General features: G+C 43.8%; 10 protein-coding genes and 2 long non-coding RNA genes across 27 annotated transcripts in view; 6 read left to right on the forward strand and 6 right to left on the reverse strand.

The window, feature by feature from the left end:
- Positions 1-1,872: 1,872 nt before the first annotated feature.
- ascl1b (achaete-scute family bHLH transcription factor 1b) lies at positions 1,873-3,574 on the reverse strand. Its single transcript, XM_035642007.2, has one exon. It carries the CDS (start codon positions 3,361-3,363, stop codon positions 2,752-2,754), a length of 612 nt encoding a protein of 203 aa, XP_035497900.1. The 5' UTR covers positions 3,364-3,574; the 3' UTR covers positions 1,873-2,751.
- Positions 3,575-3,689: 115 nt separating this feature from the next.
- On the reverse strand, positions 3,690-13,625 carry LOC118315062. Its single transcript, XR_004794797.1, has 4 exons — positions 13,397-13,625; positions 5,708-5,837; positions 4,802-4,933; positions 3,690-3,847 (listed from the first exon to the last, which is right to left on the reverse strand). It is a non-coding gene; the product is annotated as an uncharacterized LOC118315062 (long non-coding RNA).
- On the forward strand, positions 9,826-14,272 carry irf7 (interferon regulatory factor 7). The gene is made up of 10 exons (XM_035642006.2): positions 9,826-9,968; positions 10,581-10,734; positions 11,154-11,334; positions 11,451-11,551; positions 11,674-11,725; positions 11,852-11,968; positions 12,087-12,289; positions 12,921-13,122; positions 13,233-13,348; positions 13,468-14,272. The coding sequence occupies exons 1-10, from the start codon at positions 9,961-9,963 to the stop codon at positions 13,651-13,653; spliced, it is 1,320 nt and encodes a 439-aa protein (XP_035497899.2). The 5' UTR covers positions 9,826-9,960; the 3' UTR covers positions 13,654-14,272.
- Positions 14,273-14,836: 564 nt separating this feature from the next.
- Positions 14,837-30,757, reverse strand: phrf1 (PHD and ring finger domains 1). Of its 4 annotated transcripts, none has more exons than XM_035642002.2 (19): positions 29,127-30,757; positions 26,376-26,522; positions 26,166-26,279; positions 25,511-25,689; positions 25,289-25,372; positions 25,035-25,168; positions 24,830-24,921; positions 24,285-24,463; positions 23,831-23,963; positions 23,576-23,688; positions 23,245-23,438; positions 22,786-22,908; positions 22,140-22,294; positions 20,064-21,933; positions 18,690-19,948; positions 18,452-18,528; positions 17,264-17,413; positions 16,498-16,626; positions 14,837-16,402 (listed from the first exon to the last, which is right to left on the reverse strand). In XM_035642002.2, the coding sequence occupies exons 2-19, from the start codon at positions 26,461-26,463 to the stop codon at positions 16,262-16,264; spliced, it is 5,214 nt and encodes a 1,737-aa protein (XP_035497895.2). In that variant the 5' UTR covers positions 26,464-26,522; positions 29,127-30,757; the 3' UTR covers positions 14,837-16,261. The 4 variants fall into 4 exon arrangements, with proteins under 4 accessions (XP_035497895.2, XP_035497893.2, XP_035497897.2 ...); XM_035642000.2 differs by lacking the exon at positions 29,127-30,757 and adding an exon at positions 28,514-29,116; XM_035642004.2 differs by lacking the exon at positions 29,127-30,757 and adding an exon at positions 26,653-28,463.
- A 203-nt stretch (positions 30,758-30,960) lies between these two features.
- LOC118315919 lies at positions 30,961-32,349 on the forward strand. The gene is made up of 2 exons (XR_004794976.2): positions 30,961-31,161; positions 31,614-32,349. It is a non-coding gene; the product is annotated as an uncharacterized LOC118315919 (long non-coding RNA).
- Positions 32,350-34,037: 1,688 nt separating this feature from the next.
- On the reverse strand, positions 34,038-66,896 carry rassf7a (Ras association domain family member 7a). 3 transcript variants are annotated; one of them, XM_035642833.2, is made up of 7 exons: positions 66,778-66,890; positions 62,429-62,546; positions 40,937-41,137; positions 39,257-40,185; positions 36,513-36,687; positions 36,237-36,344; positions 34,038-34,343 (listed from the first exon to the last, which is right to left on the reverse strand). In XM_035642833.2, exons 3-7 carry the CDS (start codon positions 41,037-41,039, stop codon positions 34,312-34,314), a joined length of 1,347 nt encoding a protein of 448 aa, XP_035498726.2. In that variant the 5' UTR covers positions 41,040-41,137; positions 62,429-62,546; positions 66,778-66,890; the 3' UTR covers positions 34,038-34,311. The 3 variants fall into 3 exon arrangements, with proteins under 3 accessions (XP_035498726.2, XP_035498727.2, XP_035498725.2); XM_035642834.2 differs by lacking the exon at positions 62,429-62,546 and having other exon boundaries at positions 66,778-66,896; XM_035642832.2 differs by lacking the exons at positions 62,429-62,546; positions 66,778-66,890 and adding an exon at positions 54,422-54,848.
- A 3,418-nt stretch (positions 66,897-70,314) lies between these two features.
- lrrc56 (leucine rich repeat containing 56) lies at positions 70,315-79,246 on the reverse strand. Of its 5 annotated transcripts, XM_047333497.1 has the most exons (14): positions 78,950-79,246; positions 78,614-78,780; positions 78,351-78,438; positions 77,729-77,789; positions 76,496-76,592; positions 75,796-75,993; positions 73,623-73,800; positions 73,307-73,537; positions 72,927-72,994; positions 72,391-72,533; positions 71,993-72,243; positions 71,565-71,904; positions 71,302-71,400; positions 70,868-71,008 (listed from the first exon to the last, which is right to left on the reverse strand). In XM_047333497.1, exons 1-13 carry the CDS (start codon positions 78,999-79,001, stop codon positions 71,334-71,336), a joined length of 1,941 nt encoding a protein of 646 aa, XP_047189453.1. In that variant the 5' UTR covers positions 79,002-79,246; the 3' UTR covers positions 70,868-71,008; positions 71,302-71,333. The 5 variants fall into 5 exon arrangements, with proteins under 5 accessions (XP_047189450.1, XP_047189452.1, XP_047189451.1 ...); XM_047333494.1 differs by lacking the exon at positions 71,302-71,400 and having other exon boundaries at positions 70,315-71,008; positions 78,950-79,240; XM_047333496.1 differs by lacking the exon at positions 71,302-71,400 and having other exon boundaries at positions 70,315-71,008; positions 78,614-78,843; positions 78,950-79,237.
- A 1,188-nt stretch (positions 79,247-80,434) lies between these two features.
- hrasb (HRas proto-oncogene, GTPase b) lies at positions 80,435-95,698 on the forward strand. 2 transcript variants are annotated; one of them, XM_035643665.2, is made up of 6 exons: positions 80,435-80,825; positions 88,731-88,877; positions 89,793-89,971; positions 91,529-91,688; positions 92,377-92,501; positions 92,693-95,698. In XM_035643665.2, exons 2-5 carry the CDS (start codon positions 88,767-88,769, stop codon positions 92,494-92,496), a joined length of 570 nt encoding a protein of 189 aa, XP_035499558.1. In that variant the 5' UTR covers positions 80,435-80,825; positions 88,731-88,766; the 3' UTR covers positions 92,497-92,501; positions 92,693-95,698. The 2 variants fall into 2 exon arrangements, with proteins under 2 accessions (XP_035499558.1, XP_035499559.1); XM_035643666.2 differs by lacking the exon at positions 80,435-80,825 and adding an exon at positions 85,957-86,098.
- A 1,222-nt stretch (positions 95,699-96,920) lies between these two features.
- On the forward strand, positions 96,921-98,549 carry zgc:123278 (uncharacterized protein LOC641569 homolog). The gene is made up of 6 exons (XM_035643664.2): positions 96,921-97,061; positions 97,193-97,277; positions 97,396-97,461; positions 97,577-97,740; positions 97,901-98,003; positions 98,241-98,549. The coding sequence occupies exons 1-6, from the start codon at positions 97,020-97,022 to the stop codon at positions 98,357-98,359; spliced, it is 579 nt and encodes a 192-aa protein (XP_035499557.1). The 5' UTR covers positions 96,921-97,019; the 3' UTR covers positions 98,360-98,549.
- Positions 98,550-99,620: 1,071 nt separating this feature from the next.
- Positions 99,621-106,919, forward strand: tsg101a (tumor susceptibility 101a). The gene is made up of 10 exons (XM_035643662.2): positions 99,621-100,012; positions 100,758-100,845; positions 100,960-101,025; positions 101,599-101,762; positions 102,046-102,172; positions 102,808-102,865; positions 103,033-103,127; positions 104,677-104,879; positions 104,991-105,230; positions 105,328-106,919. Exons 1-10 carry the CDS (start codon positions 99,971-99,973, stop codon positions 105,415-105,417), a joined length of 1,173 nt encoding a protein of 390 aa, XP_035499555.1. The 5' UTR covers positions 99,621-99,970; the 3' UTR covers positions 105,418-106,919.
- A 329-nt stretch (positions 106,920-107,248) lies between these two features.
- ldha (lactate dehydrogenase A4) lies at positions 107,249-118,297 on the reverse strand. 2 transcript variants are annotated; one of them, XM_047333499.1, is made up of 9 exons: positions 118,266-118,297; positions 114,956-115,022; positions 112,758-112,883; positions 110,828-110,945; positions 110,528-110,701; positions 110,203-110,376; positions 109,917-110,034; positions 108,706-108,829; positions 107,249-108,564 (listed from the first exon to the last, which is right to left on the reverse strand). In XM_047333499.1, exons 3-9 carry the CDS (start codon positions 112,881-112,883, stop codon positions 108,400-108,402), a joined length of 999 nt encoding a protein of 332 aa, XP_047189455.1. In that variant the 5' UTR covers positions 114,956-115,022; positions 118,266-118,297; the 3' UTR covers positions 107,249-108,399. The 2 variants fall into 2 exon arrangements, with proteins under 2 accessions (XP_047189455.1, XP_035499556.1); XM_035643663.2 differs by lacking the exon at positions 118,266-118,297 and having other exon boundaries at positions 114,956-115,111.
- An 11,554-nt stretch (positions 118,298-129,851) lies between these two features.
- The window catches only part of brsk2a (BR serine/threonine kinase 2a), a 148,537-nt gene continuing 137,906 nt past the window's right edge, over positions 129,852-140,482 (forward strand). For all 5 annotated transcript variants that reach the window (XM_035642575.2, XM_047333537.1, XM_035642569.2 and 2 more), the window contains exon 1: positions 129,852-130,180. In XM_035642575.2, the coding sequence (XP_035498468.1) occupies positions 130,087-130,180 (94 nt within the window). In that variant the 5' untranslated portion in view covers positions 129,852-130,086. The remainder of the gene's footprint in view (positions 130,181-140,482) is intronic.

Here is a 140,482-nt window from a genome sequence, read left to right on the forward strand (position 1 = left end):
CACAGAGAGAGAGAGAGAGAGAGAGACTCTGTTATTATGTAAATATTCTCCTCCTCTAAAATGATTTATGTTGTGGAACATATATGCTGAAAAACGTTTTTTGCCGATGGCAAATTAAGGTTAAATACGAAAACTGGTTCAGCAATGTGCAATCTACGCACACACAGTGGAAGAATGGATTTCTCTCCAGGTCACGCAGAATGAAAGGCCCACATAAGTACAGAGTATTCTGACGGCTGCATTCAGAGCAACAGATGACCCCTCCTCACCCCTGTCTTTGGTTTATTTAGCCCTATATTACAGCCCCCCATCGTTTACATCGCCTACATCGTGGCTTTGCGCACGAATACGCACGCATAGATTGGATCTACGTGTGACTGTTCAGCATTGGATTAGGCCATAATTAACTACGCCCTTATATATTATTGTCAAAGTGAAAATGACCCACGGACAAAATGGCATGAATAAATCTCTTCTCGCCCCCTGCTCCTCCCCGTTAGAGCAGAGGAGAAAATTGCAAATCCATCTTCGGAGGACAAGAGACGAGCGCTTATTTTCACTTTGTGCCCTGGCCCCTGCCTGACACTGAAGGACATCAGAGGCGCCATTTCATCCCCATCATAATGGACCAGCGGGGTGTTTCTGCGCCCCGACATTCATGTGGTCTTTTTGAGTCCCGGTGACGCAGGAAGGTTATAAAGCAGAGTGTAATTAATGTCGTTTATCACTTGTTTGATTTCTGCCACTGCCCCTCGGGTATACGCGAGCCGTCAACCAATGGGGTGCACCGCGGGTCTTTGTCATCGAGCACAGGCACGTGGCTCGCACCTGCAGACCGCAGTGTGTGTGTGTGTGTGTGTTAGAGAGAGAGAGAGAGAGAGAGAGAGAGAGAGAGAGAGAGAGAGAGAGAGTGTTGTGGCACACTTTCATGTCCAAAAAAAGAAAACTCTACACTTTTTCCAGTCTGTTACTTCTTGGAGAGATTCCACATCTCAAGTTGTGACAGTTACTCCGTTGTTATCACTGATGTGTTTTTCTTTTCTTTTCGTGGCTTAACGTTGGCTTATATCCCATGAAATTTATATAAATATTTCTGACAGTGAGACCAGCTTCACTCTCGCCTCTCTTGGGCCAGACACCCCCCCCACACACAGAGAGCACGCAGGTGAAACTACGCCCGTTATGGCTCGCGCTGCACGCCTCGCTGAATTCGGCATCGGTGTTTATTTACAATAGATCGTCCATAATTCGCATAATGAGGCGCAAAGGCGCGCACAAAGGCGCGCACAATGGGTGGGGTGTGCTCCCCATTTCGCAGGAGATAGGCTTTTTGATTGGGCTGTGTGCGCCATGAAAAACACAGTTGGGGATACAACTACAACCCCTGGTTTTATTTAGATTGATCTCACTCGGGCAATAAGAATTTTGACCTGACTCATTGTCTTGCTGACTTTCCCCAGGCCCCTATTTCAAAGTGTCTATATCCTTTGAGTGGATTGAATTGCACCCCACTATCCCCCCCCCATCGCTCCAGGCCCCTCTGCGGGCTATTGGGTAAAAGCAGAGTAGGCAAAAGAAACAATGCAATGCATGAAACGTAATATTAATCTCCCCGTCCTGAAAGCAAACAAAGCGCCGTGGAAGGTGCACGTCTATAATGGTTATTGAGTGCGCACCCAGCTGTGCAATTCCCCCCTTGCGCACAACCAAGTCGGAAAAAAGGTCACGCAGGGGCTTTGAATAGAAGAGAAGTTATAGTTTGCTCAATTACCTCCGCCAATAACACCCCCCCTCCCCTCTCTCTCACACACACACACACACACATCTGGATATAAACATCAGCGGAAGAACCAAACCACTGCAAAAGGCATGTAATATAAATAGATTCGTCTTTATTTATAAAACTTGTTTTACACAAAATATATCTGTTAAAATCAAATATTTACAAATTTTAGGCTACGGGACATGGAGAACAAGTGCATACATTAATAATAAAGGTCTCCTCACCACCTAGCTATTAAAAAAAGACAACAACGTACAGTCTGTCACAGGTAGTAGCCATGATATTGCTGCTGCAGTCACACAACTCACACGTGCCGACTCAATGTCTGTCAGTCAGCTGGTTCGCAAAACATTGTCAGGAAAAGTGGCAGTGACTCTGTTGTTCGAGAACAATGCTTGCTTGACTCAGTGTACAAAAATATGTCTTCATGTTAAAACATTTTCGTTGTATGATACAGTTTTTGTTATGAAAGGGGGGGGGGGCGAACACCACAACAACAACAACAAATCTGTTGACGCGTCATTATTGTTGTGTCTTCCAACGGACGTGGCAGCAGAGGAAGGCAGCCCTGCTCCGATCAAACACCCAAAGTCCTCTGGAGCTCCAGCACCGTCTCCACAGAGCCCGCTGCTGCCCAGTCACCTGTTAATTGCACTTATTCAAACACAACAGCGACAGATCACTTCACTTCCAGTGAGTCCGACTCCCTCCTTGTGGGGACGCCAGGGCGATGCTCGATGCAACAAGAGGCTCCCTCTCTCTCTGACTGTCTCTCTGGCTCTCTCTCTCTCTCTCTCTACCTCACTATTGCCTTGCGTGAGGGAGGGGAGGCAACGGACCGCTTCCAAGGGACGGAGGGCGAGACCGTTCTGACGCCTTCATCAAGTCTCTGTCAGCATGTCTGAGAGAAGTCAGCTGCTTTTACGCGCAGACGCTGCTGCGCGTGTTTTGGTTTTGGAAGCGGTCTCTCAGTACCTGTCGAACCAGGTCGTGAAGTCCAACAGTTCCTGCTCCTCGGAGCTCAGCGGCTCGTAGCCGCCTTCGTCCGACGAGTAGGAGGAGTGCGGCGACTCCGGGTCCGCAGAGTAGCTGTTGGACAGCGTCGGGGACGGCAGCCCGCACTGGAAGGCGGCCGACACGGCGTCGTGTTCGTCCAGGAGTTGCTGTAAGGCCCGGATGTATTCCACCGCCGACCGCAGGGTCTCGACCTTGCTCATCTTCTTGTTCGCCGCGCCGTTGGGCACGTGCTGGCGCAGCGTCTGGAAGCCCATGTTGACCTGCTTGACCCGGTTCCTCTCTCGCTCGTTCCGCCGCGCCACGGCCACGGGCTGCTGCTGCGGGATGGAGTAGCCGAGGCCGTTGAAGCTCAGGCGCCGCTTGCAGCGCAGGAGCTCCGGGGAGTTGGAGCGCTGTCTCTTCAGCACCTTGGTCTTGCTCTGGTAGCCGGCGGCGGTGGCGTCCGGGTGCGGGGCGGGGACGGCGCAGTCCTGCGCCGGCGCGTGCAGGGTGATGCTGGCGCGTCGCTCGGTAAGTCCAAAGGTGAATGCGGTCTGCGTGGTGGTGATGGTTGTCGTTTCCATCTCGATGACAGCGCTGGTGGAGTGATGGACGCGGAGGGCGCAGGAAGAGGAGGAAGAAGAGCGGAGAGAAGGGGCTTGGCAGTGCACAGCTCTCGTGTCCTTCGCGTGGGGACCGTGTGGCTCAACTCTAGTCCAAGTCTCTCTTCACCGCTTACTCCACGAGCCGATCTGACCCAAACTTTGGCAGCACTCCTCTTTTTCAACACGCGCCCCCAACACACACACACACACACACCCCCCCCCCCCCCCCCCCCCCCCCCCCCCCCGCACCCACCCGGCCCCTTTTTTTCGGAGACGCACGCTTCTTGGCGAGGCCCCGCCCCCGCTGTGTGATTCTTCTGCACGTCGACTCCCCCCGGGCCAGGCGCGTGGCTCCGGGAGCTCAATAAACAATCCCGAGCTTTCACTGCGCCGGGAGCACGCGCTGGGCTCATTTACATTCCAATGTCTCTAACTTGAAGGCCCATTGGTCGATTCAAACGGCCTGCAACCGTGCGCAAAGAAAGAAAGGAGGAGAGAGAGAGAGAGAGAGAGAGAGAGAGAGAGAGAGAGAGAGAGAGAGAGAGCGAGAGAGAGAGAGAGAGAGAGAAAGGGGGGGGAAAAGACAGAGAAAGGAGGGGAGAGAGAGAGAGAGAGAAAAGGAGAGAATGAAAAAGTGAATGGTTTGGTTCTTTGAAATGCCTTTTGAATTTGACAATGTGCCCCTGGCAAGTCTTCAAATTATCAGCCCCCCCCCTTCGGCCATCTTTCTCCTCTGGCTCTTTACAATCGCGAATACCAAGGGCGCTCTCTCCTGTATCCAGGCTACAGCTTTACAGAACTAAATACAACTGCAAGCGTGTCTCCGAGCACAATAACCCGGCAATTATGAGGCTCGCGTATATATAACAGGGATGCGATTCATTTAAAAGTAAACATCGTGCTTTATGACGAACATGACTGCAGGGTCCCGCAGCGCGTGTTGCCAGTTAGTCAGTCTATACCTCTCACCTCAGCGCCACTTTCGTTGGCACGTTCATTTTTTTTCCACTCCTGTGAACTCTTGAACTCATATAAGTGCAAACGTTTTAGTTGCCAATTCTCTTTTATACGTTCACCACATTGTAAAAGCCAAAACCCAACCCAAAGTGCATGACGCGCGGATGCTGCGTTTCAGCACCACATCTGACCGGATAGTTAAAACGCAACATCTCCATCCTCCAGTTTTGGATCTTTGACCATATTGTTCATATGTATTTGTTTACTTTTTTTAAAAAAATTCAGATTATGTGTAGTTCAGTATTGACAAATGCCCCTCGGAAACAGCCTATGTTTTGATTGTGGAAAAGTCTGCCCATGCACCAGCATCCTCTGGCAGAGGTGGTGTGTTGAAAAAAATGGGACACTTAAAAAAAAAAAAAAGGACACTTGCGACCTCTGGTGGCGAAAAACAAATTACCTCCTGCAACTCCTTTTTGCACTTTGTCCTCCTGACCTGTCTGACACAAGGAGAGTGGCTGGGGATTCCTCCTCTGGGTTGACACGGCTCATTACTTTTTTAAAGTAACCTCCAATTCATGTAGACAGGGATCTAAAAAGTGAAGGGAAAACTTTCACGATCAGATCTTCAAAAAAGCCTGCATCATACTGTACACTGTTAAATGTTTTCCCTGTAAAAAAAACAGTAAGCTGGCAGCAGGGTTATGTTACTGTAAAATTAAGATTTATCTACCGTCACTAAAATGTACAGTTTTGTACTGTTATTCAAAAATAGAGTATGAACTTGTTTTTTATTATTATTTTCACAGTATTTTACAGTCAACTGACTGGCTGGCTGTTTTTTTTTAAATTTTACAGTAACTTACAGTTGACTGACTGACTGTTTACTTTTTTTTAATACAATTCTTTTATTTACCTCAGAAAGACACTTAAATAGACCTCACTGGTTTTAAAGTCCTCCCAAAATCTGGCTACAAGCACCGAGTACAAACCACAGCAAAATGTTCTTTGAAAGTGCAAAACTAAATCACAGATTTTTCAATCAAATAAATCACAACCTCTTTTTGCATTTTACTTTTCATTTGAATAAAATGTTGTAAACTGCACATGCAGAACAATTGCATATTAAACTAGTACTAACAAAGACCTGGGCCAAAACACGGGTCAATGTAATGCTGTATCAAAACAATTAAAATTCAAAATTCAAAATATGAACAGTACATTCAGGCTCTAACAAGTATACTTAAGTGTGAGTGCAGAAGTCCAAGAGTTGAACGATGGCAGAGGAGTGTTTCTCTAGAATTAGAGAAAAGACAATCTGGTGCTTTCACAAATGTAAGTGAGTTATGGGGCTGAATTAGCTCACCATCTTAAACGAAGTCCCAGTCGAAGTCCATGAGTCTCCTCAGCAGAGTGGACACGTGGATTGACTCTTGTTGGAGACTCTGCCTCGTCCAGCCTTGGCTCCTCTTTCAGGGTTTGTTCCAATGAAGTGCCTGAAAAACAACAGTGTTTCTTAAGACTCTGGGTAAAAGTGAAGTTGTGTGAATGATTGCTTCAACTGATGTAGTGGTTTTTCACACTGTCAAGACTAAAAATGAAGCTTATGTTGTCAGACTAAGCAGTCTATGAAACTCGAGCTAGCTGCCAAATCAGTCTATGATGACACATGCACATATTCAATGATGCAAACAACCTGGATCCATCACAGATAGACGTTTCACTGTTTTATGGATTAAGTCAAATTGATACTCACCAAATAACTAGACGGATGGGGATAGATGAAGAACACAATCGATCCCAGCTCCACATGTGCAGGTGAATTTTCTCTTCTCAGAATGCAATAAATAGTGTATGACACTGTTACTTAAGTTACTCTGCAGTAAAGTGCTGTATTTTAGCAATACAGCATTTTGCTGTTAAAAAAACACATCAATATAGTGTATTTTTACAGATTGTCATTTTTATTAACAGTAAAGTGCTGTTTTAACAAATAACTAGTTAATACTGTTGAAATCTTGCTGTAAACTTACAGAAATCATTAACAGTGTAGAAATCAGAGTAGGTGCTAATTTGATAATACATAACGCACTCTTTTCCATGCGTTTGAGACCAGGTTAGAAAACATGTACTTGATCATTTGTCTTTTCCACTTTCACACAGCTCACACTATGTCGCACTCTGGATATTTTAAATCTGCCCACCTTAGAAGAAGGAGCACATTCCTCAGCTGTACAACCAAAGAGCTTTGGCTTCTCGGTATAAGCAAGATGCAGTTTATGATTCCAAAATTTGGGTTTCATATTCTGTATCATTCCCCTACTTTTGGGCTCTGACAATCACTTTTTCAAACCATTTTTCTTCAAACTTTGAATAAAGGTTGATTTTGAAAGTGTAAATATTATCCAGCTTAATTCAGAGACATTACCTCTCCTACAAGAAATATTTTCATTCATAATCATCTTTTTTCTCTCTCCCTTTCTTTAAAGTTGAGTTGAGAATCCAGTCATTTTGAGACTGCATGGGGTAACAGAGGTGATTTCGTGTTAGGTAGTAGAGGATTGCATCTTAATAAACATTGTGTTTTAAAAATCAAAATCAAAATCAAAATCTCTCTCTCTCTCTCTCTCTCTCTCTCTCTCTCTCTCTCCCGGCCCCTCTCTGTGAACAGCAGGGGGCGCTGAGTGAAAACACTGTGCCACTGTACTGTACATATAAACAGCATCTGCCCTGATGCTCCATCAGATCCAGAGCATCTGATGCAACTTTGCTTTTGTGTAACAATCCTCGAGGACGATGTTGAACCACACCTTTCTTTGTGTTTTAAGAATTTTTTTTTCATTTGGAGCGAGTGTTTGTTGGAACCTGCAGCACCTTGGATTTACTAGATTAACTTCCTGATATCGCACTGACTCATCAGACATTGAGAAATGTATCACAGACTATAGTCATCTTGGAGCAAAGCTCATTCAAAACCACACAGAGAGAGAGAGAGAGAGAGAGAGAGAGAGAGAGAGAGATTTAACTTGTAAAGTCTGCCAAAGTCTGATTCATAGGTAAAGGGTGTGGCTGCTGGTAACACTGGTATCAGTTTCTTTGTAACAACCTGAGATTCCAGTGCCACAAGCAACTTAACTTGGCAACACACAAATTATTTACGAGTTTGTGCAACTTAAAGTTAACAAGTTGAGAGGTTAACGAGTTAAGACAGTTGATAACTTCAAGTTGAACAAACCTAACTAATGATGTGAATTTCTCTACACTGAAAAAAGAAAATGTAATTACTTCAATTGGCCACAAAAAATGAATGACGTTATCAATTGTGTTTACGCCTTTACTTTAAGTTGAGCAAACTTATTAAATTTGTGTTTTACCAATTGAAGTGTTGGTTAACAATTTCCTTTTGTTGTGTGTGCACGTGGGTGAGAACAAGACGACGATGACTAAATCCATGTTGGATGGATAAAGACAGAGAGATGTGAACGAGGAGGGAGAATGTAGTTTGAGACAAAAGGAGATTGGTTTTTTTATCCCTTGTTGAAGCTCTGCTCCTTTTTCTGCTACAAAATATCCCGTTACCATTTGACTTGGCTGACAACCTGGACACTGATATTGCCTTTGCATTGACTATAGAGTGTGAAAAAAGGGGATGTAAAGCTATCCTGTGGTGTTTCAATAACTGGTCTACATCCGTCCGTCGTCGCTCTCCACAGGGGCGATCTGCGAGGACTGAGATCTACTTCCAGTGCTCAGGAAAAGGGAAGTGCTCCACCAGCGCCTGTATCACTTCTCTATTCAGAACACACACTGAATGCCGGGGTGTTTTTTTTCAAAATTATTATTCAACAGGGGCAGACTACTGCTAATGCATCATAGCACCTCAGTCCATCACTAACGCAGTCTGTGGTCAGGATATGGTCAGGCAACATCGAGGCTGCTCTCCCCTGATGGAGAACCTGACCTTTTGTACTGTTATTGTGTTTCAAAGGTCGGGGAAAGACCCCAGAGGCGGCGGGCGGAGGAGGAGGATAAAATAATATTTCACAATTGTGCTTTCCTGCGATACTGGTGGAAGGAGGAAGTGAGGTTTTGATCGGAGCAAGCTAAGCACTGTTTTGTTTGTTTTTAATAATAGACTAAAATCGGTATTAGCGAGATGAGGGGATTCCCACCACCCACAATCACACACCTGCAGGATTCTGAACCCTGAAAGTCCCACGACACACATGAACACACTGCTCAGTTGTGACAGATGTCAGTACAGTCACCGGTGGATTCTTTTGTCTAATGCAGAAACTGGCTGGTTTCATGGGAATGCGAGTTTTAGTGGCCGATCACTCGACGAGTCAGGTCAGAGCAGATGGGACAACTTCGACCGAACCCATTGAATCTTACCATCACGTCACCTGGGGGGTATTTCAGTATGACAACATGTACAGTGGACCTGCCTTAATATTATAAACCACCTTTCTGACATCTGAATTATTGAAACAACGCAAGAAATACCTAAACTCAGTTGTTGTATAAAGCCGAATAATCTCTGCTAGTTCCAGTCGGCCACGTTTACACGTTTTGCATGTGTTTTATGGAAATATTAAATGTTTTGTGGATGCAGTGTAACATTTTAAATGCGATCATTTCAAAATGTATGTCCGTAGGCCTGCAACTAATCGATTATTTATTATTATTGATTAGTTGTTTGGTTCATAAAATGTCATAAAATGGTGAAAAATGTCGCTAGTGTTTCCCAAAAGTCCAAGATGATGTTTTGTTTTGTCCACACACCAAATATATTCAGTTCACTGTCACAGAGGAGCAAAGAAACCAGAAAATATTCACATTTGAAAAGCTGAAATCAGAGAATTTGGACTTATTTTTCATAAAAACTTGAACTTGAACCGATTAATCTATTATCACAATAGTTGGTTATTCATTTGGTAATCGATTACTAAGCGATTTACTGTTGCAGCCCTATGTGTCAGTTATATCTCATCATTCTGCATCACATTAAAATTAAACTTATACTGTAGACACATCATTCTGTGGAAAAGGCAAGATTAAGTTTAGAGAGCTCCAGAAGCAAAACATTTTGATGTAAGTAATAACACAGGAAATGTAACATAAGAATATTCCCATTATCTATCTGTCTATCTATGATGCATATTAAGTAAGAGGTTGAACTCAGTATATCTCATGACTAAACTCTAGTAACTAGGCTGCAGGACAAAAGAAAACGCCTTTGTGAATGTTGGAATTGTCGATGATGAAATTCGGAGGACGTGGTGATGCCACAGAGAAAGAGATCAGACTCAACCGGTTAAAAAAACAACTTTCACTTTCTGTCCTACATTTCTGAAATGGGAGAAATTCCCTCCACATCCGGTCTGCAGAGGGGAAGTCTTTCACTCCATCCGCCAATCAACACTCGTCTGTGGAAACGCTGTTTTCAGTGTGAGTCAGCAAAGTCTGGGCTCGTCCGCGGATCAGAATCCTCATGTCACGTGGACAGATGTGCCCCTCCCACCTCACTGTGACGTCACAGGCTCTGTGTGTGTGTGTGTGTGTGTGTATTGTATAAAAGCGGAGTCGCTGCGAGCAACCAGATCAACAGCAGGAGACATGCAGAGGTAGGGAGAGGCAATCCTTCAGAGTGTGTGTGTGTGTGTGTGTGTGTGTGTGTGTGTGTGTGTGTGTGTGTGTGTGTGTGAGAGTGTGTGTGAGAGTGCATGCGTGAGTGATTCAGATCATCATTGCGATTCTGTTTTGATGTACATAGTTCATGTGAAAGCAGCTGTGTGTGTGTGTGTGTGTGTCTGTGAGAGTGTGTGTGTGTGTGTGTTTGTGTTTGTGTGTGTGTGTGTGTGTGTGTGTGTGTGTGTGTGTGTGTGTGTGTGTGTGTGTGTCTGTGAGAGTGTGTGTGTGTGTGTGTGTGTGTCTGTGAGAGTGTGTGTGTGTGTGTGTGTGTGTGTGTGTGTGTGTGTGTGTGTGTGTGTGTGTGTGTGTGTCTGTGTGTGTATGTACTTTGATCCGGCTCTTTTTCTTTTCCACATTGATGCTGTGAAGTGAAGTTACGTGTGCAATGTTGCTGAATATTGGCCAAGAAAAAATCCCTGCACTGTGTGGGCTGACCAGCTTTGTGAGTCTGTGTGTCTGGTTGTGGTCCCCTTCCTTTCCCTATTTCCCCTCTCTCCTGTTCAGGAAACACTGATCTTTCATGTCCCCCCCCCCCCCCCCCCCAGCACTCCGAAGCCCCAGTTCGCCAGCTGGCTCATTGAGCAGGTGGAGACGGGCCAGTACACAGGTCTGTGCTACGTGGGCCAGAACAAGTTCAGGGTCCCCTGGAAGCACAACTCACGAAGGGACTGCAGGGATGAGGACAGTAAAATATTCTGGGTATGTGTAAAGGCCTTCTGTTGAGCTTGTTGTTATTGAAACACTTGTTGTTATCTGGATGAGATAAACAAAACAATAAAAAGGGAATTGCTTTGTTGACAACTGTAGTCTGTATTTGTTATTTCCTGACTTGGTAAAACTTTAAAAGTAGAATATTGTGCCACAAATACTTTTCATAATCTGTGTAAAAAAAAAACCAGCTCATAAGAGCCTCATATCATCAGTCATGGGTTGTTGGTTTTGTTGGATGGCAGCTGGTGACAAGGGCAATTACAGCATACCGATACCTGCACTTCCACTTAAGTCAAAGTATAATCACTACAATATACAATGCACAATACAAGTTGAACACCCGGTTTTTAAAACTTTAGCAGCTGTGGGGTAAACTTGTTGACGTCGTCATCATGTGTGATTCACAGGCGTGGGCCGTCGCAAGTGGTAAAATCAACGAGTTCCCCAACGACAAGGCCCGGTGGAAAACCAACTTCCGCTGCGCCCTCAACAACCTCTCCAGGCGCTTCAAGATGATGGAGGACAATTCCAAGAATCCCGTCTTCCAAGACGACCCTCATAAAGTCTACGAAATCGTCAACACCGAGCGTAAGACGACTGGCATTTCAAAAAACCCCGAAGGCTTTTGTCACTGTGGAACCTTCTTCTTTTTTTGGGGGGGGTTTTAGTTTGTGCGCAAAATGAAATGTGCGTCTGTTCTGCAGCACGACACGAGAGTCTGCCAAAACAAGACTCCCAGGAGGATTCTGTCATGACTCCAGACATCTTCAGCTCTCCCACAGTGTGCTTCCCCGCAGGAAACGAGGTGCAGTATTGCCAAGCGCACACTTTCACTTCTCTCACGTAAATTGTTTCAGTAGGAGTCATATTACTGCTGATCGTTTCGTAGATTCACTTCCTGCTCTCTTGTCTTTTTCCTCCAAACAGTACAATCTGGTTAACTATTTCACGGCCTTGGGCCTCGGCAACCATCCAATAGGTACAGAGTCTTTTGCAAAGGGAAATGATATCCTCTCAATCTGTTTTATATGGTTTTACATGGGTTATAATCAGGGTTTGAATGCAGTCAGATTAGATTTTTTTTTTTTTTTATTGTCTTTGATAGAGGAGCCAATGTTGGCAGAGAACTACTGCCAGCCCAACGCAGCCGTCCCCGGAAGTTATCCTGTGGCAGCCGAGAATCACCCGCAGGTTATTCCAGATCAGCCGTCTTACTACGAGGGTATGAAAATTGAAATTCCTCCACTGGAATTAAAGGCTGTACGGAAAAAAAATTACGTTTTCAAATGCTAATCTGGGGGAAATGTAATCTTTTATGGTTTTTTTTGGTTTTTTTACAGTAACTCCTCCACTCGTCCTCAGTTCTCCTCTGCAGCTGACTATTTACGACCTGGAGATCTCCATCTGCTACAGGAAAAGAGAAATGCTAAAGACCACGTTGAGCACAGAACGACTCCAGCTCCACTACCAGCACGAGGCCCCCGAGCTCAACGCCCATCCTCTCTGCTTCCCCTCCACCGACGGCCTGCTAGACCACAAACAGGTACGCGTTATGGAGTGGCGTTATGGAAGGAAATCGTCCGCCGATTTTTTTATCACACTTTTTCTTGACCAGTCTTTAAAAGTGTATTTCCTACAGTTAACCTGTGAAGAAACAGGCCCTGCCCCCGTCATTGTGATTTTATTTGTCCCGCACGCCTGAGATTATGCTGGCACTCTGCCTTTGGAAACATGGGGACTTTCAGTTTTTTTTGTGTGTGGCTGTGAGAAGATGTGACGTCGGATTTTAAACCTGCCAGAAGTTGAGCGTCTGCTTCAAACAGTGCTCAGTCACAAATGTTGCCCACCAAAACACAGAGTCTGTAACTGTGCTGCCTAACAAACACATTCGTTCCCAAAATGTACTAAATCATGCATCCGTTTGCGCTTGCTACTTAGAGGAACAGTGGGAAACTACAGACTCACTAGTGTGCATCCCTGGGGTAGTCTTCAAAAGTGTATGAGATACTATGCAAGTCAAATTTTGTTTTGGTTAGGATGCGCTCACATCACCATGTGACACGTTCATTTGTAAGAGGCCAGTAAAACGTCTGGAGTTTGCTCCTGATTAAAAAAACAAACTCTGTTCAGCTTGAAGAGTGGGACATTAAACCAAGGCCGTTTCTCCACGCCAGATCGACTACACCAACCGCATCCTCACCAGCATTCAGAAGGGTCTGCTGCTGGAGGTCCGTGAGACTGGCATCTATGCCTGGAGGCAGGACAGGTGCCACGTGTTTGCCAGCACCAGTGACCCCAGCGTTGCCCACCCCCACCCGACAAAGCTGCCCCAGAACACCATGGTGGAGCTGCTCAACATTGGGAAGTATGTCAATGGTAGGTGTGAATCTCTTGTTGCTCTTCCGATAGCATCAGTATCATTTCCGTTTTCCGCTTTTTGTTTGTTACCTGCGCTTGAAGTTAATTCGGCGAAATAACCGTTACAGAACTGAAAAAGTTTAGGGAGAACAACGGGGGCTCTCCTGACTACACCATCAACATGTGCTTCGGAGAGAAGTTTCCCGACGGAAAACCTATGGAGAAGAAACTCATCACAGTCAAGGTAACCCCCCCCCCCCCCCACCCTGAACTTAGCCTCAAAGACACTCACCTCATTTTGAGTTGAGCTCCCTTCACTTTATTCCGTCATGCTGTGACGTCTCTCTTCCTTCGCCCCTGCAGGTGGTCCCGCTGATCTGTCGACACTTTCACGAGATGGCCCAGATGGAGGGGGCTTCGTCTCTCCACAGCGCCAACGTCAGCCTGCAGATCTCGCACAACAGCCTCTACGATCTCATCAACTCCGTCTTCGGGCTGCCGCTGACGGACGAAGACCCCGCGCGGGCCGCTGCCGATTTCCTACATTAGATCAGAAGTTTCAGCAGCAATTGCCTCTAAATGGGACTTCTTTTCTTTTTTTTTACTTTCCTATGGGACCAGCATGATGCGACATATCCTGCTCTTATCCAAAGCTTTGCTATTTAAAAGAAATAGCCAATCCATCCTGACCGGATGATTTGTGCGACAGTAGCTGAAGCTGGAAAGAACAGAATCATTATTTGGTCATCGCTTCACTGCTTCACATTAGTCACAAACTGTTGGCAAAGCTGATATTTTTCATCACTACAAAGTAGAAATTGTCTCCTCTATTACCCGACTGATTCTCCCACAGGCCTTGCTTCCGAAGAAACTTTTATAAGATTGCTGTAAATATCAAGTTATTTAATGCCATGTTTTCTTTCAGTAGATTTTTTCATAAACAAAATGATTAATATGATGATTAATCTATTTTAACGTAGAGCTTGTAAATTTCTGATCACATTTGTGAGGTCTTACGTTTTTTTGTGTCATACAGCCACTGACTGCAATATGTACAGTGTACACGTCTGTGGTGAATTGTTATTTTGCACTTCCACGTTCAACCGTTATCCTATGCTGGTTATTTTGTACGTTTCATATTAAATAAATCCAACAGTTTAACCCTAAATTACATCTCAAATCATTCATGCTTAACTGTTTTTTTGTCCTACATGGCCAAAGGAATGTACAGAGATCTTACAATAGATGCATGTATAACAACGTAAGGGAATAAATCTACAGCTTGAATTTAATTTCAAAAATCAAATTCAATCTTTATTAGCTTCCAATGTAGAGCCTCTATGATGAAGCTTAAGGTTTGTTCAGGATCATCCAAAAGAAAAGCAGAAGAAAAAAAATCTATCTTTATTAAAACATTTTCCTGAAGAAGAAAAAAAGACTAAGAAACTTGTGTTCGAGAGTTTGAAGAAGCACCTTGACTTATGCGGCGATCGCGGGCAGGAAAAAAAAGTGAATGTGGCAACAGCCACAGCACTATGGTTCTCAGTGTACTCTATATTCAATGGTACCACTTCACGCCCAAAATCCTTCAAACAGATATATGACAGGACAGAATATGAGTAAAACTAGCAAAAAACCTATTCATAATCAGTGATTTATGATCGTGTTCCCTCTTAGAAACAGCAGGCGTGTTAGATCAAGTAAATGCAGAAACAAAACAAAACATTTTTTGTCCAGTCAGTCCCAGTCTTTAAAAAGCCAAATTGAAGTTCAACCTGAAACCTGATGAGTCTTTTCAGAGGGCAAACAAACTGACAAAGACAAAACCATGACTTCAAAGAACGCAATGACTTTACAATGGTAAGGAAAACAATGCAGAGTAGCAACAGATATCAACAAGAGGATTTAATCTAAACCCACACATCAGTCATTAATGAGGTCGCATCGAATACTGCAGACACTTATAAAGTCGACACTGAAATTATTAGTTTAATTTGCCAACTAAAGTGAATTCTATCCTGTGGTTTATGAGATGCTCCATGATCTTTTTTTATATACAGACAATAAATGGATCTCACAAAGCCACAAAATGATGGCAATAGAATTAGCTCAATATTTTTTTTAATGAATGTTTAATATGAAAAGATGCTATGAAGATCTGCTTAAAAACAGAACCCCCCCCCCCCCCCAAAAAAAGAAATCAAAAAAAGAAATTTAGCTTATCCAGAGAAATGGTGAAAATCTTTGTAATTATTTTTATGCTGGTTTAGCACAAAAACTAAATGTTACCTGATTCTCTACTTTTCAGTCAAGGGTTGAAAAGCGATACTGATGTATTTTTGAAAAGAGTGACTCTGTTCCGAACCAGAATTCACCTGCAGTGCACCGACTTAATCAAGCTCATTCAACACGGATGTTAAATGTGGAAGACAGGCGTTTAAATACGAGACAAAAAAACAAACCAATCAACTCTAGAATAGAAACATTTATGTCAAGTTATTTTCAACAGGCAACACAGACGAAAGGAACATATAAGGATATATCAAATCTATATTATTTACAACCAAATCTACAATTGTTCAATTTCTCTACTTATAAATTTTCTGAAAAAATTGCATAAGTGTCCTTTTCCTAATGTGACAAACATCCCGTAATATGCATACTCTGCATCATTTTATGTCACTTCTTAACATCCCCCAAAAAAGCCATGGATAAATAACCGTGCTGTCCCACAAAACAAAAAAGCCATAGAAAACAAAAAAGTCCACGCTGCATCGTCACAGTGATATGCCCGTGGAGAAAGCTACCTGATTTATCAGTCCATGAGGGGTCTTCTCAGATTTGCCTCTTTAAGGCAGAACCTCAAAGTCTCCCATCGAGTTTCTTGAGCTGTACTGGACAAAAAAAAATTCTTGGCAGAGACTGTCCAAGAAAAGACACCAACAGATGCTTTAGGTGATCAAAGTTTGTCCCCATCAGGATAGAAAGCTCAACGCTATAGAAAATGTTCCATCCTGAAGCTGAGAGGAAATCTGAGTGTATGTAGTGACAGAGTCTGAAGTCACACAGGATGGTAGGACACAGTAAAACGTAGTATAGCATATGAATGAGTGTGTGGTGGTGAGTGCAGCCTATATTGCCTGTGGTTCAGGGCTCATCAAGGGCTGTCAGAGACTTTTTCATTCCCTAAGTCCTCTCCTTTCCTCTGTTTCCTAGCATGTTTGTATTTGTCCACATATGCCTTGACTAGATTGCCCACCTTCACTGGGTTGATCTCACCGCTCTTGCTGTGGCACACCTGATGACCAGAGACACAATGTGATTACAGACAAAAATGTATTATTCAAAAAAGTCACAAACCTTTCAGCATCTTGATAAAATGTTTTAAGTCACCTTCTGGACGGCTTTTCGGAGAATCTCTTTGTATTCGTCCTTGTTGATGTCCCTCCTCTGGTAGAAAGGTTTGATGGCTAGCTTCACCTCCTCTATAGCTCTCTCCTGCATGTGCAACTTTTTCAAATACTGTTGGGAGTAAAAACATCAGTTATGTTTTCAAAAGTATTAATCTCAAAACAACAAAAGGCAGCAGTTTTAAATGCAGCCTTTGACACTACAGACAACAGTATTTTAACAGAAGGGCTAAGAGGTACCTCAGGGATCTATCCCAGTTCCAATTTTATTTTCCTGTACAAGCTACCCCTGAACACACAAGTCCCCTGTCACACCAATGACTCGGGCATGCAGAGTTCTCTTCAGTACTGCCTGTACGATGCCAAAAAGTGGACAGTAAATATCCTTGTCACCGGCTCCCAGTACATGATCATAAAGATTCTGTCTTCTGCGGGTTCACAAGCTTGTTGCCAAAGCTGTTTGTGTCTTATTCGATCATAATTCAAGCTCTGAGTAGCCTACCACAAAGCTGGTCCAATAATGTTTCTGTCATCTTAAGGATGTTACAATAATACAACATTTCCTCATTCTTAAAGACACATAGCGTATGCAACTGTTTTTAACTTGCCATGACCCTGTAAAGCACTTTGTGACTCATATCTGTGAAAAGTGCTCTAAATATAAACTATACTTACTAAGTTTTATTGTTTTATCTAGCATATGGTGCAGACATTCAGTTCAAAGCTTAATCATTTAAAAGCCATATCACCTGGTCTTTCCTCGAGACATCTCCTTCCTCTGCCTCTCCTTGTTCAGTCACTGATAACCCCTGTGGATGAAGACCATCAGATCTGCGGGGAGTGGTTGGTGGAGCAACTGCACCTTTCTTGGAGGACTCACCGACCGCTCCAGCGATGTCCTGTAAAAGGGAGATTATGTGACGATAAGAAAATGACAAGACTAAAAGATTATAGGAAGATAGAATAGAATATGAGCGTACGGCCACAATTAACAATTATTTTCATTATCAATGATTCTGATTATTGTTTTAGCAACAAAATGTCTATAAAAATATGAAAAAATTGTAAAATATGCTCATTTTAATTTCACACAGCCCATTGTGTTGTATCTAAATTGTTTGTTTTATTCAACCAACAGTCCAAAACCCAAAGATATTAAGTTCACACAGACGACAAACAAAAGCATTAAATCTTGTAATTCATGTAGCTGAAACCTGTTTTTTTTACTTAGAAAAATAACTACAATTATTAAAAGGTAATGAAAATAGTATTGGTCTAATTATCTCATGGCTAATTATTTGCTTCTCGGGGTCTTTCGGTAGTATAAGGCAGTGTTTCCACAGGTCACTTAGAAGTAAGTCCAAAAAGCAATAGTTCATATGAGGAAGAGCTGTGAAGACGCTGATAGGTTGAAGCTGGCCACACTCGCCAAACAACAGTTGCCATAGCTACCAAGGTCATAAAGATATGATGAACTGAGCCTGTGGTCAAGGGAGTGAACAGTCATAACACAGGAGTTCCTGAGATTATACTATAATGAAGCTAAATTAAAAGCCTGCAACTATATACATGACAAAAAAATGCCTGATATAAATATACTCAAACAATGTCAAATAAGTTGTTGTCACAGATTTTATTAAGAATTCTATAATATATGACTGTAGCTGATATAGTGATTAAAAACTTTGGAATAGTTTGGAAAAAATGATTTCATTGTATTTCTACAGTGTGGATTTCACTTTCGTTTAGTCAGAAAATACTTAAGTATCAGTTTCAGTTTCTACAACGTCACTGTGGCCAGACAAATACAATTGCTGCTTCTAGATAACTACTGCCACCCTGTGGTCAATAAGCACATTACCAGCTTGTTGTATTTCTAAAGACGACTCTAAAAGGAAAACAATAAAAGATTAACACTGCAGCAGGCTCACTCCTACCTGACTGGATGTCTGGACTGTGGAGGACGGCCTGCGAGCTCCTTCCTGCTTCAGCTTCAGTTTATACAGAGCCAGCTCTGTGTAAGAAAGAATGAGGAAAAAAAACCATTTATCTGACAGTCAAGATGCAAAACACATTCTTATCTCTTCCTGGCAAATGATAACAACTTCAACGAAATGCACGCGAGAGCAGGATCTATATGTGAACATCAAATCAAAAGTGATGTGGTTATCTTACTGCTTGGTGATTTCTGTGGTTGAGGCCCCTCGGGCTCCTGTATATTCCAGGTGACCCTCTTCACTTGAGTCTTGGCTTTGGCTCCAACAACAGGCAATACCTGCTCTTCTCCTTTTTTCCCCTCCTCTACTTCCTTCTCTTGTTTGACTTCAGCACCGCTCCCCTCTGTGCGCTCCTCAGACTTCACGTAGTCCAGGCTGTCGAGCATCACGTCGACATTGAAGTCGTCGTCGTCATCATCGGAGTCCGAGGGTTGCAGAACTTCCTGCTTCACGCGGACAGTCTGAGAGGCTGCATCCAGGTGACCGACCGCGGCAACAGATGATGTGAATGTAGAAGTTGAGGTGAAACAGGGCGAGTGGCACGATATTGGCGAACTTGGCTCTGATTTAATTGTGATTTCACAAGGCTCAGTCTTGATTTCACAAGGCTCAGTCTTGATTTCACAAGGCTCAGTCTTGATTTCACACGTCTGAGTCGTCTTTGTGAGGTCTTCTTCAATTACCGCCTTATCCACACCGGTGCTTACTGGCAAAGAGCAGGCGTCAATTTCTTCTTTCTTAATTGATTTAGTAATAGGATAATCTTCAAATATATCAAGTGATGGTGGTTTTTCTTTCTTAATTACTTTTACAACCCTCACCTCCTCTTTTGTCATTTCTGCTGTTGTGGCGATGTGGTCTGCTCCGAGGTCTTTGTCTTCCTTTTTAACATTAGTGTTGGAAGTACAGGAGGGGAACTCCTGTTTAATCCTTTTAGCAATTTTCTCCTCTTTAAGGGAGTTATGAATGATACTCTTCTCTTTTTTATTTTCCTGTAACTGCCTTTTGTCTTGAGAGGACAAAGTGCAGGGCCCTGAAGTTTTCTGTGAACTCTTGGATGAGGATCCATCTTCTTTGCTCCTCTCTCTTGAGCTCGATCTAGACCCGTGTCTCCTCTTGTCTTTTGATCGTGACCCCACTTTATCTCTGGAGCAGACGGAGGCTTGTTGCAGTCGCGTGTGATCTTTCCTCCTTTCCCTGGATCTGGATCGTGATTCTGACCGTGATTTTGAACGAGACCGACCACGTTTGTTGTGCTTCGATCTGGACGAGGACCTAGACCTGGAACGTGACTCTGACCGAGACTGACCTCGTCTCTTGTCCTGTGGCATGCGTCCTCTTTTGCGGTCTCTCTCGCTGCCATCGTTTCTCTCCGTGCTCCATTGTTTATGGTTCTTCCTCCTTGAACGCTCTCTACTACTAGAGCCCGAAACGGATCTAAAAATCAGCAATTACAGACAAAACCATAAGGTGACAAAAATGAATTGAAAAGTCAAAAGACAGGGTCATTACATAGGTGAGCAAACTGTTGGACAAACAGTTACATATTTACCTGGATCGCCTCCGGTCTTTGGATCGGGAACTGGATCGCCGTCTCTTACTGCTAGTCCCGTCAGGGGAAGTGGACTGGGAGCTCTGTGAGGTGGAGCGTGCCCTCCTCCTCTCTCTAGACCTTGACCGCCTGGAACTCCTTCCTCCGTCCTTCTCCTTTTCTTTCTGCCTGCCTCCCTGACCAGAGGCATGATGGTCTCCTCTCCTGCCTCTGTCCGTCTCTGAGCTGCTACAGCTTCGCTCCTTTGGAGCTTTGGCGCTTTTCTTTGTACGGCCCAAGTCTCTTGATGGGGATTCCGATTGAGAGTCTCCTGTTTTTTTCCTCTTGTTGAGCCCAGAGCTGGATGCTGATGAATCCTTCCGACAGTCAGGGGGAGCACTGTTGCGAGTTCTCTCACTCTCCTCCTCTAGAGTCTCTTCCTCTGTCTTGACAAGATCCAGGCTGTGATGAGCCCGTGTTGTGGTGTCTGCTTTGTCAGAATTCAAATCCATTTTTATGCCGTGACACCTCTCTTCTTCCTCTGTATCATCTAGATCTGGCTCTTTCTTTACCATAGTCTCAACCTTAATGTCTACTAATCTTGATTCCTTTTCAACTTTGACATATTCCTGTGAGCATCTGACCCTCTGTGATACAGGCTCCAGAGCATTAGCTCTCCTTGGTTGTTCCTGCGAGACTTCAGTCTCCTGTGGTTCAGTTTTCACATGAACCAGGACCTGCTTGCTTTGCACCAAATCGTCATTTCCTGAACTAGGAGTGTTGCCCTCATGTGAGGCATGTCGGGAGCTTTTATCAAGGCTCGAGCTCTCTGCTTCACTGTCTGAGCTGCTCGAGTCTGACAGAGTGGGATTAAAGGGATCATAGACATTATTACGGTCTTCTTCCTTATTAACCAGCGCTCGTGATGCCAGCAAGATCTGCTTATCCCGATGCAACTGTCTCTTTTTGGCCTCATCTTCCTTCTCTCTCCAGTGTTTGCGAACGCTGCCTCCACTGGCGGAGGACGACGCAACGCTTGGCCGCCTCGCCTGCCAGGAGTTCCCACTGGCGTTAATGCGGAAGCTCACGGCTGATGAAGACGAGGAAGATGAAGAATGCCGTAGTTGGCTTGAAGGCGAACCAGTGGAGGAGGAAGAGGAGGAAAATGAGTTGGAGAAAGCTGATGATGAGGCTGCACCGTCAGGCCGGTGCCTCTGGGCTTGACCGTCAGCCCTGCCTTTTTGCTGATCGACACTTTGCTGCCTGTTCTTGTCCCCAGCGAGGCTGTTCATGCCCGTTTCAGGCATACCATAACCATTACTACTAGCTGTAGAATTACTACCACTTCCTTTACTACTACCAATTCTGTTACTGCCACCTTGACTAGTGCCATCATTTGTGACACCGCCACTCTCCCGTTTTATTTTTGGTATCCGAGGAAGCACCGATACATCCACCCACATAGGCTTTGCATGAGTTTTTTTAAATTGGGACTGTGAAGGAGCTACTCCGTTGCTCTTGGAGTTTGAGCTTGGTGCAGTGTGAGTGGAAGAGGAGGAGTTTTCCCGAGAGGCTCGAACTTCATTGGTTTCCCGCTGACCGAGAGAGGGGGTGGGTCTGTTTGGACGAGGTGGCTGCAAACGTGGATGACCTCTGGTTGGTAAATCTGGTTGGGTGTCGATAGCTGAAGAGGGGGTAAATGGGGGTAAACGAGAAGAGCCCTGAGATAAAGGTCTGTTTAGGGAGCTATGGGAGGATCCTGGTAGGTGTCCGTTGTAGTGGAGAGGCGGAGAACTGTCTCCAAGGAGCGGAGACATCCCTGGCGTGATCTCGATGCTTGCATCTTCTGAGCCACTATTTCTGCTGCCACCTGGCGTTGATGATGGCATCACTGTAAACGCAAAAATGTACATTTAATGAGAAAATTTGAATATTTTACACAATGTTCACGACTCACAATAATATTTCATTGCAAAAACTAGACAATTGGAATTTGTGACAATAAACAAAGTCAGACTGATAAACAAAAAGCTACAAAACAATATCTCCCCAGTTTGACCATTTGTAAAATCGTAGAAATGTGCCATGCAGACTTACTTGACTTAGTAGCTTTAAGGGAACCATCACGATTAATGACAACATCAGAGCTGTCCATCAAGAGCATGCTCTGTCCTGATAGGATACTGCTTAGCAGGTCAGGTACAGGAGCCGCATCCACAACACCCACTGATTGGGGGACATCCATACCCCTCCTAGGAAAGCATAGCAAAACTTTTAATGAGATTTTCAAGGTATTTATCAAGCTTGATACAACTTTGACCAAAGAGACTGAGCTCCTGGTATTAAATTTGCAGATTTGTTTCAATTCTTAACAGCAGATTTCTATATTTTATTTGACTAAGGAAAGAAAAAGTAAGGGTTAGGCGAAAAAAATATACTTTAGTAAATTTAGGCTACCAGACATTTGTCTTTTGACAAAAAGAGCATGCCACTTTCTTTATTCAAATTCAATATTTATGATGAATTTGACAACGTAACAGGCCTTTTCACTGTAGATGTACAAGAGCACAGGTGTAAATAATAAAATTAAAGATGGCATTCCATCAAGACGTTTCAGTTTCAGGCTTCTGGCTTACTGTCAAACTGTTTTGTCTCACTGGTCGCAGACATTTTAGACTATGAAATGTAAAAATTTCTGCTGTGAAAAACGCTCATACTCATCATGGCAAAGAGGTGATGTTACCTGGACAGACTTGCAGTGACTGGTCGAGCTACAGGCTGGTGAGAGCGAAGAGCAGAGCGTGAGATCCCTCGCCTCTTCGCCTCCAACAGTGATGTCACGCGGGCCTGCTGCTCCACCTCCTCACTGGTCAAATGAAGAGCATAAGTCACAATTTTCTTAATACTTAATACTGTATGTGGCTAGTTAGACACAAACACACATATACAGAAATAGATCATCATCATAACCAATGAATACATTGAGGTCGACTTAATCTATCCAAATATTTGTTAACAGGATTTGTAAGTGCAAGTCAGAAGTCGATTTAATGTTTGTTTGATAACAGTTCAGGAAACAAGAAGAGCATTTCACATCATCACATGATGTGGAAAATGCTTGGTACAAACGATGTGATATTTCCTACATGTAATACAACATCAGAAACAAAAGTCTATAAAATAGTATTGGCAGTCCTCTTACCGTTCCACGAATGGATCCAGGTCAAACGGGTCTCCATAGATGGAGAGGGATGCAGCACCTATGTCAGAACGCATGCTGCTGAGTGTGTTCTCTGAGGGCCGGTATACTGTGGGGAGCGAAGAGCTCTTCTTGTCCTTTACAATTCCGAGATTATTAGCGATTCGGCCTCGGGAAGTGGCTGTTTTTTTCACCACCTATAGGAAAAACATGGGCATAGAATGTAATACTACAAGGGAAATTATTCCTTGTTCACAATCAAGAGTGAAACATCTCGTGAAACATTTGTAAAAAAAAATATTTAAATCTAAAGACTGATTTTGTTGACACTTACCAGCTTCCTTCTGGATCTAGTCCTCCTCACTCTCCGTTTCCTCCTCCTGACCCCTGTGCTTGCAGTATTACCCTTAGCAGAAGTCGTCTTTCTTCTGACCTTTCTGCGCTTTCCTGTTAAGCCAATCAGAAAAGTCATTCCTCAACACAAACACACTCATGAGCCTTCCCCTATATCTGTTCATATGTGCGATTGTGTTTATGCTAACCCCGTCTTGGAACTTGTTTTGCTTTTTTTTTATGCGTACATACTTACCAGTCCTGCGCCTGCGGCCTGATGGCATCCGAGGTGTTAAGTCCCGAATATACACAGACGTGTTGAGCCCAGCCACCACAGCATTAATAGTCTCATCCAGCCACGTGGACTGCATCAGATATGTGGGAGCAAACTAGCAAGAGAACTTTGCATTACTCCACACTTCATTTCACAAACCAATGTTCACTGAACTCCCAAACACATGCACATGCTCCTTAAAACAAGACTGTTAATCACCTGTAACAAAACTGTCAAAAGCACATGACATTACAGCTGTAATCAATAACACTAGAGTACATTACGTTACAATGAGTCATATCGGTTATTAGTAAATCTAATCTTCACAACAAACTAAAATCAAAACATCATTCAACAAGATTCAACTTTGAGCATTAGCTGTGTTAGTGGGTTACAAAATAAGCCAAGACTAGAAGCGTAACGCCTCATGCCAAACCTGCGATGTGCGTGCCTGTGTGATGCGATGTCGGTTGACGTTGGCTCGAACCCTCTCGCTCTGCTGAGTTCGGGCAATGGCTCTGATGGGACCCCCGGTACGGGTCTGGGTCCGGCTTGTGGCAGGACGGGCAGTGGATGGCCGAATCTCTGCATCACTGACTCCCTCGGCTGAATCCCCTGAGTCAGAAGATTTACATTCATTATTTTGAAAACATAATGAGTTGGCCACTATTTAATGTAATGAAAAGATCAATTACCGGTAAATATTTAGCTTTTATACGAATTCATGTTTTTTTTTCATGTGGAAATATATTTATAGACAGTTGAATGCATAAAAAGGGAATTCCACAAATTCATTTGAATAAATAATATGAAAACAGACTCTTGCAACACTTTGAACTGTATATAACAAGACTGTATATTTATTTTAAGTACAATGTAAGGTTTAGTTTTTTCCCCATCTGTAAAGAACTACTTGTTTCCCAAGTCAAATATTGCTTGACCAAGTATGAATTTAGGGAGGTAAATAATTTGGAGGTTTACTTGAGTGACGGTTGTTGGCTACACATTCAGGGCAGAACCATTCTTCTACAGGAACAGAGTCCAGAGGTGGCGTGAGACACTCCATGTGAAACCTACGGAACAAAGAGGCTCAATAAATGTCTTGACGATAAGAAATCTGACAGCAGGCACAAACTGTCTTGAAACACAAAGTAGTAGTTATTTTCTACAGTATCATTTATCTCACCCAGAATCACAGCCGTCGCAGAGCAAGAGGCGGTCCTCACGGTCGCTGCCCCCACACACCTCACAATTGGTCTGCTCCAGGTCCAAATCTACCACTTCTTCTTGACCTTCCTTCACAGGCTTTTGTACTGTGATCTAAAGGAAACAGTTACCATGAAAATTACATGCAAGTCCACACAATGTAAATGTATATAGAGTTAACGGGTGTCATAAAATTCCAAAAATAATGCTAATGAATAGATGGAACAAACTCACCATTTTCTTCACTTTGCCGCCATAACATTTTCTTAAGTATATGCTATTGAAGGCAATACGGTCAACAGGACACGAGTTTGCATTCTAAACAGTGGAGAAAAAAAACAACTAGTTGGACACCATGGATGCTTTTTACGGTGCATATACTGATAATCAAAATATATGAAGCACTCTGTAAGCGAACGCTTTCTCCTTAGGCTAGCAACAATAAGGTAGACTCACCTTGGTCCATTCAAGGATGCAGTCAAGACAGAAATAGTGTTCACAGCTCTCGGGTGTTGCAACAGGCTGGCTCCTGAATGAGTTTAGGCAGATGGGACACTTCTCTGCATCCTCATCCGAGCTCATTCCTGCGAGGTCGGCAGAGGTTCCGTCCTCGGGCTTAGCGTCTTCTTCCTCATCTGAAAAAAGTGGGTAAGAATCTCTTAAAAAATCTACAGTTTGGGCCATATTTACAGACAATATTGCAGCACGATACAAAATGGTGGACAAGTAGTCATGTACCTTTTTTCCACACCACAAGTGTGTAGCGTATCGCAGAAGAGAGTTTTTCCTCATTCAAATCTACAGGTAAACTAGGTCTCGTTATAGCAAAAAAAGCCGTTAACGCTTCCATTAGGCTAATGTGCCGCAGCCACGTGGGTCTCTATTAGCAGGCAGTGAGACCGTCTGCAAGGTGCATCTCCGAAAAGACAAAAAATTCAATAGGTTCACTACTATGCACTGTAGTGTTCACTTCACTGGTGAGTGGCCTTCTCTTGGTCAGACTACAACTCTTATTTTGGAAAACATGCATTCACATATATGTACTGTACAGCCCGGAGCTGTGCTTGGAGTGGAAATTTCAAAAAAGCATAGAAGTCCCATTTGATCTTACCATCCTCCTCTTCATCATCATCATCCTCTCCATCTAGGTGATCCTCCTCTTCGTCCTCCTCACCACTGTCAGATTCTCCCTCCTCAGACTCCTCTTCAACATCATCTGAGTCATCTTGGTAGGAACATAATATGTAAATACATATGTATGCAAAACATTCAACATCTTCGTTCATCGGTCAATTTCAGTTTTAAACATATTACACGCTACCTGAGATGGCCCACAACGCAGCCCTTTTTCCTTTGCTCTGGGTCGCACTGCGATTGATAAACTCATCTTGGTTTTCGTCCTCATCCATGGCTGATCATCGGAAGGACAGAAGACCAATTTCTCTGACGGCTTTGCTCTGGAATAGTCCTGAGAAAATAGGGCAGATTTGCAGATTGTGTTTAACAGGAGGACATTGACTAAATTTTTCTAGTGAACAATCTTGAGTTATGTGATATGGTAATTTGGAAACCAAACTACTCACTGCTTAAAAGACTACCTCATAGACTGTATTTGAAACTAGGGCTGCAACAACACGTCGACGTAATTGATTATCGAACTATTTACGTTCATCCCCAGTGATGGTAACTCCTGTTCTCAGTTATGCACGTTACGGTGTGAGATCGATCCAGCCATCAAAGGAATAGATCTGTTGTGATAAAAGGAGGCTTTGCCTCCCTTGGTGGAAAAAATAACCAATCAGAATTAAGTTCATTGCTGTTGTCAGGTAGAATTCTGTATCTCTAACATACTGTATGTCACAGAGACGTGGATAGCTGCGCTCTGTTGTGTAGCCTGCTTAAGATAGTTAAGAGAAATGCCAACAATGGAGGGCCAGGAGGATATACTCCAATATCTTCTTGTCAATACATTTTTGAGATAAACATTCCAACACCAGCTCAAAAAAAAAATTTGATTGAAGACCAACTCCAACAGAAACTAAATATAATTCACAAGACGGCAGGTCGATCCTGCTGCTTCAGGTGGAATGGTTAGCAGGCTCAGCAGCTCGATTGTAGTGGGATGCACTTGTACCAGCGCTTTGGGTGCATGAAAAGCACTTTATAAATCAAATATATTATTATTACTTGTGTGTACACTTCGGCCCTGGAGAAAGTGAAAAGCACATCTCCCCTGCTTCCCGATTCTGGAGGCCAAGTGTGGGAAATGATTTGAATAGAGATCTAATGCCAACGACACAAGCGACTTATAATAACATTCCAGCGGTGCGTTTCTTATCACTGTACAACCAACTCTCACCTTTCCAGCAGCCAAAGAAGTTTTTAAAAAAACAATCAAACAAATCAAACAGGGACAAACATAAACTACCATCTTCATTTACTCTGACTCGCATATCTGATTCATATAGACCGTGTAGTTGCAGAGTTATAGTCTTCTCATTTTGGGCACGACATTTTCAAGCAGAGACATGCGAAAAGGGCCTTGAAATGGTTCATTCATTGATAGAATTCATTTTAAACTAGGTCACTGATTTTATTTTGTGTATATTTTTTCACATTTTAATTATCATATACATGCCCTAAAATCTTTTATTCATTATTTATGTTGAGACGAATTTATGCTGGACTTTATAGTGAATGATGCCCTAAAACCTTTTTTTGCATTCTTGGCACTTTATTTATTTAAAAGTTGGGATTTGAAATTTCTGTTCTAGTAAGTATTCTTATGAGAAACTGCTCGAGTAAATGGTTGAAAGATTAATGGAAGTTGCGGTTATAAATCATTGATAAGTCAAACAAAAGGATTAATCGACTAGACAGAAAATAATCTTCAGATTTATGGAAAAATAATCGATAGACTAATCGATACAAAAATAATTGTTAGCTGCAGCCTTATTTTAAACCAATATCAGAGTCTTTGAGCTGGGGTAAATGCTTATCAAGCAAATGCTCTTGGTTTAAGAGAAGTTGTTTGCAAACAGTAAAATGTGACCTAAGCTAGATAGCTAACATGCAGAATGTGCTACGGCTACATTTGTAAACAAAGAGGAGGACCCGGCACCAAACAGAGTGCTTCCTCTACGTGTCGTGTGAAACCCAAGCGGAGCGTGAATGTGCATGTGCACATCATCTTACATGCAAACTGACAAGAACATGCCAATCACCGGTAACGTCGATCTGCCTGAACAATCGACGCTAGCTAGGAGCATCGATGTAGCATGCTAGCTAGCCTCAGCTTCGGAGAAGGCTAAATTTAGCGAACGTCAATTACATGCTCGTTCGGGCTCTGCACTAGCAACACCCTCAGTGTGGCGACACGCAAAGTTTTTAAAACGCGAACACACAGAAGTACAGTATCATGTTCGACAATTTCATAGTGAACACAAAATTCACACCTACCCGATGCAGCGGTGTTAATAAATGTGTAGAGTGTGTCTCGGGAGACTCCACGGCTGTTGAGTGACACCACCGGCTGGTCAGAGACGGAAATGGCCGAGTGCACGCCGAAGAATGTGACTCTTAAAGAGACAGTGTCCCTTTTGTTCGATATCAGTCAGGGACGGTATCAGGTGAATAAAGCTGCTCCTCTGTCTATTAGTGTGTATTTAGGGCCTTTAAAGTGTAACACTGTAATCCAAATGTAAACCACAGGGTATCCACTAAATTAAAACACAAGAGAAAAACTTGCTATTACTTCCATTACAGTGTGAGGTCATTTAACATAGCACAGACTAACATTTGACAAGTACAACTAGACAGTTTAATTCAAATATAAAACACACAGCGACTCCCTCTGAACTCAACACAGCCTCAGTTCTTCATGGTATTTTTATATGTCCTCGTTGACATGATTGCATCACACAATCTCCTCAGTCATCTCACAGCAGCAGCTTGAGGTGACGTTTGCTTTGTGCCAGTGGATGCACATGTTTAGCGACAATACAGATGATTCCGCAACAATTGAATTGATGATTGATTGGATTAAATTGAGCAAAGAAAACATTCCCCTCACAATTACATCACCACCGGACCAAACTGTTGACACAAGGCAGGTCGGGTCCATGAATGCATGTTGTTGACACCAAATTCTGACCTTGCCGTCTGCGTGGATCAGCAGAGCCAACTCTGATTTTCCGGTTTTCAGCTCACCACAGTTGTTATCTGAGAGAGGTTATCTGAGTTACCGTAGCCGCTCCAACCACGTTTTGCACAATTTTGAGTTTTAAAAAAGACGACTGTGTGTGACAATCCCGGGAGATTACCAGTTTCAGATGTACTCAAACCAGCTTGTCTGGCAACAATGATCATGCGACTGTCAAACTCACCAAGATCCCTTTTTTTTTCACTTCCTGGTGTTCGATGTGAAACTTTCACAGAGGCTCTTGGCCTGTATCTGCACGGTTTATATGCATTGAACTGCTGCAAAATGACTTCCGACTGGCATCAAACATATACATATTTCATATAGTAGTAGTTCAAAGTGCACTCAATGCTTATTAGTAGCAAATCTACTGGTGTGCAGGAAAGGAGGCACATGATACTAAAAAATGATTTATGTTGATAAATAAGGACTTGTTGCCAAGGTTATATTTGTACATAATCCTTACTTCATGCCAATCAAATGTTTCAAAATTTCCAATGAATCTATCATAGAAATATTATCTCATTGTATCACCATTAAGTTATTCTCTGGGGTCAGGAAGGTCACAAAACCACAAGCAGGCAATACAGAAACCAAGCACCACTGTCGCCCCCCAGTGGCAACTTTAACACATCCAAATCAGCTGTTACATAATACAATGTACTGCTGATTTGTTACTTTTAGTTATTGCTTTATGTGTATCCTGGCTGTCAATAAGCTGAAAGGGCTTTGACAGTAAAACAAAAGGGATAGGAGGAATATTGGCTCAGCTGGACCCAAATAGTAGTTTGACAATATCCAAGAAACAAAGAGGGGACATTATGTTCCAGCTGACAAGTAAAGAAAAACTGGGTCAAGTCGTGATTTTTCTATTTTTGTTTTTGTTTTTAAAGGTTGTATTTTCTTATTATTAACATAGAAGAAAATATATTACATGTATGTTGATGACAAAATTGTAATATCCCATGTATCCACTTTCTATTCCTCAATTGAATAATGGAGATTGGAGATTCTAAATCACCTAACTTTGTCCCATGTGATGTTGAAATTCGAAATTTTGAGAGTAGCTTCAAACTGATGTAATAGAATTTATTTGTTAATAATTGCCTAATACGTCCTCAACTCCCAGGAATAGGTGAGTGTTCATCCTCCTCCTCCTCCTCCTCCTCCCGGTCGTCATCATCAGATCAGGCTGTCATGCTGCATCCTTGGTACGTGCACAGCCACACTCTGCTCATGGCAACACTGTACACAAGTGAGCCGAGTTCAACCACTTTCCCACCGCAGGGGTGCGGACGTCCCTTGGTCGAAACGGCTCCACGTGCACTCTCCAGCCCTCTGATGGCGGCTGTCGCATCGAACAGCCTAATTGACGGGTAAAGAAACCCGCGTCGCGCTGACGCTCGTGGTGTAAAGTCTGCGGCGACAGGAAACCGTCGACGGGAGAATGGTTCAGTCCTGATGTACGACGTGCAAAACCGAACGCGCCGCACCCCAACTATAACTCTAGGAACCACCCAATCATGCTGACGCGGTCGACCCCGCCCACCCGGGGGTGATGATTTGTCAATCACCCCCGACGGGCGGCGCCTTCGCATCCAACTCGGCAGCCCATTGGCTACGAGCGGTGCCACTTCCTTTTTTTAATCATTTGCATAACCAGGTCGGGTTGCAGATGCAGGGGAGTGGGCAGGGAAGGGGCAGAGCAAGTGATACTGAACTTCAGCGTCCGTGCAGGCTACACTGTATTCTTATGATGCACCTAACTTTAAATCGTGCAGCGTAGTTTCTTCTGTAGAAAAAAAAACAATTTAGGATGTTCGGACAGATATTAGACACTGTTCAGTGAGCGCAGATGAGATGTTCTTTCTTTTGAAAATTATTCCAAAAGCGAAACTTGGCTCTGGTAAGTAGCTCCCTTCATCTGCCACTGTTCTTTATTCTGTCTATACCATAGGCCACTTGAAGATGTGATCTTTCTATTTGTTTATTATTATCATTATTTACAAGTGTCAGATGACTTGTTACTTTGGAACTTTTTCTTGTCAATTGAGATTAAAAGCAGTTTATATATATATATATATATATATGTATATATTTCGACAGCCAAATTACATACACTGTGCAAGGCAGCTGTGATTAATAATTCTGTTGTACAGTTTGTTACAGTGGTGTCACAATAGAGGATTTAATCTATATTATTATCAGATTACCTCAATTATTGAGTATTTTACGCGGTGTAGATCATTTCCAAATACATCTAAAGGATTGTATTCGAATCTAAAATCAGCGCACCTCCACTCTCTTCGCTGATTGGCCACTGTTCCATCATTACACAGCCTTTTGTCCCCTCCGCAGATTGTGCGCCTTTTAACACGGTGCGTCGGTGCAACAGCGTCCGAGGTCTAAAAGCAGGTGAGCCACTGACTAACGCACATTGTGCCATTTGCCAGTTCCACTGTGCGTGTGACAGCGGCTAACCTGTTTTTGGGAGCACTACCTGAAAAGAAAACGAAAGGAGAAAAAGAGAGCCCTCGTCTGGTCCGAGACGCGACCAGCCACGCCGGACAGTGACCATGTCCCATCATGCACATCGCTGGGACAGGGCCTGCTCAACACGACTTCCTCCCCAGTGGTCGTCGTGTGTACTGTAGCCTACTTCCTCCTATAACACACTCTACCTTATTTTAGGGCCAGCAGCTTTTCTTTTTTTTTTTACATTGTCCTCCCATGCTGATGCAACTTGCTGCCAAGATCATTGGTGACGTTCATTTTCAGTTTCATGTAGCCTATATGTGCTTTTGACAAGATTGACCATTCGCATAATAACGGTTTCCAATATGAGGTCAGGGGCCCCTCCAGGGGTTCTTCAAAAGGTTCTAGGTCCAGCGAAAAACTGAGCTTTACTACAAAGACCCTGAATTTACAGAAAATGGAAATAGATAATAATAATAATAATAATAATAATATTACCATAATGTTTCCACCCCTTTACATTAGAGCTATTTATGAAGATGTTTCCAAGAAAGGAAATCAGCTATAATAATAATAATGTGTATGTATGTGAAAAATATCCATAAAGTTTTTGAAATAAGTTATGGCATCATGTTTTCTTTCTTTGTTTTTACCATGTGATGCAATTCTTGGTATCGGCGGGGAGGTTTTTATTCCCAATCGGCTCAGTGAGTCATTGTGACACAGAGAATATACAAGTGCAGTATGTCAGACTCATTAAATTGTGGCCCCATTAATCATCACACAGTAACTGTCATCCAAAATAAAGGGGGGGTTTCTTTACTAGACACACACACATGGCCTGTTATAATTACGTATTGATCAGTTTCCATCAGAAATGCCCTTCATCCAAAATCTTCAGGCGTCATTTTGAATGGGTGTTTTTTTTGTGGATTGCCACTGTACGAGCATGAACAATTCCTTCAGTGTTGTGTACTGGATCGTCATCATACTGTAATCTGTTAATGTCCCGCTAAAGAGATTGGAGTCATCAGAGTGTAGATATGAAGTGGGCGAGGCTGGACACGTTGCACTCTAGAACTACAGATTGCATGGAAATGGAAATGACATGTACAACATCGGTGTGAGGTCTTCCACAACATACAACTTTTAATGTGAAGATATTGATATGTACTGTAGATATTTTTATTTTAAGTGTGTGTGTGTGTGTGTAGTATCCCTCTTGTACAGCACCAGGGCCCGGACTCATCCAGACAAGGATTTGAAGATTATCTAACTCAACTGCCAAGCGAGACAGCTCTAAATCTTATCAGCATAATCCAATTCCACACAATTAATCATAACATCTCTCTGTGTAATACTTGATCAGAAGTTAACACCATCAGCAGAAAGTGGCAGTGATAAATAAATATGATGGATAATGAATTCTTCGGAAAAGTTTTCCATATCCACGTATACCTAGGTATTGAACAGAGAGAAAATATGTGCTTCGATTGGGATTCTACCTGGCGAGCCACAGCGGATGAGAGTATTTATAGAGATCCACAGGGTTTCAGCCTGGGGTTAGCCAGAGCACTAGGAAAACTTCACATCACTCCTGTGTGACAGCCGGTGCGTTTACTCTCCAGGGTAAACAAACAGGAAAGGGGTGGGGGACAGAAGTGTTGTGCAGAAGCATAGTTGTGTAAGTGATTATCCTATGCCAGGGGACGTTTTTATTTAAAATCAAAAATTATAGAATATAATGAAACAGTAATTTTAAAGAGAGATAGAACAGGAGGGGGGACTCCACAGTGTTCAGAAAACAGATGTCTTCTAGTGGCAAGAAAGAGACTTGCACTGATAGCACGAACATGCGAGGAACTATACAGTTACATAACAGTTATCCAGGCATCTGAAATGCTCACCAGTCTGTCGTCCCTCTCGTGTCTTTATACTTACATTACCCATGACAGCAGAAGCTGCGGTGCCAGGACGTTTGCCACATTCGCCTCTGCACCCGAGGATGCACTCGGTGAACTTTCAATTAGCCACGTGAATTTTCAGATTTAAAATGCCCAGAAACGGCCGCACTGCATCGCAGCGAGGAGGAGAGCATGCATATTGCATCACCAATAATATATTCATGATGCATTTCACATAGGAGCTTCATGGCACTGTCATTTTTTGAGAAAGTGCACACTGGTGTTAATTATTTACTGCAGGGATCCACTGGGAGCTCATTTGTCATTTTAAAAAAGAATTATAATTAAATATGAATCCATAAACAAGGTATTTTTAAAAAAAACCACTCCACGCAAGATTATCTAAAACACAATACACATTTTTTATTATATTTAAATACATAGTAATGGTAATAATTTCTCTAGATAAAAGGTTTTCTAAATTATTTTACATTTCATACAGATACATTGCAGTGTTTAGAGTAGAAAAAAAAACTCTGTAAATATATTTGTCTTATGTATAAACAGTATGTATACCATGGTAGATCGAAGAAAGAGTTACAAAGAAATGGTCAGATACGAGGTGACGGTGACAGAACAGTGAACAAGTTTTCCCCCTGGCCCTGGGGTCCAAGGATTTATCTCCATGACGACTCTCGGGATGTCAGGACTGCAAGACACAAAAATAAGTGGGGGTGATGATCCCTTTGTTTGGAAAAACACTTTTTCTGCTAAGACACAGCAGGAGAGAGACCTGGCTCTACGGAGATATTATGCACACAAGCCTATGGAGAAACACAAGCTGACACAAGAACAGTTATCTGTCTTGTAGTCAGGAAAATCATTCTGACAATTCTGTCAATCCAAAAGCAACACTCACAAAAATATTTAGGGCCTAATTTAAAAAATGTATGTATTTTATTGCATTTTATATTAAATTTCCATTAATTTGGACTAGACAGGTTTAACATAAACAAACTAATAAACCTAATGTGATTCCAAACAAACCAGCTTTATTAATATTGAACACATGAACCGGGTTCTAGCGAATTTTGAAACAAATTGGATCATTGATTTTAAATATATAAATCTGGTTATTGTGTATTTAAAACACATTGTGATTATTAGAATTACTACATACATTTCAGTCTTCCAGTGTGCAATCCAAATGTATGGACATTTTTACATGCAATTCAAATACATAATTATCAAATATTAGGCCTGAATATTTTTGTGAGTGAAGAGGTCGCTGTACAGTCCCCACGTAGAAAACACCACACTGCAGACGGTAAGAAGAAAGTACAAATGCCAAGCACGTCACCTTGACCTGTCAACATAAAACATATATATAAGTGCTCAAGATACAGTAAATATTGGTTGAGGTGGTTTTGGATTGGTCGATTGTGAATAACTAGAGAAGACGAAGCGCTGAGGACAGCGTCTCTTTTGTTTGTTATTTGGACTCAGGTTAAGTAAGATCTTCCTCAGTCAACGGAACACTGAGGCCTGATGCAGGTCGTGACAGGTCAAAACGTTAAGTGTGATGACAGCAAAAGACACCAGACGCATCCAAACCCAGTGGAGGAAAAGAAAAAAATACTGCAGCAAAACCACGGCCCTGTGGCACTACCTTCAAAATGTATCCATTCTTGTAACACAACGCTTGGCAAAAGCAGACGCTCCGAAAATAAGTTGTTCTTTAAGCGGGAGCAGAAAGAAAACAGAAGGATACATTTCTCTGTCCGCAGACAAGGGCCAAGGCTTCACACAGGAAAAGAATGGGACAGTGCAATACTTTCCCATTCTTTTTTTTTTTGCAGAGTCCTCTAAAAGAAAGGGTCTTGCTATTTGGAAGTCAAGCGTCACCAAAGTACAAGGCATTGTATAGATACAACCCCCCTCCCATTTTAAACCGTATCCATACATAAAAAGGCAAACTGAAACGACATTGGTCTCGTATCTTTCCATGTCACGGTATAAAAACAAAATGCAGGGGTACAATCACAATGTCTGCCACAGTCATTCCCAGGGCGATCAATGTGTTACACGGAGATATGGGGAAAAGCAGCTGTCGGCAGACGACTGTTGACTTTAGGGTGGGAAGGCAACTCTGTACTACAGAGGGGGAGGGGGGATAAGGAGCAAGTTCCCAGATGCAGAAGCAGCTACTGTTAGTCCAGAAGCAAACGCTGAGAGGAGGAGGAGGAGCAGGGAGTAGAGGACAGATAGACCCAGAGCATTAAAGAAAGAAGGAGCATGTGATAAGATGGAGAGAGAGGAGTATGGAAGATTATATTCAGATTAAATCAACCGTTAAAGAAATCAGGGGATGCAAATTAGCAGGAGACAGGGAGTTATATGCAGAAGAGAAGTCTGTTCAGCAGAAAATAGCGAGGACCTCCACCATACAGATGCTTCCACTTCCCAACACCAAAAACAAAAATCAAGATGGGGTAGAGAGTATTGGGGGGAGGGTTCTGGGACCCGGGGATGGGCAGGGCAGGAGAGGAGCAGAGCAGAGCGGGATGGACTTGGGAAGCAGCAGGGTCTCACACATACACACCCTCAGGGTTGAGACTGGACACTAGAGGGTTTTGCAGGTTGCGTGGATGTCCCAGGAACTGCTTGGCAGTGGGGCGAGGTGGCGACTCCACTGGAGTTGCACTGCGGCCTGAGAGAGAGAGAGAGAGAGAGAGAGAGAGAGAGAGAGAGAGAGAGAGAGAGAGAGAGAGAGAGAGAGAGAGAGAGAGACCAAATATGATTAGAAAGCAAGCAATCAGTCTCTAAACGTCTAGTATTCAATACAACGCTTTATTTTTTGCTTTGTTCGTTTGCGTACTTCCGTTCCTGTATCCATCTTGCAGCAGATGTGCTAGTTCTAGCTGCTCTAGTTGCTCCTGGAGCTCTGTGCGTGAGTGCGTGTGCCCGGGCAGGACACCTGTCTGCTGAATGAACTGCTGCAGGTTACACTGCCGCAGCTCCTTGTTCAGCTCCTCCAGCTCCTCCTGTTTGGCCTGAGACAGAAAAAAGAACACGAATAGGTGAGGAAAAGCGACGGCGAGGACAACTGAGAAAATTCACTGCTGAATTGCTGAACACTGGAGCCTGTGAAACAGAAGTGCGGACGAAATATGAAAATGGTACGGAAGAGTATTAGTGCCAGGGATGAGGGGAAAAAATGAGAGGAGGAAGGTTTTTTTTGTCCATTGTGCATTTCGAGGATAAAGTCGAAATGTTGAGGATAAACTTCAAAGTTCAAGAATAAAGATTATAAAGATTATATCAGACAAATAAAGTTAGTGCACGCCTACCTCCACAAAATGCATTGTGTAGATGAACTGGAGATATTATTCTTCAGAGTTAGTATTAGTGACAAGGACATTCTCTTTGTAAACAGTGTTAGGTCTTTGAAGAGATTGTGCCGAAAACTGCATCTGTTCAGAGGGAGAAACCCCACAAGCCTGGAAAGACGGAACACTGAGAGCTAACACAGCCGTCAGTTGTTGGATCTGGATTTGATATTTCATCTTTATTCTCAACATTTCAACTTCATTCTTGGAATGCAAAAAATAATCTTCTTGTGATTTAGTTTTGACTTTATTCTCGAAATGCAAAAGAAAATAAATAATCTCCTCTGTAGTTCTGCTGTGCAAAATTTGAATGCAATTTTATCAATACATCTATAAAGAACTACTTTATCCTCCCTGTAGCTGACATTACTATCACAAGTGGACCATTCACCACAAGGGGGCAGGAGAGGCTACAAGTCTATCCTCAAAGTACTTGACACCATCACACCATCAGGCCACAATTGAAGTTGCACAACTGCCATCAGCAGTTTTCTGGTTCCGTCAGATTTCAGCCGCCCGTGGCATTCTTAAGAGAGATGGATGCTGATTTGCCCGCAGCCCTTTCAAAGATGTCTTTACCGACCACAAGTCAAGGGGGGGAGAGATATCCATCAGCTCTAATTATTGGAAAGATGGGACTTGAGATCCTCCACCGAGACAGTGGCGAATCTCCCCCTTTTGCGCCCACAGATTAAACTCGGATGTTCACAAACAGGACACTCAATCTGTCTTAAATCGACAATCCATTTGTGCTTAAATCAATGTGTCTGCACACAGCTCAGGAAGCTGAAGCGGCCCCCAGCCCATGTACCCGTGTGTGTGTGTGTGTGTGTGTGTGTGTGTGTGTGTGTGTGTGTGTGTGTGTGTTTGTGTATACGTGTAATTGATGTTGGACTGAGGTTGTCTGCTGAGGCAGTTAACACCTGCAGCTCTGCCTCCATTAGCCTAATGACAGGAATGTTCGTCGCCACCTACACCTCAAAACACTCGTCTGGCAGCTTCGAACAGTTCAGCTCGCTAATGACTGACGCCGCAAGACATCAAAGCCCCTCTCTAGTACTATGGACTATGGAGTTTACTATACTGCATCGTGTTACCGGCAAAACATGTTATTTACTGGAAATAAAAGCATCGCATTTCCTCCGGAACAATAACTGCTTGGCGGCAATCTGCCTCTGTGCTTACTTTCATATCGTAAACACTTAAAAGACTGTCGGTTACATGTTATGATGTGGTTTTTTGTTACATTGGTGCGGACGTAAAAAAACGAAATCTAACAACCTCTGTTCTGTAGCGGATTGATTTCTATATGATTGGAAAATTGATCATGACAAACTGTCCCTGTTTTCTCTGTCCCATCAACCAAGCACTTAATCTCTTTGGGTTCACCGTCAAAGTCAGACACGTTCCCCAAAAGCAACTTAACTTATCGTTGTGATAAAACGTATTTTGCGGCCATTTTGATATCATTTGGAACCTAGTAGATTGAGAATTGGATTCGATGGATCTTTCAGTCCATAAAGTCTACGTTCACGACGCCTGCGACTACACTACAATGACTTTTCTTCAGTCCCCTGGCTGAAACCAGACTGCATCAGTTCCATGAGGTGGATACCAGCGTCTCGGGTTTCTTCTGGAATATGAGGAAACTCATAGAAGTTTCAATTCAAACTGGATTTAAGCTTTTATTGATACAACTGCATCCATGACACCCACCAAACGTGAACAAACAATGATAACACAACATAAACTATGATAAGTTGAAGCTGAGTAGATACAATAAATTGGGGTTTGTGTACTACCAGTCAATCCTCCTTTAATCTGATTCTTTTTTCCACAGTGTACAAAGAACAAGATACATGTCAATGTAATATAAACACCATACGTAACAATGTGTTCAGAACATGCACACAGGACGATATCTGCCAAACCAGCTCTGTATATAATTTGTCAGACGATAAAACATATTCATACAGGGTAGGATATGAGTGTACAGAATTCATGTCATCCTAATTCCTTTTAATAATTATTTCTATATGAAAAAATGACAATAAATCATGTTTCCTTTTCGTGAGTGTCTCTGTGCTGTGTCTGCTGCAGTGTGTCGGTAGGAGAGGGATACAGGTTTTACAGTATATGGCTACAAGAGGGTCTGCTCTACACCCTTCAAATGGCAAACACGTGGGCTGATGCTTTACAGCCCTCTCTCCAGAACCGTGACCTCTCTCCTTACCTGCAGCAGAGACTCTGCCTTCCCCATAGCCTTGTCAGTCTCAGAAAGCTTCTGCTCCAGCTCCGAGCCTTGCCTCTCCCGGCTCTGGAGCTCTGTCGCCACGGCGTCGAGGGACTCCTCGGGCACGTTGGCTGCCCCCTCTGCCTGGCTTTCCCGCTGGATCTCTTGCTCGAGCTGAGCGGAGCGGACCGAGAATTCGTGGAGCCGTCGTCCGCAGTCGTCCAACTTGGCATGGAGCTCCCCCAGCTTCCTCCTCATCCCTCGCTCTTTTTCCCCCTCTGCCTGAAGCTCCTCCTCCCAGTACTGCTCGTGAGCGAGCTCGGCCTGGTTCCTCCGCATCACTTGCTCAAGAGTGTCCACCTCCTCTTGTAGACGAGTGTCAGAGACTGGAGAGGGACAAGGGGATGGGTAGGGACGATCCCAGGTATGCGAGTCCTTCTCTAGTGCTTCTAGTTGGGTTTCCATGGCCCTAAGTCTCTCCTGTTGCTGGAGAACTTTCCTAAAGACTTCCTCTTTGGATGGACCTATGGGTGGTGACGGGGAGGGAGATGGCACATGAGGGGACACGGGGCTGGGAGAAGGGGATGGAGAGGCTCTCTGTTCCGGAGAGTCCCGTGGAGACCTCTTAAACTGTTTGGCTTTGGTTCTAGGAGACGTGGATGGCCCCAGGTTAAAGGTGAGTGCTTTCTTAGGCTGGCTACGTTTCGAAGGCTCTGGCTCAGGGTGCTTGGTCAACGGAAGCGGACTCGGTCTGTCTTGTTTCGAGCCAGGTCCGTCAGTGCTGCTCGGGCCAGTGCGCCGGAGAAAGAACTGGACTTCGCTGCCATGCTGGCCTAACTTGGCCAGAGACTCCAGAGGCTTCTCTGTGGCCAGCAGCTGCCTCTCTGTATCCCTGAGACGCTGGATCAGAACGTACCGGCCTGTCTGACCTTGGGACAGAGACAGAGAGAGACAGAGTGAGTGCAAGTGAACATCACAAAACAACAAAAGCTGCACGATAATCCTTTTTCAGGAAATGTATTATATATATATATATATATATATATATATATATATATAGTCAGGTTTGTTGATGAGTTACTTGTGAAAGACCTTTTCCTTCTTCAGTATAATTTAAACAGTGGGTCTGACTCCTCCCACTGGTTCTACGCAAGTGATGACATGCGAACAGATGACATCAGACACATTATAATGATGCTGATGCTTCTATATCTCTGCCTCTGAGGGCTGGAATTAAAGGCTGCTGCGTAAGACTCACACAACATGTGAAAAATTTTCAAATAACTTCCAAGTTTCCACAAGGACCTTGAAATTAGGACAAACCCTCCCCGATGACTTGGCAGGCAGCTCACTCATAGACGGAGCGGAGTGCTAAATCTGCATGTTGTTCAATGCTGCTGCATCATACAGCACGAGCAGAGCCGCAGGATACCAGGACAGAGTCTAAACGGACCCAGCAGTGTACCACATTTGGGTCAATGGAGAATAAAAAGCTGAGTGCAGAACAGGATTGCTACAACCTTGGCATGTGCAAGAACTCTGGTTTTTGTCCGCATCAAAATTTCATCGTAGGGCTGTTATCTATTCACTTAAGGTCTTAGAGATAAACCGTCCAACAACAGCTTGGATGCTGGTATGACCAAAGGATGACACAATGATTTCAGAGTTTGAGATACTCACCAATGGCCTGTGCCAGAGCAATGACCACATCCTGGCAGGACGTCTCCTCAGACAGACCGCATACCACCCGCACCACTCCGTCCACCCACACTTTTAGCTCCATCTGGGACCAGGCGGGGCAGGTGAGATGGTGAGACGGTCCTCAAAAAACAGATCACTTCAGCTCGGCTTGATTCAGGTCAACACTGCATGGCACTAGCTCTGCAAGAGATGAACAGTGGAGACAAGAGGAATTCAGAGGTCAGATTTCACTTCGTAGTTGGACTTTTGTGGACGAAGAAAAAAAAAAAAAGGCTTTGAAAAAAATCAGCCTACGAAAACTGAAAGTACAAAACAAAAGTTGTGATCTCTCGGAGTTTAAGATCGTAATTAAATTTCGCCCAAACGTAGGACAACCTGTTGTGAACCTAAACAAAAGGCACTGGAAGCAGTGGTGGCCACATACAGGTACATGGCAACCTTGTGCGTAGGAGCCTTGACTCGAACGTCATTTTGCTGAAATGCCAGTTTCCACACCAAAACAGAACTGACGTCAAACGTGTTGAATCGTAAATTTTAACTCTAGCAGCTGACGGGTAGAGCGGCGTAGCATTTTGTCATGTTCCTAGTGGTTAGTTAAGAACGGCGGCAGTATCTGGTGGACCAGGGAGCATAAATGCCAATCTGTAACCCAATTAAACGCTCGGCTGCCCTCCTTCAAAGCCGTTATGATAGCTTACTGCCGAGGGGAACGGACAGGGAAAGTGGAGCAGCTCAAGTGTGTCTATGTTTGGGGAGAGTGTGTTTGTGCGGGAAGGAATTCATAGAAACGTAGCGGGAGAGACAGAACAAGTGTGTGTACGTGTGTGTTTGTGTGTGTGTGTGTGTGTGTGTGTGTCTGTGTATGTTTGTGTCACTTAGTTTGATCCGCCTCAGCAGGACCAGGGAATTGGGTCTCATCAAATTTCAGAGAGCAGACCAGCAGGTAGCCTAACACACGTCCGGGCAGCAGCTTTAACCTAAAATAATATCATTATGTTCAGTGCTCACTCTGCCTTGTCTGTACTTTCAACAGCTAAGCTTCAAAACAAGGTAATAAAATACCGCAGTGCTCATAAAAAGTGAAACGCCTCGGGCAGTGGTGGGATTATCTGTGGAACTTGGCACAGCGAACGAAAGTTTGTAGCCTAAGTGAGCAAAAAGACAACTCTTCACCCACAGTCAGACAGATGGTGCTCTCTTTCCGGCCGTCTCTCTCCGGTTCTCAATGGGAGGTGTTTCAATGCTGAGCCCCACTATTATCTTGCCCCTCATTCAGTGCCTGGCTCTGCTCCACTGGCTGCCTATAGGGAGCTGCTTTGGAGGAATGCACTGACTTCATCTGCCAGCCGGAAGAATTCCTGCTTTTCTTAACAAAGCCCTCGCCCTGCCCCTCCTCTGCTGCTGACCTGGCCGCCCCGCACCACCACCACCACCACCACCACTGCATTGCTGTTTGGACGCCAAACACAAACTCTGCTGGGGAGCAACAGCCACGTCTGATGTGGCAACAGCGACACAAAGCAATGGCGACGTGACCCCAGAGGGAATGACGGCACGACAGCTCAAGAGATTGAACCTGCAGAACGAGATAGATCACAGGAAACAAGGGGGGGGGGGGGGGGGGTAGTCACATGTGGTAAAAATTCTTTTGAGTTGATTTCATTTGGAGAGAAACTCGATATGACAAAGGGAGTGCGTCTCAAAAGCCAACAGCGGAGACTTCCAACACAGCAGAGACGTCAACATTTTTCTCTTCCAGAGGACACAAAGTGCTCTGTGATGTAATACATAATTAAAGTCAACTGAGTCACAGAGTAAGCAAAGTATTGCTTCATTCCAAAAAGTAAATAATTTAATGAAATAAGGAGCATTTGTTTTAACTAATTCAATTCAGTAAATTCAACTTTTGACAGCCCAAAATTGGCACACACACACTATACTGTAAATGGTGTTGTTTTGTCATCTGTAAACGGTTATTGTGAACTTCAAAGCTTTGCAAACATTGTTTTTGCAGCTTTCGTGCCAATAAGGCTCATTTAAATTGAATTGAAAGTCAAGTACTTTATGTTATGGTGTTATATTAATATTAATATTGTATGGATATTTATATAGTTTAACAGGTTTAAGTCTGCACTGGAATGCTACCTCGCAGACGTGCACCAAACTTGACTTAAGCAAAAGCAACTTCTTACCTTGGTGAGAAAAATGTTTAGAGTTACAGGAGCTCAAACGGAAGGTTGAACTCTTGACATTTTGGTCAAATACATGCCTGCATAGCATTAGGTCCAACTTAAATTGAGTTAATGCTATTTGTACTTTATATACAAGCAAACTTAGGCAGACAGCTCCTAACCTGAAGGTTTAGTACGTACCGCAGCAATCACATTAAACGAGAAACACAAACATTGCAAACATCTCCCAGCTAAGAATGTCACCCTCCCATGATGCCAGTTCCTCTGTCCCTCCTGGCTGTTGAAATGTGATAATCTGCACTAACAGGAAACAAACAGGCCATGTGAGTCTCAGGTTGCTGTCTATTCTCTCCGTTGCAGACATCCGCCTGCCTGACCCAGCTCATTTTCTCTCAGTGCAGCTCAGGGAGACCTGTGCGACTTCTCACTGAAATACAGACACGGGAGAAGGACCTTTAAACTGCTTGTGAAATGTTTAGCCAGGCGAGAGAATGAAATAGATAATGTTCGTAAAATTGCGGAAGCTGATCAACACATCCGCTATCAAGAAATTAGCTTGATCCCGAGCCAAAAATGTTTGCATGTTAGAGTCAAACATGCAAATGTTGTGGAAAGGCGAAGGCTGCAGACTGCTTTGAGAATATTCACTGAGTCACTGCAGGCACACGCCCATCCTAATCCAAAACCACTAAGATTATCCAAAAAACTCATAATTTCATCCACATGTTAGCACTCCACAGCGTCACACCACCACCACACCCCGTTTACCTCAGGTCACACCCCTTAACCCCCATCTTTACTTTCACCCGTGCCCCGCCCGCCCTAAGCAACAGTTTCAGATGAAACTCTGAAACATGTCTGTTGCGTGTTTCCTCAAAAGAAGAAATCAAGAAAATGCACAATCAAATCCCACTCCAAACGACAACACAAGCACATCCATATCCACGTCTGCTGAGCTGATTAAATAAAACAGACTAGTCCCACTGTACAGGATAAAAGGAGGAGACAGAAAGACAGTAAAGTGAGACAGCAAATGAGAAAGGGAGAGAAAAAAATGCTGGCTGATAAAGTAAGAGAAAGAGCAGTGATTCCCTCTCTTTCTCCTCTTATCATCGCTCACCCATCCGGCTAACCCGCTTTGCGTCTTTCATCACCCTGTCTGTCCCCCTGTCTGTCTGTCTCTCGTCAACAGCCCCGAGCTCCTCCGTGCATTCGACTCGAGGCAGAAGCAGTTAGCATCGCAGGCCTGCAGATGAGCAGGGCATGATTCAGCTTGTTCCGTGTGCCACTCTGTCTGAGCAACCTGCGCCGGGGCTGTGAACCCATGAACCAGCTGGGCACAGAGAAGCTTCCGTTCTGCCAAATATTACCACATATCTTGCACACAAAAAAAGTCAGCGCACAGGGCTTGAGAAGAAACATCTGTGGATATTTTTTCCCGTATCAATGGATAAGACTTAATTTCTTAATTTAGAAAACAAACGCATGACATTTGGCTCCGACAAGAATTGTTGGGAGACATGTGGAACAACCTAACTCTCCACTTTTGTTTTTTTCCAACACCAGAATTCACACCCACACTTTGTACGCACAAGCACGAACGCACAAGTATTCGCGCAGCTGGACAGACACGCCCTTATCCCAGATCTTCCTGTATGATTCATTTCACAAGGAGCTTGGGGGGGGGGGACATGCAGTGAAAAGAGTCAGAGATCAGAAAAAATTCCAAGTGTATTAATGGACTGTAGTTTCACAACACCTGAGGCTACGTAAAGAGCACCGGGTGTGTATTGTGTGAGTATGTGTGTATGCGCTGACGTGGAAGGGCACAATACCATGACATACTAGTGTAATGGTCAAGGGTTGGGTGCATGTGTTGTACAAAGCTTGTGTTTTCACGTGCGTTTGCAAGCAGACAGACCATTTAGGCCTATCTTTACGAGAGGTTGTTGCAGCTCGCGCAATTAACGTGCTATCTCTGCAGCGACAGAAGTATGAGGAACAATGGCAGGAGTAAAGGGCAAAGAGTGTACACGTCACACACTGATCACCCCAGATCTGAACCCCCCCAAGTTTAGACAAACAGCAATCCCTAACAGTATCAGCAGAGGAAAAGGAGACCCTGGCCCAGGCTGGTTAAAGTGTACATAATAGCTTAGACATTGCTGTTAGAGGACAATGAACAGTGCCGGGAGAAGCTGTGCCCTCAGTGCCACTCTGCTCCAGGTTGGCAGGGACACACAGACACTCGGAGAGCCAGTGAACACGCTGGCACCGAGCAGCCCTGGTCTCATCTGCACTGCAGAGACACCACCATTGTGCTGGTTCCACACTCGGCAGACAGCGTTGTCTCTTTTGTGGCCCTCTGGCATCGCTGGGTCGTCTGCCACACTTGCGCCGTGCCAGCTTTTACCACCATTCCGCTGTGTCCGCACATTTACCACGGATAAAACTAATAAAAGGCAAAACAGATACCTTCTTTTGTTCCTCCCCTCGCCTCCTGCTTTGCATTCTTTAATCCTCCTCCTCCTTCATCATCATACAGCGTTTCACTTAACCAAGCCAGCACAGTTTAAAGACCAATTAGACCAAATACACACACACAAAAAAGTCCCCAATGTGCCTGTAATTGAGACCAGCAGTGAGCACAATAATTATTAATAATGGTAGAAAATGATCCTTTTGCTTCAGTAATCCTAACTGGCGCTCTGTGGAAATCTTGTGTTGAATCACATGGGTATTCTCAGTATATAACACAGCAGGGAAACATTTCTAATGTCCTGTTTCTCACACACACACACACACACACACACACACACACACACACACACACACACACACACACACACACACACACACACACACACACACACACACACACACACACACACACACACACACACACACACACACACACACACACACACACACACACACACACACACTTATTAAAAATGAGCAAGCAGTTACAGACCAAGGGCTTTGAAAAAATTCCCAATAAAGTCTTTTTTTAATTGCTTTTTTTTGTTTTTGTTTTAACATATTCACCATTATTTTTGTATGTCTCATTTCAAAATGTTAGGAATGTTTATAAAAGTATAAGTTGCCCTGAAGGACTGAACTGATCTAATCCCTCTACCAAACATCTGCACAGGAGCCAGGAGCGACGTAGACCTCGGGCACATTCAGAAGGAATTCAGGAGACGCTTTATGTGATACAATAACACGGACGGGCCTAGCCCAGGCTTGTGTTTTTATCTGTTCATGAGTTTATCTCGGACAGACGGATTCTTCCAGGCCTGTGATAAAGAAAGCAGTGCTTCCTACATTCTCCAGGATTCACTGGCAGCTCCCAAAACACCGTGACCCCCATGCAGAAGTCATTATCAGCATGGTGCCAGTGTTTTGCGGTCAGACAGCAGGGAGTGGTCCCGCTGACCACATGAGGAAACTAGATCCAAGATCTGAGGGGTAGTATTAAAAACTTGTCAAATGTTGACACAACTCTCGCACACAATTTAATTTGCGTTTATAGCATCTGACAAGGCCGTAAAACGTAGGAAAATTGTCACAGCTGGATGATCTATTTTGTCTGTTCACTTTTGTGGTGTGCGCACAACTTTTGTAGCTCTGATTTTAAAAAGAAATCTGTGTTACTAGTGTTTTTATTTGTGCTTGTAAAACCATTTGAATTGTGTGGCGTCTCAGGCATTAGTGTTTTCTTATTCATCTGATGAATAATGCATTTTTTTTTCCTTCACAGTGCATTAATTTGGCAAATATTTCTCGGAACAAAGTCCAAATGCTCGTGACCGACGAGCTCTTTGAAAATGTGCCCCCTCCGAATGTGCCCCTACTCTATTGACATGCAAATGACTCAGAGCAAAGGAATCAGAAACAGCACTAATAAGCTTTGGTCGTCATACTTGCATGCAGGGATGTGTCGCTGCAACCTTCAGCCTTTCTCCGTTGTAATGATTGGCTCGTCCAAGTGTGAAATCTCAATGAGGGTGGATCAGTGGCTCATTAATACAGGGGACATCTTTGCCTCCAAATCAAGGGCAAATATGGGCAGCGTCACCAAGTATTTGCAATAAGATCAAACTTTTCACAACAAGGTCGCAAGCTCAAACCTCCGATCAGCTGGACAAACGTGGTTGTTCTACCATTTACCGATAGATCGCTAAACATACAAGCGGTGGAATCCCTATGTAGATAATTGATGATTGATGAGGGATTAAAGGTTAAGGTCCTTCACTCCGGTAGATCTGAATCAGGCCTCGACGGGGTCGTTCAGAGTCTGGCCATCACCTGTGGCTGTCACTAACGCTAAAGTCACACTGTGTTAAACAGCCCTCGTGTGAAATCCCAGTCACCATAAATCCCCAGCAGAGCTCACTCACAAACAGATGGTAACCTGGCCGGAGCCAAAAGACAGAATGGAAGAGAGAGAGGAAGAGCCTTTTTCATTTAATCTCAATCCTTAGAAAGTAGGTTTTTGTTTTCATTATTCTGTGCCATCAACCCTGACACACAAGGCACACTCGCATGAGCTTGTGGCCACAATAGTTTACACACAACATCATTCACTTCCTCGTACCTGGTTTGGCGCTCGTCCTGCACTTGCTCGTTTCAATCCCGGAAAACCCGAGCGGAGGCGAGCACATTAGAGATGAGGAATTTGCTTGCGCTGACTCATGGATCCGCCCACAGGGCCTCGCAGCTAATGGTGAGAACGATAATGCAGGATTTGCACATAGCCCGCGGAAGGCCAGGGCAAAGCTGGCCTCCGCTGAGGGCTCGGCTCAGGATGAGCGGTTTTGGGTGCCTGCAGGCTGAGCCCTGCGAGCACAGGAGTGTGTATTGTTGGGCGAGCCAGGTGAAGAAGGCGCTCAAGACTGCTGATGGGCACCCATGTGTAATAATACACTCGCGAACTGACTCAGCAAGGTTTGCCAGGGAAGGAGGAGATCGCTCTGTTCCCAGTCAAAATCATGCACAGCACAAATGTTAGTACACACCATATATGAAACGTGATATACGTATAGCCAAAATAATATGTTGTATGGCAGACAGCCGACTGGCTGATGAAGATCCTTAATTTCAGACTGAAGCGGCGTGTAACTGTAGTGAACCCAGTAATTTTACACGGTCAATGAGAGAAAATTTGTAACCTTAAAGTTACCAACACACACTATTTATAGTTTGAGATTTTCGCAGGTGCACGCGTGGTTGCTCCGTTCTCATTTCCCCGCATGCGAGTGTGCAATGTGTCGACGAGGAGTCGGGAATGCTGTGGCCTCCAGCTTCACAAGTTTGAAGCGAAACTCATTAGTAATTTAAAAGTCGCTTCCATGTCTGTTGATATCAATTATTGACTTGCATTTTTGTTCTTCTTCTTTTTTTGTCATCTTACATTCATGAAGCACAATCCAAAATAAAAAAGGGACTATAGGACTAAAAACCATGTAATTATAATAAATCAAACCCTACAAAGAAGGGAAGAAACATTAAAAACACTACTCAATAATTAAATCCAAATTAATTGCAATGTAATTCAAATATAGCTGCGACTCCTTCGACTGTAGAGGTATTGGTGGGGAGGGGGCTGTTTTGCCAGTGACTGAGACTGGTGTTAGTCTTACATCATATTTTAATTTCATGCAATCCATGATGCAACATATACTTGCTAGTCCTCATCTGAGTTGAAGGGAATAATGCCATTAGCGTGCCTAAGGGAAAAAAAAATCCATGTGTTGCTGCAAAGAAAAATGACATAAATGAGCTCAAAGCCTCAGACTTACATCATCCACACAGCTCAGTCTGCCACGTCGTGAGCTGCAGTGATATACAAGACGAGACTTAAGTTCAGTTCTCAGTGAGGCAGTAATCAATCCAGTGGCAGCACAGGTGCACATACTTCTGCAGGGCTGTGGTGGTAATATTATATTACAACAAAAATACAAGAATCCAACCTAAAAAGAAACACAGATCCATCCTGCTGAATGAATGTTTACACAGATGAAAGTCAAGAACTCCACCCGGTTTTCCTCCCAAAGACATCAATCCAATGCCAGAACACTAGGTGGGCAGTTAAACAAACTACTGCGACGGCCAACGCAATCCGTTCACCGCTGGATTTGATTTGATTCGACTTTGAAACTGAAACCCATGAGTTCCTGGGCGCGTCACTCTTTGAACGACGGCCAGGACGTTAAAGAGAAAGCCCCGGGCTGTACAGATTAACACACTCCATTGCTGAGGTCAGTCAGCTACGCAAAACATCTCACAGCTCACATCCTCCCAATATTTACCTAGGGAGTGCCAGCATACCTGGGCCTCGGAGACAGAGAGAGAGAGGAGGATACAGGTAAACACAGCCCACGGAGAAGAGGGATCAAGAATCTCTTGTGGGCTCGTCAACCTTCGAGTAACCTATTGCAGCATGACCGTGTAAAATCCTGCCACAGGCAGATAAGATGTTATCTTTTCTTTAGCAAAGACGAGATTCATTCCGCAAAAATCCCATTGTGTATGCTGAGATTTGGTTTGTATGGGGGGGGGATTCCACCCTTTTTAATTACAAAAAGTAAAAAGGGTGGAATCTGTTTCTCTTGCATGTGTATCACAAGGCCTGGGGTGGGCCTCTCGATAAGCCTGATTTATAGTGTGATGGGTGGGTGGGTGTCACACACAACTCTCTCTCCCCTGTCATTATCCTGAGGAGGAGTAACCATCAGGTCTATGTGGGGGGGGGGGGACGGACGGACGACAGTCAGGATGAGTAAGGAACAGGTAGGAGGGCGAGGTGCAGATTTATAGCCAATTCCCAGTATCCTGGGAGCACCTAAGACAGTATATCTGTCTGAGGCTCCGCTTTACCAGAAATGCTGCCATCTCACTCCAGATCACCGTGGTGATCTTTGGCATGGATACACATGCATAAACACACAGCTTAATACTGACAGAGGCTGGCTGCTGTTGTTTACATACGAGAGAGTCGGTTACCCCCCTCGGAACTGCAAAAACGGGACGAGGGAGTTATGAGGGGGAGGCTGGACAAAGACAAGTGTTTGTTAATTGGGGTTTGGGGGGGGGGGGGGGGGGGGTCAAAATGAAGTGAAGACTAGAGAAGACGACTGAACTGTTGCATGAAGTAGATTTACCATATTACCAATTTTTGCGATACGCAAAACCTAGAAAGGGGGCATTTGACGGGGTTCCTGGTTTTTCCCCGAGGCAATCCAGTGAATCTGGGTTTTGTAGAAGGGCCCAGGTCTGAGTCAAACTGCATCTTGAAACCACAGAAAAGCGGGCAACCTGACACTGAGAATATGCCTTATCTGTTAATCTCTACGGCTGATGAAATGTGTTTGCTTTGCTCTATTTGTTTACTGGAGTTTTGGGAAGCATGGAGGCTGCGACTACTCACTCAAGTTCACATTAAGTGGCACAGATTCACCTGTGAAGATTGTACTCTGAATAAATTCCGTGTACATGCTACAGAATAGGTGAGAGCTTTACCTGTTTGCTTTTGGAACCAGCCACCTTACAAAAGAAAACTACAACACCCAACTTTCATGCTGTCATGGATCAGGCTTCCTCCTTATACGTATTTGGTCGATATCATCAATCATAACAAAGGATCCATTTAACACTGTAATCACTAAAGCTCAGAACTCATCCTTCAAATGTCATGAGTTTTGCCCAGCTCCACTGCAAATGTGCACTGCTGCTCATCAATGTGCACTTGTGCACCAGTAGCCGCCATATCCGTGTGCTTGTTTTGCTCCTTATGTGCTTGATCAAACACATCTACATTCAGTGACAGGTCTGACATCAAGCCTCTCAGCTTGAGGGATGAGTCTGTCAAATCCACCTGCCTCTTCTCCCTCCTCCCCTGTCTGTTGTGTTGAATTAGTAGTTCTGAGCAGGGAGGCAGACATTTTCTTACTGGCGTCTTGACCCCCCTCCTGGATCCGACCGGGACCCTTGGCAGAGGCACCGAGTTATTTACTGCCCTGTGTGCTGGGTGAGCTGAGAGTCGACGCAGTATGGCTGACTGAACAAGGGAGCAACCTGCTGCTCACTCGTGCACAGTCATGGTTAAGCGCACAAACACTCACACACACAAGCGTGTGTTTGTGTGTGTGTGAGTGTTTTTGCACGCACACAGTCACATGACAATCCCAGGGGGCTGGCAGAGATGTTTACCGTTCTACAGTCACCACACAAGGTAGAGCTGAGAGCCAAGGATGTACAGACGAATCCATAACCCCCGCAACTAACCTGCGAGTAGCTTTCAAACATTTACAATGGAACAGGAAATGTGAAGCTACAGGTTTGACGGAGCATACACGCACGACGGCCACAGGAAGTTCACCCCTGACAGGACGTGACAGCATTCGATCAGGTGAACTTTCCGTCCAGCTGGACTCAATTGGGAACATCACCTTAGGTAGACGGAGCTCTGTGAGGACACTGTGTGAGTACATCTGACCCGCACATGCTGGACGAATAAAGACAGAGATTTTTTAAGAGAGAAGCCTAACAGTTGGCAACAAGACATTTCCTGAAGGGTAATCAAACCACCAGCTGGGATCAAAACACATAAACTTGTTTTCTGATCAGTGCAGAAATGTTCGGCACAGTTTTACAACACAAAAAAAAGTGCTTTTAGGTGCTTTTCAATGTCACCTGTCTTTGGATCTAAAAGCAGAGGGACAATGAAATTCCTTTTCCAAATTCCCTTCCTCCTCTCAGCAATTACAGCCTTCCAGCTGTCAAACTACAGGTCTGATGTGTTTGACTTTGACTCCTTGGATACAACAGGTAGAGTGAGGCTTGCGTATATGCTGGGCCGGATGCCAGTCTCTCACTGGTTCTGCTAGCCAAGTACATATTACCCTTCCTTGTACAACAAAAACAACATGGAGCGAGAGCCCTATTTAGAAAAAAAAAATCCTGGCTGAAAAATTCATAGGAAGGAGGATATTTTCTTTGCATCAATGAGTATTTGACTACAGCATCCTACACAAGAAAAACTAAATGTTTTCCTTTAAAAAAAAAAAATCCTGTGAGGAAAAAGTTTGCCACGGTGAACTTAGTGAAGATGATTTACTTAGGGGAGTACAGATGATTTTGATGAATTGAAAACTGGGTTGACTTTGGTTTGGATATAGTGGTGTGAGGGATGTGAATGTGATGCAAGGAGGACTAGATCAATCTTTTATCACCGCGGTGTGCTTTCATCCCAAATGGATCCGACATGAGCGGAGCCCGGCGCTGCCTTCCGTCACATTGCACAGGCGGGGGAAGGACGCACGGCAAAGAACAAGAGCGAGCAAGGGAGGTAGACGGAGCAACGCACGAGGAGGGGAGACAGCTTACAGAGCGGGGAGAAAGTGGTGCCAACCTCTTCCCCAGAAATAATGACAAACCCAAACATGCAAACATATTATTTCACCGACATGCTGTTATGGCGTTTCCAATTACCCCCTGGCCCGGGGTGCGTCTGCAGGAGTTGAGAAACACTCCCGATAAGGACTGCGAGAAATTAAGTCATCACAGCATGAAGAATGACTTTGAAAATTCCATCAAGAATCTCAAGAGAGATCTCGCTGTGCATGGTTTGACTTGTTTCCCCTGCGATGCGAGCTGAGTGACAGACAGACAGACAGACAGACAGACAGACAGACAGACAGACCGACGAGCTGACAGGGACACGGACAGATAGACAGGCAGATGATTCTAGAAAAGGAGGGGAGTTCATCTTTGTATTTGAGCGGTGAGAATAACATTCCACAGAACAAGGCACGACGACTCTCAGAGGACACTCAGCTCGCTCCATGCCAAACAGGCTCATTCATGTGATAGAAAATAAGGAATATCTAGGCTGGCAGGTCGACACAAAGGGAAGGAGAGAGACAAGAAGCGGGGACTTAACAGGGCTGTGAAGAAAGTTGATAGTTTTGCAATGCGTTCCGACTGCTGGCGACCCCATTGTCATCCTGCTGTCACTTCAGACAGTAAAATAATCATCACTTCTCTGCTCTGTCCATCACAGAACTGAAGCAAAGGTAAAAGTTCCTTAATTTTGCTGGTTGAATTTAATAAATATGCCTAGGATGATTGCTCAAGGAACTTGAGTTATGCAGAGTCAGTATCAGCGCCTGATGACGTTAGACAAGCAAAAGTCAACAAGGGCTAACACATTTCAAGCAGGGTAAAGAGTGCAAAAAAGAGGTAAGAATTAAAGTAAATAAAGTTGAAGCTATGACATATGCTTGAGTCAAAGTTGTCCTTTAGGATCCTTCTCTTACGACCATCCAATATGCTGTCGTTATCGCTCTGAAACCAAGTTCACTGTGTGCAACACACAAACAGAGATAACGCACGAGGTATAACTGTTTCACTCCCACAGCCAGTCAAGAGAAAAAAAAGAGAAATAATCACCTCCCACGGGAGCGTTGTTTCGATCGATGGCCCCCGATTGGATAACAAATACAGCCTCGCTAATGAGCTCAAGAGTTCCACTATCAGACACATACCATGCAGGGAAAAATGTTAAATAAGATGCACGCCTTGGATAATGATGAGTCAGTGTTTAAATAGACTTTAAGAGTGGTTGGCTGCATTTGGGATGTGTGGCACGTTAACAAGTGAAATGCAGGAGGAACATGCAGCAGCGAGTGATCTGAACTCTGCCTGGCTGAGACCTCCACCGATGAATCTTTAATCCCACAGTGGTAAAAGGAGCAGCCGGTGTGACAGGAGACCTGTGTAAAGAGATAGCCTGCACTTATCGCATAGCTAGAATACACTGTAAATGTTTTCACACCAAAAAATGCACATGCCCCGGGGTCTGAGTCACACAGGGATCACTTAAAACTCACACACACACACAAAAAAGGAAATGTAAAAAAAAATTTAAAAAATGAATGAGTGAAGTTTCTCCCAAACAGGTTTAAGTCCTTTTGTCTCATACAGGAATCCTTGGGTGGCGGGTCTGGTGTCAACAGGTACACGCAAAGCCACAGCTCACCTCCCCGAAGACATAACACATGAATCCCCTTTTTCTGACACAAAAAACCTACGAACAAAGGCCTCCCCGAAGACATAATAATAATAATAACTCTCTTTACATGCTCGCTGGAACACACAGCAAATCAACAGACCAGATCCTCTGACTTCAGAGAAACTTCACTGACACCGATACCGAACCTCGCAAGGACACACTCAAACAATCTCTGAAAGAAGCTCTTGCACTCACCGGGGTGAGAGGATCGTATCCTTCTCTTTAGAGACTTTAATTTCCTCTGTCTGTTTTTTTTTTGTTGTTTTTATTCTCTCCCTTCTCTTGTCCTCACTCGGTGAAATCCTTTCCTTCCGACGGAGCAGCGGAGCAGGTTGTGCGGCTGGTGAGAGGCAGCGAGGGAATTATGTGTGTGAGGAGTGTGCGAGTCCAGCGGAGGTCACGGGCAGTCAGATGTGGTCGCGGGAGGAGATTTAAAGAGTGTCGTGACGTCTTCTCTGCTCCTTCCCGCTGCCTTCTCCTCGTCTGGCTGCCTTGTGAATCCACCTCTCCTGGGTGTCCTCACCACAGCCAAGATCTGAGACTGCTAGAGTTTCTCTCTCCGTCTCCCTGTCTCTGTCTACACCCCTCCTCCTTCTCTCTCGGTCTCTCTCGGTCTCTCTCACCCACACAATAACACACCCTCCCAGTCACTCCTCTCTCTCTCTCTCTCTCTCTTTCGCCCCACCCTTTCTCACTGTGCTGACAGATCCGGTGCCTCCCCCTTTTCAGGTAGTGTTTTCAGCTACGTCGTCGTTCTCCCTCCATATCAATTTTCCCACATTATTCTCTTTGTGTTGTACATTCTCCGATGACACCAAGGACCGCTAGAATGAAAACTCAGATAAATTTACTTGAATACTCTTTATACACTTGTGTATTTACATACGAGTCTGTACTGTTTGTACAATCTATGACCTCAGGCATTAGACACACACCCTCTGGCCTACAGTCACATGAACAGCTGATTACACAAATGAGGACGTCAGGTGATTTTCTCTTCCTTTTCCTGGAATGAGGTCATAGTCCAGCAGACCAGGTGCAATTACAGTGTGTTTGAGTATAGACCTTACAGACTTTGACCGGCCCTCCCTTTTTCAAAGGGCTGTTTGCGGGTGAAAGACTTTAGGGTTAGGGTTAGAATTGTGCTTAGGTTAGAGCTGGGGTTAGGCGCTTTTAGTTGTGATTAGTTTAGGTTAGAGTAAGGGGCTATGGAATGCCAATGACTGTCGTCACTTAGGTAGAATGTGTGTGAGTTGGACAATGCCCTGTGGGAGAATGCGAGTACAGAGCCTAACCTACATGTGACCTCTGGACTATAGAGCAACACGTGGACAAATAAAACGTCTAATCATTTAGAGAAACTCTACACAAAAATGTGATTTCAGCTTCTTAAATTTGAATAGTTACTTGTTTCTTTGCTCATCCATGACAATAAATATAATGACAGAATATCTTAAGTTTGTGGATGAAACAAAACATCATCTTGGGGTTTGGGAAACATGATCTACATTTTTCACCAATTTAGGGACCAAACAACTGAACGATTATTCGAGAAAAAAAGATGATGATCATGAAAATAATTGTTAGTTGCAGGCCTACACATAACATGCATTAATGAAACCTCCAAAGCCACCTCCCACTCACAAACACAGAGCTAAGACATGCGTGACCAATGGGTCAGGCAGGATATGTGGGAACCCCTCAGCATGAGCCAGACCCCACTCCATCTTTCTTCACATCTCCCTCAAACTTAACATTAGTAGACCCTTTTTTTCCAACTTCTCCTTTAACCCCTCCAAACCTGAAACTGAAGACCGGACATGATACCAAGCAGATGCCCTAAATGTAAATGTAAATGTAAAGCGGAGGCAGACTGTATTGTCCCTCGTGACATCCTAAGAATCATTTAGATCTAGATAAATTAAAGATTGCAAATCTTCTGATGTATCAGTGGACATTCATTATTTACATGAGCACATTAGATAAACAATTTTTTTTAATTTTTTTTTTACAAAGATGCCCTAAATTTTAAAGCTAGAAAATTACTTTCCAGTGCCGTTTCTGGTGGATAAACTGTTTTGAAACTCAAATGCTGTGAATTAGCATCAGCGAGTCATTGACAACACCACCTTCAAATGGTTACTTTGCCTTCATCTGACATCATATTGTATTCTAACAAACTAATGAGGACAACCCATTCCTTTTCATGGAGGAAAGTGCCCAACTCTCATGCCAAAGTAAATACCAAGCTAATTATTGTCCCGAAAATCCACATCAAATTAAGAAAACAACAACATTTCTTTACTTAATGGGTTTGGTCCCAGAGCCTAATAACCAGTGACCACACTGTATGAAGCAGATCTTCCCAAAAATTGGATGGAAAGATGGAATTGGAACAATTGCATTGATTTGTTGGATTTAATCATGCAAACAAAAGACTACGGTGAAGAAAGCTGAAGCCTTTAGCCAACTGAGTCACAGAGGCCCATATAGAAGGACAGCAAAGCTTTTGCCACATCTAAAAGCCGCGTTGTCTTGACAAATCACTTGGGGTGAGAGTTTCCTGAGGCATTGCTTATAGGTACGAGAGACCACAGTGAGAAAAGGCAGAGGCACCGAGGACAAGTGTCATTTTGAAAGCGGCAGAGAAGTAAGTACATTTTATTGATTCTGACAGTAATTACCCTTCGATGGGAGTTAATTTAATTTTTTTTAAAGACATGCCTAGGTAAGTGTTGTTGCAAGGTACAAAACAACCAATGACCCGGGGACTGTAAAAGTTTATGCAGGCTCAGCTATAAGGGAATGATTTTAATTTCTTTTTACATTACGTCTGGGCCCCTAGGATTTTTAAAGGAGACATATTATGCTCATAATTAGGTTTATCATTTTATTTTGGGTTATTACCTGAAAAGTTTTACATGCTCTAATTTTCAGAAAACACATCAGTTTCCTCAGACTGTCCATTCCTGCAGCTCCTCTCTTCAGCTTCTGTTTGAATGCCCAGTCTGCTCTGATTGGCCAGCTGGCCGACTTTGTTATGGGCATGCCAGACTAGCCACTAGACATGCCTTGTTCGCTTCCGTAAAACGGTGATGTCACCATTTTACGGAAGTATCAGCCGGACAACTGAGGAGCCGTTTCAGGAGCTTCAGAAGCGGTGTTTTCTGTCGGGTCGGGGAGAGGAGATCCCTGTACCGCGGACTCTCAACAGCTATTTAACTTTGCAGACCTTCACACACACAAAACAATTCATGTAACAGACTAGACGAAAAATTGAAGAAAAAAAAATCACAGTAAGACTCCTTTAAATTATGTAGAAAAAAAAACTGTTATTTAAATTTTCATCTGCCAGTGCAGTGAACCTCTGATCTATTGGGCCCGTGAGGAAAAATACATCAGTTGTTGACAGAAAGACAACAGGGCTGAGGGTATTATAATGTGATGTGGAGGATTATCAGTCCAAAGCCTCCCAGACCTTCCTGACACCTTCCAGGCATTCCTCAGGGCACCTCCCACGGCTGTGCCTCCTTCATCCCATCATCCCCTGTCAGACCCCCACATATCATCCCTCTTTTTTCCTGCGTGACTCAAACATTCTTGTAACCCCCTACTCCTCCTCTTGCAACCCTCCCTCTGCATTCAGCAAAGACTCAAAGAAAATAAAGACAAGGCCTAAAATATTTAAAGACCTTCACTTTCGAGAAAGAAAATCCTTCCCTTTTTTGTACTTATTTACCAATTGGGCTCATTGTACAAAAACTAATAGAAAATGCACTCAGCTCTGTGGTCTGTACACAGCAATTTGACTGCTTACAATCACCGCCCTTACAGCTAAGCTAATACTCAACAAGGAAGAGTAGGTATGAATATGTCCAAAGAGCAGTTACCTAGCCACAACGCAGCCCAGGGCAGACGAGAAGATGGCCCTCGGGGCTGAGAAATCGACTGGTTGAGTCTGGCAGCAGTTCAAAAGGGTCTGTGGAGGGGATCAGAGAGAGGGGAATACATGCTGATAGTGTCTTTGTTGGCAATTATTCACCAACAATGAATAGCACACTGTTGCTACTACAGCTCGACCCCCTCACACCCCCCCACCCCCCCCATTGAAACCCCTACCCCTTCGGCTTTCCCTGTTTATTCAGCTTTCCGCCAAAAAATGGAGGACAGGTGGACAACAGGTTGGTCAAGACTAAAGCCTGGGCAGTGAGCGGAATGAGAGCTCAATTTTCAGAAGCTAAAAAACAAGTTACAAAGCCATGAACTTTTGTTGACATCGGTTTTCATGCGCATGAGAAGGGAGCGTAAGGTAGTAATGCTCTGTTTGTGCCAAACACGCCTAAGTATAGCATTGCTATCTCATTATGGTCAGGCAGTTGCTGTTGCTCCAGTAGTGTAGCTATGCCTTGTGTATCATTATGACAGTCGGGATGGTTTTCACCAGCGAAGGTAATTGCACTGCTGAGACGCAAATATAGAACATCCCACACCGAGAACAAAGGACTTTTGTTTTCTTCCCAGAAACGTGGCTCAGGAGATGATTCATGTTTTGGAAGCAAAATGCATGTCACTATATCATTCTCCTTAAAAATAACAACAGCTGAATTGAAAACACATTGCTAAGGGTGAAGGTGAGAACAAAGAGATGACGGGGGACTACAAAGTGAAAATGACAGGAAAGGAGATTCAACTGGATCAACATATACACTGCTGGTAAGCAAAGTTTGTATTCCTCCAAACAGGGGATAGAAAAGAAGCCAGAAAACAACAACGCACAGGCTAATTTTGTCTCTGGCTCTCAACAATTCTTTCGGGTCGGACTAACAAAGCATAATCTCATTTGGCTTTTAACAGCTTCCATGTTGTCAGGACTTTGGCCCGATCCGGCACCATCGTCTCCTTTTCTCTTATTAAGAGAGAAATGTAAAAGTTACCACCATTAAAAAAAAACAGGAAAAAAAACACTGCCAACTCTCACATGGCTATTTGAAAAGCTACGGCACATGAACAGCTATTTTCAGAGATGAAACACAATTTGAACCCCGATCATAGGCAGCGAAACTGTCTGTCATTGCTTTCAAGTGGTCCTGCCGAAAGTATCCAACCTGACTCCTTCATCCCCTGTACCTAAGCTGGTTTGTTTCCATCCTGCCTCTAGATATATAGTCGCTCTCTGTCTCTGGAGATAAAGCTGTGCCATTAGTGTCACACTCTGCTGCTTGGCGCTGTTCCTATCAGTAAATGGAAATAGGCTACAGCCAGCCTGATTAGTACAGGGGGGGGAAGAGTTGTGACTGTCGTAAAGCCCTAAACTTTTCCTCAGTGGTACGGGATGTTGACGGCGAGGCTGGCCACCACTTTCGCCTTATCACTTTGCTCCGTTTCTCTCAGATGCAAGGAGTGCAAGCGAGTCTCGGGATTTCTCAGGACAGAGGCTACAACCCTGGTCACACAATGTGCACTGAGAGAGCAAGGAAACAAAGAGAGAGAGGCCAGATGAAATATTGCCATGCATGGGGGGTGGGGAGTGAAACTGCTGATTTAATGATGATCTTGCCAATTGGGGTGGGTGGGTGGAGGGGTGCACTCGACGGACAGGAAATGCGGAGTTAGTGACAGGAGAGCTATCAGGTGGCTGCAGGTCAGGGGTCAGAGGTGAACAAAAGCTCCGTAAGACCCACACAGAGCAAGGGAGAGGCCCCCCGGACCCTCTCACTGCTCAGTCTGTCCGTCTGTCTACACCTCTCTCGTCACGCAACGCCCCAGGCTTCAATTTGTTGGTCTAACAATGTTTTCTTACATCTGTTTGTCAAGTCTAAATGCTTTTCTGTTGATACTCCATATAGACCGAGATGTCATCCTCACTTTTCTGTCCAGTTATCTCAGAACATTGTTTACAGGGCTGGTCTGGTGTCTGGGGGGGGGGGACTACTATCCAAACACCTGCGGGAACAACAGCATTTAAAAGCTTTCACTGCACCAGAACTGTCATCTATTTCCTTCTGTGGCTTTACTGGATCAAAGGAAAGCTGTAGCTGTGTTACAGGAAGAAAATCTTTTGTTACATTGAATCATGCTCTAAAAGTACGCACGCGCACGCACACACACGCACACACACACACACACAAAGAGACGATGACACCGGTGCAAAATGGAGCTCTAATCACACAGTTTTCAACAAGAGATATTTTAGTTTGAAGCCGACGATGTGCAAAAACTGATTCCACAGAACTTCAAGTACAGACACTTAAAGACCTGTTGAATTTTAACGAGGCCGGTGAGACCGACATCGCCATCTTTATCAGGATGGTAGAGGGTTTGAGTGTGTGCCCTGGAGTGGGCACGTACGTGACACTGAATTAATGACATTATGTGTGTGGGTGTGGGTGGATATGCCAGATTACTAATCAGCGCTTAGACAAAGGCCATATGTGTGCAAGTCTGAGCATCTCACCCATACATCTCCCACATATTCTCCTCCACGTCTGCATAAAGCCCTATCAGCAGGAATGTTAGGATTGTTGGGTCAGCAGTGGTGACATCATGGCAGCCCGTCGGAAGCAACAACACGGCCTCAGCACCAGTTTCCTCCCGGTTGCATCAGCTGGACGATACCAGGCTGTGGATCAATGACACCCACTCCCCGCCCTGCATCCAGCTCACTTTTATTATTCTTCAAACACTCAATACAGACAAGCAATGGATATATTTAAATCATCATCTTCATTAAAAGTAATTTGCACACCACCTGACCATGCAGCCTTAAGTCAAATTTGCTTGTCTGCGATTAACAGTAGACATGAAATGGAGAATGGTCCAATTTGTGAGATCAAATCTTTCAAGTCAAACTTTCTGTTAAAACCATTGACATTTGAAGTGAACTACATTAATGATCTCGGTACAATGGCACTTCTCAAGGGGTCAGTAAGGATCTAAGCTATACTTTGGCGTGGGTGTGCTGGAAAACAAGGACATAAAGGATCTGATGCTTAAGTCTTGGGGCCTGTGAACTCCATGCCTCAAAAGATGAGAGCTGTTTTTCTGGTGGTATGACGGTGAAGTACACAAAATGATGCAGGTGGTTTTAATGTTGTAGCTGATCGGTATATCAATGATGAATGATCTAACACACCACCCAGGCTTTTTTACCTGCTTGAGGTGGTCTAAGGTCAACAGCCAGACTTGAGTGATTGTTTACAAAGAGACAAAAAGTGTAGCCTGAGGGGAAGCGAGCCCAGAGAAGAAAAATATATCAATGGACTTAGGCTTCAAGTCCATGTTTTTCTCAATATTTACATTCTCTTACACAAACAACAAATAACAGTGAACTTAACCAGCTCAACCTGCGGAGAATTATTCTCACAAAAATCTATTCATTTCTGCCTATGGCAAAACTCGCCTTTCATCCGTCCCTCGTCTACGTGAGGGGTCAAGTGTCAGCAAACAGATGCTAGTGTGTGTGTTTGTGTACGGCGGTGTGAGTGTGTGTGTGAGTGTGTATGTATGTGCAAGTGATCCTCCTCTAAGGTCATCAGATAAAAGTGCATCCCAGGGAGGGGCAGGGAGCCAATTTTCAGCGTTGTCGCGGTAACCAAACACAGAAGCGACCACCTGGTTGGTGGAGCCAAGGAAGGGGAGCTCTGAGGGCGCCACTTCAGGACGGTAACACGGCCAGAAAAAACCCTCGCAAAGTGGCCGCGTTTCCCAAACACAACCCGTGTTGTGTCTGAGTCACGACGGGCCCGGCGGAGTGGAGGGCGCACACAGCTGTTGAATCTTTCATTGGGACATAAAAAGAACTAAGCCTGGTGTACAGCTCTCATTACAGCGGAGTAATAAATTTGGCCCATCTTCTCTGTTTTAACGCCACATGATTATAAGTCACTGATCATTTAAAAGCCAGAAGAAGCCAACCATGCTTGGATACCATAAAGCATTTCTCTTAACATGTCAAATGATGCTACCATGGTGACTAATACAACTGATAAGAGCATCTGTCAGTGACTAATTTACATCTAGCTTTTCAACAACTTGTCATTTTTCAATGACTAATCTGTCGTGGCTCTTGCAGGATTTAAGAACAAGTTTAGCCAATCAACAATAAAAGAAACTTTCAACAACAACAAAAAAAGAAAGAAGTAAAATCAGTGAAAAAAAAAACCCAGACAAACTCAACAAAGAAAGCTAAATTGTTTCACTAACCTTTTGCAGTCTTAATGGTCTCGGTGATAAAAAGAGGAGAAGAAGGAAAAGGAGGAAGAGCAGGACAACGCTGTCACTGTGTTTCGTGCCCACCGGCGGCTACCTGATCCACCACAGCCTGTGGAAGAGACAGAGCGAATGAGAGAAACTGGCTCAGAGCAATGCTAAAGGGGGGGGGGGGGGGGGCAGCTGAAGAGACAAGTGAAGTGGTGCCGCCGTTCCCCATCACCCGGGAAACCAACGCTCTTTCAAAGAAAATCGGCCAATGGCAAACACCGGCAATTGTGTTCAGACAAAAAGTCACATGACTGCCAAAACACCACTCCCTATGCATAGGGTGAGAAGGGAAGGGGCGGGGGAGTTGGGGGGTGGAGGGAGAACACTGAGACAAGGAAAAACAAGGAGAAAGAATATAAGTTAAGGAGATAGAGGTTGAGTTACAGAGGCGGGAAACAGATCAGATAGTTTTCACAAACTATTTTTTCCTCACAGTCCCATCTCAACACCAGCTACTCCCCCAAACGGATGGATGGAGCCCATTTTCTGATTGCTGAGAGTGTCTACTCAGTGTGACTAATGATACAGCTCTATCTCCAGCTGGCACACTAAAAACAGCACATATCTTCTTCCAGATCAGACTATTTATATGTGTGTGTGTGTGTGTGTGTGTGTGTGTGTGTGTGTGTGCGCCCCGGTGTGTGTGTGTGTGTGTGTGTGTGTGTGTGTGTGTGTGTGTGTGTGTGTGTGTGCGCGCCCCGGTGTGTGTGTGTGTGTGTGTGTGTGTGTGTGTGTGTGTGTGTGTGTGTGTGTGTGTGTGTGTGTGTGTACAAAACATTAAGAGATACGTGCACAGCATTGACCGTCAACATGTTAATTGTGGTGGAAATCTTGATTAACAAATGCACTTTTAAAAAGATGCCCCCCGACCTTGTTGAAGTGGATCGATGAGGTGAATTTGATAATGCTATCAGCCTATAATACTGTTACAAGCCAGGGTTTTATACTATTTCAAAATGATGTACTGTCATATTGAGTCATATCAAAGCGTATTAACCGCGTGGGGCTACATTACAGTCAAACGACCAAATGGATTGGTGGACGATGAATGAGATGTCATCTCTGGTTCGATGTATAAATAGAAGATGTATAATCATTGGAACCTTCATGCTCCTATGTAATCATTCAGAGACTTGGTAGACCAATCAAGAATGTTTAAATTGCGAGGTGTAAACGATAAAAATAAGACTTAGTGATCAATCAAATTTACCTGCAAAATGACTAACCCGGCTTTTATCCAACCCAGCCAATTTGCTCCTATGGTTTTTCTATTCCTTATTTTGGATATGGTTTATATTATCATCAGAATCCTGCTGCCATATTCGTGCAAATGGAAAGACCAGAGTTAGAAAGTAGGTCACGTGTGGTCAAAGTACACTTTCTATATTTATTCATGCTTCCATAGCAAATCACAGTGAAACAAGAATCAGAATGGAGAGAAAATCTTTCAATGAACTAATGTAAAGGGATGGGAAGTTCATTGCAATATATGCAAAATAGTATCTTTGTCCAGGACGGAGTGATAACGACTGGAGATGGTGATATGTCTCCATCATAACGTGTCTCTTGACAGGACAGATTCCTAAAATCCTTCATTTAGGGAATAAATTGCTACCCACTGTCTCCCAAAAGGCTACAGCAGCTTTGGAGTCGCAGATGCTGATCCTCTTTTAAAACACTTTATATTCACCTACAAAGAACCCGGCACACAGTGGCAGTGAAGCCAGCGATGCAGAAATTCCCTTTCCAGGTTGATTCATTTGATTCAATACTACATGAGCACGGACAAGAAAGATGCATTTGCATACACAAAATTTTCACCACCTATACCATATTAATCATGCTCCACTAAAAATTATCGTACGAGCTTCGGGCTGTGGAGCTTCTCTGCTGTACTGTGCTTATCTATCTGTACAAGGTTTTTTGCTGCCGTCTACTGTAGTAAACATCAACTCATAAACATGAACATTAACATATCAAAATCCCCCCCAGAGTGTGAAGTGTGTCATGTTTTTATTTGCACGCTGGCATCTGCCAAGGGTAGTAAACTAAATTATGGCGAGGCTCACTGGCGTAAATCCCCGACAGAACAGAGAGACAACACGGTCTACGAATGTTCGGCACCAGGTTTATTACTCAGACTGAAGTCTCAATTCCATCCCTTCCCCGGAAAAGTACTGTACACTTGGAACACAATCATCCGCCTTGTAATACATCGCCTCAGAGCCAGAAAATTACCCTACTTCAGCGGTGGCAGACAGGTCTTGTTCTCGGGGAAAAGCGGTTACCGAGTAAAATGGGGCCCAATTACCTCTCGACAGTGCAAATGTGACAGGACAGCTGAAGACCCACGGCAACAGAAGGTGAGCCGATAGCATCCGCAGCACAGCAATGACATGTCTGAGACTCTGCCATTTATTTATTTATCTCTAACCTGAAGATGAACTATCATTTATCAGCTTGTCAATAGCAAACAGGCACATTCTGAGCAGATAATGGCAAAATATTTTTGCAGACTGAACATGCAGCCTTGAGATTAGACCACATAATAATATCAAAACAGAGCATGTGGTGCTATATTTATACTTATTTGATGTGAAAACAAACACACAATTCAGTACTTGGCAACATATTAGAAGACGAGGAAACCCTGAGATCCTGCGGGTGATATATTAGTGGAAAGGATGAGAAAGGGGTTGGTGTTGCAATGATTTAGCATCTGCAAAGAGGAAGAATGAATGACTGATTATCAGCAGGTAGACGAGCCTTTATGCTCTCTGGCGGTGAGCAGTGTGACAGATGAGTCACTGTGTGTAGTTTTTCATAGTGTGGAGGGGGGGTAGAGAGGTCAAACAACTAAATATTTTACTATCGAAACTTTCCTCCCACTGACTTTTTATTTTTATGCCAGTATTACGGACAGACAAATGCATGATGGGAAAACACACGGGCGGAAAATACTGGATCAACTGCCTGCATCACGGAGCACATATCCATTCACAGAATCTGATATACTTGGCTGTTATAAAATTAAACTCCGTGCACATAAATCATCTTCTACAAGTTCTGCACAAGAATCTCAGCCTCATTCTCAAAGAGTTTCTCCTGCGAACATTATCTGATAAATCCATCAAAGACTAATCAGACAGGGGAGACCACACACACTAATGCAAAAAACCAAGCAACATTACTTGGCTTCCATTTTTCAAAACAAACATGAAATATGCATGAAATTGTTATAGCGAAGGCTTGAAGAGAGAATTTGCAAAGTTGAGCTATTCAACGATGAGGTCAAACCGTGAAGTGGAAAATGTAAAGAAAAATGGGAAGAAAACATTACTGTAATAAATAATAAGGAACTAAGAGAGAAAATGTACAAACGGAAGATGAGAGGAGGAAGTACAAGCTGAACAGGTAAGTAAATAAGGATGGGGGGGAAATTGATAGATATGAGCAGCGCTCACATAGAATGTCAATTTCTCTATTGACAGTAATTTCAAAAATAACTTTTCAACCAAAAATGCCACTCCGTCTACTCAAGCTTCTCCCAGTTGTGAGCATCAAATAATCGACTAATTCAAAAAACAACAACTGACAGATTAATCTTGCCCTGAATATGAGAATGATATGAAGAAGGGATGCATTTAAAGATCGTAATGTATTTCAGTGAGTTTCTGAACATATTATCGATGGAACTCATCAAGCACAACAAATGTTTTCTCTGTGTTTGAAAACGCCTCTGAGCTAATTTCCCGGGGGGAAAGAATGATGACAAAAACAGATGCTGATGATGAAAATATATCGATGTGAACGAAAATGAATGACTACTTGTGATGTTGAGGTGGAGCATTATTGTTTAATTCAGCTAACCATCAATTTGATATTAGCATCTGACGATAATAACATTTACAGTTTAAAGTTGTAATTTAGCACAGCTGACTTTATGCTAGCACAACGTTGACTGAAGTTTGCGAACCAACTTTGTTGTTAAAGCTAAACGACTCAACAACCACAACAACAACTATAAATCATATCGACAGTAAAACTACGACCACACCACGTTGACTCGCAGCAGGTTCGCCCATAACTTTATGAGTTACTTATGTTGAGTTTACACAACGAGGCCAGAGAGAAAAGTTTAGTGTCCAGAGTTCATCGTGTTAGCATGACGTCAGGCCGCAGGTGCAGCGCTCTCCGCTCACTTTACACCACTGGTGGCTCTTCCTTTGTCAAAGTCCTACACCGTCGCCGTTGCACATTGTTATGGCAGAAAATGTATTAAAATAACTTACAGGTGGCGAGGAGGTCGGTGTTGGTCCCGGACAGACGACCGAGGAGTGCTGCTTCATTCTCTCAGTCAAGTTGTCCCCCTCGTCAGAAGTCCGCTTGTGTCAAGCCGTGCAGGAAGTAGAGACAATACTATATCCGGTCAGCGTTTTCAAAATAAAGGGTGTTAATCGAGACTATTATTGTCCAAATAACTTAACGGGTAACTAAAATGACAACAGTTAGATTATACTGGAGTATATCGATGGATTTTCTAATGGATATGTAACTGATTACAGTTTGACATGAGTTGACTTCCAAAAACAATACACTTCCTTGTAGTTTCCATGAACTAAATCTGATTTCATCTGAGGTTATCTGATTATCTGATTTGACACAATTTGTGGAGAATGTTATTTCAGACAAAATGTTCCACCGATGAAGGGGATGCTGTTTAAAAATATATATATATATGTATATATCACATATTAAAGCATGTGTTTGAGCTGAGGAGGAAGTGTGAGAAGCGGAAGGTTATGTTTGCTTCTGTAATAAACTTTTCATCACCTGGAACATAGTCTTTCATAAAAGCAAAGGTTGTTTCCAAAACAAAAGGAAGGGAAGTCATCCACATGACAACCATCACTCATCTCAACAAGTTGTGGGCTTAATAAAAACCTCCAATGCATATTTTTCTTCATGTTGAATCAAGAATGTGTTATTGTTTTTAAGATCATGAGTAATCACAATCCCCATCAGATCAAAGAATAGATCACTCAAGTGCAAATGTTTCACCTTCACCTTTTCATCTTTCTGGACCAAACATTCATTAAACTACTAAATCCCATTCCTGGCATGACATGTGGCTTTGCTAACATGAATATAACTAAACTAAATTTCGATCACCGGCCTGAATGAATCTTGTCTGAAGAGGAAACGACTGAAAAGGAACGACAAAGCAGAAACTACAACAGCTGTTTGAGGCTGTCTTCTGTCGGAATAGGTAAGTAAACCGTCATTGTTAAGCCCGGAACATTTTCTCAAAGCATGCCAAGGTACTGTGATTAAAAATTGGTATATGCAATATTAGTAGTCCAGAAAACAGGTTCCTGTATTAGTCCTGTTGCTTTCTTCTCTGCCTCTTGAACTACAGGTAATCCCCAGTGCATCTTGCCGCTTGTTGCTCCTGAACATATGACCTTGACACTGAGCATTAGCTCTGTTATATTAATTCAGCATTGCAAAACAATGAGTGAGAGGATTGCCTTGGTAATTAATGCTGATATAACCTTTTCCCGACAGCGTGAAGTGGATTTAAAAAAAAAATATTAATCATCTTTGATTGCTTTTGTCATTCACAAAAAAATGGATTAATGACAAAACTTAAAAATTACCCTCTGATGGACCATGTGGTAGGAAACCAACCTTGATAGCTCAACTACGGCACATCAAGAAAAACATATTAACACAAAGATAATCCCTGCTACATTCTGTGTTGACATGAAGATTAAACTTAGTGCAGAAAGTCGTTAATGTGAGGGAGTAAACGTGAATACGTTCATGTATACCATTAAAGACTGCGTGTCTAACTTTGGTTTTTCAGGTGTCAACAGAAGATGAGTTATTCAACCTAAATATCCTACAGTGAAAGGAATTTTCCCTCCGGCAGTAACTTGTGATCTCACGAGTACTGTACAAACTGCTTCTGACGGGCCTGTCTGAACTCATACTGTAGGTGTTTTCAGGAAAAATGCCTGATAAAAAAAAAAGTAACCTGCCTCAATTCAAAGAAAATTTGTATCTGTTCTATATATATATATATATTCCTTTCCTTTCCATGATAGAGTTATATGTTGGTGTTGGTCTTTATATAATTTAAAGGTTGATTTGTAACTGTTTCCCTGTTTCTCACACCCATCTTGAAGTTGCAGTTACAGACTCGGGATGCTTTGATGGAGGCTTTAGAGGAATGAAACTACAACCCACCTGATACAATCATGAATTGAATCGAGTCACATCAACCACTTCTGGTATTTGTTCTAGTTGTTCTCACAGCATGTGCTGACACAATTTCCTCTACTTCAGCGTGTTGGAAATGTCAGTTTGTTTGTTTATTTATCCCCCCCCCCCCCCATGTGTGTGTGTGTGTGACTTATTTTGTTGTTATGTAATTTACTATCTGTTATATTTTAAGTACGAGACAGTTTTATAGTTAAAAAAGCCATCTCCATGGACCTTGACTTTTTTCAACCACAATCGTATTTTCTTCAATAAAAGAATGGATGCATACATTTTTTATTTTGGGAAGAAAGCATTTCTTCTCCTGACAATAGAGATAACTTAAAACTGGCATAAAGAAAATGAATTATTCTAGAAAATGCATTAATGTATTGACATTTTTTTTCACTACATATCATATAACTAGCGGAGGTGAAAAGTGGGGCGTGGAAGTACGTTTTTTTTACAAGCCGGATTAGGTTCCCCGTCCTGACCACGTGTGGAATGATCCCTTTCAAAGAAATCACAGATCTATTCAGAGGAGAGTAGATGGACACCATCCCACCTCGACACCATATAAGGCCTCACCTTTCATTACATTCCTGGGGAGCAAGGCCGATATTTGGAGGTTTTACAAAAGTGTGTGATGGAAAGAGTTACTAGGAGATAAGAAGAACTAACGTGTTACATAAGAGCTGTCCCATGGTCGAGTGGGTGTCTATGCTTGCATGTGTACACACATCATACATTCCTGTGTCTGACAGGCGTACACCTCTTAATCCAACACTGTTGCCAGGGGTATTTGCAGTGCTCTCAAGGTTTAATGACTGCGCACATTGTCTTTGTCCCATTGACTCTTTTGTTTCTGTGGACAGATCTGAAGCATGGATGACAGAAATGTGGGAAGTGTCTTGTATTGCATGTATCTTGGTGTGTGTGTGTGTGTGTGTGCGGGTGTGTGTGTGCATGTGTGTGTATGTGTGCTCACATCAGGTATTCATACAAAATACCAGGCAAGTTTGGAAACGTCCGGGTTCTGGTCTTAGCGGGTCTCCTGAAATGGAATTCCATGTAAAAAATTTATGTGACACCTTCAAAACAAATGACTACTCTCAACATTAATCGCCCTGTGGGACTACAAAGGTGTCGTAAAGTGACTGACTCTCTGCGGCTCATCTCGGGACAAAATCAGTCCGTGATTGTCCTTCACCGTACAACGGACAAGTAATTTCCGATAACTCTTGGGGAAAACAAGAGGATGTGTCACAGTTAGAACATAAAAACTCTAAGTGGGGGGGTTGTTCCAGTCAATAACTCCTTTTATGTATCGGTCTATACATCATAAGACATTTTGTCCTGTATCAGCAACGTGCAGAGCCAAAGCTTCAATATTTTTTATGCTCTTATATGTAGATTGTAAATCACACTCTTTGACACCTTTGATGTGGCCATACAGGTCAGGGGGGGAAATGAATCTTGTGGTGAGGATTTAAAGGATTGTTTGCTCAAGGAGGTGGAAGTGATTGATAGTTTTTCAATTAATGTTTAGTGATAGTGCCCCCAAGTGGAAAAAATATTTTATTACACCATGAATATCAGGACAATGGTAAACAGTGCAGGATATGTTGTCTGACTCAGAGCCACAGTACTCTCAAGTTGATCAAGATATTTATTTAACAAGGTAGCACTTGAGTTTTCATAATGAAACATTTCAACCTGAGAAATACACCTTTGAGGTATTAATTACATTCAAAACACAACTCGGTAGCATTAGAGGGATCATCTCATTATAGCAACTACATCCTGCAACTTCACTAATGTTGTTTACACAGTAACACAGGAAACTGCTACGTTGGTCCCAACAGTAGTGTGACTGCTTTCAGTATCTGTTTGATCTTCTGTAAAAGAAAAAGAGAGAAAAATGCTGGAAATCCCAACACACCTCAAAGCATGGTGCTGGTGAGCTTCAGAACAGAGTCCTCTTGAATGGTCGTCGTGCTACCACTCTGTTTTAAAGGGTATGGGACAGTAACACACTATCACTGGCAGGGCAGCCAAACATCAGCCCCTTCTGGTGTCAGTCAGTCAGGGTGTGGGCTCCCTCTGCAGGGCCGAAGTATGTGTTGCTGGTGATGCGTCTGCAGAGCTGCTCTGGCTGTGTGAGGACGAGTAATCGCTGGCCTGTCCAGGAGTTTGGACATCTGAGGAGTGTGGCGGGGCTTGTTGCCAGACTGTGCACTGGACAAGTCCTTCTCCACACTGAAAGAAAGGGACATGCCATCCGATTTAAACGATTACGATTAATTTAAAACTGTTGCAGTGCTATATACCATCTTTTCAAATCCCAGTAAAGTGATATGTTTGATTCAAAAGTTACAATTCCTCTATTTTGGAGAAAAAAGTTTAAACACTGATTTGAAACTGTGTTCATTCCCCCAGTTCAATTCAAAGTTCAGATCAAAGAATTTGATTCAATAATTCAATTCAGAAATTTAAGGACGACACAGTAGCCAGCGGTTAGCACTGGCACCGAACAGCAAAAGGGTTCAAACCTTGGTTTTTCTTTCCCTATGGAGTTTTCCTCTCATCTGCATTCCGAGCTCATAGCTGCGATGGGCTCCAACCCCCTCCTCAGAGGATAAGTGGTACAGCTAACGTATGGATGGAATTCAGTAATTTACTGAAATGTTTTGGATTAAGAGCCATAACTCAAACAACATATGCTATAAAGGAGTTATAACAGCCAAAACAGAAAATTAATCTGATGAATGATGAACTGATATACATTTAAACACAAGCTTTGATGGTGGTATACCTTGAATCCATGAGTCCTTCATGCAGGGCACTTGAAGGTGGCGGGCAGGGTGTGTGTGCAGTCAGAGCTAATAGGGCCACATTTGTCCTGGTCAACTGCTGGACCCTATGGAGTGTCTGCTCTGTGTCCCCTGTCCCGTGGGAGCAACTTACTCTGCCAGAATCAGGTAAATGTTCTGAATTGGCCTGGCCGAGTCGAAGACGACGTGCACGAAAACCTTTGGGTATACGATTACCAGGAGCTGCTGTGGCACAGACAGGGGGAGAGGGGGACAGCGTGGTGTCTGAGGACAGAGACAGTTGCGCCACGTCGGGGGATAATGCCTCTCTGTGATACGGGTCTGAAAACAAAATCATTACAAAAGTTTCAGGAGCTGCCACGAATGCCTGACAATTATCAGATATTTATATTCTCTCACGTTCCCAGACCTTTTATAGGCAAACAGCCAGCACATTCAATCAGTGAGCGTTCACCTGGGGAAAGAGACTGAAACGAGGAATCTGTCAAGGCAGTTTCTAGGCTGTCGCCATGCTTCTCCTCTCGATGTTCCTCTTCACTGCTGTCATTCCTCACATTAACAAAACCGTCTCCTTCATAGTCATTTTCCTCCATTTCCTCATCCCTGTGCTGAATAGCCAGGACCTGTGGTAATCGTTCCGTCTCTATGGCCTGCAGACGCCTGAAAAATGTAGCAGGTGGAATATTTGAAGTATAAATGATCTGTCATGGCAAGACAGAGGTTAATTTAACGTTTATATAATTCAATGTATAATTTAGTGTTAAAGAGAGTGAGGGAATTAGAGAGAGCTGCGTGAGTAGTTAGTACCTGCTGTGCTGCGCCCTCCATGCTCTAAGCTCAGCAAATACATCACATCGTTTTCCAACATCAGGCTCCTCAAGGTCGTACGTGTGCTCTGGTATGTGGATGGGCAGGTCACGGGGGATGAGAGTAGACCCGGTGGGTGCCGTCTACGAGGCAGAAGAGAGGGAGGCGGAACGAGCATGAGAGTGGCAGAGGAAGCTCGGAAAAAATAACAGAAAAATAAAGACCTAAGAGTTGAGTACATCTATTACGAATATACACTTGGGTAAAGCAAAGAAGCAGACAGAGTGACAGCAGCGGTGTGTCTTTATGCCAGTGTGACAGATCACATGCTGTTGGCAGTGAGGGCTCCATCTGTCAAGTCCCTCTGACTCTGCTGTACACATCTCCATCCCCCCGTGTCCTCCCACCACTGTGCCGGTCCTCTCAGGTCTCTGTCCTCATAATTGATTAACAGACATCTGCTTTTTTTTTTAGGAACAAATAGTTTTTTCTCACTGAGTTGAAGGAATTCTGTTGTTCCAACACACGCCACCTACCTTCAACTTCTCACGCCTTGCTCGAATAGCCTGGACTGGGTTTCCACAGAACAGAATCTTACCAGCTCCTTCAAGAGTCAACAGATGTGAGGCACATTCAGTAAATCAAAGTCTTTTATGACAAATAGTTCCTCTTGGCAGCGCTGCGGAGTAAAGACTGATGCTGTTAGTGCAGGGTGATGCTAATTTAGAAGAAAAAGAAACTGGCACTAAACTAAAACTAAGTAAAATGTAAAGATGAAAATGGCTCTCATGGGTCAGTACTTCTGTCACAACATTTATCCTTACTCAAGTCCATAATGCTGATGAAGTAAAAGATACTGTGGCTGGATCACACAGAAGTAGCATCACTGTGAATAATAGTCAATGGTGTGCCTAACCGTGTGTCAGGAAGCTGGTTTCAGCGTCCACTGCTGCTAGATCCGAGTCTGCAGAGCCAGGTCTGGATCCAGGAGGGGAGAGTACTCCAGACCTGGTTGCCGACATGGGTCTGGAGCCAGTCTGGGGTCTTGAGCCCACTGAAGAGAGCGGCCGGACACAGGAGCGGCTGGTATCGGGGCGCCGGGCTGAGCTGGGTCTGCTGTAAGGACACGCACTGTCTGCCGTCTCCTCTACAAAGACAAATGGGAGTGGCCTATTTAAAAACATCGCTGTAATTAACCTGTCTGCCTCAAAACAACATATATATACACACACCGTCCTCAGCAGCACTCTGTGAGGGGTTGCCGTTCTTGATGGCGTATCGGAGAATGGCCCAGTCTTCTCCCATGGCGCTGCTGCGGCTCAGCTCGTCCTCCTCCACCCGTGTATCGTCTAGGTAATGCAGCTGAGGGACCAACTCCCTCACTGCTGCCCGATATCTATAGTCTCCAGTCTGGGTTGAAGAGAGGAAGGAAAGAGAGGTTGAAATGTTGGACAGATAGGGACAAAAGGGGAGAAGAGGCAGTTTTATGCGGGCCTTAATCATTTCAGCTTAATGGTGTGTAGTTTTTGTCCACTAAAAGCCATGAGTGCATTATGTGAAAGTGGTTTTTAGGATACTGTATGAAAAACATCACTAATGCACATATCTCCCTTGTGGCCAAGCAGTGGGTTCACTTTATGTGCTATTGAACACGATATTAAAGACTAACGTACCCAACAGACTACTCTGTCCTTGACATCGACTGATCCACTTAATGATGCGCTTCGTACTCCATTTGCACGTCTGATCTAAATTATATTAAATTTAGTACTGTGTGATTTAAAGGAGATCTTGGTTTATTCAGTCAAACAAACCTGTGGTTGGCTATGAGTCCAAACACAGAACATGGTGACAATAACAACATAACAAGCATCACAAGATAAAAATGCATGAGATAATATTTACGTATTACAGTAGCTGGCCTTCATGATCTTTTCGGACTTGTTTTTGACCATTGTGACGCTTTAAGTCACCCGTGAAACCTAACTTATTAACAAAGAGGGAAGCTACATGAAGCTATGTGTGTTAACATGTGTGTTGTATCAGAAAAAAAGACAGAGAGAGAGAGTCCAGTGAATCACTGAGCTACTGAGCAATCAAATTAGAGTCAAATTGGCACTCCTGCCCTTCACCAAACCTCACAAATGTGGTGTGAATGAAAAAGAGAGAGAGAGTGAGAGAGGCTGGCAAGGAGGAATCGAAAGAGAAAAGAGGAGGAGAATGACGGCTGAGTAAGAGGAAGTGAGCGGATATGTGTGTGTCTTGTGTGAGCGATGGATGGAGAGAGAGCAAGAGGAGTGGCAAGAGAGCAAACCCAAGTCCCCCTCAGTCACTACAAAGCAGAGGCCTAATGCATATTCAGCTCAGCATCCCTCCTCATTGCCCTAGTTTCCTAATTAATGCTCCGGTGGTGGGTGTAAATAAACACATTCACAGTGGCCCAAAAAAAAAAGCACACTGTGTCTCAAATCCATGGAAAGTGGAAATGCAGCTTCTACCCTGAATGTCCCAGAATTGGTCCACGGTGAGCTGCTTCACGTACTGGACATTTCACGTTTTCAAAGAGATCCAATATGTACTATAGCTGAAAATGTGTCTGTGTAATGATGTACTCACAGCAGACGTGTGTCAGATATCTCCCAGCGTCCCGTCTGGTGTGTTAAGGACTCAGGTACAGAGTGGTGAGATCACTCAGATACTCTCATGTCTCAGCACACGCTGATTACATTTTGGCAATTATCTGACATAGCCATGGAGGCTAACGACGTGCTAGCACAGGACACACATCTGACTGAAGGATACCTACATCAGAACCACGGATTTGTATTTCCAAGTTGGCTTTTACAACATCAACTGAATATAACACTTCCTTTTCAGGAACGCTGCCCAGCTCGTTTTTTTTTTTTTTGTTTTTTTTAACTCCTGACCATTCTCTGTTTTGTTCTTCTTGTCTTTTGCCAGATTGCTGTGACTCTGAATCTTGCACAACTTAATTCTTTAAAGTGGCGTGAAACTGGGATTTTAAGTGTAATCTCTTCCTACCGTAACTGTTAACTGGATAAAGTAAGCATGCATAAAATACATAAAACCCACACACGACATGTATATCATCATCAGTTTTTCTTGCATTACTATCCTTTCATTATCACCCTTGCACAATTGCTGGTCATGAACTGTTAGTCCTAGGAACAGTACATACAGATTCATGATTTTTGTAGCAAACACAGCTTGTTGGTAAAATATCTGTGTTTGCTGAATCATATAACACAAACAAAAAGCCTGACAGGGGGAGACTGATGGGACTTAAACCATATCTGTCTTACCTTAGTCTAAATCTCTCTTCGTGGGTGATAATGAATGTATATTTTTTGGTTTTATTGTACAAACAATATTAGCAGATCCTACCTGAGTGGCAGTGGGTGTTGGGCGCACGCACACAGGATTTCCCTCCAGGGTTAGTGTCTGGAGTTGGCCACATAACGCCAGATACTGGACCTGGACCAGGTTATCCACGTCATTCCCTTCAAGATCTAACAGCTGCAGGTTCTCCAGCATGCCAACCTGACTCAAGTCTGACACACTGTTATAGGCCACATACAGCTCCTGAAATAACAGGGGAGTGAGGAACAGACAGTGTTGATTGGCAGAGACCAAGAGATGGAGGGGGAAGAAAATATGTGATCAGACAAACGGACAGAAAATGTATTATACACAGACAAAGACCTGTGTCGTTAAGAAATGAACATGTTGGACACAGGCAGCTTTTTGTCAGAGAACCAAACAGATATGGTGTCTTCCCATTTCACAGATGCAATGCCTCTGATGATTACATTGGAATTTGTATAGATATGTGGTAATGTTACTGTAATTTGATACCAGTGCAACACGCCAAATGGAAAACATGTTCGGGTTAAAAAATAGATTTAAAAACCAATATAAAAACTTTGCCTAATAATGCCTTGGTTTTGTTTTTATTTTAATCGATACAAATGTTTTAAACCTTTTAAAATTAGCCAAATCACAGTTTCTCTTCCTTCTAACAGTTTGCCGAGTTGTTGAATTGTCTCTCCACACACACTCACACACTGTGCCCTCTAAAGTCTACCTTGAGAGAAGAGTAGTTAGAAATGCCATCGAGGTCTTGAAGGCAGCAGCGAGACATCCACAGCACCTGCAGTTGGGAGAGGGAGGTTCCCAGGTCTCTAAGGACATACAACAGAGCAATGTTGATTCAGAGGAAAGGAAGGGAGTTACACAACACTGTGAATCATTAAAAAGGGCTGTCCAGCCTCTTGGCAACTAAAGCCAGAAGCTCCTCTCTCTCAACCAATATGCAACCCTCTCTTCTGCCTCTCACTTGTCCCCGCAGCACACCACTGCTCTGACCCTTCCACCAGAGTCTCATTCAGAATATCTACAACCCTGTTACACCCTCTCCACTACAGCTTTCACAGCCCAGAGCAGGAAATGCTATCAGAGGCAGGCTCTTCTCTGCTATAAACTGAGGGTGGAGCGGCCAGCACCCTATCTCTCTGTTGTACTCTCTTACCCCTCTTTTGGGTAACAATTCTCCACCTGTCCTGTTGCAAGGATAATACGTGTCTTTGTGTGTCCCATCCTGGAAGTATATTGCTTTAGATGACACTGCCTGCAATCAAGCTGGCGAGACAATCCAGAAGAAAATGCATATTTCTTCTCTCCAGGATAACGCTGAAAGCTGATATGCCTAAAAACCCCTCTGTGTCCTATTGTGAGACGGATTGGTTGAACCTGTTCTCCATGTGGATCTATCTCTTAGATTGTACTAAACACAACATCTGTTGCCGTTTGGTTTACAAGCTTCAACATGCATCTGGAAAACCTTGGCTGAAGCGATGCAGTGCGCTACACCTGCACTGCAATCACACTGTACCTTTTCTGACCCGACTTTCTGCTTCAAAGCTCCGTCTCATTATGGCATCCGAGGCCTTGTAGTGTCTTGTAGCACACATGTGACCGGTGTAAAGCATGACAGTAATCCCTTGGGTCGATCCCTGCTCGTGGTCAAATTACACTTCTGTTTGAGGAAAGACTTGGACATGCTGGCTTTGTTGCTGGCTTTGTTTCTAAATATAAGCTAGATATATGAAGTTGGTCATACTGTGACAACAAACATAGATTAGTACTACAAATCCAGCTTTGTTAAACACCACATTTCACTTTTGGTTTCAGGATTCGCGACTCCTTGAGAGTCTGTAAAATTCCATCAGGTTATATTGAAATAGTATGAGTCTGTTTTTGTGCCCTTAGGAACAGGTTGCCTTTCAAGACTTGATACTTGAAAGAACTTTACACGTACCTTACTGACATGATCACGCTGTTATTCATTTTCAGCTGCAGCAGCCTGGGCAAGAGGGCACCTGGAAGATTGTCAGAAGAACAAAACATCTCTTTCTGTTTAGTTCACAGCGGGGCGTTATTTAATTTTAGTTTCGAACCAGCTCAGTGGTTCATTTACGAAATGCACTTCATCATGTGCTCAACCGAATTAGCTTAAAGAATTAGCATCTAAAATGGCAGGCTAAGCATGACTTACACGTGTATGGCCAATATTGTGTCATGCCTGCGCTCCTTGTGTAATCTAGAATTTTCTGAGGACAAAGACGAGCAAAATGAAGATGTTCTTCCGTCATGATTAATTCATTCTTGCACACCTGACAGGAAATCTAGCATGGACACATGGTGTACATTATAGCAATGTCTATATTTGTCTCTTATCTAGTTGAATCATTTAAACATTTTTGTACACTGAACTTTTAAATATTGGTTATCTATAGAGTTAGGGTCAGGTTTGCATAAGTGACAGATATAAACAATGAAACCAATGAGAAACAATGGGCCGTAATAAGTATGCGAACTTTGTACTTGTGCAATAATGTTTGAATTAGTTGCCTTTATAAATGCCTTCATGTACACCTTACCAAAGTTGCCCAGCGTATTTTCTTGTGTGTCCACGCAGATCTCCAGCGAGGTCACGTGAGAGAGTTCCCAAGTTCCACATAGCGATTTCTGTGGGAAATGTAAATGATCGGCACAACAGCTGACCTCTGACTGACATATTGAACTGGATGTTATCCTTACTTGACTTGGATTCATTAGTCAGTATGAAGTCACACCCACACACACACACACACACACTAACACAATAACACAGGAATGGTGCATGCATTTAGTGCAAGCTAACCAGCTTCTCTGGAGAGAGGTAGCGCTCCACTGCTGTCTCAAAGTCCTCACAGGGTTTTGTGGCAGGAGTTGGGTTGATATGTCCTGATCCACTCAGCTCAGTCACCAGGACCCGGGCTGTACCGGGCCGGACCTTCTGGGCCACGGGCCCACGACAACAACTCATCTCTCACGGCGACCGGAAGTTAACAATATGATCACATCTGTCCCATTTAACTAGCTTGAAATTAGCTAACAAAATAGCACCAAAGCGTGAGTTAATCACCCTGAACAAATAATAACGAAATGTGCTTCTAATTGAATATTATAAAGTCGTTTTTACTCCGAATACATGTACCTGTAGCAGGAAGCCACGGTCCAGAGAGACAGTCTACGCATTTTAAGACCATGGAATCACTTTGCCTACGAGCAAAAGTTTGCTTGACAACCGCAGACGACTTCCTGGATACGGCACTGGGAGAGACCCGTGGCTCCCTGGGAAATGTAGTGCACGTCAAACAGGTAACATTGACTGAAAAAACGCTCTCAGTACCAAAAGCTACAGCTAATGGTTCTCACATATCGCCAGTGTTATTAAAGATGAATTCGTAAACGACCATCCTTATCCCGCCTACAGTGGTCAGTGGTGCTGCCTTCAAGTGCCCGTTTTAAACTCTACAGTTTTGTAGTTTTTTTTAAATTCATGTGGTCACCATGATGATCAACTCAGCAAATGAAAAAAAAAGTGTGTCACAATATCTATTTTCCCAGCGACTGTTTTATCTACATTACACATTCAGAGCCCCTTTATGCAGTGTCCAGGTGGAAAGGAGAAAGACGAGCAATAAAGGCATAACTATGTGTTATTTTAATGAAACCTGACGAAGAACAGATTATAGAAGGGGGATAATTATCTATAATACATCACTAAGGAATGACTATTTAACTGCTTGCAAAGAGCTTGCTATCGTGGTGGCTATCATGACCGTGGTAATACATACTGTACAAAAGAATTTAATGAGGAGATTCTGCTATTTCATACTGCATATTGTGTGCTATTTGTGGGAATTATGATTTTTATTCATCTCAAAAACAAAAAACAAAAATAGGATAAAAATACAAAGACAAACCACATTTAGGTTTCTTCCTTTCTGTATTGGTCAAATATTATTTTCTTGTATCTATTTTTGAACTGTATAATATTATGGCTAAGACTACTATGTCTTGAAAATGCGACTTTTTTGGATAATACAGATACATGAATTACGACGCATTTGATAGTATCTAACCTGTTAAATATTCCCTAATTGTACTTAAATAACCCCAATCAACACTAGGGTAATAGTGACATCACAATTGTCGAAGGACTACGTACAAAGCTCATGCTTGTTGGTTTTTTATGCTCAGCAAATATGACTAATAATTTTGCTAATGGTTATTTTTTAAATGTGACTGTTTTGGACAACATGAATACATGAATTACGATGCATTTGATAGTATCTAACATATGTAATATTCCCTACCAGAAGCACTTAAATAACCACAATCAACGCTAGGGTAATAGTGAGATCACAATTTTTCGATGGACTACGTACGCAGCTAATGCTTGTCCTTTTTTTATGCTCAGCAAAATATAACTTCAGGTAGGTTGTCCTTATGGTATCGGTTATTCTACAGGCTAATAAAGCAAGGGCTTCCACCACTACGCTTAAATATTTGCAGGGATGTCCCGTCTGTTCAAACTTTCGCAAATCCTTGGGAGAGGTCAGCTGGCCTTCAGCAGCGGGAGTCGCCTCATTTCCCACAGCGTGTGAACGCAGCAGCAACATGCATGGTAACCGGGGCGGGTCTATGTGTGATAGAGCTGCTGGGCGTGGGCTCCGCACTCCGCTCTCCTCATCCCCTCTCTCCCTCCTCTGTCTGTGGGAAGCACATTGTTCAACGCGGGCTCCCCGTCCACCCACAGCCAATGAACGCTTTGGTGCATTTCACCCACTGAAAATTAAAACAACACAGAGAAGAAGAAGGTGCAGCAGATCACCGGGAGGACGGCGGGAAGCAGCAGCAGCAGCAGCAGCAGCAACAACAACAACAATAACAACAAAAACCAAGGACATCTTGTTTGCTTCCGATTGCAGCTGAGAGGCGACAGAGTTGGACGATTTTCTTCTTCTTCTCCTTCTTCCCCGGTTGACCGAACGTCGCTGTCGTCGCTAATTAGCCGCCCGCTCGTTGTAAGTATGCAGTGCACATTCCTGTGTCGGCGGCACCGACTTCACATGCTTGTCCTCTTTCCTTTCCTTTTTTTTTTTTTTTTTTGAAACGCTCTCATTGTTTGTTTCTTCTTCTTCTTCTCCTTGTCGGACACCGCTGCTGGAGATCGCGGTCTACCGTTGAAACACGGTAGCTAGCTGTCGTACCGTTTGAATTCACGCCCGGCGCGAGCTTTAACGTTAGCCCCACCACTCATACTGCCCTCCTTTTTTTTAGATATAAATTTAAAAAAACAAACAAAAAAACCTGTCTACATGTATGAAATACAACATGGGTTATTAATATTAATATTTTAAAAACATGTATCTATTTTGATTGCCAGCCCCCTTTGAGTTGGGGTGTTGGAACTTGGCTACGGAGGACCGCCACTCATTTCTCCTTTTTTTGAAAAGGAAAGCGAAGGCACCGTAACGAACACTGCCACAGTTTCTGTCGCCTGTATCCTTATTATCATTATCATTATTATTATTATTATGAATTTGTGTCCAATGGAAAGACAGTGTTGAGGTTGCTGCTGCTGCTGCCTGCTGCTGCCGACAGTGGCCACTCAGACGGGCAGGGTGACGCCCCGTCATACTGAGTAAAAAAAAAAAAAGAAAAAAACGAGAAAAAAAGCCCCGAATGTATCACTGCGGAAGTTAGATTCCATTGCAAGGCATTTATAAAGCTGACATGGGAACAGATTCTACCGTGGGACATGTTTAAAAAACAAACTGTCAAGTGAGTTGGATGGTGAAGGCGAAAATGCAGCACCGGTGTCTTAATTGGCCACCGGTCAAATTATGGCCACTGCAAAAAGAAACAGTGAAGTCATCTCAACCTGACACCAGTCTTTGTCAGAATCCATTGTCTTCATCATAAATCAAAAACATAAAACAAACAAGGGTGTTTTTGTTTCTTGTTGGGTGTTTTGGGTGATTTAAATGCAAATGACTGCTGTTTATGTCTTGTTTTATCCATCGCAACATCACTGTGGTGGATCATAATGGCCATATGTATGTATTTAAAAAAAAAATATGATCATAAAGTGGTTGGAGTACATTAGAGGAGGACCGGTGTTGACCCGTTTTAATCTGACGTCAGCCGCGTCGGTGTAGTTCAGAGTCAATGCGCGTATTCGGGCAGCTGGAAAAACAGCTGGAGAAAGTCCATCTAGTGATGGAGGTGTGATGTTAATCTGTTGTTGTCCCTTTCTCCGAACAGCTGTAGCCAGGTTGCTGCCCAGCTGCAAGCCAAAATATAAGAGTGACTCTTTCAGATACCAATAACTTAATACTGTTTTCATTTTTAGATTTAAATTGGGGCTTGGGAAGGACTCAATGGTAGCCTAGTGTACAGTACATGTGAGGAGTTATTATATTGGTTTTTGTGAGGTTTTCTATGGAAAGCTGATCCTGCTCTCCTATGGGCTAACTGACATTTTTTGTTTACATGACATGCGATATGGCTTTCGGTTTCCTTCTGCGCGTTCACGTGCGCCCAGACACAAACTAAGAACAACTGAACGAGATCAACTCACTCCCCCGACTACCACTGATGAGTTTCGGGGTGTTTGGTGTCTGATGATAAGCCTCGTGGCTCCTCTAACTGGCAGGCCTTTGTGTAGAGGTCAGCTGGCCTTTTCATCTCTCCCCCGGCCGCGACGGGCTAAAAGGATGACCCAGTGTGGTAAAGGTCGCTTGGACCCCAGTGCCTTCAGGAGCAGCTTGTTTACTACACGTTGCACACACATACTCTCCTGCATGTTTTCAGAAACTAAGGGTCTCCTTAAACAAATTCACAGGGGGGGGGGGGGGGCTGTCTTGGATAAATACTAAATGGATAGTCCTGTTAGAAATGTCTCATAGTGTAACAATAAGACTTTATAATTAATAATTACCCCAATTGCTTGTGTTCCATTGGCCTCCAAGAGCAGAATAGTCATTCCTCAGCTGCTTGTCAGCACTAATGCCTGGATGCTGTTTAGGAGGATGATGTCATTGTAGAGCAGTGGGAGGGTGCGGTGGGCTATCGGGGCTCTAGGATGGGTCTTGGAGTCTCAGTATTCGACAGTGATATTCCCTAGAGAGGGTCTCCTTACCATCATCGCTCCATCAAAAATCTATTATCTCTGCAGTGGGCCTGTGGCTCTGCCAGTATGGATCCTTTAACCAATTAAGCACGTTAATGGCAGAGCAGGACGCATGTCGAGGAAGACGGCCGCTTGCGTGCCCTCCTCCTCGCATCACGAGTGAAGTGATGGGGCCGTTTTCCAGGTTACGTGAAATCACAGAAAAAGTCATTAGATGTTTATTGACATTTTCATTATTGATTTCTTTCTTTATTTTTCAGTTTTTCCAGGTCGACCCCTCCCCGCCTGTGGTTTGCTATGCCCTTGGCATATAGTAAGGGTAGCCCTCTCGCTCCTTCTTCCCCCCGCCCCCCCTCCCAGCCACTCTCCTCCCATCACTTCTCTCGCTCCTCTGCGCTCGCACCCTCCGTAAGATGTCATGTAAGATTATCCTCTTGGTCCAGGCAGGGCTCTAGGGTTTCAAAACGAACTGTTAATTTCCCAGGCTGGAGGTGGCGAGCTATAAATAACCCTAAACACAGACATACTGTGTGGTGCTCTGTGATCAAGAAGGGAGCAACCGTGCAAAGATTTTGGGGACTCTGGAAGGGGATAGTCCACCAACTCGTAGACAAGTCTGCAGCTATAGCCTGTCCCTGAATCTAAACCCTTTACCCATAAACAGATGTAGAAGGAGGCTTTCTACACTTAACCTCTAGAACTTTGTTATGGGATTAATACTTTTGGCAGATATGTACACTTTAAAAAGGAAAAAATAGGACATTATGAGACATAGTTATGGCTTTGTGCATGTATTTACAGGTGTTATTGTTATTATAACCCGTGCATGTGCACACGTGCCGATGTGGGCAACTGTTGCACCTCTGGTTCAATTGGGGACAGCACAGGTTAACCAGGCACTGACATTAATTACAGTACAATATGAACGAGGAGTATATGGGGTTGTGGCAGGATAACATCTGAGTGAAAACCTATACAAAAAGTTCTCATGCTTAGTACCTGTATGTGGACGAATAATCAAAAAAATTCATGTGCCCTGACGAATGTGATTTCGAGTGCGTTGCTGTATCCTCATCCCACTTCCCTGTCTGTACAAAAAAAAACCAGCTCAGTATATGCCACCATTGACAACAAGTGGGTCTGAGAAAGCGAAAGCATGTCTTTTAAATAATCATTTTTCACATTCATCTCCATATGTGTGTGTGTATTATTAATCAGCCGCAGACGTGGCCTAGTTTGACAGGCGATGGCGCGGCTGCCTGTCTGTTATCCCTCCTCCAGTCTAATGGCAGTGGGCATGGGTGTGTTGAATTTGCATTTTTGGGCTGTTGATTCCAATCGCTTGGCAGGTGTACACTTGAGATCTGCATATGGAGATGAAACGCCATGACCAACCGTGTCAGAGTGGTGGTTGTTTGGGATAGGGTACTGTAGGGGTCAATCTCATTTTTGTTCGTACCCATACAAAAAAATCTTCAGTTTAGGGAGGAGGTGAATATCATTAATATAACTTATATGGACTTGTTGCTGTCAGACAAAAGGTGTGTGGGGAGTTCAAGTTCAGCTGACTAAGGTGTAAATTTGAAAATGTGTTGGTGTGGTAGCGTGAATCTTTCTATAAGGTGAAAGGTGAGGAACATGGAAGAGGTGATACAATTTTTTGTGATCAGTTATAGTGGAAAAACTCCAAGAGACTTCGTGTTTCTAGTTCAGATATAAAGATTTGTTGTATTAATCTGTAAGTAGTGACCAATAGAAATTGGATTTGGGGTTTTGGATTTTTTTGTTATTTATTGGCAGACATTTGCGGCAACACTGTGGTAAGCTAATGCTGGCCAGGAAAATGTGATGGACAATTTCCTAGCAATGAACAGACCAAACTATTGATGAATGTAATAATGAGAAAGTTGAAAAGAGAATCATAATCTACAATAATTTTGTGTTTCATTTTGTGCCCGTGTTGTTTCTGATAGCCGTTTGAACACGCTGAGCTGAACGAGTCTTGACGTGAATTCCCGCCCCGCGTTGAGCTTGTAGCCTTTAGTGGCCAAGGTGCTCCGACACCAGCCTGCACGGCACCAGTCTCCCCGTCTTCGCACACAGCTGCTGTTTATTTGTGTGGAGCAGGTTCTGAGCAGGGGCGCTGGCCCTGCGGCTCCGTCACGGTCTCTGTACTCCAGCCAGCGAACGCCGCACCGTGTGTACCAGGTCGATTTATTTACAGCGAGGGAAAAAGGAAGCTAAATGTTGGAAGGGGTCAGGATATTTCCCCTCCCCGTTTTTTCTTGAGAATGATGCTTGTGAGTGTTTTTGCATGGGAGACCGTTGTTGATATTGGTGAAGGGGTCTTCAGAGCTACCTGTTCCATTAAGGGGTCGAGCAGTGCAGTGGCTCATGGGATCGAGGGTGTGTTGGCTGGAACATGCGTGTGTCCGTGTGATTGAATGAGTGCAGCCGAACGGCTGTCTTCACTTAGCGAGTCTGCTTTTCTGTCAATCATTAACACCAGTGTGCCACAGTCTTATTGTTGGCTAATCTTAGTCTGCCCCAGCACAGTTACACACTCTTCAGACACAAATAACACAAATAGAGGCTCTTACAAAGGAACATGCAAATCACTGCCGGAGACTCACTTAGCCGCATGTCTGTTGCTTTTCTCCCAGGACTGAATTAGCTTTTATAAGTTTACTTTGCATGTTGTACTTAAATGAAACTTCCCAGAAGTGTTTTCAAGACACCTGTTCCTGTTTTTCTACCAGTCAAGTTTAATGTTCACTCGAGCTGTGTGTGTGTGTGTGTGTGTGTGTGTGTGTGTGTGTGTGTGTGTGTGTGTGTGTGTGTGTGTGTGTGTGTGTGTGTGTGTGTGTGTGTGTGTGTGTGTGTGTGTGTGTGTGTGTGTGTGTGTGTGTGTGTGTGTGTGTGTGTGTGTGTGTGTGTGTGTGTGTGTGTGTGTGTGTGTGTGTGTGTGCTCCTTGGGGAAATTAAGCACAAGAGAGAGGGTTGTGCTAAAACTCTTGACGTTCACCGCCTTTGAATGAGCGAGCGGTTTGTGCAACAAAGTGCATTTTTTGTGCATTATATTTGGTGCCCTGAAGAACAGTGATGCGGTGCTCGTGAAATCCTGACAGGTTGATTACATTCCGTAAGCAGGTGGTGCAGCAGGTTAGTGATTTTTTTCTTCTTCGGCTCACTTAAGGAACATTCAGCCGTGGGACACTGAGCAGGCTGAGATGTTCAACCCCACATGACCTTTTCTCTACTACCCCGTACCATCAGACATTGCTTTTGAGGAATTTAGGCCAAGGTGTCAAGGCGTGCCTGATATAGAGCTGCAACCGATTAATCCATTAGTAATCGACTACAAAATGAATCGCCAACTATTTTAATAATTGATGAATCGGTTCAACTCTGAGAGTTTTCTAAGAGCTCTACATGTTTGTCTGTCAGCGTGAATGTTTCTCTATATTCCTATATTTGGTTCAAGTAGTTGAACCGATCCAACAAAACTTCATCTTGCGGGTTTGGGAACCATTTTCTGACATTTTATGGACCATACAACTAATTGATTAACCGAGAATATAATCGACAGATGAATCGATAATGGAAATAATCGTTAGTTGCAGCCTTAGACTGATATAAATGAAAGTGTCCAACAGGGCATCATTTGTGTGAATCAAACTTCTTCTTGAACTTCTTTTCATATGAATTCAAAAATTTGCAAAAACATGCATTCTCTGAGGCATAGCAATAGAGCTATTCAGATATTAAGGCTGACCAATTAATCCAAAATATTATTGCAATATAGCAATATCCAAATGCAATATCCAATTCACAGGGGCTGGAATTTTTTGGATTGCTGCGATGATACCTCAGTCTTCACACCATGTTCTTCAGGCAGACTTTCATACAGACCCCAGGAATCTTTTTTAAATTATTTTTTACAGCGAGAATTAAATGCTAAAGTTAACATTCCTGGTAAATTCATCAATCACACCACAATTGCAATATCTGTCAAAGTAATCATAATATGATTTTTTCTTTCTTTTTGCATATTGTTCAGCCCTAGAACAGCGAATAGTTTTGCCTGTATGATGTCAAACTGGAGCCGTAACCACGGCAGGTTCTTGCGGTTGCTATGGGCCTCCAGCTGACTTAACCTGTGGTTTGCTATAAGTTGGTCACACCAGCTCCGGCTTGTTTGTAATTCAGTCTTGCAAAATCCTCCACGTCTTTCCAGCACTGACTCATCATGTCTTCTACAGTGCTGGTGTCAAGTCACTTTTAGGTCATTTAGGGTTTTGTTTTTTGCTAGTTTTCTGTTGGTTTTTTTTGAGTTGTTTTTATTTTTTGTTTTTTTGCAATAAGTTGAGTCCTATGGTTGAGTCACATTATGCCACTGTATGTTGTGGAAACACCCATATGACTACTCTCTCGACCAGTTGACGCAACATGCCTGGAATTTCACTGGCCATCAGTGTTGTAAGGGTGGGGGGGTCAGGGTGGTGTGTGTGTGTGTGTGTGCGTGCGCGCCTATGCATGTATATACATGTGTGATTCCAGCTGACTCACTATTTGAAACTCTGATGAGATAATTAACAAGCTTATCTGTTAAATTCCCACATTTACTAGGCACGCCTTGTGTTACTGTCTGTAGCTGCCTGACTGTAGGTTTTTGACTAGCAGACCTAACCTAGTCTTCTCATGTGTTTTCACCATTTCTAAATACCTTCATCTCTTTCTGCATTGTGTTCTGTTAAAAACAAATATTAATAATGATACATCTGTGATAGACCTATATATCAGTTGGACTCTATTCTAAACTTCCTTTTCAGAAATGTTCATTCCCTTACTGGTCAAAATTCTACGGTTAATTTTATCTCAGGTGTAGGAACAGCTTCACTTTATCATTTTTGTTTTTCTAAAAAGGTCCATTCATTCTTGTGAAGGTAGCATTTACCTGTGAAAGTTTAATTGTCAGAAACTGGACATCACTTGTGTTTTCTCAAGAGGCGACGTGTTTCTTTAATAACGTGCCCTGATTTACTGTCAGGGTTTTGACTACTAGACCTATTAGGTGAGTTCAGTGGGTCCATAGATGGCAACTGAAGGCACACCTGGAGTCATAAAATCCTCTTTTAGGCCCCTTGTTCTGTTGCTATGGATTGATCCCTTTGGAATAAACAGGGGAAACCAACAGAAAGAAGAGCACAACATCGTATTGTTGAAAATAAGGAACTGCAGGTACTCAAAGACATTTTTTTAGTTTTGTTTGTTTGTTTTTTATCTGATAGTCCTGGCTCTGTCGTCTATCACCTTGGGTTCAAAAGAGACATGAGTAATGTGAAGCCTGAGTGATGAGGATCAGCCTGCCAGTGTCACGCCCCTCCTCTCTCTCCTCTCATATACACTCTGTCTGCTGCTGCTGCTGCTGCTAACACTGAGCGGGAGAGGGTTGGAACATTGAGTACCTTCAGCACATTTTTCACATTCCCCTCTGAGGGTCTCAACCTCTGCCCCTACCTCACACGCGCGCAGACACACACAAACCAACACACACACACACACACACACACACACACACGCACGCAGACAAACCACTAATGTTTCTCCCCATTAGACAGTAATGATAATATGAATGTTTTGTCCGTGCCACACTGGCTATGACCCGCGTCATGGCAGTCCAGTGGCAGAGAATATCTTGGCACAACTGTGTTTGTCAGTGGTTGTGGCAATGTTTGTTTTTTTGTCAGCGTGCTGACCTGCACCTTTCTCTTCCCCCTTTGTTCCCCTGCAGCAGTGGCGTGTGTGGTGAGCAGCAGCGGCTGTGAAGATGACGGAGTATAAGCTGGTGGTGGTGGGAGCTGGAGGCGTGGGCAAGAGTGCACTCACCATCCAGCTCATCCAGAACCACTTTGTGGATGAATATGACCCCACCATCGAGGTGCGGCCCTCCTCTGCATGTTCGACACATTATTATTACTGTGGCAATCTACTGAAGGGTTAAATGTATAGTTAAAAGATAATAAGTTCTGGTTGTTCACCACTTTTGCACTTACGTGGTAGAAGTTCCTGCATTAATCTCCCTGTTTTTTTTTGTGGTATTTTGGGGGGGGGGGGGGGGGGGGGGGGGGGGGGGGCGCGTTTGTTAAATTCCCAAACCCCTGTCACTGCAGGACTATATTGTCTAAACCCTGAGACGACAGCTCAGTCTAAACCGAGTTAATATAATTTAATTACTTTAATGCTGTGGCAGTTCTCCAAATAGTCAGGCTTGGAAGACATTTCTAATTTTGTATAAAGAAGTTATATATTTACACTGCCCTTCTTAGTCATTTTTAAAAATATTTTTATGAAATTACAAAGTTGTAAAGAGGAAATCCAGTGCGACTGCTTTCTCCTCTTTTCTCCCTCTGTCTCCACTCTCTCTCTCCCTCTCTTTCTCACCACGCCTGCCTCTGGCCAGACAATGTCCTTTTTGTGTATTTGCATTCCTGGCCCCTATGCTCTAACAAACAAAGGGACAGCACTCCATGTTTTTGTGGCCGTGTGTTGGAAGGCTAAACATTGGCTCGGATGCCCTGCTCCTCTGATCTCTTGATGGTCATTTGACCTGGAAGTGGACATGAAATTAATAACATATATCACTTATTACGTGGCCAATTTGACATCATGACTCCACATCTTTGTATTATGTATATACATGGTACTTAGCAGTGATGGACCCACAAGTTCCCTCAAATCTTAACCTTTTCTGTTTGTCTGATTTTTCTCTATAGTTTGCTCATTCACACATGTCACTGATTCCTTTACCGCCTCTCTAAATGTTGGAGTTGTTCCTTTCCCTTACCCCCTGCAGGACTCCTACAGGAAGCAAGTCGTGATCGACGGGGAGACCTGCCTGCTGGACATCCTGGACACTGCAGGTCAGGAGGAGTACAGCGCCATGAGGGACCAGTACATGAGGACAGGGGAGGGCTTCCTATGCGTCTTTGCCATCAACAACACCAAGTCGTTTGAGGACATTCACCAGTACAGGTGTGTGTGTGTGTGTGTGTGTGTGTGTGTGTGTGTGTGTGTGTGTGTGTGTGTGTGTGTGTGTGTGTGTGTGTGTGTGTGTGTGTGTGTGTGTGTGTGTGTGTGTGTGTGTGTGTGTGTGTGTGTGTGTGTGTGTGTGTGTGTGTGTGTGTGTGTGTAGAAAGACAGAGAATAGGAGGCCTCACAAAGCCCTGACGTTGTTATTGAGCATGATGTGATCTATTGTTGTCGATGTGAACATGTGTATTTTCTTGCCGGGTCACAGGCCAGCCATGATGGTGTTCAGACACAAAATCCTTTCTCCTCCGTTTGTTCTCATCTGAGGTTCAGTGCAGTGAGTGTGTGTGTGTCTCTGGGTATCCTGTGTGTTCTGGAGGGAGAGGGGTGTGTATACGTGTGTGTGCCAGCTCTCTGCAGTAGTGGGTTGATGTCATGCTGTAGCGTTTAACACAGCTTAGCCCCCAACTGGAGGATTACAGCACGATGCCAATGAAATCGATCCTGACTCAATTAGAGGAGCGGGGAGAGGTAGCACTCCCAAGGACAGGGAAGGAGAAGGGGGGGGGGGGGGTTCAGCTGGAGATGACAGTGTTTTCTTTCTTTGCCATATTCTATCTCTCTCATCATACAGACCGCCTCTTGCCAGTCTTGCACAAGGCAAGTAAGAGGCTGCATATTTACTTAGCCATCTCCTTGACAGTTATGCAGGTTTCATTACACACACACTTTTGTCTGTCTTACCACCACTGCAGCATGGCCCTTTTTTTTGGCCCCAGCTTTAACACAACTCATGATATCACTGTGCAGTGTGTGAAAGCATGCATGGATCTTTGGCTGCACGCTAGAATAGGTGGTGTCCCTGGTCGGAGCTGTAGAGTTATTTAAAGATCTGTCATCAATTTTCCCAAACAAACTTAGTCAGGCAATTTTCCAAACACTTCTCTCCCCAGTGTTCGCATGTATAGACACTATATGGCACCTGCTTAACACTGGGAAGAGCATTTTGATATTCATTTTTGTCTTTAATTCGAAGGAGCAAACGATAATATACCATTCTGTCTGCTGTGACATCGAGACTCAGAGGAAGTGTGCTTGTAAACACCATTAGCAGTGTTGACTGCAGATGGGCTGGGCTGACTGTAGTGGATGTATCCTGCTGTAATGTGGCAGAGGGAGAAGGGCTGAGCTGATTGATCTGACCCTCTCCTCTCGCTCACTTCCCCCTGGCTGCCTGGCATTTGGCGCTGGTTGCTGTAATGATGAGGTAATGCTGTATGCAGCCTGCCCGTTGTCCATCCCTCCCCCTCCCTACCTCCCTCCTTCAGCAGTGCAGCACAGCCAAGCACCAGTGGGCCCCGGCTCTTCCTCAGGGTCCTAGAGCTCCCTGGGTGGTTGGCTCTCCGTTGGCAGAGCTGCAGTTGTTTATGAAACTGGGAGCCTTCCAAACAAGAGAGACGTCACTGTGATTAAATGCAGCGGACAGACAAGTTGGGGGAAACCGAAATATACGTTTTGCATATTGAAATGTCAGTTATTTCCTTGTTTTGCTATTCGCAGAGAACAGATCAAACGCGTTAAGGACTCGGACGACGTTCCCATGGTGCTTGTCGGAAACAAATGTGACCTCCCAGCACGCACGGTGGACACGAGGCAAGCGCAGGAACTTGCGCGCTCCTACGGCATCCCTTACATTGAGACCTCTGCCAAGACACGACAGGTGGGTAGTGAATAAGCGTCACATAATGTACACGCACTGTCATGGAAGCACCCTACTCTTTCTCTGTCACACATTATTTTTTTATTTCCTGGTATTTTAATTTTTCCCACCAATCCTCACAAATCCTAAAACTCAGATTACCTGTATATGGATATTTTAACCCCCTTTATTCTAAGGGGTTACAAGTTATGACAGCGTTCAATTATAGACTGTGTAATAGAGCAGTGAAAGGCCAACGGTATGAAGGGATTGGTGTTGCTGGGAACATTTTATTATGCAGCAGGCTGTGACTCATAGCCAGGTTACCTTGGTTTGAGAACAGAGCTACAGTAGGTAGACACATACAGACTCTCACTTTCATCACTGCACAATCATTCAAACGGGAGACTGTGCAAAGAATGAAGTGATAACTTCATCATCAAGATTTCTTGATTTAATGGTTTCTGAACTGATCAGGGTTGCGGATTGACCGCTAGCAAGTGTCCACATCTCGCTGCACCTTTTCATTGTGTGTGTGTGTGTGTGTGTGTGTGTGTGTGTGTGTGTGTGTGTGTGTGTGTGTGTGTGTGTGTGTGTGTGTGTGTGTGTGTGTGTGTGTGTGTGTGTGTGTGTGTGTGTGTGTGTGTGTGTGTGTGTGTGTGTGTGTGTGTGTGTGTGTGTGTGTGTGTGTGTGTGTGTTTGTTTACAGGGAGTAGAGGACGCCTTCTACACACTGGTCCGGGAGATCAGACAGCACAAACTTAGGAAGCTGAACCCACCTGATGAGAGCGGTCAGGATTGTATGAGTTGTCGCTGTGTGGTATCGTGATGCAGGTGAGACATTACTCCAAAAATTGTATTTTTCTTCTTTGACAGCTACAGGGTAATATGCAAAGAAATGTGACAGTTTTGCTGGAACTCAGACAGTTATGTCTTTTTATATCCAGGTTATGGCTACAAAATCTCTCTCAGTTATTCTTTGTATGCCTCTGTAACAACAAACTGCCCACCTCTTGTGTCCCCAGCTGACTATTGCACGTTGAGGATAAATGCTACGGCGCGTAGTGGCAGCATGGACTAAAAGACAGGAAGATAAAAACAACTCAATGATGATGACACACAAACTTTTTCAAAAAGAGGAACGATTGATGCAAACGCTCTCAAGGAAAACCACTAGAGCTGACTGAACCATAGACCTTTTATGGAAAGGAGGATTTCGGATTGTTGCCCAATGAGTGGCCAGCTGAACTAGCCTTGTCTGGTCCCTTTTTTTTTTTCTTCTTTTTTGGTCCACACGCCGACCTGCGAGCAACACCACTAAACGACTCTTTGTCAACTCCAGTGTGGTCTCGCTGGGTGGCTCCACAAGTTTTCTGCTAACTTATTGTTTTCAGTCTCGACACTGGTCTTAAAGGGGGCGTCACCAACCGCCCTCCCACATTGAAAGCCTAATTCCACTACCCTCGCCTGACCACTGGAAGGACTGACTGACTTAAATGGAAAGGACTGGAATGGGACAACTAGTTACCCCAACACCTCTTACATGAATAAACATCTCCATCCGACTCCGCCTGCCTTTGGTTTCCTTTGATTTGCTTCGTTATACTGAATACAGGCGGTGGAGGCTGACGTGAAGGCTGAATGGCTATTGTTTGTTGTTGTCGTTGTTTAACAGTTAGCCTAGCTGTAAAAGTCTTTTGATTTTGTTTATGATATGGAACTTTTTTTTCTTTTTGTGATTGGAGCATGTTGAAAGTCACTGAGCACTATGTGGGCAAAGACGTTTGTTTCCAAAGGCTTCTGGTTTGACATTTTTTTCATGACCTGCCGGATGTAGTTAGTACTTTTCAGGTCAGATATCTTGAAGATGGAGAATATAAAGATGGATGCATTTTTTAATAATCCAGCTGCCTTCTTTCCTCACAGATGTTTCTTTGCCAAGAGTTGTCTTTGTGGATTAATAATAATAGTGACGGCTAGTGTACGTAGGTTCTGGTGCAATAGGATTCTTAACTGTCCACTTGACAACTGGCAACTACTTATTTACTGACTCCTTTTTTTTTTACCTTGGTTGAGGGAGGAGAGGTACAGCGCATGAAAATGTAGTTGTTGTCATCTTTGGGGTTGCTAAGGCAGGAGAGGTAATCTGTGGAATAGGAGGAAATATCTTCTCTTGTACAGTGATACATTGGCAGATTAAGGTTTTAGGCAAAAAAAAATGACAACCAGTTGATTTTTCCTGCTTTTATTTCTCTAGTTGCAGAGTGCGTGTAACTCTTATTTACTACATGCTGATAACGGCTGTTTTTTGATTTTATAAGGGTCGCTCCTTGTGGTTAGTAAGGCTCAGGAATCGGGGGCCCGGGAAGGTCTCCACAGTCCTGGAAACCCCGGGTTAAGGATGTCACCAGATAGCTTTGCAGAGTGTAACGCACAAAAAGTCCTGCCTCACTTCAGTTTCTCCCACACGCCACGCTATCCTCAAACTACTCTTCTTTCTCCGCAACCTGAGCTCTTCAAAAGGAACAATAACAGGTCAGGTGCTAATCATGTCAGAAACATATATACACCATATGTGGGACTGTTGTGTGTGAATTAAGTGATGGATATTGGGATATCAAAGCGCATTTGCTTTGTTTTGTTTTTTTAACACTGACTATCTTGTGCTCTCCACAACTGCATTAACTTTGCTGCCTAAATGGAAAAGACTGCTCTGTGTTTACTTGGCCTTATGTTATCTAGTTTGTACCTCATGTATGCAGCGAGCTCTACCTGAGACACGTGTGTGTGTTCCCTTTGCTGCATTGTTTTGTTCACGTTTGATTGTGTGCAACTAAAAAAAAAAAAAGAGAAGTGTGTTGAGTTTAGACATGCGCTGTACAGAATTTGAAAGACAGGACAAGCCCCTAAAAACACTACACTGACTTTTTTTCCTGCTTTTTTTAAAAAAAGGGGGGGGAGGTTCTCTGTAAAAGCATGTGAATGTGATTTTGTTTAACATGACTGAAAAACAAAACAAATTAAAGCGAATTCCTTTAGACAATGTCAGTAGAAGCCATGTTGTCTTGCTCTCGTGTTTATACAAAGTTTTATTTCCATCACATTGGAACATATGATGATAATTATAAGAAATGTTTACTTAAAAACCAGATTATACTTTAACAGTTTTGAGAATCGGTCATGCATGATAATGTATGGAGATCCACACACTAGAGGCAGGCGTTGGCCAACCGGCCGCCGCCATGAAAGACGACAAATGCTATTTTGCCACTGCCTCTTTTCAACAGAAACAAAGTTTTTATTTTTACTGATTTTGTACAGTTAAAGTGATTATTTTTCAATTATAACATGGCTTAAAAATATGTTCATGTCCAGTTTCTGTGTCGATGATAGTGGTCAAGTTGTTTTATTTTATCAGCTGACCGTTCATTTCTCTGCTTAGAGGACAGATATGAACTGTGAATGTGTTCGAGTCTTTTAGATATCGTTTGCGAGAAGCCTTGTGTAAAATTTACGATACTGAAATAATACAGGAGTTGGTCCCGTTTTGGGCTGTGTTGTTCCTCACTTTTATGTTTCACCCATTGTACTCAAATCTTTTAATGAAAAAAAAAAAGAGTTTGTAACATGTAATTACAGTCGTCCTAATAGTGTGCTTGTCCTCTCCCATGTCGATCCTTACACAGTACATTCATAATAATACCATAGAATTCCAAAAGAAACTATGCATTCAAATTCCCATTGCATTAGAATATCAGCGTCATGTTTCCACAGGGAAACTCCAGCCAGCGAACCACAAGTATACGTGTCAGAAAACCTGGCGAGCATTACAAAGACTGTACGGACTATTTGGGAGTTTTGCACAAGGATGCAGTGTGCTCAAGGGCTTGTTTATCCCCCTTGCAAACTGTGGAATGGAGGTGTGGAAGGAACTGGTGAAAATGTCAACTGTTTAGCTATTTAAGACGTATTTACTCTTTGAAAATGTGGCAAATGTATTGCAGGACAGGAATAAAGATGTTAAGATGAAACCGTGTGTGCATCCGTCAACTAACAAGACTTTACTTTGCTGTATGTTCCTCTTGAATTTGAGATTTGCTGCCACCTACAGGCTGCTTTATGTATCGTGTTTGAGAGTATGACAGTGTACACAAGTACTCTATTTTATTTTTTTTATTTATTGCCAAAAAGTTTTCGCTGTATTTCCACTTGTATTACCAGGTGGATTAAAAAAAGGTAAATGTTCTTGACAAACATTTCCCCTGCTTGCCTGGCAGGATCGTAATGTTCAGGTAAACTGTCGTCGTCCACATTTACACCCCGTGATGAAGGTTCAGAGGACAGTCATAAAGCTTGTGTTTACACTTGAGTTTTACCATCAAAAGCGCCTTTTATTGGAAGTTGTAGGTCGTACAGGTGAACGAAGCAAACCTGTTTTACTCTGATTAACTTGCGCATTTCGGTGTGCAAAGAGAAAAAGAAGATTCTCTTCGAGCATAAACGTTTTGTCCCAGTTAATATTAGATATTTGTCTCCATATAAAACTCTGACAAATGACTGCATGATTATTCAAAGAAATTATATTGCACAGAAAGGAAAAATTTGAAGTGTGTGGGTGTGTGCGTGCGTGTGTGCATGTTTTTATCAATTCCAGCAAATGAAAAGGAAGGAGGAAGTAATCAGGAAATACTATTATATTGGAGTAAGATAAGCAGCACAAAGAGGTATAGCACAAGATTATTATTAATATTTTATTTTACATATAGTCTAGTTATATATGAATTATATTAAATATAAAATCAAACCATCTAGACTTGATTAGAGCTAATACAAAGACATTGGAGAACAGACTGTCTACTGACCCACATGACTCCACTGGACTGCAATAGTTCGATAGAAGTCACAGGTCAAAATCATTATTGATTTTCACTTAACAAAGATGATTCTGAGTGCAGCTTAAGTATAAAACAGAGTAAGGAAAATAAAGATTTAGATGCCAACACATTAGCAGAAAGATCTATAGAGATTAGACAGCTGCACCATCAAAAAAAATGTATAGAATCTACTGATCATATTTTATTAATATAAATAAAAACATGTTGGTTTATTGGGCCAACATTATGTTGCGTTCCTGTCTTGTTTTTTCAAGCCATGTAGCCTAGTTAATACTTCTCAGGGCAGATGACGTGCATAACTGGGAAGCTGTTCTGTGACTGGCTTTCAAGGGTCATAAAAGATGAGCGGTCTATAAATCCCAGACAGAGAGACAGACAGGCAGAGAGGCGAGGGTTGGTGAGTGTTGGTGTTCGAAAAGTTAACAAGCAATATTTTCCTTTCGGACGAACCGCGATCATGTCATACTGCGAGAACACAATTAAGAAAATGCTGCCTAAGGTAAGAATGAGCATCAGCAGTTGAATGTAGAATGAATCATCTCAAAATCAAACATAAACAAGGAAGTTTCACTTTCAGGAAGTGAAATTAATAATAATTCAATCTTTGTCTTTTCATCATTTGTTTTAAAGACTTACCTTCGCAAACATGTGGCTCATGAAATATATGTTGCAAAGACCTGCTTCAAAAATATTGAGCCCATGATGGATAAATACGGTAAGAAGACGCAAAATAACAGCTCACGTGCTTTTGCTCCTCTTTTTATACATGTGGATATTTTCACCATAATTCATCTAAACAATACTGTTGTTGTCGTGTGTTTTTTTTAATTCAGTTTACAATGACGGAACCAAAAAGGACTTGATGAGTCTGACCGGAACTCTTCCTGTCATGTTTGATGGTAATTTGCATTTTGTAATTCTGTTTAACTCTGAAGTTCATTCTAGTCAATTTAAAGTAGGTAATCACTCAGAATATGCCCGATGAAATAACCCTCTGGCTTGTCTTTACACAAGACGAGACCTACAACATTCCCATATGCCTGTGGCTTGAGGAAAACTACCCGCAGTCTGCTCCTATCTGTTACGTAAGACCCACACGTGAGATGGTGATCCTCAGAGGAGATTACACCTCCAGCAATGGGCAAGTCCAGCTGCCTTACCTGGAGGAGTGGAAGAGTGTGAGAACTGAAACATTATCTTATATTCTTCGACAGGGCTGCATTTGAATAAAAGACAGACAATGGCATCATGACTAAGTAAATCCTACACAGTGTGATGTTGTTTAGAGCTTTAAAGCGCGTATGCTACACTGGTGTGACTGTCCCTTTACCTTATCAGGGCGAGTGTGACCTCGTGACCCTGCTGCAGGTGATGCAGTTCATGTTCGGGGACTTTCCTCCCGTTTGGATGCAGCCTCGTTCAGAGCCGGAACGGGCCTCATGTAAGTAACACGCTCAGTGGAAAACAAGACAGCCTGTTGATTCAACACAACAAAAACATCTTTGCCCTAGAAACACGCTGATGTTGATAAGACAGAGGCGAGATTCATATCTAGGCCACACCTGATTAGGTGTGAATCTAGGTTCACCGCTCATAAATCTATGGTGGAGAACCCATTCAGCTGTCAACATGTTTTTGAATTTGTTGTGACTGATAAGAACCATTCTTTTTTTTTTAGGTCAGCAACAGTTCCACAGGCAACCAGAGGTGCTTGCAAAGAGAGATGGAAGTTCATATCTGTCTGTACCCAGAGATGATGGCCAGCCTTTCCTGCAAGAACATGAAACCAACTGTTAGTGTTTTGTGACAATCGCTTGAGTAAAAACTGGTTTGGTGTTGGCTGTGAAATGTTTTAGCCTATGTACAGTGTCCAATGGTATCCATTGATTGTTTTTTAAAGTTCAGGAATTTCAGAGAAATGCTGTAAGTCTATTTTTCAATCTGTAAATGTAAAAAAAAAACACCCTATTAAAATATATCTACTGTGTTGGGGGGACTTTGTGCCAAAATGATTTGATAGCTGTGTTCAAAGACTTGAATGACTTTACAAGCTGCTCATAAAGCTGTATTTTCATTACATTTGTTGTGACCTTGGCCACAGAAGACTGTCATTTGAAGAAAACATGCACAGTCAGGTGCAGCCTGATACAATGCAAAAGGCATATTATAGAAGAGTGTGGTTTAGTTTATTGTAACAGAAAACAGAATAAAGCAGAATTTTTAACATCTCTTTAGTTTAGCTGGCCAAATTCCACATTTGTGTAAGCCATGCTGCTGTGTTTAAAAAAAACATCAAAACCTAGACCCACCACAACTTTTCACACAGAAAATAAATTCCAAAGTTTATAGACTATGTACAAAGAAAGGACTGTGAACACAAATAATAATAATACACGTTCAACGGATCTGCAAAAGAAACAGTGTTGACGGCACTTTTCATTTCACCCTAGTATGTGATATTTGAAATAAACCCATTTAATTTGGGGAAGACTTTGAACATCGTTTTCAGCAAAATGTCATGTGTCATTTGTCCCTCAACTCTAATTGGTTCCATTTTGTATCTGTCTCTCTTTGACTGCTAAATGAATTCTAAAATGTGGAATTAGGGATTCTTTTTTGGGGGGTATTTTTTTTGTACCTTGCACTGTCCCCCCATCAAATACTTGCCGTTTTAAACTCATTGGCCTATTGTTCTATTATTTTAGTTGTATTTTAAGTGAATACAGTGATAGGCAGTGATTAGAACTGGACTGCACTTCGAAAAAAAAAGATATTGAAGTTTGATTTTTAGCAAAAATCTGGATATACTTCCATGGAAAGCTGGTCCACATGGTGAATTATTATATTAAAAAGCAATCATTTTTCTTTTGAGTCATTAAAATTTGATAAAGCAGAGAGAGATCGTGATAATATGTTTAAAAATAAATATAAAAACTGCAGGTGACACAAGGAGAATTCACGGCTACAGTGTGATCCTTTGTCTTCATTGTCATAAAAACTATTTTCGCACTGAGCAAAAAAATGACGAGTATTGCGACGTGTACTTTGCTCACGCAGACCGGAAGCAGTCAGGTGTACTGCCGGAAGTTCCTTTTGTTGACGATCGGATGTTTGTGTTTCGGCCTCTCTCTTGACTGTTTTTGTCTTTTTCTCTCTCATTTGATTCACTGAATCGTACAACACACAGACGTTGTTCGTGTCGGACTGGAGGGTGTCGTATAAAAACCGAGTCATTGTCTCAACTCGCGGTCAGGCCCGTCCCTGGGCTAACGTTAGCCTAGCGTTCAGTGAAGTCCTGCTAAGCTAGCGTTAGCTTGTGTTAGCCGTCAGCCCAGCTGGCTTAAAGAGACAACCGTCCACTCGATTAACTCATCGATAGGCAACGGTCGAAACAGACATTAAGAAACCATGGCAGTTGTCAACGAAGGTGCCCTGAAGAAAATGCTGAAGGTACACAGTAGCATGTTAGCTAAAGTTACCGACAGCTAACACGGCGCTATTAGCTAGTTAGCTTGTTAAGACTTCCTGGAATGGCCCATGATTATTTATCGTCCTGTATCTCCGAGTAGTTTGGTACATTATATAATTGTTTTCAGGGCTCACTAATGTGACTCATTTAGCTGAGATTGTTTTATATAAAATAAACGGCGTGTTACATTTTCTGGCTATCTAGCTTTTCCACCTAGCTACCATGAGCTATCTATACACATATTACATTATCACTATTATATTATATTTCTATAGACCTGCTTTTATGCGATGTCGACTTTTTCTATTGTCTTTTTCTATCTTTTTTTATCCAGATGTGTGACCTGAAAACCGTATTGTTGTTGGAATGCTGATTTTAATTGTCTGCGATTTGTATTTTTTTGTGAAGGCAATTTGTGAAGCTAATTGTGAAAGGTGCTATATAAATACAATTATTATTATATTTAAAACTACGATTTCAAGTTGTGTAAATGGTTGTTTGTTTTATTTTTTCCAACAATTACCCCACACGTCAATTTGGCTGTTGAAGACCCTTTAAAACTATTTTCAAAAGATCGCTGGCTGAATGAAGAAAATTCCAATTTGTTGGAAAAGTAGCACCCCTCATAGAAAAGTGTCAAGTCTTTCTAATGATGAGTGTCAGCAATTGTTTTCCGACTATACTAACATACATGCCCTTTCCTCTTCCTCTGTTGTCATTGCCCAGCAATACAAGTACAGAGATCTGACTGTTCGAGAGATAACCAATGTCATCTCCCAGTACAAGGACTTGAAGCCAGTCATGGATGCCTATGGTAAAAAAAATTTAAAAAATTATACTGATCAGTTATATCTGTTATGTTCACATGATGGTGTATATATATCATGCATGATTTTGCTTGTTGACGTGGCATCTTCTTGTGTTTCAGTGTTTAATGACGGTTCCACAAGAGACCTGATGAGCCTGACAGGGACAGTCCCAGTGAGCTATAGAGGTAAAGAATGTTTTTCGGTGCTTTCTTCAAACAAAGAATTAGAAAATATTCTTGCCCAGTCACAAAGTCTTTCCCTTTTTGTGCTTGCTCTACCTCACCCTTATTAACCTGCACTTTTAAAAACAAATTTCTCATCTGTACGCCCAAATACTGTAGGAAATGGGCAAAAAACACTTTGCTCAATGAGATGGAGAGTGAAGTTGACTGAACCAAAACACAGAGAAATTTAGTAGCATTGCAAGTGTCCTTGTAAACAAACTGTAATTTTGTACATGTCTTGGACTAGTGAGCTTCAATCCTAGCCCAGTGATTCTCAACATCTGGGTTGGGATTACATAAATGCATTGCTATCTTGCTTGATATCCAGACGAAGTTGCAAGAGATTTAGTAGACTGAAATGTATTTGTTTTACAGTATATCATTATTGCCCTTCAATTTCGTGGAGACTTCCCATGTGCTATTGTATACAGACCACAAGAGGGTACTTTATAGTTTAGTAGTAAACAACTAAGGGTGGAAAAATTAGAGAGTTGCAACTTTAAAAATTGTGTATTTTTTTTTGCTTATCTTCAGGCAATGTCTACAACATCCCAGTGTGTCTGTGGTTGCTCGACACATACCCCTACAACCCTCCCATATGTTTTGTCAAACCTACCAGTGCCATGATGATCAAAACTGGCAAGCACATCGATGCCAATGGAAAGATCTACCTGCCGTATCTACATGAGTGGAAGCATGTAAGAGCGAGATCTTGAATTGTATATTGTTTATTCAGGCAATGACAATGTGTGTAATGTGTCAAAAACATATGTTTTATGTGTTGGCTCTAACATAGACTATTATACAAAATAAAAGTCATGTATACCTTTTAATATATTTTGAAATGGCGCTGTCACAAAGGCCATACATGCACTACTGGCCTAATATTTGAACTGTGACTTGCCTGTTGATTATTTGACATGCTGCTCTGCGTTTGTTGTATTGTTAAACAAAACGTAACCATCACTGTGTCTCTTACAGCCTCAGTCAGACCTGTACGGTCTCATCCAGGTGATGATCGTTGTTTTTGGAGAGGAGCCTCCTGTGTTTTCTCGTCCCACTACTCAAGCCCCCTACCAGTCCTTCCAAGCAGCAGGGCCTCCAAACCGTGAGTGACATGATTCTTTTGCTGTAAACAGGGTAACAAAGTAAATGGTAAATGGACTGTATTTATATAGCGCTTTTCTAGTCATATAGACTAGAAGCGCTCAAAGCGCTTTACAGGAAAGTCACATTCACCCATTCACACACATTCATACAGCGCTGCTATTTACCACGCATTTTTCTGTCACATTCATACTCAGTCATGCACTGTCGGAAGAGCCGTCAGAGGCAAGTTAGGGTTATGTGTCTTGCCCAAGGACACAACGGCATGTGTACTGGCGAGAGGTGGGATCGAACCGCCAACCTTCGGGTTGGTGGACAGCAACCTTCGGGTTGGTGGACAAACGGCTCTACGTCCTGAGCCACAGCTGCCTCACAAGTGGCCCCGGGTATTGTCTGGAAGTGTCACAACAGAACAGAATGATCCATGGACCCTTTTCATATGAAGTGCTAAAAGTAGATTTTACATATGGAACACCGCAGCAAAAGAGAAAACAAAACATGTTTAAAGCATTTTTTTTCTTCGGCACCAGATGGAGCTCACAGTACACCCTTGAAACTGTCAGTGAATGTGTCTGTTAGAGTGAATGTCCAGTATGTCCTCAGCCCTGATTGTTTCACTATCACTCTCTATCTCAGCTTCCTACATGCCTGGCATGCCGGCAGTGTCACCATACGGTCCAAGCGCTAACCCAGGGTAAGATGTTTGCAAAGCATTTCTCTCACCTGCCTTAACTTATCCTCGTAGTCTCTTCACTGGACAACCATGTCAATTACATATTGAAGTTATAAAGGTATTTTAAATTTTTTGAAAGTGGAAAATGTAAATCTTAAGCTATTTGTTGATTATATTTGTATTTGCAGAGGCTATCCAGGATACCAGTACCCAGGGGGTAACTCTTATCCAGCCACCGCAGGCCCTGCACACTACCCCACCCAGTCTCCAGTCTCGACAGTCGGTATGTGTTACATTTGGTATCTGGGGTGTTTTATTTCTGCTTTTTATCAAGGGGGAAATTTAAAGGTTGGAATTTGCAATGGATTCAAACGATTTTACAATAGCAGCAAGATACAGATGAATCTGTTCACCCAGAAAATATTAAACACAACATTGAATTGTACAACTGTATCTGGGGTTTTATTATATTGCAGTACAGTGATTCAATATCAAGCCAAAGGTCAATTCACAACAGACAAACCAAATTTTTACCCCTTCCCGTGGTCTTTAGGTAACTCTGAATTAAGACACTTGACCTTCTGACTCAAATCTCTCACCCTCTGACTTTGGTGGCTTGCTGAGCTGCCACTGAAAGGTCATTGCTGTAACTAGAGTGGGGAGCATTAAAGGCCAAAGGATAGGATGGACCTGAGAGCAAAGGAACAGCCCTCTTTCCCCTCCTGCCCCCACACCCTAAACCTCAGAATCACACAGCACTATTTTTAGACTTGGAACGGTAAGTGCACACAATGACAGACCTATGATCAGGAGACCCATCTGCCGTCCCAGCACCAGTTTGCACCAATGAAAAGCTGGTTGGGGACCAATGTGCAAAAGAAGTTGAAGCAGTCTCCTAAATTTATTGGAGAAGAAAAATGGGTTTGCCTGAATACTACTCTGATCCCGAGGCCGATCAACTCGGACATTTGTAGAGCTGACTCCAGACTGCACCCCGAGTGGTCTTGACTCAGAAGATATCCATCAGTGCGCTCACACTTACATAACCTGGTATTTGGCAGCTTTTGAAGCTTTAGTTTGTGATGGACCTTAGTGTGACTGATATGAACACCACCTTGTACATGTGTGGGTTACATAATATTGTACCTTCTCTATCGAACATCACTAAAATACAGATGGACAGTTTATGTATGAAACCTGTATAACGCAATTCAGTAAAACAAAGAACAAAGTTCAAAAAAGTACAGTTGACTGCTGAAATGTTCTGTTGGATTACATCACTTTACAGGGGTTTCCTTTTTTTAAAAGTCACTGTAGCAAAATTATTCGAACGTGTCACAAGCATCTGTACTTCTGTTTATACACACTGTTTACACAACACTTACTTTGTGCTGAAATTCGGACCCGTGTAACCTTTGATACCACTCAAGCTATAACCTCAATGAATGCGAAAGCGAAATGTCAGCTAATGTACAGATGGGTGATGAACTAAAGGTAAAAACCTAAATAAATGACTGAAGAAACATAATAGAGGCATGTGGCACACAGACAACAAGGGATCAGTGAGGATTTAAAAATCAATGTTTCACATGCCGCTGCATTCACTATTATGAAAGTGTTTGAGAGATTTTGGACATCTATAGGGATTATAATTTGGAGGAATGATGATCATCCCTTCGTACTTCTTCTTTACCTAAACACACACATGCTGTTTTTTGCGTAGAGCTTTTACGTGTAAAAGTATTTCGGTAATTTGGCTCCATGACCAACATGTTTGACCTTGAAGAACTGTTCACTGTTTAACATTGCTTCCCTACCCTCTTCGTCTCAAGGTCCAAACCGAGATGGCACGATTGGCGAGGACACCATCCGCGCATCACTGATCTCAGCAGTAAGTGACAAGCTTCGCTGGCGGATGAAGGAAGAGATGGACAGAGCTCAGGCTGAGCTAGACGCCCTGAAGCGGACAGAGGAAGACCTGAAGAAAGGACATCAGAAACTGGAGGAGATGGTCTCAAGACTGGACCAGGAAGTGGTGAGAGATCCCCCTCTTTTAAAAAAACTTAAAAGGAGAAAATTTATCTTTTCAATCATTATCTTTTCCATAATAACAAAATTTAAAAATGTTTTCGTGGTTGTTTTGCAGACCGAGGTTGACAGGAACATCGAGCTGCTGAAGAGGAAGGACGAGGAGCTGAGCGAGGCCCTGGAGAAGATGGAGAACCAGTCCGAGAACAATGACATCGACGACGTCATTGTGCCGACCGCGCCGCTTTACAAACAGATCCTGAATCTGTATGCTGAGGAGAACGCAATTGAGGACACTATCTTCTACCTGGGAGAGGCCCTCCGCAGGGGCGTCATAGACCTGGAGGTTTTCCTTAAGGTGACCACTTCAGGACAAGCAAATGCGCAAGAGAAACGAGTGTTAAACACACTTTATCCCTGAGGTTTTTATTCACTCTTACTCTCTTGTGTTACAGCATGTACGCCTTCTGTCCAGGAAGCAGTTCCAGCTCCGTGCCCTCATGCAGAAAGCCCGGAAGACGGCCGGCCTTAGCGACCTCTACTGACCCCCCCCCCCCACACACACACACACACACACACACACACACACACACACACACACACACACACACACTCACTGACTACCTGACTACCTTTTGTATCTTCACACTCTCCTTCTCCCCCCCTTCTTCCTCCCTTTTGTTTGATCCCTATTTAACATCTTCTTGCATTTCAAACTGCCGCTCCTTTGAAAAAATTCACAATGAAAAAACCTGTGACAGAAATTGGAGCGGCAACACTTTACGGACAACTGGACTGTTCTTGTTTAGCGCGGTGAAGTTTCAAACTGGCCACAGTTGTAGTGTGACACTAATAATTTGTATTTAGATCTAACCAAATACTTTTTTTGAGATCATTATACATCAACAGTCATGACCCAGAGACACGACATTGTTACTTTTGTGGCCCAATATAAAATAAAACAAAAACACTGTCACCGTGCTGTGAAACAGGTACTGTGCTCGACGTGAAAACCTTCCACAGTCACATGCTATACTTGTAAAATTGAGGTGCCAGCACCTTCGGTGTGTAATGTGTGTGACAATGAGTGCGTTTGTGGACTAACTGGGTTGTGAGTGAGTGTATATGCTGCATTGCAGGGTGCCCCCACAGGTTCTGTTAGTGACCCATTTGCCAGACAAAGTAATTTGACTAGTAAGCACAAATTGTTCGGGGGCTAGTAGAGAGGGGCTTTGTAGAGAGCCCCTGTATGTCCACAGCCCCACACCCCTCATAATGAAAAGGTTAGGCCACGATATTAATACCCAGGGCAACCTTTCGGGAAGGACATGGGCTCGGTGTCGGGATTTGATTCTGCATGGGGTCTGGGTCTTGTTCAGTTATCCACAGAGTCAAATGAAAATCCTTTCATGCAATAGAAGTGATGATCAACGTGGAGCTGAGCGGTGTTTCTGTTTTGTTTCGGCCTGTCAATGAGTTGGAATTCTGAGTTCCCATCCACTGGCCCACACTTTTCTGTATAACCTTGATCTGTGTTTGTCTTAACGACGGTGTGGTTGAGGTTCTTTCATCACGTGTCAGCTGCTCAGGTCGACTCTCTGACTTCATTAACTAGTAAATCATGTACAGTGGTTGTTTTACTCTGTGCAGTGTCTTTAATTAATGCAGGTGGCAGTCTTGACATCCATAAATCTAAAAGCTATTGAAAAGTTTTTTGTTTCTTTACTTTTTCTATTTCCCCTCGTGCTGTCCAGTAACTCCTACTGAGAAGTTTAGGTTTTCAGTAAAAGGTTGTGAATTAAGCCAGAGCTTTGGAGGGTACAAAAAAAAGTGAATAAAGGACTATTGTACTGATCAAAAAGTTCACTTATGTAAAGTTTGCAAAACAGGTCTCATTTAAATAAGCCTTTTACTAAATGCACTTTGAATTGTATGATAGTTTATCTGCTGTTATTTTTTTTTCTTGTTTCCAAATCAACCACCTGTTCTTTTATATCTGTAGATTTATGTAAATCAGTACAAATCAAATAAATCAGATTTAAAGGTTCATCTCTCCGAGATCATTTTGTTCCAGTTATTGAGCAACGTCGTTGTATCTAATAGTTTTATTTCTGTCGCACACACTTGTTGGACAAACCACACGAAGTAGCACTAATGGACAGTATTGTAGAAAGCAGTGGTTTGTTCTCGCTGATGAAATGTAGTCATGCTGGTATTTTTCAGTTGGTTTTGGTCTCTCGTATACAAACCTCTAATCCGCCACCGTGTGTTGACCCACAGATGTGCGCCGAGAACAGCTGATACAGCTGCTCTGTGGACTGGCAGACTGCCTGCTGCTCGGCCGGACCACAAACACAGCAAAGAACAAAGGACACGTTTGTTTTTATCATCTGGGCAGATTTATTCAATATTAACGCCAAATCAAAATCAATATCCAGCTGCCATGACAGGTAAGAGTTTCTCAGTGAGTCTGTGAGTGATTTGATCAACCATATCTAATGTTTGTAACATTATTCCATAAATAGATTTTTATTAGTATTTTACGTTCATGAATAAAATAATCCTCTGTTAATGTTCTTTATATCCTAATAGAGTCAGGAGTTAAATAAATACAAAACTCTTTAAGGGTATTAAGGGTGCGTGAACAAACAACACCTTCAGGATTGTTACCTTCTGTCATGATTCATAACCTGACCGTGGTCATAATCCATGATGACTCTTTCCCATTGGCTCTCTGTTAATCTCTTTGCTGAGTTAAATTGTGGTAAGCACCCACTTAAAGTTTCGCATGTGTGACCTTTCTTGTTAGCAGCTTGCCTTTAAAATATAGTTTTTCTGTCAGTGCACTTGTGGTTACATTTATTTTTTTTTTTTAAACAGGCTACGATGACAACCGGTCGATTGTTCTTCTCAAGTGATAAGGTACTTTGGAATCACAGGAGTTTAGCCCAGTGATGTACAGTATACACAACTACGCAGTTATGACTCTAGGTGGATAGAAGTCCTTCCTCATAGAGAATGGAATGTCTCTATTGTACTCCAAATAATAAAAATAAAAAAATGAACAGAGATTACCAAGTGGAAAAAAACCCAACTGGTAACAATCACAGAATACCCAGAATACATACCAACTAGGAACAAGGAGTGCACAGAAGTAACAGCACAAACATACAGTACGTAGAATACATAGTATCATACACTCAATATGCAAAGGCCTTGCAATTGATGTGTAGACAGGACAACACTGAATGAGATCGAAGGCTACGAGATGTGTTTCTGAATATTCAGTAACAGAGGGAGAGAAGGCGGGTGGGAGGCAGCAAAGGAAAATGATACCCATGCATCACTGTATGAAACTAGAATCTAGCTCTCCAGTGGTTTAGCTACAAACACTTGGCCTTTTTTGTTTCGATACTAAAAGGTCTCATTCGATCGTTGCCGTGAAGGGACACAGGAGGTACAGTAGGTGAGGGTTTAACTACGCGGTGCTCGGTGTGGTGTGTAGAATTCAGGGGGGGGAGCGCTCTTCACATGGTGAGCTCCTTCTGTACGCCCCACAGGGTCTCGGCACTCTGCACCAGCTGCTTCTCCTCCTCGGCCTTCAGCGCCACGTGGATGACGTCGGTCAGGCCGCTGCTGCCCAGGACACAGGGGATACTCAGGAAGACCTCGTCCTTCACGCCATGCATGCCCTAACAGACGGAAGGGGAGGAAGAGGAAGAGCAGCTCGTAACGACATCTGCAGAATGTGACGCAAGTTTTGTAAAAAACTATTTCAAAAAAACGATTTGCCCGACAGTGAAATGTATGGCTTGCTACACAGGGGAGCTCACCTGGACCAGTGTGGACACAGGGTGCACTCTGTGCAGGTTCTTGGTGATGCTTTCCACCAGATTGGCCACAGACATGCCAATGGCCCAGGAAGTGTAGCCCTTCAGCTTGATAATCTCATAGGCTCTGCAGTGCACAGAAAGGAGAAGAGAAAAAAAATTAAAAGCGAGAATTGCATCGTCTCATGGATGAAAGAGAAAATCAAGCTTTTTAGTGTGATTTGGTATTTGGGACTGTGTTTCCTGCTACTTTGTTATTGTCCTATAATAATAATAATAAAAAAGTTCCATTTGTCAGGATTTAATATTGTAGTTTATTTCATTGAGCCAGACCGGGACGTTTTAAGTGAGGTAACGGGTAATAACACTGTACAGTATTATGTAAAAGAGAGTAGCACATGTATTGTGTGTGTACTGGCTGCCGGGCTTTGACAAAGCAGAACACTGTGTACCTGTCTCTGCTTGCCTCTGGGCTCATTTCCCTGGTAAAATTCCTCTCCGGGGCAAGTCAGCTCCATTGGATTCAATTGGGCCTGCTTTTATGTCAAAGTGGTAGTAGACAACTGTTTTGGCTCAAACTTGCACAGTGTAATGGCTGATAGAAAAACGACACCCTCCACGCTTGTATTGGTCCCCTATAAGCCTCGCCGTGTTATTCTCTTGGCCAACTGGGACGCCTCGATTTTTTTACGCCACAAAGGAACTGTGTCACCCGTTGCATGACCAAAATCTATCCCCAGGGTTGGACATTGCAGACAGTGGAACAGCATGGAGAGAGAAAAAGAATTCCGTTGACGAAGGAACAAAAGCAGGCGAGGAAGGAGAGTGATTGAAAAGGATATAAAACAAGAGTGAACCTCGGACGAGCTTTCACATCGTGGAGAGCGCGCCAGGACTTGAGAGGCTTCAGAAACAACATGCAGTTCCTTTCTTTCTGCCAGATCGGTAAGTAACGCAACCAGCCTACTTACTAATACTACAGGACGTTAGGGGCACGGAAGTTGTCTGTTGCCTCTTTGATTAAAAGTCGCGATCGTTGGCCATTGAACCCTGCAGATCTGTTTCGATAAGACATCATGTTTATGGCTCCAACCTCACACAACCTCGTTGCATCCATAAACACTTTTATCTGCAAGAGAGTGTGCCAGGGTGTTCAGGGAGCTCTTTCAGATCATTGGTGGTTTACTTCAAAAAAAAAAAAAAATTGTACTCACCCATCAACCACCATCTTGTGAACGGCCTTCCAGTTCTCACTGTCATCCTCAGTCCCCATTTTGGGGTTTAGTTGCTGCAGAGAAACTCCGGCAACGTTCACGCCGCTCCACACAGGCACTATGGGAAACAGTGATCAATTAGTCCATCTCTGTTAGAAAAAATTGTGACGCGATCAGTGAACGGGCAAATGATGTACCTATATCAAAAGATTTGCTGTACATCCACTAACAGGAACAGTGGCAAGACTGTCAGAGATTTTTTATTTTTGCTTGAAAAACTGCGTACCACTGGAGTCCCCGTGCTCTCCGATGATCCAGCCGTGGCAGCTTGACGGGTGGATGTTGAGCTTCTCTCCCATGAGGTGGCGGAAACGGGCGGAGTCCAGGTTGGTGCCAGAGCCGATGACGCGGTGACGAGGGAAGCCACTCAGCTTCCAGGCCACATAGGTCAGGATGTCCACTGGAGAGAAATGATCAGCCATTAGTCCCCACTGATGTTAACACAATATAAAGTAGATAGATTCCTCGAATACGCCCCGACAGCACTTCAAGCTCCACCGCACATTCTCTCCTCACATTCCCATCCTCCCTCGTTCACACCCCTCTCTTACCTGGGTTGGAGACCACCATCAGGATGCAGTTGGGGCTGTACTTGACGATGTTCGGGATGATGAACTTGAAAATGTTGACGTTGCGCTGCACCAGGTTGAGGCGGCTCTCGCCCTCCTGCTGGCGGGCACCGGCAGTAACCACCACCACCTTGGAGTTGGCTGTCACGCTGTAGTCTGTGACGAAAGTGACAAGACAAAAAAAGATCAGCGTTCTGATGCAGCTACAGGATTATACACTTCCAGTGTTGGTCATTCAGTGATCTGTAGCAAAGGTTTGTGTTATTTTTGTGCATTTTTCACCTTTGTCGGCCATGATCTTGTGCGTCTTGAGGAACAGGGATCCGTGCTGCAGGTCCATGACCTCGCCCTTCAGCTTGTCCTCCATCACATCAACCATGGCCAGCTCATCACACAAATCCTGATCACATACAGTACATACAGTAAGTCCTTTCGGACGAGTCACCACGCACTTTATACAGTCTATGCTGCAGCCAATCTGTCATGCGGATGAAGCCACAGGGAGACCAACTCAAAGTGGACGTGCTCTGTGCTATCCTTCACTTTAACATCCTGGAAAGGGATTTCAAAGTGAAGAATAACACAATTCATCATATCTGCCTTGGCTTGAAAGAACATTATATTTAAGACCTAATTTCTCTGTTGTCTCTGTTGTTCCTCAATTGGTGAAGATCCAGCTACAGTGACGTGATATATAAGAGCGATTCCGGTATGTAAATATATATATATGAATATTAGGCTGTAAAAGTCATTGAAAAGTCCACATTTCCGATATGACAAATCGTTAAACTTATTTGAGGAGAGCTATACACACATTACGTTGATGCGAGGCTATCAAAAAGCAGTGTCAACAAAAGAAAAGCTTACAGCTGCACACATACTCTAAGCCGGATAAGTTTAAAACATGTTGCTTGGAGTATGTGTGCAGGCGTAACCTTTTCCATCGTTAATATCAAATATGGACCTTTTTACTTTATACTTGCACTTACCTGTTGGCAAAATATAGATAAGCCTAACTCACTCTAATAACCATATTCCTACATAAAATCTACTTCTGTATGGGACAACATACCTACCTGTTTACTTAACTGCAATGCTTAAATAAGAAAAAGTTAATTTATTTAATTTGGTAATCTAATATCTTGATGTCTTAAAAGGATTACATTTAATTAAAACAGTTTGGAATATTATATTCCATTTCTAACAATAGATCTATCCTACACATTAGTCCTTATAAAAAAGGAATGATTTGCATTAATATCGTTGCCAAGAAAAATGACAAAAGCAGAAAGAGACAATGCTGTGTCAGCATTCACACTAATAAAACATTACATGTACAAAACTAATATATAAGTTAAGTACTTTAATGAGCATTTCTATGCATGTGTTGTGCAAAAGACTAAAGATTTTAAAATGATCAATTTAGATGATGTTGCAGATGTTAGACCTCTTGGCATAATGTCAAATTTCAGCAGTGACGAACTCTATCTCAATCCGAAGTATAAGATTTTGTAGGTGCGCTTCTGTCGATGGTTATTGATGTCAGGTTTAGAATTCAATAACATTCATTTTTGTACTTGTGTTATATATATTGTATTACAAATGAATTTATTATTTATTTATTTATTTAGAAAAAATGTGCTTTTTAAAAGGCTTTAATATGAATGTATTCTTGCTTTTCATTATTTTTAAATTAAAGAAAAAATTACAATTAATTTACACCCAATTAACACTTTTAAGTGTTTATCTGGTTAACACATGTTTTACACATAATGTGTAAAACTTACACAATTATGTGTTACGCTGGGTAACACAGCTGTTTGCTGTGTTGACTTTAACACAACATGTGTTGTCCCTGAGCACACTCAGTAGATGTGTTGAAATTCATCACGTCATTTGTAACACATCACTTCTTAGTGTGTAGCAGGTTGCATACAGACTTTCTTTTCTACCTGACTCAGATCAGGGACTATTTTACACTCATTCCATTCACAATGCTAGTGGTGATGCTGTGGATTTGCTTACTCATTCGTGTTTATCTAAATCTCTTCTTCTCAGGGGTTTATGTGTAGCCCCTTCCACCCACCCACGACTTCACTTTTGTTTCTTGTACTTAGTAATACCTCTGTAATTTGCCAACTTACTTAACTTTCTCTTTACTCATTCAACACCATTTAGTGACTTACAAAACCTATCTTTCTCTCCGGCTCACCTTTAGCAGGATGCTGATGGCGGAGGCCATGCCCACCATGCCGACGCCCACCACCGTCACCTTGTTCCTGCTGCCAACAGGCTCCTCCTTCATCACGTGGCTAATCAGCTTGTCATAGGTGGACATCTGAGGACAGTGAAAAAAAACAGCAGGGGAAGTTGGTGAGGGATGGAGATATACTGTAACAGTGAGCAACAACAAGAGAAATGAACATGGGGAGAAGAGATGGTGAAAGAAAAAAAAGAATAGAGAAGCAGGGACACTAGAGTGTAAAAGGGGAAGTGGAAGAGTGGAAAGAGAGAGGCACTAGAGCAGAGCTGCATAATGTTTGTGGCAGTGAGGCCCTCACAAGGGTGTACGTGTGCCTAAGCCCTTTCTCATTCAACAATGACTCAGTCATACAGAAAAAAAAAATTGGTTTCTGTAAAGGATCATGTAAGTTGACCTTTTTCATGACCCCAAAACAAAAATTCCATCAACCACAAGTTCCCTGTTTTACTCAGCTATGTCTGCCACTCTTTACTATGTTTGCTTCCATAAATGGGTGACAGATAGCACTTGCTTCACAGCGCCTCTCTCTTTCTCTCTCTCTCTAGGGTCTCCATGGCAACCACGGCCAGGGGAAAGTACTGCAGACGGTGTCCGTGCAGCAGAGACCATCGACCGGCTGACGTCACACCCGCCACTATTTATGTTTCCTGCCGGGGATGACATGGCAGCGGGGGTTGCTCACACTCACAGGAAGTTACATCACCTGCGTGATTACCAGCCGTGCCTCTGTGAAGTGGAGACGCCGACCACATGACCAGACAGCGCACATGTTGCTGTGTATACCTGACAAGGACTGATGGATAGTGATACCTTTTTCCCAGAGAGGATATTTAAAACCTCTCCAGGGTGAGTTGACACACAATAGTGAGATATTGTAAGTGGGACGGTCACACCTTATTTATCCCTTTATCCAATTATCTCTCACTGAGAGGTGGACTGGAGTTTACTACATAGCAGTGCGTGACCCTGAGGTTAGCTGCGTTTGCCCTTGACAAAAGAACCCTTTTGTTAATTTACAGTACAGGATTGCTGTACATTTTCAATACTTATACAAAATATGCCCAGCCATATTACTCCTTAGTAGCTCAACTGAATGAGGATTACAAGACGGATTATGAGGAGCTGAGGGAACTTAATGCGATATGGTTGGGATGAGAGAGCGTGATGGATATATGTCGTTGTCAAGCTTCGGATTATAGGAATATTCTCCGACCTGTTCCATACAACTGCACGTCCGCAGCAGCTCTGGCCCCGACTGTACTATCATATTTCCCCCGTGCACATGGAGACCATTACAGGTATCACCGCTGAGGTTTTGAAATTTTCCATAAGCCCTCCAGGCGATTTGTGATCAGCCAAAAAGATCACTTCAACGTCTGAACTTTTTTTTTTATCTGCTGTCAGAGTTCCACATGCAGGTGGACTGTTACCAGCGACCATGCCCACGAAGGCACCAGTTTGATGAATCAGGAATCAAAAATGATTTGGGGAACATAATGAAAATGATATTGTCACGCAAATCTGGCTAGGCACTCAAACACCGGGAGATGGCAGCAACGGCTCCACCCTCACCAGGACGATGGACACGTCCAGCGCCAGCTCGTCCGCCGGCACCGGAGGGCACTTGTGTAACACGCCGCGTCATCACACTGCGATGAGATAATCGAACGCCGGAGGGTTGTCATAGCAACCTGATCGCATCGGCACGTTCTCCTTTTACACTGGGTGTAATGGGTTTGAGGGCTACAGACTGTGGCACATAATCACTCACATGCATGTGCATACTTTATATTTAGATTTCCAATCCAGTGGTGCCCGCGGGGACCACACAGGCCCGCATCCTGTCGTAGAAATGGTTAAACTTCCCATCACTCGAGCAATGCGGAAAGAGAAAGGACAAAAAAAACACGAAATAACTTCGCAGCCTGCCTCATTACCGACCAATCGACGCCCCTGATATAGACTGAAGACACACACACACACACACACACATCCGCTGGATCGTCTTTAAACATGCGCATCAGGTTGACAAAGTCCCCTCCTCTTCATCGATGAACAGGGAAGTGACTCCAAATAAAATAATTCCCGGCGAAGCCCGATGCGTAAACCGAGCGAGCCCCTCCGTCGAGTGTCGTGTGTCGACTTACCTTTGGATTTGTTTCTGTTGGAACCAAAAAAAACGGGGGCGAGAAGAAGACGAGGTGGAGTGGATCTGTGTGTGAGTGTGTGTGAGGACAGCCTTCTCCGCAGAAGTGGTGCTGCTGCTGCTGCTGCGGGAGGGGCGGCGAGTCCCGGTATTTAAAGCGCCGCCCCCTCCGCGGACATGCTAATGAGGCTGGGCGGGGACACGCGGCCGCGGCGCATGTTGCCGGTCACGTCCCCGGCAGGATGCGCATCGTCATCGCGTGGCAACTCTTCGTCATCGTCTCCACAGGTTTGGTAACTGTCAAAAAAAAACAAAAAAGGAAAGAAAGAAAGAAAGAAAAAGATCGCAGCCTGCGATGTGATGGATTCAATAAAAACACAAATTGAATATTGTCACCGACAGACTTATACAGGAGAAGGCGCTTTTATCGGCGTCTTGCTTTTTCTCTTCCGCCAATTCCACCACCCGCAGTGTACAGTCAGCGCCCCAAAATGTCTGCACTAATTCTTTCATGATTTAAAAAAAAAATATGATTCATTCATTCCTCAACACTGTGTGTGAGGACTCGGTTACAGTTACAGCCACCATTATGGCAGCCGGACACTGAAACATACATGTTTCAATTCCTGAAACATGACCCTCATATGATGCGACCTGGAATACATCTTACATATCTGCTGTACTCTAACAATGAGATATATACATATGTATTTTTTTCGACTTGTGTCTTCTGGCTCTTGATGTAACAGTAACACACCGGGGGGGGGGGGGGGGGGGGGGGGGGGGGGGGGGGGGGTGTTCGAATGTGGCAGACAAGAAAAGGAAATCCGACCCGAGAGGAGTTGGCGTTCGGGTGGGTATTTGCGCCACCTGCTGTTTGATTCAAGTTACTACAGCAGAGTCAAGTTATGGTTATGACGCAACCTGCCCCTTGTGCACCGTCCTATCAGGTTTATTGTCTCAGTCCGACGGAGCTGATTCGTCTGACAAAAGACACAGACTTTGCGTAATCGTTGCAACACAGCATTTCCACTTTATTATCATTGTTCTGGATCAACCCTTTTTTATTGTCTCTCACCGGGACCGACGCTGTGTGCTCTCAGCCTATCCCAGTTCCAGATAAACTACATGCCACTATTTACTCTTAGATAGGGTTAGAGTCCTGTTCTCTCCTCAAAGATATGGGAAGTTACGTGACCGGTAACACTTTTCCAATGTGTTAATCAACAATTGGGAGGGAGGCGGGGGGGATGTTCACGGACTGGATTCTTTGGAATTTTTCTTTATATTTGTGTGTTTAAACTTTTTTTTTTTTATTGAGAGTGGAGTCAATATGCGCATAACAAGAATGAGAATTTATACAGGGTATACAAATGCAACATATAGATAGTTGGTAGATATACTGTATATGAAACTAATACAGAAACCACTCTCATTTGGAAATGAAAAAAACAACAACAACAAACAAACAAAACCCACAATAAAATAAAATAAGAAAATACCGTAACATAAGATATATATATATATACGTACATACACGTACATAAAAACAACAACAACAACAACAACAACCCTCCCTCAGTTAAACACAGTGCCCAAAAGCAAAACAGAGGATCCTAAATTATGCTTGTGGCAGGTATCAATCTATAGCATTATATTCTATTTCTCCAAATGTTTCATAAATATTTAATAGAAGGTTGCCAGATAGCTTCAAATAAGTTCACCTGGTCAATTCTAATATATGTAATTGTCTTTGTACATGAGCAACATCGCTGAATGAAGGTTATAGGTCATGATTCACAACCTTCTATATCCAAATCCATTTTGACATTTTCAAACAGTGAACCTTCATCAGCTCGTCCTCCATGTGTGATGAGTACAGAGCAACGCCTCGGGTGTGGAGTACAATACATCCTTCAGTTTTTAAAGGTTTAAATTACAACATAAATGTTTTACACAGCAATGTAGGTTGAAGTCCCACTCACATCTCAGTTCCTGCTTCGGTTTTTAAAACCATTGGTGTTCACACACTGCAGATATATGCTTTTTATTAAGTACGACAGAAATCTATTACTTGTGTTGTCGTGTTTGCTCAAGCACACTTCAGCAGGCCAGACTTTAAGTGACACGGAGGTTTGAATCCAGATCGTCTCCAGATGAGCTCCATTATTAGTATCAATTTGTATCTGGAGTCCTGAGATGTATTTATTTCTCCCTTCAAAAGATGCAAGAGCTCTCCTGCTTAAGCATTTTGTTTGTTTTGTTTGTATGTAGGGCTGCAACTAATGATTATTTTCAATACAGATTAATCTGTTGACTATGTTCTCGATTAATCGTTTGGTTTATTGACCGATAGAATGTCAGGAAATGGTGAAAAATGTTGATCGTGTTTCCCAAAACTCAAAGATGATGTTTTATTTTGTCCTCAAACTAAAGATATTCACTTTACTGTCCAAAGAAACCAGAAAAGATTTACATCTAAGAGGAAGAAACAGAGAATTTTTACTTTTTGTCTATTAAAAACTACTTAAACCAATTGATAGATTATAAAAAAAAATAACTTGTCCAGTTATTATCCACTGGTGTATTACATGCAGCTCACCAGCAGGAGGTGCTGTCATAAAGCCAGTAGAACAACCACCTCTTCTCTTTTTCCCTGACAACGTTGCCACATGGAGGTGAACACTAGTTCCTGGTTGACTCACCTTACACATGACTGGGTAGTGAAAGTTGCCAGTATTTCATGGAGTCGGTCACACATCCATTAGTTCATATTAAAAGCACAAAGAATATGAATCTGCCTCACATAATCGTTTCTATTTAGCTAACAAAAAAAATAGATTCAGCCATTGATTTGTAATTATGTGATCGAATCAAACGGAAGGTTTTGTTAAGTCACGTTTCGAATCTAATACTGAATTAATCATCAAGATGTTCAGTGTATATACCGAGTAAAAATCAGGCCTTCACCTACCTGACCCACCGTGGTTTCGCAGTGGTTCCCCGGGAATACTTCAGGTTATCTTATCAGAGCTGAAGGATTTTCATTTGCGAAAACATATTTCAAAGTTTGCTGCTAAAATCTATCCTTTTTCTTAACAATAATAAATACTTTGTTGAATCAGGCGGCAAAATGATCTCCTCAGAAGCCCCGGCCAGTTCTCCTCAAACGGCAGTCCCGAGCTCTCCGGTTTAAACAGCCTGTATCACACACAAGTAAATGAAAACATCAGTGAAATGTGTTGAGGTGCCTCCGCGTGTGACTGCCACAGTGTAAAACACTGCTGGAGACAGATGAAGCCGCATCAGATGTGTGTGTGTGTGTGTGTGTGTGTGTGTGTGAAATCAAAACTTCATCTCCTCTTGTGAAACATCCTCGGTTCGCCTTCCTCGCTTCACTCCAAACTTTACCACACTCGAACTAACTCCTTCCCGTCCTTGCTACTGAATTACACCTCGTCGTCTTTCCAATGGTCTCTGGAGTGTGTGCCAATTCAATCAGTGTAAAGCGCCCCCCCCCAGCGGAATAAAGAAACACAAGTTTGCCATGATAGCTTCCCCTCTCACACCGCAGGGTCAGTTTGCCAACATGCCGTTATTGCACGGGGCATTGGGACCCAGGTGTGTCTGCTGAGGCTGATATCCTACCTGTCTCAGCGTGGCGCGTAATGGAGAGGAATCTAATCACCTCGCTGCAGCCTCCTCCTCCTCCTCCTCCTCCTCCCGCTCCAGCCTCTGTTTAGAAACAGAACTGAGGCCGAGGAACAAGGAACATCAATCATAAAAGGATTCTCTGGGGGGGGGGGGGGGGGTTGTCACTCTTACAACTCTGTCAGAACAGCATCCAGCTCACTGGAGTTACCTCACTTTAACTTGGACCCCCCCTGAACCAACGAACATTTAAACATCAGGATCTTACCTCCTATTTGATGTGTCCGTCTTATTCCTCTTCTCCGTTCATCCCAAACTCACTTCCCCTCTCTCTCTCACCTTCCTTCCTTCACATCTTTCCCGCTGCGAGGCCCTCCTCCTTCCCTCTCCTCCTTCCTCCAGTTTCACTCCATGCACACTTCTCCGCCTACAATTGATAACATCCCTGATGGAGCTCCTTTATTAGCCACCCACAGGCAGATTAACCAGTGCAATAATACACCAATCAGCGGCAATTATGCACTGATAAGCCCAGGGAGGGCTCTGCCTGCTGGATGCAGGGAAGGATGTGGCAGTTGCGGAGAGATTGGGTGTGTTTAAGTGCATGATTAAAGATTGTGTGTCTGTGCATAAATTCACGTGCGTTATACGAGTAAATTTGATTGAGTATTCATAGTTTGTTTTTTTTGCCCGCAGTTTCAATCCCTTCAGAGGTCATATTATCATAAGCAGATGTGAAATCAGTCCTTATCTCCCGGTTCACGTCGGCTGCTAATTGAAGCGACAGGCCGTGTCCTCGTCTCTGTTGTGTTGCGTTATTGTTGAACACATAAGAATGAGTGCAGGTGGGGGGGGGGGGGGACTGCTGAATACACAGAGGTTTTAAATCCATATGGTGCACCATTACTCTCCCAGTGTCATATTATGATAGAAGATTATTATCTCGTCACTGCAGTACATCAAAACGCTTGGGTTGTTTCAACTTCGCTGCCCAAGCAGCAGCCTGGCACATTGTTGTGGGCGCAGCTAAATGATGATGAGTAAAAATGAGTTAAAGGGTTAGAGTTTCCTGCCTGCAGGCCCTTCACGAACAGGCCAAGTCTGATTTTAAGAGCAGCTGCGTCCCCCCCCCCCGTCAGCACACACACACACACACACACACACACACACACACGCACAGAACATACAGTAGGAACACACAAGCAGGAGCTTCTTTTAAATTGCAGATCAAAGACCCTGGAAGCTGTTTACTGCTGTGCAACCTGGAAACCCACCAAACTTCCCAGATCTGCTTCACACCAGCAAACTCGCCAAACTGTGTGTGTGTGTGTGTGTGTGTGTGTGTGTGTGTGTGTGTGTCTTGATCAGATTAGTCGTTCCACCCCCCCAGCTGGCTTTAGAAACAGTGATCCCGTCCTATCAAATCAAAGTGGACCGATATACTTTGGGTTTTTCATTTGGCTCTCTCAAGTTTTTCGAGCGCGGCGCAGCAGCAGAATGTGATTAGTTCTTGCAGTTTCAGCATCAAAAGGCTGTGGTGTAATTTTGGAAGCTGGCTCGGAGAAAATGTGAGTGTGTGTGTGTGTGTGTGTGTGTGTGTGTGTGTGTGTCTCTGCCTCTTTTCACCTTAGTTTCACTGAACGCACATAGTTAGTCTCTTCCAACCTTGAGGTATCCCAGGCAATGACGCCCAGAACTCAATCCTGGAGCAGAAATGAAACAGTCATTTGCCATTTCTTGGTGCATGAAATTAAATACATTTCCTTTGGCTGTCTCGGCTCTAATTATTTCCCACAGGATTTATGATGGCGTCACTGTAATTTGCTTAAGGACAGTGTATACACATGCACTGTGGACTGCGGCAGGTGGCGTCACATTCTTTCACATGTCACCAGAGAAGCTCTGCGACGCTCCTGTCTCTCAGTCCAGTGACCTTAACACCCGTGACCGACATGGGAGGGGGAGACGTGCGTGTGCGTGTGTGTGCATGGCAGCGTGTGCTTGTGTGAACGAAGGGGTAAGGTTAATTGAAGTTGTTAGAGTGAAAATGGTTCCCTCGGGGGGACGGAGCAGGTGGAGGCGGCGGGTGGGTTCAGCAGTGGGTGACAGAGAGGGACTAGCAGAGGGAGAAGGGTTGGGGTCAAAGGGATTGCTCCTCACCCCGATCCTCGGAGGCAGTGATACATGAGGACAGAGAAATGAAATGATTCATCTAAAAGGTCAGGCGTGTCTGTCCCCCTCGCCATCCGACCCCTCACCCAAGCTTTGCTTTTGTCTCTGATCCCTTTTGTCTTTCTCTGCATTTTTTTTCCCCTTCCTGCTAAATGAGGACAAATTGACTCATTTTTCAAAGTACGTCTTATTAATTTACACAATAACCTTTACTGAACCAATCTGTGCGCATCCCTCTTCGCCCGTTCTCACACATTCCTGGCTGTCTCTCTCTCTCTGCCTGCCTGTCTGTCCCCTCCCGTGGGCCCTCTCCCCCCTTACTGTAGTCTTCATTTCACAGATGACAGGTTGGCTGACTGTGATCCAACAGATGCTGGGGCGGGAAGACCTCACCGACTGTTTTAACTCCAATCAGATTTCATTGCTCTCCGGAGGAGCCCCTTCGCCAGGCTGACATTTCGGAAAAAGCAGGAGAGAGGAGGTAAAAGTAGGAGAGAGAAAGAGAGAGAGCGGGAGAAGAGGAGGTATATGTATTTGTGTGTACATGTGCTGGTTAAGGCAGGGGGCTGATGGGAAAAAAGGGTGACAGTCATTTCCCCCTGTGCCTGGTGTGGGGCCGAACTGCTGGCTTCAATCAAATCGGACACGTGTGTGTGTGTGTGTGTGTGTGTGTGTGTGTGTGTGTGTGTGTGTGTGTGTCAGTGTCAGAGACGGAGAGAGAGAGAGGGTCCGGCATCAGCAGGGATGGCGACGTCGCTGGTAATGCATCTGCCACTGTCGCTTGCTCCTGCCACCCCTGCATCGCCCACGTCTGTCGCCTCCTTCCTGTTCTCCATCCATCTCTCTGTCTCTCTCTCTCTCTCTCTCTGCACCCCACCTCCATTCTCCATCGTAAGTCTCCCTCCCTCCCTCTGAGACAAAGACAAAAGCCACCGCGAGTTACTACAGTATGACTTTGAAGCTGTTGTTGGAGGAACAACATAATACTACATGCGATAATACTGTTTTGTGTCTGCCGAGGATCCTCATCCAGACGGCTGTACATAGTAGAATATCCCTAAAGGTCACTGTAGTTCTTTCGAAAGAGAGTAGCCTTGTTTCCTTGACACTGTGCAGGCAATTTGGATGCTATTATCATACCACTCCTGTGACAGCTACAATGCAGTTACTGTGATCGATTGGCAATGGCAAAGAAGGCAAAGGGAGAGGTGATTTGAGCCTGGTAATTTAGTCACGATTGGATTCGATTTAACCTCCTCCTCTGTGGCCTGTAAAGAGACCGCCTCAGAGTTTGTGTAAAATTAAATGGTGGCCGGTTTTACGCTGTATTTTCTGACACACAAACATATTTTTAGTCGGTGTTCGGTTCAACGGGCAGAAAAAGCGGACAACCAGAAGCCGTCACCGGTCGCTTCTTACACACTGCGGCCACACAGAGGTGATGTGACATGGGCACACTTCAGACCCAACAGACATGAATACTGTACACATTTTCAGATTCGTCCATGCTCACAATACACCCACACAACTACATGTCTGATTAAGTACACCTCTACTCTTCTAAGAATATTTCAGTTAATATGTGGCGATGGTTATTCTCAGTATATTTTTACATGACTCTTGGCCTTGTATACTACACAATAAACTGTCATCAGTATTAATTGCTCTTACAGTGTCTCTGAAGCTTGCACTGATCGCAAAATCAAGAATCAAAACATTATAGTTCGTTTGTTAGCCACCAGCTGCACACTCACAAACTGAACAAAGATTTGAATATAATAAATAAGGTCAAAATGTTAGCAGTGTGTTAGGGGGTGGATCTTGCACCACTATGTCCATGATACATGATGTACCATGTGTTTTTTCTATCCACTTAATCCGTTAGATCATGTACCTATAGCACACACAGTGATTTTCTAAAGGCGAGAGCGGATGACATTGCCAGAAGCAAATTGGCTAGAGAGGAAAGCGTGCTTTACGTGTGTGTGTGTGTGTGTGTGTGTGTGTGTCTTTTTCAAGGGTACCCAGCCAGTGCACGACAGGGAAAGGTCACCTGTGTAGTCAGGCCCACAAGCGACTGCTCTTAATAGTGAGTAAATGGGTATTGGCAAAAAGTCAGTGCTTTTTAAATGACTGTTTTCTTGTCTGGTCGGGAATCTACAGAATATATATGGGGTCTTAAAATAGGAACAGGGCTGGAGGTTAAATGATATGTGTTTAAAAATTATTACTTTTAGTAATATTTACTAGTACGGTTTAATCAAAGGTGCATGCAGTTCATATGGGTGTGGTAACGATGTCAGCAAATGTGCAGAATACAAAGCCTGAGGGGAAAAAAAACAATAACTAATGTTTGTCTTGTGTTTAAAATACCTAGATCTAATATACAGCAAAAGATGCAGGCGGCATATTTTGATGAAGCTTAAACCATAGAGGAGGATCATATTATATTTTCTATATGAAATCACTCAATTCTGAACTCTAATTAGATTTAATTGGTAGTAGTAATAGTTTCATAATTTGTGTGTTTCTCTACTTTTTAAAATGTATTTAATGTTTTGCCCTTTTCTGATGTTTTCTTCTGGCTGCTTATCTGTACTTTCCGTGAAGCACAAGGAATGACCTCTGTGCGTGATGATGCGCCGTGCAAACGAATGTGCCCTGTCGTGCCTGGTTGTGCTTCTCTAATCTCAAACCGATGATGAACGGCAGAGGCAATATGGGGACCGTGCCCGCTGAATGAATGATCAGTGAATTTAGCTCGGCTAAATGTAGTTGTTTTAGTCCTGCGCCCCACGCTGCCATTAAGTGTCCCTGTGATTAGTGAGGCGAACACAGCCAATCTAATTATCCGACTCCGCTGCCGACCCTCTACATGATTACTAACAGTTTGCTTCTTATGCTGCAATTATGCTCTTTGCAATGGCAAAGAGCTATGATTAAAGAGGAAATGTTTACTCACTACTTAGATCATTACATTAGTTGCAGCTCTGCTGTCCACGTCATTCTCCGTTATACGTGGTTAATTGTTAGAATTTAGGCCTTTTTTTCTGGCCTTTCAAGGCCTTTTGAAACGGTTGAAGGGCTCGTCTGCTGTGCAGCGCAGGGATTCAATTTCCCCAACTGAACACTCAACAGCAGGGACTGAGACGCCCGCTTTTATCCTGGAGCACGTTTCGTGCGCTAACGGAGCCGTTCAGGGCCTCAGAAGGCTGCAGCACCACAGAGAAGACATAGCAGCAAACTGGGTCAGATGCTTTGTGATTTCATGATATGAGAGCGAGAGAGAGAGAGAGAGAGAGAGAGGGAGAGGGGTGAAATGTGGGAAGATTAAGAACAAGTATCTCTGTTGCTCTGCTGGGATCTTATCTAATGACATTTGGATAACAGTTTGTATTATAGTAATTGCAGTGTTTCCATGCCCTATTGTTGGAGCAGCATGAGGGTCCCCTGTGAGGGAGTGGGGGGGGGTGGGGTTCCAACCACTAGGGGGCAGTGGAGCTGCAGCTGTGTTTCTGTGTGTGTGTGTGTGTGTGTGTGTGTGTGTGTGACAGAGAGAGCATCTCATTCCCTCTGCTGAGAATTCCCTCCACAGCCTCACTCATGGGCATGTTAGTGTACCACGAACATACTGTAGTGACATTTCTGAAATGAACACCAGCTGACCGCTGATCACGGTGCATGAACACGCTGGATGGTGGAACATATGTGCGTGTGTGTGTGTGTGTGTGTGTGTGTGTGTGTGTGTATGTGTGTTTTTTAGTGTGTTTGAGTGTGTGTTCCCACTAATTTGCATACAGAAGTGGCAAGGGACTCGAGTGTTCCACACTCCACGCTGACTCGGGAAGACGTGCACAAGTGTCCTCCAGTGTCTGGATAAATATGAAACTTTATCTCCGTGTACATGCGACTGTAAGTCACACTCCCGCTCTGTGCATTTAAGAAACCTCCTCGTGTTGCACTCAAAGCCACACATCTCTGTTGAGAACATGGATTCAATTACCTTTTACGAAGCACCCTTCTACTCGGGAGACCAACACCTGCCTTCGCTCACCCTTGCCCATGCACACAAACCTGCGTGTGAAGGATTGGAAATGAGAGCCCAGCAGCGTCTGCTATGCGTTGACAGTAACCTGTCACGTGGATGCTATTGTCTCGCTTGGGTGCGCCTTTCTCGGCGACACACCCCCCCCCCCACCACCAAGTCTTTTGTGTGCACAATGGGAGTGTAAGCTATCCGTATCGTGAGAAACAGCATCACCTGCACAAAATATGCACAGATTCTTTCACTTTTTCTCTTTTTTGTCACAGTCGCCGCAGCATCGTGGCCATCTCAAGCAGCCTGGCTGCTGTCCGAGGCAAATAACAACTGCAAAAATCCCAGTTTGAACAAATAACCTCAAGTTCAATGTCCTGCAGTATCAATAAGTAGGCTGGTTGGGTTACTTACTGATCTAGTCGAAAGACGGAAAAAACTGCGTGTCGTTCTCTGAAGCGCGCCTCATGTCCTGGACCGTCCGAGGTTCGCTCCTGTTTTACTCTCTCTTTATTTCTATCATTTACCTTCCTCGCCGGCTTTGCTCCTCCGTCAACAGGATCCTTTTTTGTCTCTCGCAGTGTTGACTTGTTTCTTTTTCGGGGTCAATTAAGCCGTGCCACCATCTGACACACAGGGAGACGCCATATCTCTTGTGTTTTGGGGACCCACTGGGTGACGCAGCTCCTCTGTGCCGTAAATCGAGTCGTCATCTTTTCCACGAGGACCGCGTCGCGGTGGACAAGAGAACAGCGCGGCGAAAGCGAGGCTCGTCGGGGACCAGTGCAATCGCGGACGGCGTCGTTTTTTCTATCGCTATTACACTGTGCAACCAGTTTTGAAGTTTAAGCCAAAAAGTTTTTCTTTAATTTCTCACAGTCCACTTTCTTTTGATCAGTTTGCACGCTGCACACATTTGTCGGGCAGAGGTCCGGTCGTTGGCGAAATCAACCTTCCCTGCCCTTGCATTCAGGCCCCTCCTCCCCGGTTTTTCTAAATGTTTGCAGATGAACACTAATAGTCTCCTCTGTATGTGGATGACACACCAATTAATCAAGCGCGCCGCGCCGGCCAAAGCAGTAGCGGGCCAACAGCTTTCAGTACGCAGCTCGCTGGCAGTAATCAGTTTGTACAACCCTGAAGGGCTGTGAGTTCACGTGTGCATGTTTGTGTGTGTGTGGGTGTTGCAGTCGTTCCTGGGCGGAAGCGCTGCAGTGTTACAAGAGTGTGAATGTGTGTGTGTGTGTGTGTAAGTGGTAGTAGTGTGTTTACGGCACCCTGTTGAATTGGTCCGACTGTGCTACAAAGCTATTCATTACATGGTGCTGTGGTGGAGATATTATGCAGTCTGGGCTCCCTCTAATGTCCAGAGGTTATTGGACTCCTGCCACACATTAAATATGTTCCACTTTTTGATGAACTTCTCCCGCTATCTCCCCCTCTCTCTCTGTCCCCCCCCCCTCTGGCTCACCTCATCTTTCATCATATACTGTATCTCTCTCTCTCTCTCTCTCTCTAGGAAAACACGACTCGAATCAAAAAATAAACTTTCTTTCAAAGACACCACTGGCGCTGTGCACTCTACTCCGTGACATGATTGATTTTTTTTAGTCATTACAGCATTGTCCAGTTTGATCTTTTGTTTGGGAAGAGAGCATTGGTATGCAACACGTGTGGTTAGCGATAGAGCCTGGTTGCCATTTGGCCAATGGCCCATTTTCTGTTATCTACAGTGACACTTTGACGACTCTTGCCCTGCAGAATATTCCGCAAACGTCCCGGAAAACAAGGAGCCGTTTTGAATTTTGCCCATCCCGTTGATTGAATTCTGCAGCTCGGTGGCTCACGTGGAGATGTGCACACAAACACTCGCTCACTTGTGCACACTATCAGAAGACTTCTCATTAATTTCTTTGCAGGCAACGGGGAGAGAGGGCCGTATGGGCTGTGAAGAAGAGCGGAAGAAGGATTGATGGGAAACAGGGAGGCACAGGCAAGGTGATTAAAAACCCCGAGCTACAGATGTTTCTGGAACACTTCAAAGTGCTGCGCCTGCTAGCGCCAGAGCCGGGCATGATGCATTATTGAGATGGCGCCCACCTGGCACCCTCGCACTGACATCACGTGCCCCCGTCCACCTGGCAACACGCAGTCACGTGGGTGACACTCCGGGTCACGCCTCCCTCCTGCTCAGACCCACAGCGCCCGGTGTGATGATGGGCACCAGGGGAAACGGCGCACATGCTCGACACAGACCTCAAGCACGGAACTGGGGCATGTGCAGTTTGTCAACTTTACTTCGTGAATGAAAAGTGAGGAGGCGGGAAATAATCGTGCATTTTCCTCCCTTATACTTCGCTCGTATATTGCATTGCACGGTGTAAATAATTCCCCCCTACCTGTAAATAGATTTTTACTTCCACACTTGGCTTGTAACTGCCTATTTAGATTTACAGCACAGCACCGTTGTGTAATGTTTAAGCAATATTGTGCTTTGTCTTACGTGACGAGAGAAGATGAATGGAAATTAGGTTATGCACTACAGCAAAAATTAATTTCTCATGCAATAAATTTGTGAAATGCAATGATGAACATTCAGTGGAGTGTGCATTATTGGGAATGTTAAAATAAAAAATCGAATCGGTCTGAAATGTGTTTCGGATTCGGAGTTAGCCTATGGTGTGATGCAATTTTCTCTGCTTAATATTTCAGCAGCCGCCCCCCTCCTTCAAACTTGTAAAGAATATTTAGAGGTCACAAAGTGTGTTTGTAAGTGTGCATGAATAAGTGTGTGTGTGTGTGTGTGTGTGTGTGTTTCTCCTGCATGTGTCCCCTGACACCTGTACTCTCTCAGGGTGTGTGTGTGTGTGTGAGGAACAGACAGAGGCCAGAGCCACAGTCACAGGTCTCAGACCAATGGGGTGTGAAATGAATCAGAGGACACACACACACACACACACACACACACACACACACACACACACAACAGAAGGAGAGAGAGAAGGATAAGACAGGAGGAGAGTACTGGAGAGAGGACATGGAGAAAAAGAAATAGGAGAAGGCAGAGACAATAATCAGCTACACTGTGGTAGACATGGTGTTTTGAATATAGCTGGTTTGACTTCAAAAGCTCGGTTCATGCATGGAGTTTGACACTGGAAGAGCTGTTTTCACACTCTTCTGCTGGAGGGAGGAAGTTCCTCGGTGCCCACTGAGTTTGACGCACAGGAACGAGAAGGGACTTTTCTGTGATGCAGGAGAATTTATGTTTTTCATAGATTCTGGGTTTCCTAAAGACAGACAAGGAGCAGTTTTGATTTCAAGGATTATTCATGGGGTATTTTGTTTAAATAATTAGCCCCAGATTAAGGAGATAATTGGTCTGGAGGGGATCGTTTGCAAGAAGTGTCAACATCTGTACACTGATTGGACAGATAAGAAATTGAAGAAAATCATTTATTTATTCCTTTTCTCCCCCAGACAGGCCCAGTCATACAATTTCTGCTGGAGTTCTATTTCATTTTGTACATCTCATCTCCGTTTGATTTATAATCAAGCAGGCTGGTGATCCCGTGATTGTCAGTCTACTGCGGGACCATAAGATGGGCCACGGTCCAGTCGTAGACAATTTCATCAAAGGGTGTAACGACTCAAATATCCTTAAGACAGATGCGCATTGATTTTAAAAGAAAAAGCCACAGGCCGACCTTCGTCAATGGCAGAGTTGTGGAGAAAGAGAGCCGGTGCAGACACCATCGTAGATGACAAAATGACTTTTGATGCCAACGCTGTCTCCATCTGCAAAAAAGGCCAATCAGAGAATGTTCTTCTTGAGGCGGTTTAATGTTGACAGATTGCCCCTTGTGTCCGTTTCAAGCTTTTTGCTAAAACGATCTGCTGGTCTGGCAAACTCACAGTGGCCAACAAGAAGAACAGGCTGTAGGAAAGATGAACTTTGGCACAGAACACCATCGGCATTAAGTTGATTAACCTCGGCCATGTTTGTGAAGTTAGAGTCACTCTGAGGACAGAGGCGGTTTTAGCAGACACTCAAAACCCTCTTCAACCAGAGTTCTGTCTCCTGCCCTCGGGGAGGAGGTACGTTGACCTTGAGCACCACATTTAGGCAGTAGATACTCAGACAACCTAACGATTAGTATCATCATCGATCAATCTGTCGATCATTTTCTGGATTAATCCATTAGTTGTTTGGTCCATAAAATATCCTAAAATGGTAAAAACTGTCAATCTTGTTTTCCAAAACCCTGAGATGATGATTTGTTCTGTCCACACACCAAAGATATTTTAGTTTACTGTCATAGATGTCTCATAGATGAGCAAAGAAACCAGAAAATATTCAAATAAATATCAATTTAAGAAGTGGAAATCATAGAATTTAAAACATAAAAAACATCTAATCGATTATCAAAATAGTTGGTGATTAATTTAGTAGTCGATAACTAATCGATTAACTGTTGCAGCTCTAATGGATATCCAACATTGTAATATTATATATATGAAACAAAATAAGGAAAAGCATAATAGGTCGCCTAATTTGTCCCTTCTGCAGTTGGGGTTTTAAACAAATTGCAATGACTACTGCATACACATTTCAATGAGAATGAACAGACTGTCAGTGTTTTTATGTTTTTTATATTTAATTGCAATTTCAAAGTGTATGTCTACATGTTTCTGCCCTGTATTTGTAAGTCTGTCTTATATTTTCTGTAAGTGGTGTTGACTATCAGCCAAATTTTTCCCTAGGGGAAGATAAAGAGAGTGCATCCACTCATCCATCAATTTTCCGGAATTCACGTGGACCCAAAAAAACTCTCTTTATTTCAAACTGCAACTCTTCTGGTGATAGGGGGGGAAAGAGAAAAGAAAAAAAAATGCTCCAGCAACAAGAAACAGGGGCGGCAGCACAAGAGGCGACTCGGCTCTCTGATTGGCTGAGCCCGCTGTCCGTCGGGGGCTCGGCGGCTCGGCAGCGCCTCCCACCGACGCACAGCGGCAGCGCAGCTTCCACCGACGATGAGATCCGAGGCACTCGCAGCTCGTCTGCAGCGACAGGAGAGAAGACGAGGCGAGCGCAGAGGACCTCACCTCCTCAAGCAGCGAGTGAGGTAGGGAAGGAACGACCGAGAAGCGACAGAGGAGGACACGAGGCCGTGGAGTAAAACAAGAAGAAGAAGAAGAAGAAGAGGCGAGGAGTGTTTAATTGTCTGCGCTCCGTTTGCAAAGTGTTTTCATTTCACGCGCACAGATTCGACATGTCATCGTCCGGCAAAGACAACAGCGGCGCCCAACACGCCAATTACGTGGGACCTTACCGTTTGGAGAAGACGCTCGGGAAAGGACAGACAGGTTAGTTGGGACAGCTTTGCTCTCCGCACCCCCCCCCCCCCCCCCCCTTTCTTCTTCTTCTTCTTCTTCTTCTTCTTCATAATTGCACAATTAATAGTGGGAGCGCTCCGCGTGCCAGGCTGGGTGTCTGACTGCAGGTGAAAGATGACGAACTGCTCTGTCACCCAAAAAACACCTGTCCCGCTCTGTGGGGACATTTCTTTTTCTGAGGGACTGCTTTTTAAATTTATTTTTTATTTTTTATTTATTTTTTTTAATTTTTTTTGGTGACCTGACAGAATCAGTGTTCACACGGTGTGGGGCGGGGAGGGGAGGGGAGGGGAGGGGGGGCTAGGGGATGTTGCTTTACACGGGTTTGTTGGCTGTGCGTCGGCGTTGGATTGTGTGCGCGCGCGCGTGCGTGCGTATACGTGTGTGTGTGTGTGTGTGTCCAGGAGCTGAGCAGCGTGAAAACGGTCCAACAACGAAAATGATGACAGTGTGGTGCGCTATGGAAATGAACTTTTTTTGTGTGTCCTGGCTGCCTTGTTTGTGTGCGTGCGTGCGTGCGCGCGTGCGTGCGTGCGCGCTCGCGCGTCCTGTGATTGGAGCACACCGCCGTTAATCCCGATTTGCCTGATACATTGATCTATTCTTAGTCCTCTGACAGGCAGGCGTCCCTCTGCTATAGGCTCAGTCTGCCTGCAATACGTGGGTTTCCTCTCATGTAGAGTGGAAGGTGCTACCTTGACAGATCACACATGCACCAAGAGCTCCACTGATCTGTGTTCAAACCCCCCCCCCAGGGGATGTAACTGCAGGGATTTCCCGAATGCTTCAATCTGGTCATATATAGACGGCAGTGACACTGCAGTTTGCGAAAGTTGCATATGGCACAATCGTGTACAGTCAAATGCATGTCGCCTCGGTTTGTCTGTGCATGCGTCTCCTCTAGTGTGGAATCAGTGGCTCAGTCACTGTTGTCAAGCATTGGTGACTGACTGTACATGGTGAGGATGCTCTGTTGCTCAAGTATACAACATGCAGCCAGTAGGAGCCATGTGTGTGTGAGAGAGGCAAGGCACAGCCCAGTGTGTAGGCAGGAGAGATGCAGCATGCTCATCGCCCTTAAAGGGAAAGAGAGTGAGACGAGGAAGACTTTCCTCTGCCTCTTCCGTCGAGAGCTTTTACACCCATCTGCTGTCGGGAAAAAAAAACAGCTACAATCGGCGTAATTTGCCCTATACCTGGTCCAGCTGGTCATGCTGAGCAGCCGTGTGTGTGTGTGTGTGTGTGTGTGTGTGTGTGTCTGTGTGTGTGTGTGTGTGCGTGTGCGTGTGCGTGTATGTGCGTGTGTGTCGTTTCTCAGGCAGTATGTGGTTTCTTGAAAAATCCTCCACGATTACTTAATTCACCTGGCCCAGTCCCCAGTGGTCATTAACGGAGTCTGATTCCTTTTACCCTCCCGTGATGTGAGTATCTACAGGACAATTTAAAAACACATACAGTGTGCTAAGTGCCTCCCACCAGAAATCACTTCATCAAAGTTGAATTCCAAAGCACGTTGCCTCCAAAGGCAGCCGAGTCCAGTGTGGGCTGATCCAACAATGGGAATATATGTTGGGATGCATTGTTCCATTTAGTTTTTTCGTGACAGATTAACAACAAATGTACACCTAAGGCAGACTTCCTTTCTCCTTTACAGCTCGTATTAAATCATCTGTGTTTACAGGAAGTCAGTCAAGGCTCTTCAGACTCCCAGGCTTTCTTTCCCGATGGCTCTGAGGAGTTGTCTAATGGCTGTTTATGGTGGTATGGAGCCGGCAACATGGTCTGAGTTCAATGACGTGGCGTCGCTGAGATCGTCCGTGGCTCAGGATGTACTCACCCGAGTGATGAGGCAGATTGTGTGCACGAAAGCTATACGGGTCCGTGTGGGTCCGGACATGTCTGGCAATTGAATGACACGTTCATTTTTTTAATGCATTTAGGTTCCCCGGTTCTTCAATTACATTTTCAGCAACAAAAGCGCACAGCATTATGAGTGCATGCGTGTTCAGTGTTGGAAAAAAAAATCCTCGGGTTTACTGGCGTCTGTGCAGCTGACTCACGCCAAACCTATTCAGATTAATGACAGTGCATAATATCCCTTTCCCCCATTAACCATTCGTTAATCTGTCAGATCCCAGTCCCGGGCCCCACGCAAAGGGGTTGGTCCGGCAACCGTGGGCGCCCAATGGTTTCGCGCTGGGTCATGAGTGGCAGCTGGGCCCGTCCAGTGGGATAAATCCCCCCGTGAGCGTTCCCAGGGCCGTGGTTGGCTGGTATTATTAGAGGGGGGAGAAAGCGGACGGCCTCTGGTTGATCTGGCTGTCCTGCTCAGAGGAGTGGTGCTGTTCCGTGTTCATTAAGTGATTAGGCCTTCTCCTGACACACACACACACACACAAACACACACACACACACACACATGGCCACCGCAGTGGTTCTGGTTTGGCTTCCTGATTTAATCCCCTACACAGCCAAAGTCCCCTCGGCTCTCACTCACGCACTCACGTGGCCCAAAGGTAGAAACGGGCCGGCTCACACTAGCTTAGCAACTTAGCACGTCCGTGCCAGTTTTTCGAACCAAGTTGCACAGGGATCGCCTGCAGTTTCCCTACGACAATCAACAAACATGTAGAGTTTAAACAGTAGGATGTTGGACCGTTTCATATTCATTGCACTTATTCAGAAGAGAGGTATTTGTACATTGGACACTGGACTGGTCTTTGATTTTGCCCTCATATCTCCCTCCACATTGCTTTCCTTCAGCTGTATTGCTTTCTGTAGACCACGTGTGCAATCCCGTCTTTGTGAGCGGTGCATTGGAGCTCGATGGGGTCTATAGGTGTCGGCATGGCCGCCCACTGATTGCGATTGAAGCCACAGAAGCATGGAGGCCTTTTAGCAAACCTGGCCAGGGCATTGTACTTATGAGGTGGTCAATGTAGGTACTGTATATGTGTGAACGTCTTGGCGTTTTCCCTCATACCCCTTGCACTGTTGCGCCGATGCTACTGTCACTAAGGTAACATTTGTCTCCACCGCAGCAGGGTTGGGATTATGAGACTTTTTTGTATTTCAGAAATCTCCAAGCTTTGTTTGACAAAGCTGAAGATTGTGGATTTGTGTTTTTTTTTTACCAGCGCAGCGACTTAAGACGGGCTGAATCACCGCTCTGTTCTACTAATGCGTTGGAAAACGCCGCCGTGCTTTCCCTTGACTTTGTTCCTGAAGGCTGTTTATTAGCGGAATAGAGGCCTATTGTCTGGAAAAGATTGCCTGTTAATCCGGCGTAAATCCCAGTATTTTTCTTTGTTAGACTCGGATATTGACGGGCTAACAGTTTAAGGTTGACGTGAAGGCTCCTTGATTCTTTGATTGATGTTCAGAGTGAAATCATCTGCGCTTCGGGGCTTTTGTATTGACTGTCCGTCTGACAAAAAGCTGCCTGTGATTTTTGTGTCTTTTCTCTCACCTTCTCTATTTAGTTTGCTCTGTTTCTGTCGGTCTGCCGGAGAGTTCTTGTTCTGGGCTCCCCGAGCTTACAGGGCATTTCTGTCAGAATCCTGCTATTCTCAGTGTTTCCATGTCGGCAGAGGGGCCGGCCAGACTGTGGGTTTCTCAGATGCAGCATGAGGTTGCTTTTTGTTTTTGGGGTGTATGACGGAGTGAAAGAAAACCCCTCATTTGTCTCTCTCCTCCATTTATACGTGCACAAATTAACTTGACCGTTCCGGGAGTCTGGATTATTGCACCTTAACGTAAAACCGTTAATTTGACGGTGATTGATAGCTGGGTGAGCCGGGGACGGTTGATTCGGATCAATTGGCACTCCCAAAGATTTCCTGTCTGGCGGAGGAGATCCATACTGTTTCACAGCACATGATATTCCTGATGATGACAAGTGAAGAAGGAATGTCCAGTTGATGTGGTCAATGAGAAACCACTTGGCAAATCCACAGAAATGCGCGCGCATATGTTTGTGCGTGTGCGTGTGTGTGTGTGTGTGTGTGTGTTGCTTGTGAATGGAGCAGGTGCTCATACTCTGGGTGACCTGTAGCCTTGGTGTGCCATTAAAATAATCTCAAAGCGGCTGTATCGAGCTCAAACACAGGTGCCCGTCTCCCAAGTTGCCAGCTGGAAAGTGAGTGAGCGCCGGAAATAAATGAACGGGCTATACGATGCCCCGGCTGGGGTTTAAATGGGGCCCGCTCAGAGATTCAGGTCAGAGGAGTCCCGACCCAGTGGCTGTGCCTCGTCGTCGCTCCCCAGCTCTGCAGTAGCTCGAGCACCCTGTGTTCGCAAGCTGGATCAGAGCTGGAGAGCAGGAAGCCAAGGCCTGCACGGTCTCAGCTGTTTGACTGTAGCCCTTCTCCCTCAGCCCTGAAATGTATCCTAACTGGTGGGCGGCCGGTGTTCAAGTCTGTCAGATGAGGAGTGTGTTTGTCGATTTGTGCGCTTGTGTGAGTATGTAATGCCTTCCTGTATGTCTGTGTATAGGCATCAGTGGTCATTTGGAGGCACGGCTAAGGGCACACACACAGAAACTATGCCTTGAGGAAACCGAACCAAGACTCAGCCTGTAGTCTTTTCCCCTTCTCCGTGACTTTAGTTGAGGTTATATAATGATGATGGTCTCCGTCATTTAGTGCACTTCTCCTCCCATCCACCTCGCTCCGTCTCCCTCCCTCTCCGTCCCTCTCCGTCCCTCTTCCCCCCTGGCCAGTCAAGATTCATACAGGGATTCAGCCATGTGGTAAATCAGACAAGACCTCGGTGGAATTGCATCGATTGGGAGGGAATGTATGTAGCCAACGATTTTCAAAGATTAATGATGAGGAAAGAGGTGGAGAACTGGAGGGGGGGCAGTCAAGGAGAAGAAAGAGGAGCAGAAGAATAAGAAGATAAGAAAGAAGGAGAAAAAAAAAAGCGTTGAACCGAGACGGCGTGAAGTGGTCGTGAATGTTCCGACTGCAGGGGAGGTTATTAATTAAGGTAAAGTATTGATCATCCTCTCCATTATACCCCCACCCCCCCAACCCCCTACCTGATTTCTATCTCTCTATTGCTGACCCCAAGAGGAAAGAATAGGTTCAATCTTAAGAGGGGAAGGTCAGAGAGTAAAGTGAATGGTTGCTGCAATGGTCTCTGTGGGCAATCGTGAATGAGTGTGCCTCTTAATGTTTGTGTTGTTCTGGGACAGGCCCCATTATGTCCTATTTGGGTTTCATCCCGACTCGGCACATCCACTGTCACTGTTTCTCTGCCGTGTTATACAGCGTGGAGAATCAGGTTAGGGACCACCGCATGGTTTTACGGTCCATTTTCTCCCAGTTATACCGGGACACAGCACACGCACACGCACACGCACACACACACACACACACACACACACTCTCTCTCTCTCTCCCTGTTTCGCCGAGGTTGCCAGCTACGCTCGCTCAGCTGCTGTGTTTTTCACGTAATGTGTTATCGCCTTATGCCATTTAGAATTTCCTGGTGCTCATTTTTCCAGCAGAGAGAGAGAGAGAGAGAGAGAGAGATGCAAGCAGAAACACACCATTTTTCTCTTTTCACCGGTGCATCAAATTGTTTCATTTATATATGACTTCACACTGTTCCTTCAGTGCTGCGTTTTGCTCCTAGACATCTCTGTACTAGCCCAGGTCTTTGGCACAGTTGATGCCGCTCATCAGTCGCAAAGTCCGCTGTTGTTTTTTTTTTTGGTCTTTGTCAACATGGTACATTTAAGACGTACATCTATGCACATATTTGTGAAGGAGAGAGCCTGTTTCTCTCTTCTCTCACCCAGCTCAGATTAACTCTTGCTGAGCCGCCTGCCTGGCTCTGACTGTGAGAACGCTGGCTTGGTTGCCAAGGTTGGTTGTCTGGTTGTCATGGTTTCCCTGATTCTTGCTGGTTCCCAGTCTGCTCTTGTGAAGAAAGAAAGGGGATACTCTCTCTCTCTCTCTCTCTCACATCTTACTTTCTCTCTCTTGCTCATCACTCACTGTGTTGCTCTCGTTTCTCAGCCCCTCTCGCTCTCTCCATGCCTTCGAGTGGCTACAATCTGCAATCAAAAATCCTCCGTTGCCTCTCCGCGTGTCCAAGTTTCCCTTCATCCGACTTATTCCTCTCCATCTGCATGGTCTCTAGAGATGATTGTGGCAATGAGCATGTGAACACATGTATGACTGTGTGTTTTCGCTTGTATTTGTGCACGTTGACTTGTGTGTGTGCGCGCGCAGACATACGGTCATGGATCAGACAGGCTTGCCGTGCTCTGTGCTCTGTGCTCTGCACTGTGTTCCCATTTAAATCTGGGAGATTAGCACATGTGGGGAGCCTCGGCTTTAGTCGCTGTCGGCTCAGCTTGCCTTGGCTGGCTGTCCTCAGATCAGGGGGTGAAAGCTCTGCGCTCATCCCCCCTTTTGCTGTGTGTCCTGCTGCACCTTATCCATTAACAAATAGATGGATGGGGCGGTGACCTTGACTTTGGTACAGTTTGCTAACTGCTGCAGCACACGCATGCAATTCACACAGTTGCCTACGTCATACCTTGGTTTACAGAATATAAATTTTATATATAAAATGTCGTTAAAACATTTTCTACAGGTTCCAAAAAGTAATTTGGTACTTAGCCTGTCACATTGGCTCTTATTTCCCATTGTATATTCCTGTTTGTGTAATAAAAAAACTCTACACTAATGGATTGCATTGCATGCATGATTTTTCACATTTCCGGCTTCAACAGATGCATTTGTGGATTTGTTGACGTTAAACTTTTGAAATTCAATAGTCACACATAGCCCCTCTGAAATGAATTCAGAAAAACATCACGGAAAATTTAATTCATTTATAAAAAAAAGTCAATACAAATTAAAGGTCAAACTTTGAGTGGAAGTAAAGAACTTGCTTAAATTTACATATTCAACCAAACCAAATTGTGATGCTCTCCGCCACTCGCTCAGTTGTCGTGCTCTTGAGGCCATGTGAGGCAAAATGTCGCCCATGCCTGAAACACCTGAGATGTGGCTTTGGCAGGTGAAGTGAAGCAGACAGGCCTCGTGCGATTGGGTTAGACGAGCATGACTGGTCACAACTCCACAACCTGTGCAGGCCGCTCGTCTCCGTGGCACTGACTTCTGACACTTGGCCGGACTAAAGAGAATCAGCATTATGTCAGATAGCTCGACTTATTCCATCCCAACCTGGAACATCAAGGCGTGTGTTATACACAGAGAGGCCAAAAGACTGCAGGCTCAGTTTTTTGCTGGACTTTGCCCGTGATCCAGGCGTCTCTGTCTGCGTCAGTGATCCAGGCCGTGACGAACTGTTTCTTCTTTTTCGCTTCTCCTGTGTTGCCACTTCCTCGGAGAATGGGACAGTGCTTTGTGTCTGATGCCAGGTCAAATCCACTGTTGTGACTACGTATTGGGATGAAATCAGATCACAAGGAGATGCCATACTAGATGCAGTGAGTCCAGTTTGTGTTTTTCCTTAATTTAGAGATTCAGCCTTGACTAGTTTTCTCCAGATCTCTAACCTGAAAGTGCTGTACTGGTTTGTCAAACTATTTCAGCATGAATCTTTTAATACGACCATCTCTCTCTATCATTTGGATTTTGCCTTTTGTTGTAGGCCGATGGTCCAACAACCAGCATTCAACTTTCTCTCTGTATCATGATGTAGCTTCTGTTAATGGTGGGCAAGCAATATTCTCTGAATAACTCTAAAAAACATCTAAATATTAGGTGCCTTATCCATAATGTATTATGCATTCCACTTTACCGCTAGTTCTTTTCCGTACACCCTGATGCGACCTAATCAGGAAATGATTTCTCTAATCATTAGAAGGTTAATAGAAAGACATTGCTTGTTTTGGAATGAGAAATAAATAGTTTGCTTTCCGCTTCAATAGGCTAAAACCACATCCTATACTGCTCTCAGGTCAAAGACTGTAATGAAGGGCTGAGTACAGACAGAGTAATTAGTCAAATTTCTTTTTTACAATTTAGTGGGTGTTACTGTTCATTCTCGAAGGATTTTAAGGTGTTAAAAGCATATTTGACCATTTCCTTTCTCTGTTGGTTGTTTGTTTGCATTGTTGCTCTCCGTGCCGACGTCAGCTTTGTCCAGATGCGTTAAGTTTTTGGTTGTCCGTCCGCCCATCCCACTTTGCTGAACACAATCTCTCGGGAACATTGCGAGAGAATTTCTTCAAACGTGGCACAGAGTTTCATTTTGACACGAGGGTGAACTGATTCCATTTTGGTGGACAAAGGTCAAAGGTCAAGGTCACTGTCACCTCACAATTATTTTCCCCAGTTGAATGAACGCGATTTCTCAAGATTTCTTTGAGGTAATTCATTCAATTTTGGCATTAACATTCACAGTGTATATGCCTGAATTATGAGATAATACACTTAATACATTTTATGTTATGAGTCTGGACAGACATGGAAGTCAACTGCAACTTGAATGAAAGGCATACAACCATGAGGCGGTAATTCTAGCTTCTACTTTGCTGATGGAATGATTAAGGGAAAGAGTGGTGAAACAGGAGAGGGTTTTCATCTCTTTAGGACGGTTTTTTTTTTCTACATAACTAAAAGCTGCTTATTCCTGAGGCTGCAGATGTTGCCGCTGTGTATTGTGGTTTTGCGCTGCTGTGTGTGTGTGTGTGTGTGTGTGTGTGTGTGTGTGTGTGTGTGTGTGTGTGTGTGTGTGTGTGTGTGTGTGTGTGTGTGTGTGTGTGTGTGTGTGTGTGTGTGTGTGTGTGTGTGTGTGTGTGTGTGTGTGTTTGTGTTTGTGTGTGTGTGTGTGTGTGTGTGCGCAAGTGTTTAAGTGTTTTAGTGTTTTCGCTGCATGCACAAGCATCTGAGAGCTGTAACTCATGGAACGCAGATGAACACGAGGGAGACGGAGAGGAGGGAGGCCAGGCTCACAAGAGGAGACAGTTTCTGAGTGAGAAAAAGAGTCACAGCAGTAAAGCATCTCTCAGGGTCAGTGTCTCGATCGTCGTTCAAATCCAACGCGCACACACACACACACACACACACATACATACACACTAGAGTGGATGACTTTTAGTTTCTATAGGAATCCCAGCCCTTCCTCTGACTGCAGCAGAGCTCATGACGTTATCACTGGAGGAGACGCAGCCACAGCAGGAAGGATTGCTCTCAGTATGAAGCCCGAGGACACACAAACACACACACACACACACACACACACACACACACACACACACACACACACTTCCCCATGCCTTTAGGACATTTAGGAAGTTTGTTTCTCTTGCTCTTCAATCCCGTCCTCTGTTTCACCTCGCATGAGTTTACCTGTCAGCGCCGACACTTTGCGAAAGTATGTCCTACTCTCTGGAAATAGAAAAGGGTATTGTTGTCGATGATTTGACTTACTGCGGGTCTCGGTGCATTGATGTGAGGAGTCGGTGGCCATGGCAACACAGGGACACAGCTTAACGTGCTGTTCCACATGCCGAGGGCATGAGCAGCGGCGGCTGTGCTCAAGTGAGTTGTTATTTGGGGTTGATCAGCCGAGTTTTCCGCCCCCGTTGCTGTTTTGATTTAGCGTGGTTTGTGTAATGAGAGCGTGAATGTGAGCGGGCAGTGTCCACGTCCACTTGTCTGCGTCTCTGCACACACCGCGCCTCTGTGGGTTTCAGAGAAACTGATGACATATGCAGAAGGTCTGCGTGTAACACCGCATGACTCATGTGAGTGCATTATTATAATCATTATGGCGGTTACGTTTTCTCTTTGTGTAATGCTTTTCTCCACCTGTTTGCTTTTGCAAACACGTAGCAGCTTCCTCTGGGTTTTTATCAGTATCAAGTTGGGGCTACGACTGCTCACCGCATCTTTTTAATGTTTATGCTCTGTTTCAGCTTAATGTTTTCACGGTGCCTCTTGAAAACATTCGGACGTCACAACTCGAGCAAACAGTGATGACACTGTGTTATGAGTTCAGGTGGAGCCGCACTTCACTCATTCATTAGATGGAGGTACTTACTTTGGAAAACTTATACTAACCATTTCAATAGAAAATTGCGCAAAGACTGTTGGCATAGCATTGAGAAAACTAAGAAGTATTGGTGTAACCTACTCCCTCTTTTTCTATATCTGTATCCATTATGCCTCTTCTCCTGCATCCCTTGCTGCCGCCTTCCTTCTTGACCCCTTCCTCCTCCTGCTGCCTCGTTTCCTCGCCTCCTGCCTAATGGAGGTATTCCCCTGCAGCCTCCAGACCCTC

Source organism: Scophthalmus maximus, chromosome 7, assembly GCF_022379125.1.
Source record: "Scophthalmus maximus strain ysfricsl-2021 chromosome 7, ASM2237912v1, whole genome shotgun sequence".
NCBI lineage: Eukaryota > Metazoa > Chordata > Actinopteri > Pleuronectiformes > Scophthalmidae > Scophthalmus > Scophthalmus maximus.

Bases quoted from the DNA above. Each gene is read 5' to 3' on its own strand.
- hrasb (XM_035643665.2), top strand. From the start codon at position 88,767: ATGACGGAGTATAAGCTGGTGGTGGTGGGAGCTGGAGGCGTGGGCAAG. The intron at 88,878-89,792 runs GTGCGGCCCTCC...TACCCCCTGCAG, and splicing joins AATATGACCCCACCATCGAG to GACTCCTACAGGAAGCAAGT. The intron at 91,689-92,376 runs GTGGGTAGTGAA...GTTTGTTTACAG, and splicing joins CCTCTGCCAAGACACGACAG to GGAGTAGAGGACGCCTTCTA.
- ldha (XM_047333499.1), bottom strand. From the start codon at position 112,883: ATGTCCACCTATGACAAGCTGATTAGCCACGTGATGAAGGAGGAGCCT. The intron at 110,035-110,202 runs GTACGCAGTTTT...TGTTTCCCATAG, and splicing joins AGAGCACGGGGACTCCAGTG to TGCCTGTGTGGAGCGGCGTG. The intron at 108,565-108,705 runs GTGAGCTCCCCT...TCCGTCTGTTAG, and splicing joins CTGTGTCCACACTGGTCCAG to GGCATGCATGGCGTGAAGGA.
- rassf7a (XM_035642834.2), bottom strand. From the start codon at position 41,039: ATGGAGCTAAAAGTGTGGGTGGACGGAGTGGTGCGGGTGGTATGCGGT. The intron at 36,688-39,256 runs GTAAGGAGAGAG...TTTCTGTCTCAG, and splicing joins AGGCAGAGTCTCTGCTGCAG to GCCAAACAGGAGGAGCTGGA. The intron at 36,345-36,512 runs GTACGCAAACGA...TCTCTCTCTCAG, and splicing joins AGATGGATACAGGAACGGAA to GCCGCAGTGCAACTCCAGTG.
- lrrc56 (XM_047333494.1), bottom strand. From the start codon at position 79,001: ATGGTCTTAAAATGCGTAGACTGTCTCTCTGGACCGTGGCTTCCTGCT. The intron at 78,439-78,613 runs GTTAGCTTGCAC...CATTTCCCACAG, and splicing joins ACCTCTCTCCAGAGAAGCTG to AAATCGCTATGTGGAACTTG. The intron at 73,538-73,622 runs GTGTGTGTATAT...TTGTCTTTGTAG, and splicing joins ACAGAGTGCTGCTGAGGACG to AGGAGACGGCAGACAGTGCG.
- phrf1 (XM_035642002.2), bottom strand. From the start codon at position 26,463: ATGGATGAGGACGAAAACCAAGATGAGTTTATCAATCGCAGTGCGACC. The intron at 25,373-25,510 runs GTGAGTCTACCT...TCCACTGTTTAG, and splicing joins GCATCCTTGAATGGACCAAG to AATGCAAACTCGTGTCCTGT. The intron at 17,414-18,451 runs GTAGGAGTGAGC...TCCCTTTTACAG, and splicing joins CAGTCCAGACATCCAGTCAG to GACATCGCTGGAGCGGTCGG.
- ascl1b (XM_035642007.2), bottom strand. From the start codon at position 3,363: ATGGAAACGACAACCATCACCACCACGCAGACCGCATTCACCTTTGGA.
- tsg101a (XM_035643662.2), top strand. From the start codon at position 99,971: ATGGCAGTTGTCAACGAAGGTGCCCTGAAGAAAATGCTGAAG. The intron at 101,763-102,045 runs GTAAGAGCGAGA...TGTCTCTTACAG, and splicing joins ATCTACATGAGTGGAAGCAT to CCTCAGTCAGACCTGTACGG. The intron at 104,880-104,990 runs GTGAGAGATCCC...GTTGTTTTGCAG, and splicing joins CAAGACTGGACCAGGAAGTG to ACCGAGGTTGACAGGAACAT.
- irf7 (XM_035642006.2), top strand. The intron at 11,335-11,450 runs GTAAGACGACTG...TCTGTTCTGCAG, and splicing joins CGAAATCGTCAACACCGAGC to CACGACACGAGAGTCTGCCA. The intron at 11,726-11,851 runs GTACAGAGTCTT...TGTCTTTGATAG, and splicing joins CCTCGGCAACCATCCAATAG to AGGAGCCAATGTTGGCAGAG.
- zgc:123278 (XM_035643664.2), top strand. From the start codon at position 97,020: ATGTCATACTGCGAGAACACAATTAAGAAAATGCTGCCTAAG. The intron at 97,741-97,900 runs GTGAGAACTGAA...TTACCTTATCAG, and splicing joins ACCTGGAGGAGTGGAAGAGT to GGCGAGTGTGACCTCGTGAC. The intron at 98,004-98,240 runs GTAAGTAACACG...TTTTTTTTTTAG, and splicing joins AGAGCCGGAACGGGCCTCAT to GTCAGCAACAGTTCCACAGG.